This window comes from Eulemur rufifrons, chromosome 17, assembly GCF_041146395.1.
Source record: "Eulemur rufifrons isolate Redbay chromosome 17, OSU_ERuf_1, whole genome shotgun sequence".
NCBI lineage: Eukaryota > Metazoa > Chordata > Mammalia > Primates > Lemuridae > Eulemur > Eulemur rufifrons.
Window position 1 is genome coordinate 893915 of NC_090999.1, and position 133606 is coordinate 1027520.

The 133606-nt window shown below is 63.6% G+C and overlaps 4 protein-coding genes across 6 annotated transcripts; 2 read left to right on the forward strand and 2 right to left on the reverse strand.

Annotated features, from left to right (window-relative positions):
- The first annotated feature begins 13612 nt into the window (after positions 1-13612).
- Positions 13613-31871, forward strand: SLC6A19 (solute carrier family 6 member 19). Its single transcript, XM_069492288.1, has 12 exons — positions 13613-13814; positions 19800-19940; positions 21605-21742; positions 22632-22813; positions 24571-24681; positions 24993-25105; positions 25461-25589; positions 25670-25826; positions 27013-27217; positions 27301-27460; positions 29124-29286; positions 31579-31871. Exons 1-12 carry the CDS (start codon positions 13613-13615, stop codon positions 31780-31782), a joined length of 1905 nt encoding a protein of 634 aa, XP_069348389.1. The 3' UTR covers positions 31783-31871.
- Positions 31872-34457: 2586 nt separating this feature from the next.
- Positions 34458-49740, forward strand: SLC6A18 (solute carrier family 6 member 18). Its single transcript, XM_069492764.1, has 12 exons — positions 34458-34617; positions 39814-39954; positions 40253-40390; positions 41794-41975; positions 43686-43796; positions 44545-44657; positions 45580-45708; positions 47616-47772; positions 48270-48474; positions 48771-48930; positions 49105-49267; positions 49546-49740. The coding sequence occupies exons 1-12, from the start codon at positions 34458-34460 to the stop codon at positions 49738-49740; spliced, it is 1854 nt and encodes a 617-aa protein (XP_069348865.1).
- Positions 49741-56721: 6981 nt separating this feature from the next.
- Positions 56722-82764, reverse strand: TERT (telomerase reverse transcriptase). 2 transcript variants are annotated; one of them, XM_069492279.1, is made up of 16 exons: positions 82546-82764; positions 81086-82415; positions 76948-77140; positions 74888-75068; positions 74155-74334; positions 73559-73717; positions 70699-70794; positions 69813-69898; positions 66808-66921; positions 65576-65647; positions 65075-65263; positions 61195-61321; positions 59874-59935; positions 58157-58281; positions 57225-57362; positions 56722-56825 (listed from the first exon to the last, which is right to left on the reverse strand). In XM_069492279.1, exons 1-16 carry the CDS (start codon positions 82762-82764, stop codon positions 56722-56724), a joined length of 3375 nt encoding a protein of 1124 aa, XP_069348380.1. The 2 variants fall into 2 exon arrangements, with proteins under 2 accessions (XP_069348380.1, XP_069348381.1); XM_069492280.1 differs by lacking the exon at positions 65075-65263.
- A 12427-nt stretch (positions 82765-95191) lies between these two features.
- On the reverse strand, positions 95192-117249 carry CLPTM1L (CLPTM1 like). Of its 2 annotated transcripts, none has more exons than XM_069492841.1 (17): positions 116881-117249; positions 116465-116565; positions 114405-114594; positions 112809-112954; positions 111774-111852; positions 108561-108678; positions 108237-108331; positions 106151-106235; positions 104930-105033; positions 103902-103967; positions 102780-102830; positions 100509-100591; positions 99609-99643; positions 98541-98596; positions 98418-98462; positions 97596-97711; positions 95192-95786 (listed from the first exon to the last, which is right to left on the reverse strand). In XM_069492841.1, the coding sequence occupies exons 1-17, from the start codon at positions 117040-117042 to the stop codon at positions 95702-95704; spliced, it is 1617 nt and encodes a 538-aa protein (XP_069348942.1). In that variant the 5' UTR covers positions 117043-117249; the 3' UTR covers positions 95192-95701. The 2 variants fall into 2 exon arrangements, with proteins under 2 accessions (XP_069348942.1, XP_069348941.1); XM_069492840.1 differs by having other exon boundaries at positions 112809-112957; positions 116881-117076.
- Between the last annotated feature and the right edge of the window lie 16357 nt (positions 117250-133606).

Below are 133606 nucleotides of genomic sequence, written 5' to 3' on the forward strand. Positions count from 1 at the left end.
GTGGATGTGGAAGGATCTAGCATGAAGAGACACACAGGTGACTGTGCCCGGCCTGGTGTGAGGGGTTAATCAGAGCCACGTCCCTCATCCCGGGCGTTAGACGCCCTGGGTGTCTCTTAGCGTCTGACGCGGGCCGCGCAGAGAAGCCCAGTTTTGTCTACCGTGTGCTGCTCGCTGGTGACGAATTATGCAATTGCAACCGCAAAGCAAACTACTGCACTCAGCTCGGCTTTTGTTTTTTGTAGAGACAGGGTCTTGCTCTGCTGCCCAGGCTGGAGGGCAGAGCCCAGCTCACCGCAGCCTCGAACCCCTGGTCTCAAGAGATCCTCCTGCCTTGGACTCCCAGAGAGCTGGGACGACAGGCATGAGCCACCACGTCCGGCCCTGCCCTTCAACACATTTTGACACCAGCAGGGAATCTGGGATCCCATGAAGGCGCTTGGGGCTGGCACACTGGGACCTGGCCGACACCTCCTGTCTCCCGTATCGCAGCCACCGCCAGAAGAGCAAGGCCCTCTGGGAACAGCGTCAGCAGGAACCTTCTGGCCTCCAGAACTGTGAGGCGTAGACGTCGTTCAGACCTCCCCTCCTGGGCTGTGGTATTTTGAGCCGGCAGCTGAGCTGCCCGGGGGGAGTGTGCTTCCCTCGAGCCCAGGGCTGTGGGGTGGGAGGACAGTTGGCAAGACTGTGCACAGTGGTGCCAAGAGGCCACGAGGACAGGCAAGGCCAGCGGAACTCCGGGAGGACGGGTTTTGCCATCTCCAAGGGGGAATGGTCAGTGTCCGCTGACGGCCACCAGGTGGCTGCCGGCCCTGCTGGGAACAGCTCTGCTGGGGACTCAGAGCCTCAGCTCACGTAGGAAGGACAGGGCGGCTGGGAGAGGACTGTCCGCAGTTGCAGAATCAGCCTGCTGCCCTCAGGGACACACAGCTGCCCTCAGGGACACACATGGCTGTCCTCAGGGACCCACAGCTGCCCTCAGGGACCCACAGCTGCCCTCAGGGACACACAGCTGCCCTCAGGGACACACATGGCTGCCCTCAGGGACACACAGCTGCCCTCAGGGACACACAGCTGCCCTCAGGGACACACAGCTGCCCTCAGGGACACACACAGTTTCCCTCAGGGACAAACACAGCTGCCCTCAGGGACCCACAGCTGTCCTCAGGGACCCACACAGCTTCCCTCAGGGACACACACAGCTGCCCTCAGGGACAAACACAGCTGCCCTCAGTGCCCTCAGGGACACACAGCTTCCCTCAGGGACACACAGAGCTGCCCTCAGGGACCCACACAGCTGTCCTCAGGGACCCACACAGTTGTCCTCAGTGCCCTCAGGGACCCACACAGCTTCCTTCAGGGACACACACAGCTTCCCTCAGGGACACACACAGCTGTTCTCAGGGACACACACAGCTGTCCCCAGGGACACACAGCTTCCCTCAGGGACACACAGCTTCTTCAGGGACACACACAACTGCCCTCAGGGACCCACACAGCTTCCCTCAGGGACACACACAGCTGTCCCCAGGGACACACAGCTGTCCCCAGGGACACACAGCTTCCCTCAGGGACACACAGCTTCTTCAGGGACACACACAACTGCCCTCAGGGACACACACAGCTGTCCTCAGGGACACACAGCTGCCCTCAGGGACCCACAGTTGTCCTCAGGGACACACACAGCTTCCCTCAGGGACCCACATGGCCTCCCTGCAGCACCCCCTCCCTCGTGCCCTCCATGGCAGCCCCACCGCCGCCCCGCACGCAAACCTGGCTGTGCCGCGCCCTGCCTGCGGCTCGCTCTGTGCTGGGGACTCGTCCCCGCCCCACCGCGCGGCGGGCCCTGCCCCCTCCGCCCTCACCATGCATGCCCGAGTTTGTCCGGCATGTGCCGGGCTGGTGTCACCCAGGTCATCTCTCCTGCGCCCAGAGCTGGGGAGCAGCCCCTGACACAGGAGCTCACGCGGCAGGACGGGGACCCCACAGCTGCCGCCCAGGAGGAGCCCCCCACTGGGGATGTTTCAGCACGAGTGGCCCACGGCGCACAGCACGGTCCCCTGAGCTCTCTCTTTCCAGGGGTCTCCGCCCCCAGAGCCCCCAGAGCCGACCGGCAGCCCTCCCTGCTCTCCCCCGCACTGTCGCTGCTCACGGTGCACCTGGGAAATCTCATGTCTCCTCGGCACCTCAGAAGTCGCACAGCTCTGCAATCCGTTGGTGACCCAGGAGGGTACCTGGGGAAGCGGACGGCTCCTGGGGACACCCGGCCCCTGCCTGGGTGCCTCTCCTTGCGGGGTTGGCAGCAGCCCCCCGGGAATAGGCTGCGAGGTTTGCTGTTTCCCTGAGCTCGGCACAGACCCTGGGTGACTCAGGGTCAGGCCTCGCCCAGGCCAAGGTGAACCGGCAAGGACACAGCCCGGGGCCAGGAGGAGCAGCCACACCTGTGCCTGGGCTATGCGGGCAGGAGGGCGGACCCCAGGAGGAGGGAATGCAGAGAAGGCAAAGTGGTGCGGCCCCAGGCGAGGCCCTGCAGGCTCAGAGGAAGCTTTGCAGGTGACCTGAGTGGCTCTGTGGACCTGCCTCCCCACCCCCGACATGGGAGGGGTCCGCCCTGCTCCCACCTCCTCGCCCGACCCCCTCGCCCCTGACCTCTGAGCCCTGTCCCTCCCCTGTCCCTGAAGACTCTGGCAAGTGGCCCTGGGGACCTTGTGGTCCCGGGACTTCATCCTCTGGACCTTGGCCCCAATCCCAGGAACACACCCGACCTCATCACTCAGGTGGGGGCAGCCACGCCTGCTGTGGAAGGACATCCGGGCCCCCAGCCCCCAGCCCGCCCATCAGCCCCCCGCTGAGAACGCGGCCGTTCCACAGCTGACAGACCCGGCTGTGGGAGGCGTTTCCTAGTCTGCAAGGAGCATCCGTGCAACGCAGTTCACCTTTGTTCCTGCGCTGTTTGCCAGGGCACGGCACGGGGGTTATCATCCAGCGTTCGCGATAAGGCAGGACTCCAGCAGAGAACCTGCGCTCAGGGCGCGGCTCCCGTGAAGTCGGTCTAAGGAAGGCCGCGCCAGGCCACGTTCCCAAAATGACGCTGGGTGTGGTGGCCCACGCCTGCAATCCCAGCGCTCTGGGAGACCGAGGCGGGAGGATCTCCTGTGGGCAGGAGTTGCAGACCAGCCTGGGCAATATAGCAAGACCCCACCTCTACAAAAATAAAATATGACTGTTATTGGTGAACTCCGGATTTTGCTCATGTGATAAGTGCCCCCCCAACTGTATTTCCTTCCAAACACGTGCACTTCAAAGCCCAGATGCATGGTCACCTTGAGTGGCTTTAATACCGGCCTGTGCTCTGCAGCTGCGAGGCTCCGAGCACAACCAGGCCACGTCCTGCGGGGCACGGCTGGGCATGGTAATCACACGGGCAGCTCCGAGGCCGCATCCCTAGTGCGCAGCTGGGCCCCACACGGCAGGAGCCCAGAGAGCACCGGGGCGGCAGGGAGGCCAGCAAGCTCCTTCCACCCCTCGGTTTCCAACGCTGCTGCCCGTGCTGCTGGGAGGCCCCTCAGGGCGACCGGGACGTGGGGGAGGGGAGTGGGGCAGGAACAGGGCAGCTCGGCCCCACCCTGGCTGGCTCTGCGTCGTCTTTGTCCATCCACGGCCCCCAGACTGGCAGCCCTCAGATGGGGCCCAGCCCACGCAGGGCTCCTCGCCGGGACGGGGAGGCTGGGGGCCACCGAGAGGCTTCATTCTGTGCCGCCTGGGTGGGCTCTGCGTGTCGCAGAGCTGGGCTGACGTGTTGGGCTGGGGTAGGTGGCCCCGAAGAGGTGCTGGGGCTGGTCGCAGGCCGCCCTGGGGGTGGAGGAGGAGGGTCGTCCCAGGAGCCTGGACTGGCAGGAGCTGGGCCGGGGGCCGCGGGCAGAAGCCAGGAGGCCCCGAGGGCAGGCCCCCTGGATGGGGCTCCTGGACGGCCAGAGGCCCTGGCTGCGCACTGCCCAGGGTTATCTACGCGGACGCTCAGCCGGGGGTCAGGCGCCTCTTGGAAAAGTACTGGCCGGGGCGTCCACTGGGAAGATGATTCTCGGTTGATGGTTAATCAGGAGACTCTTCTTGAAAAAAATTTTACAAGTGTCTGAAACTGCCCTGAGCAGGAGGAGCTAAGTGACAACTGGGGGTGCAGCGGGGTCACGCTGTGACCTGTGACACCGCCCTCTGTCCAGTCCACGAACACGGTGCCCAGGAGGGCGGACTCTGGGTGAGACGCAGACGGGAGGCCCCCAGGGCCCCGTCCCGGGGCCAGCCACTGACCAGGCCCCGCTCACGCCAGCAGGCCTGGCGGGCGCTGGCCCCAGGTGGAAGGCGGACAGGTTCCTCGTCCTAGGTGGGCTCCGGGGACAGGTTCCTCGTCCTAGGTGGGCTCCGGGAGGGGCCGCAGGGAGGGAGGAGCCCTGGGTCTGGTGACTCCCAGCCTCCAGCCTGAGTGGTCTCGGCACCACGGACTCAGTTTCCTTCCTCTCGGGGGCGCAGAGTGCCTGGAGGGCCTGCGTGCGCGGCCCCACCCCACCCGCCCCATCCTCTCGGCCTCTGACAAGCCTGGTGTGTCCCCCGGAGACTGAGCCTCCTCTCAAAGCTTCCCTCGCACAGAGGTCTGCAAACTGACCTAAGGTGTCGCTGGAACCCACACACACGACTCTGGCCACACCGGCCCCCAGCTGTAAAAGCCCTGCCATGGGTCCGGCCCGCTGTGGCATCCTGGCCTCCCTGGGTGCTGGCTTCATCCGGCTGATTTAGCGTCTTTCAGAGTCCAGCAGCTCCCCTCGGGGACACACGGGGACACACGGGGATCCATTCCCGCTGCGCCCTCAGTCCCAGCCCTGGCTTCCCTCCCTCGCTCCGGAGCTTCTGACCTCAGGCTCAGCTCAAGGCCGGCAGCAGCCCGAATCCCATCCGTCCCAGCTCCGCTGGCTCTGCCCTGCGACGGTCCTGGCCGTTCAGGACGGGTGTCTCTCAGGTGCAGTCGGTGCCACCAAGGCGGCTGTGCAGGGCTGCGCCCCCGGGCTCCGGCCACAGCGCCCAGTTCCACTCACAGGACCTCAGTTCCGTGTGTCATGGGCAGGCCAGAGCTGCTGGGCGGCGACCTCCTGCCCGTGGGCCCGTCCCCCGGGCCAGCGGCTCCCAGGGGCGCTGACCGTTCCTTAAGCTCAGCCAGGGGGGAGGGGTGTCCCTGCACAGCCTGCACAGCTGCGGGCTTGGCTCTGGCGCTTCCGGAAGGATGTTCAGACCCTTTACCCAGCCCCGACCGGTCCCTCACCCTCTGCCTCAGAGACCGAGTCCCTGGGAGCCTGGCCCTGCGGGCTGGACCGCACGCCGGCACCGTGCCTGCCGCAGGACGTTGGCCGTGTGTCCCAGAAGAAACAGCGTCGGCTGGCTGTGCCCGTGGCGGGGGTGAAATGAGGAAAGTTGTCACTCATCTCCTTGTGTGTGTCTGCGTTTTCCAACAAAGTTACAAAAACGTATTGTTTTCATAATCACCAAAGTCATGAAAATATAAATTTATGGCATTAAAATTTACCTGAAAAAAACTACCGTATGACCCCTTGCCAGGTGAAGGAGCCTGCTCATCTCCTGTCCCCGACTGTGGAGGCTGCGCTGGACGTGGGCGCCTGGGGGAGGGGCCGCCCCAGGGTGGGGTGGGGACAGCTCCCTGGACGGCCATTCAGGCAGCGAGGGCCCCAGAGGCTACACTTGGGGACGGGGGACGCCAGTCACAGTGCTTCCTGCGGCTCAGCTGTTATCTAACCCGGAGCCAGGCAGGCGCTTCCTGTCCCGGCCCATCTCGTGGTTTCCTGGACAGTTAGGAACCCCGGTGTCCTTGACAGCCCAGCAGGGAACAAACACGGCAGGAATGTGACTAGAGGGAGAGGGAGCCACAAAGCCAGCATCCCTGGGAGTCCCCACCCCTGGAGGGCGTTGGGGACAGGACTGCTGGGCACAGACTCTCTCTCCCCTCCCCCCCCCGCCTCCCTCCCGTCTCTCTCTGTCTCTGTCTCTCTGTGTCCATCTCTTTCTGTCTCTCTATCTCTCTGTCTCTGTCTCTGTCTTTCTGTGTCTCTCTGTCTCTGTCTCTCTCTGTGTGTCTGTCTCTGCTTTTCTCTCTGTGTCTCTCTCTGTCTCTCTGACTCTGTCTCTTTGTGTCTCTCTCTGTCTCTCTGTGTCTCTGTGTCTCTATCTTTCCGCTTCTCTCTCTCCCTCCACCCCACCCTGGCCCCGCCCTGGCTGTGTGTCCTCCCGGCACTGCGGGGACAGGAAGCGTACACAGAGCCACTGTCCACAGAGGTGACGCTAATCCTGGGAGTCCCCTCTGGGCCCAAGAGTCAACAGTCCCAGCTTGGGTGGGGGAGGCCCAGGGTCTTGTGACTTCGGGGGCGGCTGCTCAGGGCTTCCTCCGAGGAAACAAACCACCCGTTCAAAGCAAAGGTTAATGATCCTCCGATCATGAGATTCCTGCCCGGCTGCCTAGACTCAGAGGGCGTCCAAGGCGTCCCCTATAACCGAGTCACATCCTCCGTGCCTCACTGTGGCGGGGCTTGGGGGCTCCTGTGTTTTTAGGACGCCTCTGCCCAGTCCCGGGGGATCCCCAGGATCGGGGAACCTGCCTGTCCCCCCACTTTCCTCTCCGGGGCCCAGCACGGTGCACACTGGAGTCCCTTGTGCCTCCTCGGGGGGCCTGTGCTTGACTGTGGTCACTCCAGCCCAGAGCTGCTCAGACCCCAGTGCTTACAGGACACACTGGTTAGCACCTTGCCCAGGTGGCTGCTGTCACCTTTCCAGGACCATCTGCAGGGACCGTCCCTCTGCAGGGAGCAGCCAGCCGTGCGGGAGGCTTCCGGCTTCCAGCCACAGCCGGCTCCCTGCCAAGTGCCAGGGGTTCTGGGGGACGGAGGGAGCCCGGCACTGGTTCTCCCGTCCCCCTGACAGGCCCCCGACGGCCCCCCAAAAATTCATCTGGCCCCCAGCACCCTGGCGGGCCGGCTGCTCTGCACGTGCCTCCTGAGGCCACCCGAGCCAGGCAGGCGCCCTGAGCACACTGGGACGCCCGTGGTACCCTCCAGGACGTTACCACACGACACAGGCTGCGCCCTCTGCGAGGACGGAGGCTGCCCCCCTGGGGAGGGACAGGCCGGCACCCGTGGCCCAGAGTAGCGCTGGCCCGTGTAGGGCTGTGGTGACTGCAGGCTGGCCGAGTCACGCCTGGCTACTGGCCGCCCATCCCGGCCGCTGTGGGCAGCTCCCACGGCCGCCTCGCTCGGGCACCCCCGCCCCGGGCCTCAGTGTGACTCGCCTCTCGCCTCCCTGAAGGAGCAGGTGCGTGGACGTCTGACGTGCTTTGGGTGGTGGAATGTGGCAGAAACGGCTCGTGCCCGCTGCTCCCTCCTCAGCCTCAGCCACCGTGGACACGCAGCTGCCCGGGGGGTCGCAGGACATTGCCCTGGACAGTTGGGGGTGTTGGTTACTGAAGCACAACCAGCTCACGCGAGCAAAACGCCGTCTTTTCCAGATGACTGAAAGGTGGGGGCATCTCACACCGCTGCTATGTGGAACCGCTGCAGCCGAGAGCCCCAGGCAAACAGTCTCACAGACAAAAACACTAACTTGATTAAGCAGCAAGCCCCTTCCCAAGGGATTCAGTGAGCTCGCTGATACACTTTAACTGCGTGTTTTTAAACTTATGAAACTAGCAACGGTTTCAAAGTGATAACAGCATCTACTGTTAGTGAACGCGCAGCGAGGAGGGTGTTGTCAGCTCCTGCTGGGGGGCCGCAGCTCCCGTCTCACGGGGTGGGGCTGGGGTGTGCGCTCCCGTCGTGAGCATGGTGTCGCCTGTCCCTCCCCTCGCAGCAGTCTCTGCCCAGGGGAACCCTCGGAACTGTGGCTTGGGCCGCACGGCCAAGGAACGTAAACGTAAAAACTCTGAATTACTTCGTGGCGAACTCGGTGAGCGGCATAAAAATTGTGCGTCACGGACAGGCTGGGATCCTTGCAGGGACGTGAGGTTGGTTCCACATCCGAAAGTCGAACTGCAACCCCCACACCAAGAGAGCAAGGGAACAATCTTTAGTAAACTCTGTAACGTGGGAAGAGCTTCGTAAGACTTATCCCCGATTCGTGATAAATAAAAAAATGCTGCCTCACGGAGGGAGGTTGGGGGTGGGGGGGTCCCCTTTTCGGGTGATGCGAATGTTCTAGAATTGGTCGTAGTGACGTGGCACAGCCATGTGGAGGTGCTGAAAGCCACGGAACTGTACACTTAGAACGAGTGTGTTGCACGGTGTGCGAATCGATAAAGCTGATACAAGAAATTAAGAGAACCTCTGAGTGAGCCAAGAGCAGAAGGGAGATGGTTGGATCCGACAAGCGTTTGCACAGAGCTGTCCCCCGCGCTCCGCGAGACGCTGACGCCCCACAGACGGGGACGTGAAGACGGGGACGTGAAGACGCCGCCGTGAGCGCAGCCCCACACTGTGTGGGACACAGCGCGGTCAGACAAGGAAAACTACAGGGTAACAGGTGAGGAGGGAGAGGAGTCAATAGAACTGTCATTCCTGTTGGCTTAACCTCGTATTAAAAATACGTAAAAAGATCATTGGGTAAAAGTATTAGGAAAAGGTTTTGGTATAAGGTCAATGTACAAAAAGTAATCGTATTATTACTATCAAACCCAAATAACAGAGACTCCCTAAAAGAAAATGACATTTATCCAGGAACAGGCACGTGTGGGAGCCCGCGTGGACCCCCTCAGGGCGGCAGGGGAAGACGAGGGTTTTCGAGGAAAAATGAGGTGGCTACGTGAGTTGCTCTGAAGCGACTATCCTTGGCCACAGATGGGTGACGAGGCTGGTGCCAGCCCAAGGCCGGACAGGCAGTTTCTGGGCAGAGGTCCTTGGAGAGTGTTTTTGTGGAAGGCTGTGTGTTTTGCAGAGTCTTTTGTGATCGTTCTTGCTTCGGACATTTGTGCGTGAGACCCCCCTTCACGGCCTTCCCGGGCTGCCCCGTGACAAGGCTCGACACGGTGACTCGTGTTGATTCTGACACTTTCACGTGATGTGCACCAGCAACACACCAGTAACAGGTGAGCATCTAAAAAGCAATTCCATTCACCATACACCAAAAAGTAAGTACCTAGGAATAAATGTAATGAAAGATCTTTAAGACTTTTACAGGAAAAGCTATAAAACATTACAGAGAAAAAGAAAGCCCAAATTAATGGAAGAATATACTACGCCTGAAAAACTTAATATCGTAAAGATTTCCATCCAAATTGACTTATAGATCTGTAGATTTAAAGCACTTTGGTCCAAACCCCAAGAGGCTTTCTGGGGAAACTCACAAGCTTGCTGTAAAATGGGTATGTTCTTTTTATTTATTTTTATTTATTTATTTTTTTTTTGAGACAGAGTCTCGCTCTGTCACCCTGGCTAGAGTGCCGTGGCATCAGCCTAGCTCACAGCAACCTCCAACTCCTGGGCTCAAGCGATCCTCCTGCCTCAGCCTCCCGAGTAGCTGGGACTACAGGCATGTGCCACTATGCCTGGCTAATTTTTTCTATATATATTTTTAGTTGGCCAGATAATTTCTTTCTATTTTTAGTAGAGGCGGTGTCTCGCTCTTGCTCAGGCTGGTTTCAAACTCCTGACCTCGAGCGACCCACCTACCTCGGCCTCCCGGAGTGCTGGGATTACAGGTGTGAGCCACCTCTCCGGGCCAAATGTGTATGTTCTTGAAGAACAGTGACGTTGAAGGACTTCGGCATCAGATATCAAGGCTTACAAAGCTCCAGGAACAAGACAACGCCCGGCCACTGCAAAAGGAGACAGAACGGCCAAGGGAAGGGACTAGAAGGCGGCAAACAGACCACACAGACGCCGGCCGCAGGTGCCTGGCGCAGGCTGCGCTGCAGCAGGCGGGGACGGGCGGTGACAGGCTGTGTCGGGCCCTGCGGCAGGCAGGGGTGTCTCTGAAGTGCAGGGGATCAGGCTGCTGACACCTGGCAGCTTCTCTCCACTGGAAGACACCGCAGGGGCGAGGGAGGGCAGCAGAGTGGGGAGAGGTTTGCGAAGCATCTTTTCCAGAGCACAGGAAAATGTCCTGAAAATTAACAGGTGTTCCACGAGGACCGAGAATGATGCTCAGCCTCAGCGGCCGTTAGGGAGGCACGAGTCAAACCACAGCAATTCTGCCACGTGCTTGCCCCGTGGCTAAAATGTGGACAGGCTGGACACCGGCCGCGGGTATGGAGCTCGCGGAAGGTGCACGATTCCAGGGCGGCCGGGGGAAGGGGCCTCAACTGTTCCTGGGAACCGACGGGCGGCTCTGTCAAGCTGCACACGTGCTCGCCCCAGGAGGTGGCAGCCGCACTCGTGGTGTGTACCCCGAAGAACTACGGCACGTGTGTGCAGAAGACAAGAACAGACGATCACGGCGGCTTCCTTACTACGGCACAAACCGCATGCCTGCCCTGCAGCAACGAACGCGGAACCGCTGCGGCCCCTCACGCCAGGAACATGGCACAGCGATGGCAGGGAGTGGGTGCTATGCCTGCTGTAGTGGCACCCCACCCCGTGGCACCCCACAGGGCTGCACCCCACACAGCAGCACCTCACACAGCCACACCCCACAGGGCTGCACCCCACCCCGTGGCACCCTGCAGGGCTGCACCCCACCCCGCGGCACCCCGCAGGGCTGCACCCCACCCCGTGTAACCCACAGGGCTGTACCCCACCCCGTGGAACCCACAGGGCTGCACCCCACCCCGTGGGAACCCGCAGGGCTGCACCCCACCCCGTGGGAACCCGCAGGGCTGCACCCCACCCCGTGGCACCCTGCAGGGCTGCACCCCACGCAGTGCGGAGCCCCAGGCAGGCAAGGCAGGCGCAGCGCATGACGGCCTCTTGGGAAGCTCCAGGTCTGCAAGGCAGAGCTGTGGTCTCAGAGTGGCAGGAACAGGCCTCCTCTGCTGCTCGGCGGTCTGCCCAGGGGACCTCTCCAGTGTCCAGGGGGCGCAGGGGGGCGATGTCACGGGCCTCGGAGTTTCCAAACACAATTCTAGTAAAAGCAAAAGACTCCAGTCGGCGTGGCCATGCCCCTGAGTTGCCTCGGATGTTGGAAAGGAACTTGAGCCTCGTCAGAGCACGGTGGCCCCACGGTCCCCCAGTGCATTGGCTGGTTTGACACCCGCAGGCTTGGGGCTTATCCGGGAGCAGAGGAGACAGAGCCCCCTGCCGGACCACCCTGTGTCCTGGCGGGCAAGAGAGAGAACTAACCGTAACCCCAGAGCGAGCCCGACTGGGCGGCGTGTCAGGAAGGAACAGCTGTGAGGGGCGAAGGGGGGATGACGGGGGACAGTGGGCTGGCAGCGTCACACGTCCACCAGGGCAACGGGGCAGCGTCATGGCCAAGGGGGCAGGGGCGGGCCAGGCACGTGTCAGGACCCCCGGGGACCTCGGGCTGGGGGGCGAGGAGGTCAGCGGCCACGGGCAGGGCTGGGGGGGACCCTGCCGGCCACCCGGAGGCTGAGGGCCTTTGTGCCACAGACGGCAGGCTCTGCGCAGGGGCTTGGCCACACCACCCGGGGGGCAGGAATGCTCCGCTCTGGCCTCCTTGGCCCCCACCCGGCCTCAGAGCCCGGAAGAGAGTTCTCTGGGCAGCCCTGGCCGAGCTGTATCTGTCCCTGCATCTGAGGAATGCTGAGATCACAGGGGCCGCCTCCAGCCCACAGGGAACTTGGCGGACGGCCCATGAGACCATGGCAGCGTCTCAGAGCCGCTCCCGGAGCTCCCTTCATGCCCGGCGAGAGGGCTGGCGTGAACACGGAGGCAGGGTGGGCTCTGTGGCAGGAGACCGTGGCAGGGCCCGCTGGGGCTGAGAGTTGGGGGGCAGTGGCACTGCTGGGACCCTCCTCAGGGCTCCGGCACAGGAGCCAGAGCAAAGGCTGCCCCTGGAGTCCTTGTCGCAAGGCTTGGGCTTGGCGGCGGGCACAGGGCCTCTCTCTGCCAGGGCTGCTCACCGATGCTTCTGCAGGAAACAGCGGTGCAGTGAGAGCTCACGTTTGTGTTTTACGAGGGAGAGTCCCGGCCTTAGGGCAGTAAGATCCGTGGAGCCTCGGTCTGGGATGTGGGTCCAAGTCCGGTCCGTGCCACTCTCTGGCTTCTTGGGCAGAGGCTCCCAGAAGGGTTGGGAGAGGAGAAAGTGCAGGGGCCACAGTCAAGGCCTGACTTGGTGGAACCTGGGGTGCCTGGGGGCTTGCATGGGCAGTGACCCGCCCCCGACACCTGGCCCTGCGGGTGGCCTCATGCTGGGCACCGCCCGGGAGCCCCTGCTCCTCCGCCCCCAGAGCACTCTCCCTGGCCGGCCCAAGGCAGGCGACCCCTCCTCCCCATGCCTTCTCTGTCCTGCCCTCCCTGTCCCGGGCGCCCAGCATGACCCTCCCCTCCTCCTGTCCTCTCTGTCTCTGTCTCTGTGCGTGTCCCTCTCCCCATCTCCTCTCACTTTGTCTCTCTCTCCTCCGTCTCTATCTCTGTCTCTCTCTTCTTCCTGCCCCCTGTGACCCCAATCTGTGCTCCCCCCAGGAGCCAGGTGTTCCTAAACGCAAACCTGATCTCTTCCTTCCGGCCTCTACCCTTTCTGAGTTTCAGCTGTGTCCTGAGGGCAAAGGTCAGGCTCCTGAACCTGCCCATGGAGGGGTGGGAGCAGCTCCCTGCAGGTGGGACCACCCAGATAACAGGCGGAGAGGCGAGAGGCCCCCAGAGCGCTGCCCAGGGCTCTGGGAAGGCGCTGCCCCTCGGGAGAGCCAGACTGTCCTTGTCCCTGTTCCTCCTGGGCCCCTGTGTCAGCCCACGGTTCCCTGTGTCTCCCACCAGCCCCCAGCACAGGGCTGCCCCCACGGCGCTCTGTGGAAGGACAGGAGTCCTGCTGTCACCCAGAAGGCAGTGGGTCTGGGGCGGCTTCAGGTCCAAGGGCTCTGGGGACCCAGGGGTGGCCAGGGTGGTTCTGGGCCTTGTGATGGGCCCGGGGTCTCCATGCCCAGCCTGGAGGGCCCCCCTGTGGGCACCCTGGGTCCTGGCGGGAACCCCTGGCCCTGCGAGCAGCTATTTAGCGCCCAGGGCCGGCGGGCTCCACAGGCCCCCAGCGGGAGAGCTTCCTGCATGTGGGCGGTGCGGCCAGCGGCTGGCGGCAGGGTCTGGGGTCCCGCTGAGCCAGGCGGGTCGACAGATAGAGCCTATTTGCCTGGGATCCTTCCTCAGGGGAGTGTCCACAGGGTCACCGTGGCCCGGGAGGGCGGCTCACCTGTGCAGGTTTGCACAGGGGGAGGGGCGGCCGGCGCCCGCACAGCGGCCTCCGGTGGCTCTGCCGGCCCGAGGGCGGGCGCCCCACAGATAAGGCATTAACAGTCCCGCTGGACGCGCCCTGCCGATCTGCTGACGCCTCCTTTCTGCCCAGGTGCCTGGGGTGAGGTGCCAAAGGTTCTCTATAAAGTGCTGGGGCTCTCGGCCCACGGCCACTCGCCCTCTGCTCCGTCTCCCACACAGTGCGAGGGACCCGCCCCGAGACCACCATGGTGAGGCTCGTGCTGCCCAACCCCGGCCTGGAGGAGCGGATCCCCTCGCTGGACCAGCTGGAGACCCTGGAGCGCGAGGAGGCCAGCTCGCGGCCCCACTGGGACAACAAGATGCAGTACATGCTGACCTGCGTGGGCTTCTGCGTGGGCCTGGGCAACGTGTGGCGCTTCCCCTACCTGTGCCAGAGCCACGGAGGAGGTAGGCCGGGCGGCGGGCGGGCAGGGGCAGGCGTGCCGAGTTCACGGGAGACGGTGCCACGCCGTCCCCGCCCCGGCTCTCTGGCCCTGGCCGAGGCAGCAGGGCCCGCGCGGCTCTAGGGAGAGCCTGTGCCACCCAACAGCGCAACCCCAAGAGGGCGGAGACGAGACCAGCGGCTCCCCAGGCAGAGCCCCTGCCCCGAGGGTGCGAGGCCAGCCCCTGCGCACACACCTGGTGAGGCCCTGTGCATCCTCTTGCTCCCCAGCCTCGGGGGGCCCCCTGTGGCCCCTGGGACAGAGGCGAGAGCTGGGCCGGGGCAGGTGACCCGGATGGACAGGCAGGTGGCCAGAGCCTGTGCTGCGGGACTCCAGGCGCAGAGCAGGGGGGCCGCTGAGGGCCCTGCTCTCCCCAGCCAAGCCCCCTCCACCCCAGCTGCAGGTCGTCCCTCTGTCCAGCCTCCTGGTGGCCCCTGGGGGGCACGGGGGCACCTGAGTGTTTCCCCCGGGTGCCCTCGTGCATCTGACAGATGCTTCCAGGCCTGCAAGACCCCTGGCCCCCGCCCTGAGGTGCTGCCCCTGGGACCGGGTGCCAGAGGCGGCCTTGGGCCCGGCGGGCGCAGCTGCTGCCCCGTGTGCGGGCGGCTTCCACACGGAAGGCCCTGCCGGCCAGTCTGGGCTGTGTGCACAGCGGGTGGCCTCGTGCGGGTTTGTAAGGGTCTCCTTCCAAATGACGTGCTCTCGATAGCGGGGGCCGTATCTTTCCTGACCTTGAAGGACTTGTCGCCTTCTCTCACACGGGCTTGGTGACGTCAAAGTCCCTGAGGAAGAGCAGAGAGGGTCGTCCTGAATCGGTGCTGCCTCCCGCTGGGTCAGGGCGTCGGGTTTGCGTGCTGGGGCGTGTGCCGTCCGTCTCTGGGCCGGCGGGGGTCAGCACGGCTCCCAGGAGCGTGGCGCTCTCGCCGCCCCCAAGGTTGTGCTGGGGGATGGCGTCTGGCGGGGGGGGCCGCAGACCCGCACGCGGAGCCTCGCAAGGACAGACGCAGGCAGGGCGTTTGCGGCCCTGGTTCTCTGGGCGGGGCCTGGCAGGGCCTAGGTGCCCGGGGTGGTCCCACCTCAGCCCGCCCAGGCAAGCGGCACCTGCACCGGCCTCTCGCCTGCTGGGACACCAGGCCCCCTGCTGGACCTCGAGGGCCACTCGTCACCGGGCCCCCAGCTGTGGTGATGGCAGGTGGCACCCAGGGTCTGGCCATCCTGCTGGTGGGACACAGGGTCGCTCTGCCGTGTGCTGGCCAGGACCCCCCAACCCAGACCACCTGCCTGCAAGGACTGAGGCCCCAGAGGGGCAGATGGGGACACTGCCCGAGGGCCGGGCTGTACTGCTCGGGGACTGTCCCCAGTGCACCTGTGTCGTGATGCGGGTGACCCGGGTGTGGCTCTGGCCGGAGCAGGCAGCTTCGTCCTGTTTGGGACGGTCTCTCGGGATTGGAAAAACCCCACAGGGGTTTCCAGTCTCCAAAGCCTGACAGCTTTGCCCTCCTGGGCGAGCACAGGCGGCCCGGGAGCCCCTTTCCCGGGAGGAGCCTCTCCAGAGCCCGCTGCGCCCACCCGCCCCGGGGCTCACCTGGAAACGGGCGTGGCGGGGAGGCCGCCTGGCCTGGTGTCGGGGTGTGGGGGGTGGCAGCAGGAGGTCGCAGGACGCGCCCACTTGCCCCCCCCCCGGGTCAACTCCGCCCTCCGTCCTGGTCCGGTCACCCACGGTGCCCGAGAGCGCGGCACAGGTGGCATCACCTTCACGCCCAGGGCACCTGCCCAGAAACCGCCGTTCTCCACCAGCGTCCCCGACGCCGGCCTCACGCTCAGGCACGAAGAGCCCGCCACAGTGGGGCCCAAAGTGCGGCACAGGGGGAGAGGCGGCGTGCGGGGAGCCCCGGGCCTCCCCGGCAAGGACCCCGCCTGCCCTGCCTCACCTGCTCCCGCCGTCCCCTTGCTCCAGGGAGCCCGGGCTGCCCAGCGCCCACCGGGGGCTGCTGTCCCCTGGTCCTGGTCCCACGTCTCTGTGCTCCGCAGACCACCCCGCGTTCACCCAGCACCCTAGACACCACCTGCTGACAGAGGAGAGGGGACAGCTTGGTCCCCGCTCTCAGAACCTGCAGCTGCCCCTCCTCCCCCCTCTTCCTCCTCCTCCCTCCTCCCCCTCTTCCCTCTTCCTCCTCCCCTTCTTCCCTCCTCATCCCCCTCCTCCTCACCCTCCTGCTCCCCCTCCTCCTCCCTTCCCTCCTCCCCCACTTCTCTTCCCTCTTCCTCCTCTTCCCTCCTCCTCTCCACTTCTTCTCCACCACACCCTCTTCCTCTTCTTCGCCTCCTCCTCATTTCCTAACTTTTCAAGAAAAGAAGGAACTATGTCTCTGTGCCGAGTGTCTTTTTTCTTCTGGGCACTTTCTCTTGTCCCCTTCCCTACCTACCGTTATCTCTGCCATTTGCTTCCACCTGTGAAAGACAAAGGCCAATGAGGCGGTGACAGGAGGTCCTGGTCTCCGGGGACCTTTGGAACCGCATGGGCGCCTGCCCCGCCCACCTGGCAGAGCCTCCAGCTCCCTGGGGACACCAGACACCGGCAGCTGCCTGCACCTGCCCCACAGAGGGAGAAGTAGGGCTTAAGGAGAAAATCTGCCCCCTCGGGACTTAGTCACTCAACATCCTTGAGTGTCTGGAGGGAGACTCACTCCCCGGGGCTGAGTCCCTCGTCCCAAAGGGGAGTGCCGCCCCCAGGGGCCGCAGCCGAGCCAGCAGCTGCCTGACTCCCTGGCCAGGCTCCGTGTGGGCGCGGGGAGGGCCTGGCACACGTTAGGGTGCAGTGGGCGCGTGTCAGCCCGCCCCTTCATTCACTGCTCCGTTCCCGGCCTGACCCACAGGCGTCAGGGATGGGGCCCTCTTGTCCCAAGGAACTTTCAGCAGGGAGGACCGTCGGGAGCAAGGGGCCCCAGCCAAAGCATCCCAGAAGAGGGGGCATCGAGTAGGGTTTTCATGGATGAATAGGAGTTTTCCCAACAAGTGTTTAGGGTTGGGTCCTGGAGGGCAGGGAAGGGATGGAAGGATAATAGGGAACCATGCACTTGTTTATTCCTGGTAGTTTTGCCCAAAAGAGTTGCAAATCCAGCTCCTGGCGCTGCTGCTGGGATCTCAGGTGTCCCTGCGGGTTAGCCTGCAGCTGCTGCCCCACCCCGGGGCCTGGCTCTCTCCTGGACCCTGTCACCGCTCTCTGCGTCTACCTCGCGGATGAGCCCGAGGTCCGGCCAGCATGTTCTGCTCCCCTTGTCCCCCTGGGGTCCCCGAAGGAGCCGGTCACTGGAGCCCAGGTCAGAGAGGGGCTGCGGTCGCTGGCCTGGGGCCTGGGCACTGTGGTGACAGGTGATGGAGGGAGGAGGAGAGAGAGGACAGCGAGGAGACAGAGGTAACCTGGGAGAGGGAGGATGAGAAGGGACGGCAAGGCCTGACGGGAAAGTCCCTGGGCACCAGGGCTCCCCCCTCCCCCCTCTCCCCTCCCCCGTCCCCGTCCCCGCCCCCGCGGAGAGCACCGGCTCAAGGTCAGACGTGGGGGGAGGGGACATGATGGGGGGATGGGGGCTAGGGAGTGAAGAGATTTGGCGGGACACAAGCAAACAAGTCGGCGGGGACAGAGGAAGTGCTGACTCTGCCGAGAGGGTCCAGGCTGCACAAAGTGGCACGTCGGGGTGTCCCTTCTATGACAGCGGGGTGCGGAGGGACCCCCTACTGTGGGAGCACGTTCTCAGCCCTGCCCTCTCTGGGCCGGTCATCCCGGCACCAAAGGGTGGTCCTAGCAGAGACCCCCAGGCGCCCGGGGAGAACCCAGCCGCCGGCCGGGCTGTGCTCTGAAGGCGGCGGCTCAGCCCCAGCTCCCGCTGTCCTGGCCGAGGGCTGGCGACCTCCGACCTCCCTAACCACAGCGCTGCTGTCTCTGGACTGTGCTCTGAGCCTGCACCTGTGGCCACCCAGCCGGGGTCGGGCACACGGGACCAGCGTCTCCTTGTGGCCGGCACCTTCCTGCGCTGAAGCCAGGGGATCCCGGAGGCGGGGGAGGGCTTGCCGCATGCGGCTTTCATCCTGCGTGGGGACGGTGGCACCGTGTCCCTGTCCCCCACTTGTCCACTCCTGCCATGGCCGGTTGGTCGGTGCTCCGCTAGGGCCTGGGTGCTGGCAGGGCCCACGGGCCTGCTCACCGCCAAGGGGCTCGCGGACAAGCCCGGCCCCTGCGGCTGCTCTGTGACTGCAGCTCCGACAGGAAGCCGCCGCTCTTCCCAGCGGTGGTCTTTCCAGAGACAGGAGTTAAAGGGGCGGGCAAGTGTGCACGTGGGGCCCTCGCAGACGTCACCATGCTTTGCGACTGTCACCCGGGTCCGCGGTCCTTGCGCCGGCTTCCCTAAGAACGCAGCCGGAGCAGCACGCCCGACTGTCACCGAAATGGAGCATTTCCCTAGGGTTAGCAGACCTGTATCTTTATTTATTTCAAAACAGTCCCCGAGCAGGTTTCCGGCCCGCGGTTTCCGGCCCGCGGAGACACCCACGTGGACCTCGGCGTGGCCAGGAGAGTGAGCGTCCTGCCTCGTGGCTCCCCCGGGCCGTTCCATCTCCTCTCACCCGTCACCAGATCCCAAAACAACCCAAACGTCGCCACCGTTCAGTGTTTGCTCCTTGACAGCGCCACGTTAGAGCCCACGGCGATGGCCACGCCTCCTGCGGGACAGAGCCCGTGTCGGGATGGAGGCAGATGTCTCTGAACACAGTTCTTCTTTTCAGTTTTCTGTTGTCATACCCAGAACACACATGACATAAAACTTGCCACTGTAATCACCTTCACACGTCTGGCCCAGGGTCCCATACTCAGAGCTTCACACCCGTCCTCCAGCCTCCTCCAGACGCTTTATCTTGTCCACTGCGGCCCCGTGTCCACCTCTGCCCTGCGCACCCCACTTGTCCGGGGCCGCCACGGAGGGGCCCATACATGTTTGTGTTCCGTGGCGGGCGGATCCACTCAGCGTAGGGGCCTCAAGCTCACCGGTGTGGTGGCAAACGACAGGGTGACCCTCCTGGAGGCTGACCGCACACCGTGTGTGGATGGGCCACGCTGCACCATGTGTCTACCTGTCGGTGGATGCTCACGTGGCCTCAGCTATCGTGGAAAGTGCCACTCTGAACACGGGGATGTGCTTTCAGTCCCCGGGGACAGACCCAGAGGGCGCTGCCGTGTCTGTGGTAATCTGGTTTTACTTTCCGAGGAGTCACCATGCAGGTTTCCACGGTGGCTGCACCACCGACCTCCCGCGTGGCACAGTGCCAGCTCCTCCGCGCTCTGCCACACTTGTCACCGTCTCTTTGCGTGACGGCAGCCATCCCAGTGGGTGTGAGGTGGCATCGCATTGTGGTTTGATTTTCATTTTAAGATAAAGGACATTTGGTGTCACAGATGAGCCACTGCAAGCTCAGGGACGATCCTTGTGACACAAAGAGGACGGGTCTCCTTCCAGGCACGTGGTGTCGCCAGGGAGCAGCCCCTTTCCCAGGCGAACTGCCTGGCGGAATGCTCTTGGGCAAGAAGGGGCCGGGGTGCGGCTGGCACGGTGGGTGGGCTCGGGCCTCTGCTGTAGGGCTGCCCGGCTCGCAGGCCAGCGGCTCCCGGGCAGCCAGGGGACTGGAGAGCGTCGATTCGGTGTTACCAGAGGCGCCACGAGGGCGCCTGCTGTGCTGTGCTGTTCAGTGCATGGGGACGCCGGTGAATGGCCACGGCTCCCCAGGGTCCCATAAGTGGTCTCAGCCCGTTGGACGGCTGGGACTGTCGGGCTGAGCCGTCCTTCCGGGACATGAGTCAGCTCTGACCTAGTGCAGTGGACGGGCCCTCACGCCCCAGCTCTGTCCAAGCCTGGGGGGCCGCTGCCGGCCCAGACCGAGCTCCCCACGCCCCTCCCCCCAGGTGCCTTCATAATCCCCTTCCTCATCCTGGTGGTCCTGGAGGGCATCCCCCTGCTGCACCTGGAGTTCGCCATCGGGCAGAGGCTGCGCCAGGGCAGCGTGGGTGTGTGGAGCTCCATCCACCCGGCCCTGAAGAGCATAGGTGAGTCTCGGGGCCCCACCGGGTCTGCAGAGCCTGACTGGGCGCCCTCCCCGTCTGCCCGTCTGCTCCGGGGAGTGGAACATCCGGGGTCTGTCCCCACCCCAGGCCTCGGGAAGCCTCGTTAGACTCTGCGGGAGGGCACGGGGCAGTGTCTGGCCGGGCCACTGCTGGTCTCCAGGAAACAGCCAGGGCAGCAGGCGCCACTCGAGGCCCTGACGGCACAGGCACAGGGCGCTGCAGGACAGCAGAGTGACCACTGCCTGCCCAGAGCAGGCTCCACGAGGGCCCGGCACCAGGAAGGGCGCTGGCCGCCTGGTCTCCCCGCCCCCATCCACGGCCCAGACTCAGGGAAGAGGACCCTGCAATGACCCTGACCCCAGCTGTGGTCACTCACTCAAGCCCTGTGACCTGGGGGGGCCCCAATATGGCTCAATGAGACCTCAGGATACCAATGAAAGAGCTCCAGCTGGAGGAGAAGGGGGCAGGGTCCCCCAAAAGGGATTCTGAGCCCAGGAGGCATCGGCCCTTTTGAAGCCTGGATGTCCACGCCCACCTGCTCCCACGCCCACCTGCTCCCACGCCCACCTGCTCCCCACGCCCACCTGCTCCCACGCCCACCTGCTCCCACGCCCACCTGCTCCCCACACCCACCTGCTCCCACGCCCACCTGTTCCCACACCCACCTGGTCCCCATGCCCACCTGCTCCCACGCCCACCTGGTCCCACGCCCACCTGCTCCCACGCCCACCTGGTCCCCACGCCCACCTGCTCCCCACGCCCACCTGCTCCCACGCCCACCTGCTCCCCACGCCCACCTGGTCCCCATGCCCACCTGCTCCCACGCCCACCTGCTCCCACGCCCACCTGCTCCCACTCCCACCTATTCCCACGCCCACCTGCCCCCACGCCCACCTGTTCCCACACCCACCTGCCCCCACGCCCACCTGCTCCCCACACCCACCTGGTCCCACGCCCACCTGGTCCCCATGCCCACCTGCCCCCACTCCCACCTGCTCCCCACGCCCACCTGGTCCCACGCCCACCTGGTCCCCATGCCCACCTGCTCCCACACCCATCTCCTCCCCATGCTCATTTGGTCCCCATGCCTACCTGCTCCCACACCCATCTCCTCCCCACGCCCACCTGGTCCCACGCCCACCTGGTCCCCATGCCCACCTGCTCCCACACCCATCTCCTCCCCATGCCCACTTGGTCCCCATGCCCACCTGCTCCCACACCTACCTCCTCCCACGCCCACCTGCTCCCCATGCCCACCTGCTCCCCACGCCCTGCTGGCCTGGCCTCCCATTCAGTTTTCAAGGCCTCCTCACTCCGTCTCTCCCTCTTTTGTCCTTCCCCATCTCAGACTCTCATATTCACACACACACACTTGGTTTTCAACTTACAATGTGAAGACAACATGGAGCAGCTGGATGGCTCTTTGCAAAGGCTCTGTGGCCACCTGCCTGCACCTGCTCAGTGGAGGTGGCGGGAGCCCCGGGCTCTGGTGGGTCAGGTGCGCGTGTCTGCTTATCCCGGCCACCTGGCTTTGCTGCTCAGACTCGGGAGCACCTCCCGGACCGCCAGCCCCTGCTCCCAGGGCTGCCGGGGTGGCAGGGGCGGTGTCCTCGGGGCCACCCCACAGCAGCCGTGCCCTCCCGCAGGCGTTGCGTCCATGTTCGTGTCCTTCGTTGTGGGCCTGTACTACAACACCATCATCGCCTGGGTCATGTGGTACTTCTTCAACTCCTTCCAGGACCCGCTGCCCTGGAGCCAGTGTCCGCTCAACGAGAACCAGACAGGTGAGCCCCCCGCCCCCCACCGCACCCACTCGACGGACAGACGTGCCCTCCCGAAGGGTCACCTCCAGCTTTCTGAAGCGCAGACGGTCACTGATCAGATCTGTCACATCCCAGAGCACCGTCACGGCAGTCGGGCGTCCCTAACAGCCACAGTGCGGAGAGAAGCCCTCAAAAATGGCGGCTGCTACGTGGGGTGGTGCAGTGGGTCGTCAGGATGCCACTGTGGGACCCAGCGTGTGGGCTCCGCCATGCCCGGCCCCTCGCCTCCCGCCCAGACGTCCCGAGGGTCTCTGCCCATGTGTGTGTCCCAAGTCGCCCCGCCACCCGTCCTGATCCTCTGGGCCCTGTGCCCTGCCTGTGGCTCTGCCGGGCCTGGGGCACGTGCTCGGCCCCCCGCAATCACTCACCACACCAGGGCCTGAGCTGCCACTTTGGCAACCTCTGGGGCTGGGGTTGTCACCAGGGCCCCGGGTGGGAACAGGCAGGGCCTCCGCCCCCCGCCCCACGCTGCACTCGGGCTGCCAGGGCCCCGTCCCACCCTGGCGGGGGCTCGGCGATTAAACGCCTTCCCCGAGAAGGCTCTCAGGGTGGGCCACACGCCTGGAGAGGCCCACGGTGCTGTGGACGCGTGGGACTGGGCAGGGGCCCAAATATGCCAGAACCTCCTGTGTTGCTGACGGCCGGCTGGGGTCAGGCAAGCGGGAGAGACCCTTTGGGACAGGTGTGTCGGCGCGTGTGGACGTGCACGTGTGTGGGGTGTGCTTGGCGTCCATGCCTCGGGAGCGTGGCTGGCACTTCCTCCAGCTCAGGGCCCGGTGGCGCCTGCTCTCCCCATGGTTCTCCCCCCGGGGAAACGCCTCCCTGAGGTGCGTGCACGCCATCTCCGCAGAATACGTGGACGAGTGTGCCAGGAGCTCCTCCGTGGACTACTTCTGGTACCGCGAGACCCTCAACACCTCCACCTCCATCAGCGACTCGGGCTCTATCCAGTGGTGGATCCTGCTGTGCCTCACGTGCGCCTGGGGCGTGCTCTACGTGTGCATCATCCGCGGCATCGAGACCACCGGGAAGGTACTGTGGGCGGGCCAGGCCACAGCGCCCCGGAGACGGTGGGGCCGGCCCTCCTCAGGCAGGCTGCCCCCAAGGCCAGCCCCGGCCAGGACCTGGTGCTGGCCTGGCGCTTCCAGACACACACTTGGAAAGCTCCGTGCAACGGCAACCCACACACCTAGCTGGGCACAAGGGTCCCCACGGGGATGGGGACGACAGGGAAGTGGGGAGGCAGCGAGGCTCCATCTGCCCAACACCGCAGAGAAGGGAGCCGGGAGTCCCCCTGGGAGCCCCTTCCCCTGGGGCTGCTCTGCCTGAGGGGCCTGGGCTCCCTGTGTCCCCTGTGGACACCTGCCCCCACACACCTGTCCCCACACACCTGCCCCCACACACCTGCCCCTACACACCTGCCCCCACACACCTGCCCCCACACACCTGTCATCACACACCTGCCCCCACACACCTGCCCCCACACACCTGCCCCCACACACCTGCCCCCACACACCTGTCATCACACACCTGCCCCCACACACCTGTCATCACACACCTGCCCCCACACACCTGCCCCCACACACCTGCCCCCACACACCTGCCCCCACACACCTGCCCCCACACACCTGTCATCACACACCTGCCCCCACACACCTACCCCACACACCTGCCCCCACACACCTGTCATCACACACCTGCCCCCACACACCTGTCATCACACACCTGCCCCCACACACCTGCCCCCACACACCTGCCCCCACACACCTGTCATCACACACCTGCCCCCACACACCTGCCCCCACACACCTGTCGTCACACACCTGCCCCCACACACCTGCCCTCACACACCTGCCCCCACACACCTGCCCCCACACACCTGCCCCCACACACCTGTCGTCACACACCTGCCCCCACACACCTGCCCCCACACACCTGTCATCACACACCTGCCCCCACACACCTGCCCCCACACACCTGCCCCCACACACCTGCCATCACACACCTGCCCCCACATACCTGTCATCACACACCTGCCCCCACACACCTGCCCCCACAGACCTGCCCCCACACACCTGCCATCACACACCTGCCCCCACACACCTGTCATCACACACCTGCCCCCACACACCTGCCCCCACACACCTGCCCCCACACACCTGTCATCACACACCTGCCCCCACACACCTGCCGTCACACACCTGCCCCCACACACCTGCCCCCACACACCTGTCATCACACACCTGCCCCCACACACCTGCCCCCACACACCTGCCCCCACACACCTGCCGTCACACACCTGCCGTCACACACCTGTCGTCACACACCTGTCATCACACACCTGCCCCCACACACCTGCCCCCACACACCTGCCCCCACACACCTGTCATCACACACCTGCCCCCACACACCTGCCGTCACACACCTGCTCCCACACACCTGCCCCCACACACCTGTCATCACACACCTGCCCCCACACACCTGCCCCCACACACCTGCCCCCACACACCTGTCGCCACACACCTGTCATCACACACCTGCCCCCACACACCTGCCCCCACACACCTGCCCCCACACCTGTCATCACACACCTGCCCCCACACACCTGTCATCACACACCTGCCCCCACACACCTGCCCCCACACCTGTCATCACACACCTGCCCCCACACACCTGCCCCCACACCTGTCATCACACACCTGCCCCCACACACCTGTCATCACACACCTGCCCCCACACACCTGCCCCCCCACACCTGCCCCCCACACACCCCCACACCTGCCCTGCAGGCTGTGTACGTTACCTCCACGCTGCCCTACGTCGTGCTGACCATCTTCCTCATCCGGGGCCTGACGCTGAAGGGCGCCACCAACGGCATCGTCTTCCTCTTCACGCCCAATGTGAGTCTCTGCCGTGTGCTCTGCTCAGACCCCCGTCCTCGGGGCCTCCCCGCGCGGGCGGCGGGCGGCCTGCTCTCCTGCCCCGTGCCGGGCTGAGGGCTCAACCTGTCCCGGCGGGGGGCACAGCCTGTGGCCTCACTGTGCCCCCCTGGCGGACGGAGCCACTGCGGGGGAAGGACCTGCCCCCTTGGGCAGTGCGTGGCCGTCCCCCGATCTGCCCGCAAGGCTCAGGGCTGCCCCGCGAGCCACGCCCTCCCGCGTCGCGGTGGCCGGCCCTTGCAGCGCACAGCTGAACTCTCCGTCTGGCGCAGGTCACGGAGCTGGCCGACCCCGTCACCTGGCTGGACGCGGGCGCGCAGGTCTTCTACTCCTTCTCCCTGGCCTTCGGGGGCCTCATCTCCTTCTCCAGCTACAATTCCGTGCAGTGAGTGCGGGGCAGCGGGCATGGGGCTTCCAGGAGGGTTATGGTGCCGTGCCTCAGTTTCCCCATCAGACTGGGATTGTGTTGTGAGGATAAAAAGAGGGGAAAGACAGTGGCGCTCGCTATACCCCGACCAGTGACCTGCTGCCAGGTCGGGGTCCAGCCAGGCCGCCTGCAGCTCCAGCTGCGCCCGGTGCCTTGAGCAGCCGGGGCCTGGCCCTGGGCGCTGCCTCCGGGGCCCCTCCTTGGTCTTGGGGACCAGCTTGGGGCCGGGTGTGCCGTTTCTGCCGCACCGTGCCCAGCGCAGGGCTGGCGTGCACACGGACGAGGCACACGCTGACGCTGCCGTCCTCCGCAGCAACAACTGCGAGATGGACGCGTTGGTTGTGGCCGTCATCAACGGCTTCACGTCGGTGTACGCGGCCACCGTGGTCTACTCCATCATTGGTTTCCGCGCCACCGAGCGCTACGACGACTGCTTCAGCACGTGAGTCCTCCCCTTGGGCCCAGGCCAGCCCCGAGGGCCCTGCCCGCGGGGGAGCCAGCTCAGCCCTCGCTCCTCCCCAGGAACATCCTGACTCTCATCAACGGGTTCGACCTGCCGGAAGACAGCGTGACCCAGGAGAACTTCCTGGAGATGCAGAGCTGGTGCAACGCCAGTGACCCCGTGGCCTACGCTCAGCTGCAGTTTGAGACCTGTGACATGGACTCCTTGCTCTCGGAAGTACGTCCCTCTGGGCCCTCAGGGTGCGACTCGGGGCCCGGAGGCAGGGAAGGCGGCGCCTCGCAGGCGCCCAAGGGTGAGGGTGTCGATAGTGGCCCTGCTACGGCAGCTGTGCCGGCCGCAGGACAGCCCGGCGCCAGCTGGGTGGAGCCGGGGCAGCAGGCTCACGGGCTCGCTCAGCTCTGTTTCCCAGGGGTGTCAGAGGGCTCCGCGTGCCGGACGCAAGGGCAGGACGGGCCAGACGGGTGCAGGGTCTCAGCTTCCTTGCTTGTTTTAAAAACAACTTTATCGAGGCGAAACTGTGCACAGTTGTGTGTGTGACTGAGACCCGTCACCCTGAAGGCTTCCGTCTGCGGTGGCCCTGCCCTCAACCCCAGGGTCCCCTCCGCTGCTGGTGTCTAGAAGTTCCACAGACAGGGAGCGCGGTAACTGGCCCGTCTGGACTCGCCGGGGCTGCGGCCCCTGCGCTCTCGGCCGGGGTGCGCACCGCTGCCGGCACCTCCCCTTCAAACTCCAAAGCCGTCCACAGGGCAGCGTCGCTGGGGGCCCCGGGTCAGCACCCTGTCCCTGGAACTCGCACAGATGGCGATAAGTTGCCTCAGGGGCCCTGAGACCCCCAGCAATTCCTGGAGCGACCCCCCGCGGGGAGCCCTCCCGAGACACACAGCCAGGGCCTGCGGCCAGCAGGACTGGGTTGAGCCGGTGCCGGTTCTGCTGACAGCCCGGGGCCCCAGGCGGTGCCGGACGCTGACACACCCGCGAGCCTGTGTGCACTCGGGCGCCCTGAGCCCAGCTGGCGGCCGCCTGAGTGTGGCCCTCCCGGCATGTGCTTAGGTGACTCTTTCAGGTGACGTCTCGGAAGCTTCCCGCGTGGGGAGCGCGCCAGGGTCAGAGGGCCCATCTCCGCCCCGGCGTGGTGTGGCGTGGCAAGGCGTGGCAAGGGTGTCCCAGCGCTCGGGCTCCTCCACTGCTGGGGGGTGGGGTCACTCGCTGCTTGTAACTCACAGCTCAGCTTTGCAAAGTCCACTGGGGCCTAAAACACACGATCTAGTTGCTTTGCAGACGGCTCAGACCCACGCGTCCTTGCCCCGGGCGTGGCGGGCAGAGCCGTCAGGGGGGTCACACGACCAGCACGGGGTGGGGGGTGCGGCAGTGCCAGGCAGCCCTGTGACTGTGCGCCCCGCAGGGTGTGGAGGGCACGGGCCTGGCCTTCATCGTCTTCACCGAGGCCATCACCAAGATGCCGGTGTCCCCGCTGTGGTCGGTGCTGTTCTTCGTCATGCTCTTCTGCCTGGGCCTGTCCTCCATGTTTGGGAACATGGAGGGCGTCATTGTGCCCCTGCAGGACCTCAGGGTCGTCCCCCCGAAGTGGCCCAAGGAGTTGCTCACAGGTGGGTGTGTGGCCAGGCGGGCGGGGCCCCGGCAGCGGTGTGGCCCCGGTGGCGGGTGACCCGGCTCTGCCTGTGGCCCGCAGGCCTCATCTGCCTGGGGACCTACCTCCTGGCCTTCATCTTCACGCTGAACTCGGGCCAGTACTGGCTGTCCCTGCTGGATAGCTACGCCGGCTCCATCCCCCTGTTTGTCATCGCCTTCTGCGAGACGTTCTCTGTGGTCTACCTGTACGGTGTGGACAGGTAAGGAGGCAGCTGCAGTGGGGGTTCCCCAGGGGCTTCCAGGCGGGACCTCCGGGGCCCCAGAGCTGCGGGGGCCCCACCCCAGGGGAGCAGCAGGCCCCGGCACCGAGGTAGCGAGGCGGGGGCGGGGCCAAACCTGGGGGCTCAGGCTGCAGGACGGGGACCCCAGCTCCCAGCCAGCCTGGCCAGACGCCGTCCAGGAGCCGTGCAAGCTGCACCCGTCCCTCCAGGTGCGGCCAGACCTGTGCACGCAGAGATACATGCTAATGGTGCGTTAGCAGACAGGGCAGACCACCTGGGGTGGAGGAGAAAGAAAGCAACCACGAATGAAACTGTGTAGCCAAAGTACACTGAGCCAGCGCACGGCAGGCATGAGCCAGAAACAGGCTGCACCCACACAGAGAGAAGCCAGGGGCCCTGGGGGTGCAGGAGGGGCAAGGACAGACACGCGGGACCATGAGCGGCAGCGGCGGCTGGGGCATGCAGACAGCCGGCTCAGTCCAGGCCCCCGCGGCAGCCCCCAGGGCTCAGGGCAAGTGGGAGAGCGGAGGGGCAGGGAGGGGCAGGGAGGCCCCCCCCCTTGTGCACAGCCGGGCGTCCTGCTGCTGGGACCATGATGCACGGGGCTCCTGGCCTCGGTGTTGCCCCGCCCAGGGAGGGCACCGGTGCCCTGCATCCCCAGGGTCCCTGGGCAGGAGTCTTCCTTGCTCCCTGGTGCTCCAGGCCTCGCAGGGGGACAGAGGGCTCCCGCAGGCAACGGGAGGCAGGGAGTGCGGATGCCATCGCCGGCGGCTCCCCCAAACGTCATCCACGGCTGATGGGCGAGCCGTGAGACAGGCACTCTTGGTAGGCGCTGGGTTGGAGACGCCTTTAGAAACAATCTGTCAGCGTCTATTAAAACCAAGCAGGGCAGGCCCCGCCGGCTCCTCCTTGGGGAGGAGCAGGCGGGTCTGTGGACGTCACGCGCGTCGGCAGTGGTGCGTGAGGACAAAAGTCAAACCTGCCCAGGACAGTGGCGGGGGGTTAGGAACGCAGGGGCCACATGCTCTGAAATCACACGGATATCCACAAAGAGCGTTCAGGTCCGTGTGCAGCGTCAGCCACAGGCAGCGCCGCTCGGCCGTGAGGCTCGTGCACAGTGGGCTGAGTCCCTGGGAGGGAGACCGAGGCACCAGCTCCGTCAGCACACGCGTCCGGGGGCTGGTGTGGGTGAGACTCCCACAGTGTCCGCTCGGGTCCCTGGAGGCCACGGGCCAGCGCAGGTTACGTGGCGCCTGTTCCTCCCTGACTTCCACAGTGAGTCCCTCTGTGCAGGAATTGGCATCGGCCCTAGGCCAGGGGAGGGCGGGGGCTCCCCAGCCTCGGGGGCTGCCGCTGCCAGAGGCCGAGGCCGGGTGTCTGAGGCCCCTTCTCCGTCCCCCCTTCCTCTGTCAGTGACTGCCCCAGGACGCGGGTGAGGACAGGGACACCTCTGTTGGCGGCTTACTGTCAGGGTGCTGGGAGGGCGTTGCCGAGGGGCCTTCTCAGGGGAGGCGCAGCCGGGCCTGGACGGGGGCCAGGGCAGCACGAGTGTCCGGCGGCAGAGGTGGGACCGTCCTTTGCTCGAAAAGACTGAAGTCCCTGTGGTGCCGCCAGTGACGGGTCCCTCTGGCCTTGCCTGCAGGTTCAACAGGGACATCGAGTTCATGATTGGCCACAGGCCCAACATCTTCTGGCAGGTCACGTGGAGGGTGATCAGCCCGCTGATCATGCTGGTCATCTTCGTCTTCTTCCTGGTCGTGAAGATCAACGAGGAGCTGACATACAGTGTCTGGGACCCCAGCTACGTGAGTGCACGGGGGCTCCGTGACCATACGGGGGGGCTACATGAGTGCATGAGGGAGGGGGCATGGGGGGGTCTACGTGAGTGCATGGGGGAGGGGGCATGGGGGGGTTACGTGAGTGCACGGGGGGGGTTACGTGAGTGCATGGGGGAGGGGGCATGGGGGGTTACGTGACTGCATGGGGGAGGGGGCATGGGGGGGTTACGTGAGTGCACGGGGGGAGGGGGCATGGGGGGGTTACGTGACTGCATGGGGGAGGGGGCATGGGGGGTTACGTGAGTGCATGGGGGGGCTACGTGAGTGTAGGGGGGAGGGGGCATGGGGGGGTTACGTGAGTGCACGGGGGAGGGGGCATGGGGGGTTACGTGAGTGCATGGGGGAGGGGGCATGGGGGGGTTACGTGAGTGCATGGGGGAGGGGGCATGGGGGGTTACGTGAGTGCATGGGGGAGGGGGCATGGGGGGGTTACGTGAGTGCATGGGGGAGGGGGCATGGGGGGGTTACGTGAGTGCATGGGGGAGGGGGCATGGGGGGGTTACGTGAGTGCATGGGGGAGGGGGCATGGGGGGTTACGTGAGTGCATGGGGGAGGGGGCATGGGGGGGTTACGTGAGTGCACGGGGGGAGGGGGCATGGGGGGGTTACGTGACTGCATGGGGGAGGGGGCATGGGGGGTTACGTGAGTGCATGGGGGGGCTACGTGAGTGTAGGGGGGAGGGGGCATGGGGGGGTTACGTGAGTGCACGGGGGAGGGGGCATGGGGGGTTACGTGAGTGCATGGGGGAGGGGGCATGGGGGGGTTACGTGAGTGCATGGGGGAGGGGGCATGGGGGGTTACGTGAGTGCATGGGGGAGGGGGCATGGGGGGGTTACGTGAGTGCATGGGGGAGGGGGCATGGGGGGTTACGTGAGTGCATGGGGGAGGGGGCATGGGGGGTTACGTGAGTGCATGGGGGAGGGGGCATGGGGGGTTACGTGAGTGCATGGGGGAGGGGGCATGGGGGGGTTACGTGAGTGCATGGGGGAGGGGGCATGGGGGGTTACGTGAGTGCATGGGGGAGGGGGCATGGGGGGGTTACGTGAGTGCATGGGGGAGGGGGCATGGGGGGGTTACGTGAGTGCATGGGGGAGGGGGCATGGGGGGTTACGTGAGTGCATGGGGGAGGGGGCATGGGGGGTTACGTGAGTGCATGGGGGAGGGGGCATGGGGGGTTACGTGAGTGCATGGGGGAGGGGGCATGGGGGGTTACGTGAGTGCATGGGGGAGGGGGCATGGGGGGTTACGTGAGTGCATGGGGGAGGGGGCATGGGGGGGTTACGTGAGTGCACGGGGGAGGGGGCATGGGGGGTTACGTGAGTGCATGGGGGGGTTACGTGAGTGCATGGGGGGGTTACGTGAGTGCATGGGGGGGTTACGTGAGTGCACGGGGAGGGGGCATGGGGGGGTTACGTGAGTGCATGGGGGGGTTACGTGAGTGCATGGGGGGGTTACGTGAGTGCACGGGGAGGGGGCATGGGGGGGTTACGTGAGTGCACGGGGAGGGGGCATGGGGGGGTTACGTGAGTGCACGGGGGAGGGGGCATGGGGGGTTACGTGAGTGCATGGGGGGGTTACGTGAGTGCATGGGGGAGGGGGCATGGGGGGGCTATGTGAGTGCATGGGGAGGGGGCATGGGGGGCTACGTGAGTGCACGAGGGGGGGTTACGTGAGTGCACGGGGGGGCTACGTGAGTACATGGGGGGACTACGTGAGTGCATGGGGGAGGGGGCACAGGGGGGCTATGTGAGTGCATGGGGGAGGGGGCATGGGGGGGTACGTGAGTGCACGAGGGGGGGTTACATGAGTGCACGGGGGGGCTATGTGAGTACATGGGGGGACTACGTGAGTGCATGGGGGAGGGGGCACAGGGGGGCTATGTGAGTGCACGGGGGGGCTACGTGAGTGCACGGGGGAGGGGGCACAGGGGGGCTATGTGAGTGCATGGGGGAGGGGGCATGGGGGGTACGTGAGTGCACGAGGGGGGGCTATGTGAGTGCATGGGGGGGTACGTGAGTGCATGGGGGAGGGGGCACACGGGGGGCTATGTGAGTGCACGGGTGGGGGCTACGTGAGTGCACGGGGGAGGGGGCACAGGGGGGGCTATGTGAGTACATGGGGGGGCTACGTGAGTGCATGGGGGAGGGGGCATGGGAGGCTGGAAGAGCCTCGGGCTGCCCGCCCCACCCCCGCAAGCCCTTTGCCCTGGACAGACCGCGGCTCCTGACGCGCCTGTTCCCCACGTGGCTCTCTCCCCAGGAGGAATTTCCCAAGTCCGAGACGGTCTTGTACCCGGACTGGGTGTACGCCGTGGTGGTGGTCGTGGCCGGGCTGCCCTGCCTCAGCATCCCAGGCTTTGCCATCTACAAGCTCATCAGGAACCGCTGCCAGGGGCCAGGGGAGCGCCAAGGGCTGGTCAGCACGCTGTCCACGGCCTCCATGAACGGGGAGCTCAAGTGCTGAGGGCCCAGCCACAGTGCGCCGCGGACTGTGGGGGAGGGGAGCCGGCAGGCCCCTTGGGGTGGTGGCTGGGCTCACATGCGTGTGCGAGCAATGAGTGTACACTCATGTATGTATTTTATATGCACACGTATATTGTGTATGCGTGTGTACATGTATTACACATGTATACATGTTTGTGCACATGTGTGTATACATATTTATATCCATGCATGTGTACGTGTGAGCACGTATATATGTATGCATCAGTGTACTGTGCATGTGTGTGCATGTTTCATGTGTTTGTGTGTCTGTGTACATGTGTTTATGCATGCTGGTGTTGTGTGTGCATACACACGTGTGCATGTGTCTGAGTGTGTGAATGTGTATGTGAGAGCACATACACATGTATGTTTATGTGCTGTTTGTGTGTATGTGCACACATTTGCATGTGTATGTGTATACATGCACATGTGTTATGTGTGAGCACGAACACGTGTGTGTGCATGTATGCACATATGCTTACATGTGTGTATACATTCACGCATGTGTATACATGTTCCCAGCGCACACACATCCCAGGGCCCAGCCTCCCTCCATGCTGGTCTTTGCCAGTGACATGGCGTGTACTGAGTCTGCGGGAGCAGACCCGGTTGGACTTGCCACGCCCTGCACATGCCGCATGGAGAGTCAGAGGCTGCAGCGTGGGGAGAGGCACCTGCTGGGCCTCACCTGTGTGCACAACGGGGACTGCAGCGTGACGGCCACCGTGGCTCCTGGGGACAGTGCCTGTGCCCGCCTGCCCTGGCTCCTTCCCCTGGCTGTTCACTGACCTGGGGACTCCCAAGGCGCGGTCAGGCCCGGCAGCGCCCGAGGAGCCCTGCAGAGCAGCGAGTTTGGGAGGACGCGGCCGTGTCCTCCGGGGTCCTGCCCTCAGTCAGCACCCGGCGAGTTCTGCGCCGCGGCCTCCCCTGGCTTAATGAGTGCCGGCCCCTCAGCCATTGCCCTGGCGCCACAAATCGATGAGCAGTTAAATAAAACTCCACTTGGCATAATTTAGGGCAGAAACCAGGGTTTGTGCTTTCTTAAAAGGATATTAACCATGTGAATTTTTAGCCAGGTGTCGGAAAAGGCCGGTTACAGGGTAACTCAGCTTGGCCGCCACCCCTGAGGGCCCCGGCCGTCCTGGGCCCCGGCTGTGAAGCCCGAGGCCCCCGACCCACTGGGCCACTGGGCGGAGCCAGCTGGTGTCTTCCTTCCGCCATCACAGGATGAATCTCTTCAGGGATTTGGCGTCCAGTGTCAGCCCAAAGGCACCGGCACTCGAGGTGTTTCCTCAATGAGCTGGTCACTTCTGCTTTTCGTTGAAAAATCTGGAAGTTTAAAGTTTAAATTAAGCTGGACTTTAAGACTTTTCACAGGCAGGACAAAGATTTGGTGGGTCCTGGTGCCACACTCCTCCCCGGCAGACACTCGCCACTCTTGCCCCTTCCTGGCACCTCCGTCCCGCCCACAGGCTCCAGCCCTGAAGCTCCCCAGAGCCGTGCAAGGTCCCGCGGAGGCGGAGCTGGGCGGCCGACCCCCGACCCCACCCGGCCCGCGATGCTCCTGCGGGCACAGCCGGGCAAGGCCAGGTGCCCACCTCGACCTTTTCCAGAGCTTGACTTGCAGCTGGGAAACGCTGACCAGCGCCCTGTCCGGCCTGTCTGCCCGGGGAGGCCCCGGGGCGAGTGGCACGGCTGCCACCATGACCGGTTAGGGGCCCCATCGCACCCTCCCGGCGAGCTGTTTCCTAGGCGTCGGCGTCTTTGCACGTGTGGGAGACACAGAGCGTTGTGGGCACCCAGCGGGGTTCCTCAGCCCCCGAATGCAGACGTGGCACTCTGGGGGGCTGGCCACGCCCCCCAGGCACTTAGCCCGACACACCAAGTCCAGGTGCACAGCAGAGCCTGCGCCCGGCTCCCCGTGGCCGCTTTTCCCCGACAGCCAAGCCCTGCAAGCACCCGGATGTGGCCCGGCCCACGGCCCACAAGCCCAGGGAACAGCCTGCCAGGTCCCCAGACGGTGCCCCGTGGAAACCAACCCCGGAAGGCTTCGAGCCACGAGTCCACTCACGCTGCCGTCAGGCAATGATGAGGCTGAGGAGAGAGGGCCTCGGCTGATAGAACGTTCTGGATCTTGTGCCAATGCCTGCATCCTGCCGTGAGGCAGTCCCAGAGCTTTGGGAGACGTCGCCGTTACAGGAAACTGGGTAGCAGGTGCGTGGCATCTTCTCTGTGCTGTCTCTTACGGTGCTACAGGAGTCTACAATTATCTCAAGATCAAAAAGTTAAATAAAAATAAGCAATTTTTAAAAACAACTGAACGTGCCCCAGCCTTGGGAGAGCTGGGTGTCCCCGACAGGGAACACGAGGCTGTCACTGAAACGGCTCTCACAGTGGTGGCACCAGGCAGGGTGGGCGCATCGGACACAGAGCGGGGGAGACGGCCGGGATGCGGGCGCCGGGCGGGCTGCTGGGTAGAGCGAGGCCCGGCCCCGAGTTACCAATTAACTGGATCCACCGGTTTTCCTTTAAATACACGAGAGAATGCGACGGAGGGGAGGCTGCCCGTGGCTCCCACACTCCACGGAGGTCCGGGGGGCTGCCTGCTGCCCCCTCTGCACCCCGACCCCCACGCCCTGGGGTGACATGGACGGCATGGCCCAGGCCCTGGGACCGGACTCGCGGGGGGACCACCCCGAGGACGGGAGGCCCAAGTGGGACAACAAGTGCCAGTACTTCCTGAGCTGCCTCGGGTTTGCTGTGGGGCTGGGGAACGTGTGGCGGTTCCCGTACCTGTGCCAGACCCACGGTGGAGGTAAGCCTGCGGCCTGAGCCCCGGTGCGCCCGCGGGGGGCTGTGCCCGTCCCTCGCCCCGGTCCTGGGCGGGAGCTGCCCCTGCAGCAGATTGCGGTGCCGTTCCCCAAGGAGCCCGGTCCCTCCGAGGTCCACCCCGTGGCCTTCTAAACAGGTGTCAGGGTGAGACAGAGCCCGCCACCCGTGACCCTCCCCCACACAGGTGCTCTTTGACCTTGCGTGTGGGGGGGTCCCTGCGGGAGTCCAGCCACAGGTGGCGGCGGTTTGCCCTGTCACTGCCTTGGCACGGCCAGGGTGCGCCAAGTTTCTCCCGGGCTCTGCGTGACGCCGGGCCTCACCCCCTGCTCGGCTTGGCGAGGACCCTCCAGATGGAGCCTCCCCGCGGGAGTCGGAACCACGGTCGTCCCGTGGGTGGCGAAGCCGCACAGGCGCGTGGGGGACAGGAACAGCTCCCACGCGTGCTCGCGCAGCCTTTCTCCCCGGAGGCGCCTGTGTCTCCTCCTGCAGCCACACGTGGTGGCCACGCTCTGCCCTCCGTGCCGGGGACCCGGGAGGGGAGGGACAGGTGCCACCCGGCGCCGTCACTGGTTCTCTCCTTGCTTGCCCGGCTGCCCAGTGTGCCCCTGGGGGGCCCGTCAGGCCGCAGGGCTCCCGAGAGCCCCCACCACGCCTCCCAGCTCTGCGTGGCCTCTGCCGCGCGTCACTGAAGACGTTTCTCTGGCTGGAAACGTGGGGAGGTGACTCTGGCCTCACCGCCCAGGGCACGGGGTAGGAACGGACGGACGCATGGGGCCTGGTGCTCCTGCTCAGCGAGTGGTCCTGCCCCGGGGCAAGCTGGTTGCCCCCCGGCCTCAGGCGGGCAGAGCCAGGTCTGGCGTAGCTGGGAGAGTGCGGGGGCTCCGTGGGGTCTGGTGCTGGCCCAGCCGCTGTGGAACCAGAGGAGATAAAGGCACTTTCTGCTGCCACTTCCCTTGTGCCTTGTTGTAAGGACACTGCTGCTTGAGAGTTTATTTTTTTCTGATTTGAGAAAGGTTCAGGCTGGATGTGGTGGCAGGTGCCTCTGGTCCCAGCTACTCTGGTGGCCGAGGCGGGGTGATGACAATGACCAGGAGTCTGAGGCTGCAGTGAGCTGTGATCGCACCGTGGCACCCAGCCTGGGCCACAGAGCCAGACCCTGTCTTAAAAAAAAAATTAAAATTAAAATTAAATTTTAAAAGGTTCCCTGGCCAGGAGTGGTGGCTTACGCCTGTAATCCTAGCACTCTGGGAGGCTGAGGCCGGAGGATCACTCGAGGTCAGGAGTTTGAGACCAGCCTGACAAAGAGTGAGACCCTGTCTCTACTAAAAATAGAAAGAAATTATATGGACAACTAAAAATATGTAGAAAAAATTAGCCGGGCATGGTGGCACATGCCTGTAGTCCCAGCTACTCGGGAGGCTGAGGCAGGAGGATCGCTTGAGCCCAGGAGTTTGAGGTTGCTGTGAGCTAGGCTGACGCCACGGCACTCACTCTAGCCTGGGCAACAAAGTGAGACTCTGTCTCAAAAGTAAATAAATAAAAGGTTCCCCGCATGTAGAAAATTTTGCAAATGTTCACAAGTGGAAAGAACAGAGTCCCCTGGAACTGCCGCCCCGGGGGCAGGGGGGTCTCTGGGGGTCTGGGGTGCGACAAGGCACATCGGGCCTCGGACCTGCGCACCGAGGTGCCGTCCCCGCGCCGGCTCGTCTGGAGGCACAGCAAGCCCTGAGGCAGAGGCTGGGGGTCCCTGTGTCACTCCTGGGCCCCTGCGGTGGCTCTGTCCGCGCAGTGCTGGGAATGGCAGCCGTGGTGCCCCATCCACACCTTGCTGACCAGCCCCGAGGGGCGGGGTGTTCGGGCCCTGACCGGCCCCAGCCCTCGCAGCCGGCTGAGGAGGGGCTGGCGCGAGCCCGCCTGGGTGCTGCCGAGGGAGGACAGCCGCCGGTCGCCACTGCGTGCGGGGGCTTCGTGGGGGGCTCCTCCGCCCGTGCAGTGCTTTAGCGGCTGTTCCCAGGTGTGAGATCGCTGGGTCAAACGTCATGAAATATTTAACTCGTATTTCACCGCGGTTGTCTGGCTGGCGACCCCGCCCTCCGCGTGAGACGCTCGTCTGACCTCACTTTAGCAGCCGTAAATTATTTTGAAAATAAGACACGCTTGCGAGGCAGACACCGTGTGGCATTTTAAATGTGCATGAACTCGTCACTCGGAGGTGGACGTCGTTTTCTCTCCTGTTCGTAACTATTTGGCTCCATAGGTTTTCTCCTCAAAGGTAAGACTGTGGAGCACCTTTGTCCCAGGTGTCGGGGACACTTGGAGCTTCACGGCGAGCTGCAGTCAGCACCTTTTAAACAGGAACACAGACCCGCAAACTCCCCCTGGACTGAGGCCGCTGCCTGGGACACGCTTCACACGCTCGCGGTGGCTCAAGTGTCGGCCCAGGAAGGTTTTGCGGCCCCGCCCCGCCCCGCCCAGCCACACGCCGCAGCCCAGCACGCACACGCACACGCACACGCACACGCACACGCACACGCGCCTCCCTCTCGCCTCTGCCGGCTGTGCCTGGAGGTCTGTGGACTCCGGCACCAAAACTGCCCTGCACTGGCTGCTGTGGTTTCATGACACGCCATGACACGCCTTGACACGCCTTGACACGCGGGGAACATGCCTTCCTGCCCCTTCTCCTTTGGAATTCACTGGCTGTTACTTCCCAAATGAGCCTCGCGGCCAGGGGCCAATTTCCAGGAGAGATTCAGAGCGTGTCTGTGTGGATTTGGGGACTCCCCGCTGTGACGGGCTGGCCACGCGCCCACGGGCGGTGGCGGCAGCTGTGGGTCCCACTGCCGGGGGCGCCGTCTTCCTTCTGCGCAGGTGCGGTTCTCTCCGCGAGGCTGCGGTGACGTGCGGGTTCTCCCAGACCCTCCGCGTGGACAGCTGCAAACCCAGTCAGCCGTTCACGGCCACCTTCGCCACGGTCGGCGGACACCCACATGCGTCCCCTGGCTGTCGGCGCCTGAGGGACACACTGAACTTGCCCCGGTCAGTTATAAACGGGAGACGCGTGGACCTTCCCTTCCCGCCTCGCAAATTGACCCCTCCTGTCTTCCACTTCAGCTCCGCAGCACGCAAGCAGCGCGGGGGCCTGTGCCCACCCGCCCCAACCCCAGGACCCGCAGGGCTGCCACGTGGTGTCTAAACAAGGCTTAACACGCACCCGGTGTGCCACGCAATCAGCGCTTCTGTTGCATCTTAGAGTTAGACCCTAACACACGCCTTCAATCTTGTCATCGAAAGAAACCTCGTTTCTCTTCCCCTAAACGGAGCAGGCCCAGCTGCACCACGTCAGCTACGGAGAGCAGCTCCCCCTCCCCTGGGGCTTCCGGGCAGGGCCGACCTCGGCCTGGGCACCGGAGGCCGCCCCTGGGCCGGCCTCCCTCTCCGGGCGGGGGAGGACACACCTGGGCCCAGAGCCGCTCCCCTGGCCTGGCGGCCACACAGCCCGGGGCCTCCACATGGCAGGCGTGTGCACCCCGGCCTGAGAGTGTCCGAGCGCGGCTGTGCGGCTGGGAGGCCCGCACCCCTGCCACGGGACCTCACCAGGCCGGGGGGACAGGGTGGGGGAAGAGGGGCTGCTGTGGGCGGCCCCCACTCGTACCAGCCCCTCCCCCTGCCCCCGGCAGCTGCAGCGCCTCTCCCCGCGGGAGCACCCGGGGGCCCTGGGCTCTGCTCCCCACGGTCGCTCCACGCCCCGGGCCACGCTGCCCTCACCCTCCCAGGAGGCGTCTTGGGGTGTCCGGTGCCTCCATGCGAGGCTGAACCCCCAGACTTCAACTCTGCTCTTCCACACTTTGTTTCACTTTTGCTTCTACGTGAACGACACCAACAAGAGCCGTGTTGCCCTCAAGCGCTGGGCCTGGAGTCCTGCGCAGAAGCCACCAAGGGCCGGGGCTCAGTGGCGACCTGCCCTCTCTGGGACCCGCTGTTCCCAAGTCAGTGACGAAACATCTGATGGTGACACCAAAAGCCAGAGTGAGGCTGCGCTGATGAATTCTGCAGGCACAAGCCTGTGGCGCAGAGCTCTGGGGAGCAGAGCTGACAGGGACGGCCGACGGCACCCGCTGCCCCTGTGCTCAGAGCCCTGGGCCACAAGGCCCAAAGCCAGGGCCACCCTGCAGCCTGGCCTGGCACCTGTGTGTGGGTGGGGAGCCGAGGGCCTGGGGCACAGAGACACAGAGACCCAAACTCGCCCGCGGGCTGCAGTTAACCGGAGGGAAGACGGCAGCTGCCAGCCCCTCGCAGCCCCCAGGAGGGCCGAGACCGGGCCCCATTGTGGGACGCGTTCTCCGCCTCAGCAGCTGAGGACGGCCACAGGGCCCAGGGGTCGGGGAAGCCCCTTCCCAGCGGGTCCCGCGGGCGGAGGCTGAACATCGAGCTCAGCCTGCGGGTACCGTCCGGACCACGAGGGCCTGTGGCTGTGCCCGCCGCCCGCTCACCCCGCAGAAAGGCCACCAGGCTCTGCTCGCGGCTTCCACTGGCTCGGGGAGTTGAGCTGGGTGTGTCCTCCCTGCGGGGACCTGCGGGGCCCTCGTCTGGCCGTTTCTGTGGCATTGGCCTCGAAGCACCAGATGGCACACGGAGGCCATTCCGCACGGGACAGGGACACGGGCCCAGCCCGACTCGGTTCTCGGGGCCTCTGAGACGACTTCTGCGACACCTCTGTGCACAAAGCGGCTCTCCAGGTCCCAGCCTAGCCGTGGCAGGGGTCCCGGGGTCCCGGCACGGACAAAGCCATGTGTGGAAGGAAACCACAACAAAAGCGCCGCAGGTGGGAGGTCACTGGGTGACGCAGAGCGGAAGCAAACCGGACCCTTCCCAGGAAGCAAGGGCAGCAAAACCAGCGCGTGTGCCACCAGACGACACCAACAACGTCCTCAGTTAACGCGTCTTCTCTCTGCAAATTCACGATTTCAGGAAAATCACGTCATGGGAGGCTCCCCCGGGGGCGAGGTCCCACCAGGCCCCTGCACCGCCCATCCCGCAGGGCCACAGGCCTGGCAGGGCCCGGAGCCCACGCGACAGGGTCCCCGGGGATCTCCGGACACAGGGGCCCAGATCACGGAGACTCAGGTCCCCCAGCCCAGCCCCTACCCCGCGAGTGCTGACCCCCGTGTCCTCGCAGGGGCCTTCCTCGTCCCCTACGCCGTGGCCCTGGTCTTCGAGGGCATCCCCCTCTTCCTCCTCGAGCTCGCCATCGGCCAGCGGCTGCAGCGGGGCTCCATGGGGGTGTGGACGGCCATCTCCCCCTACCTCAGCGGAGTAGGTACGCGACCTCCGACCCCTGCGCGGCTGCGGGACAGCCTGGGGGTGCGGAGCTGGGGGCACACGCCCGAGGGGGGAACACAGCAGGTGCAGGCTGGGGGGCAGCGGAGCCCTTGGGTGTGTGACTCGGGAGTCAGAAATGGAGAGCGTGGGCGGAAGGACATTCCGGAAGGTCATGGAAACTGGCACTGCAGCTCCCGTGTGAAGGCCAGGCCCTTCAACACATGTTTTAGTGTTTCGTTCTGGCTGGTTCTAGGCAGAGGGGGCCGGGGGCGGGGCTGACGCTGCCGTGTCCGCAGGGCTGGGCTGTTTCGCGGTGTCCTTCCTGGTCAGCCTGTACTACAACACCATCCTCACCTGGGTGCTGTGGTACCTGCTCAACTCCTTCCAGCAGCCGCTGCCCTGGAGCTCCTGCCCGCCGGACCTCAACAGGACAGGTGAGGTGCGCCCCGGCCGCGGGGGCAGGTGCTCGCCGGCCGGAGGTGGCCAGGGGACTCGGACACTCGGTGTCCACACGGGCACGCGCCTCCCAGACCCTCCCAGAAGCACACGTGCCGTCCGGGCCTCTCTGCCAGCCTGTGCTCGCCCCCTGCGCCCAGGGCACCGAGCCCCGGCTGGTTCTCGGCACGACGGAGTCACTGTCTACGTCCAGACTCAGCCAGGCGCTCCATCTGGGGATGCCTTGGAGACGAGGGTGACATCCGTCTTTTCCACGGCTGCTCGTTGACACTGTTTTCCTTCCTCCTCTGACCAACACAAAAATCACGTCGGCACACGCTAAACAAGGGTGGCCCCGCGGGGCTGGGCACTGACTCCGCACCGGGACGCCCCCACGGGCCCGGGCCGGCAGACACCTCAGGGGGCAGAGGGCGCTGGCCACGGTGGTCAGCCTGCCGGGCCCTGGCTGAGGGGGCTGGTCCTGCCGCTCGCCCCCAGCCACACTCCGGTGGCTGCCCCAGCACGGTTACCTGCAGCCCTCGCTCCTGGGTGGCGGCTCGTGTGTCTCGAGTCCCTTCTGCCCTGCCCACGGGTTCACTTGCGGCAGGCCCGGCGGCCCGGAAGAGTTAAGTCCCCTCTCGGGTGCACAGTGGGGCCGTCACTGCATCCCGGACACCTGCCTCGCTCCACTGAAGGAAGGTTTCCGGGAAGCTGCCCGCAGAGGCCAGCTCTACCCGCACGGCGCCTACGCGCTTCCTTCCCGTCCCCAGGCCGCGCCCGGTGTGGCAGCATCCGCACAGGGCCAGGCTGTGAGTGCTGGGTCACAGCTGGGGCCTCAGAAGGGCCCCTGGGCCAGAGGACGGCGTGGAAGGAGGTGCCCGTGACGGGAGCAGTGGTCCTGTCGGGGTATTTGTGGTCCCAAAACTTCACCAGAAGGGACCCCCGCATTTCCACATTGGGTGTCCGGGGAGTCCGCTGCTATGAGTCCCGAGAGGTGTCCCAGGACCTTGCTGGCATCACATGCTGTCTCCAGCTCCGTGTCAGCCCAGGACCCCGCGGGAAAGGGAGTGGAACGTGCCGGACAACCACACATCGGACACATGCAGCTGCTGCTCTTGGGGGGTTCTGTGCCATCCTTGGGGGTCTTGGGAGGAAGTGAGGGGGTCCACGGTCAGCATAAGCGCTGGCTTGACACAGTGACAGTGACACCCAGAGGCTGCCAGCCACCTGGGCCCAGCAGGGCTCATAAACCTTGAGAAAGTGGAACTTCCCAGTGAGGTTTTCACACTCTGCTTCTCCCCCTCAGCGGGGCCCACAGTGAGGCGGGAAAGGGCTCGAGAGCAGCTGCAGGGAAGGCGCCCCGAGCCCCGTGCCAGCCCGTGATGGGCCCTCCCGGTTCCAGGGTTCGAGGAGGAGTGCCAGGGTAGCAGTGCCGTGAGTTACTTCTGGTACCGGCAGACGCTGAACATCACGGCTGACATTGAAGACAGCGGCTCCGTCCAGTGGCGGCTGCTGGTCTGCTTGGCCACCTGCTGGGCCATTGTGTACATGTGCGTCATCAGAGGCATTGAGACCACAGGGAAGGTGAGTCGGCGCCCCCACCCCCAGCTTCCTGCAGCCTCAAGGACCCCTCCCCGCCTGCACACGTTTGCTCTTGTGCCTGCAAGCTCTGCGGTGAGGGGCACACGCATTCGGGACGACCACGTCTTCTTAGAGGATCGATCCCTTCATCACTACGAAACCACCTTTTTAATCCTGGTGGTATTCCTTCCTCTGAAACTGACTTTATATTAAAATGGCCATTCCAGCTTTCTTCTATGTTAACAGTGTATGTTCGAAGTGTGTTTCTTACAGACAGCATATAATTGAGTCTTGGTTTTTTTTCAATCCAATCTGACAATCTCTGCCTTTTATTTGGAGTGTAAATCATTTACGTGTCATGTGATTATTGATATAGTTGAGTTTAGCTCTGGCATTGGGTTTATCGTCCATTGGTTCCATCTGTCCCTTGTTCCCGTTTCTCTCTTTCTCTAGTATTTTTGCGATTCCACTCTATCTCCTTGGTTGGCTTATTACCACTAACTCTTTTTGTTATTTTAGTGGCTGCTTTAGGGGCTACAACATGTGTTTCTAACTCGTCACGGTCTGTCATCACGTGACTTTGTGCCACTTTATGTGTAGTTTAAGAACCTCATCACATTTATTTCCGTTCCTTTCTTCGCAGGCTTCGTGTTTTGGTTGTCAAATATTTTACTTATGATACGTTGTAAAGAGCAAATACACAGTGATCAGTTTTGTTGTAAACAGGTAATCATCTTTTAAACAGCGTCAACAATGCAGAGCTCCCGTGTGGCTCCACGTGGGCAACAGAAAGGACCACTGGCCTGGGGGCCTTCAGGAGCCAGAGGCCCCTCCCCGGCCTCTCTCTGGGGCATCACTGGGCCAATGTCGTGCACACATGGACCCTTCTTAGGTGACGGCACTCAGTCCCCACACCCCGGCCCGTAGGCCACAGAGCTTTTGTGCAGGATCCGATGCCCTGTGCCCTGTGCATTTTCTTAGTGAACTGAAATCAAAATTCCTCCCATGGGAGGGTCTTCATGCTTGAGAGGATTGGAGTTACTGAATTAGACCAAGCAGCCACGTAGACCCAACAAGCCAGCCAGAAATTCCAAATCATGCTATTATGCAAGTCCCTTAAGAACGCATTCCAGGTGATTCTGCAAAGTTGGTCTGAACTAGAGGACGCAGGGCAGGAAGGGAGGGCAGCGTGCCCACTTGCAGAGTTTTCACGTGGACACCTCGTGTGCAGACCCTTGCACACCCCGACTGAGCACTGGGGACTGGCTCTGCGGGGGAGGAGGGTGCGGGCAGGTGTGGCCAGTTGGCGGGGGCCTGGGGCAGCGCAGCAAGGGCTGGGAGAGCTTGAGGGTGGACAGGAGGGAGGGGGTGGAGGCCAGAGCTGCTGGGGGCCTGGAGGAGATACGGCCCAGGGCCCCCCAGGGTCCCGCCCCCCTCAAGGGAGGCCTGCCTGCCCCTGTGGGCAATGCCCACCTCAGCCGACTCCATGGGCGCAGACGTGTTAAGCTGGTGACAGTGTGACTGTTCCTGGTGAGCCCCACGCCCTCCAAGCTGGTGCCCCACGGACCCCAAAGCGCCCAGCCCGTCCGTGCAGACCCCAGACAGGGCCGGCAGCTCTGAGCACGAGGCACTCACCAGCCCTGCTTGCTTCTCTAAGGCCCGTCTGCGGAGCAGGTGCCGTTCCGAGCCTGATCCTGTGGTCTTTGCTCCCAGGCGATCTACTTCACGGCCCTGTTCCCCTACCTGGTGCTGACGGCCTTTCTCGTCAGGGGGCTCACCCTGCCCGGCGCGGTGCACGGACTCACCTACCTGTTCACGCCCAACGTAAGTGGGTCCTGCAGCTGAGCCCAGGGCCTCGGGGGTCCGTCCCATACCCTCAAGGGGCAAGCAGCTCAGGGCAGTGTGAGGGAGGGGAGGAGGGCCTCGGGGTCGCAGGAAGGTCACGCTTGGGGCGAACCTGGGACCTGTGGACTCTGGCACCTGCAGGACACCCAGGGGGAGACTGGTGTCAGGGTCAAGGAGAGGCCAGCCGGGGACCTGCTGCCCCTGCCCTGGACCCCACACCACCGAGAGCCTAGTGTGGCTGCACACACCCACCTGGGAGCCACAGGACCCAAGGGGCTGCACCCTGCTAGAACATTCCACAGCACCCAGCATGCGGCACTCCCTGCTCAGCACCTGAGGGAGGTGCCAGGGCTGGCGTGAGGGTGGGCAGCTGGGTGCCGGCTCGTCTGCCCAGAGACCCCACTGAGCTTCCCCAGGCACCCCCAGAGGTAGAAACACTCAGCACGGTGTGCGGTGACCCCTACCCCGGGGGCCCCTGGTCTGAGAGCAGAGTGGACGTGCCCAGCGTGAGCAGGCTCCAACCCAGGCGGGAAAGCCAGTGTGTGCCGCATCAGAGCTGCCAGCACACGCCTGCACGCTCCCGAGTGATACTAAACTGTTCCCAGTATCTGAGCAGGTCACACCCAGAATGTCCCAAAGGAGGCCTTGGGAACATTCTGGAACAGTCAGAGCTGCCAGCTGGTGTGGTTTGCCTGCGGTGAGAGACGGTCTCCCTGACTCGTTCCAGATGCAAACTCTCCAAAACCCCCGAGTGTGGCTGGACGCGGCCACCCAGATATTCTTCTCCCTGTCCCTGGCCTTTGGAGGACACATCACCTTTGCAAGTTACAACCCGCCCAGGTGGGCATCGGACTCGGTGTGACCCCTTTGTGGCCACGGCACGCAGCCAGGGAAGCTTGGGGGACGCACCAAGTGCCTCTCGACCTCGGCATCGAGGGGCCAAGGGTGGCCTGGTGTGGACCTGAGAGAGACCCTCACGCCACCCTGTGGGCTCCCAAAGACCTCTGGGTTCTGCAGTCACTGAGACGCACATCCCCAGAGGGCAGGGGCAGGGCCGTGTCAGCTTCCTGGGGCCGCTGCAGGAGGATGGCTCGGGAGCTGGGCTGTGACTGGGCACGGTCCACCCGAGACGTGTGTGACGCACAAGGCCGTAAAAGCACAAAACACAGAGTGTCGACCTCGACGGCCACCCAAGTAGGCTCAAGGCCACACAGGTGCAGACGTGAGCAGACGTCGCGTCCGCGAGGCGCCCGTGCAGCTCCACCCATCACAAAGTAGAGCCGGGCGCCCGCGACAGGCTCGAGCAAACCTGATTTCCTGCAGTTGCCGGTGTTTCTGCTCCTCGGAGAGGGGACGCACGGGCCGGGAGGGCCGGGGTGGTCTCTGGGCGGCTCTGCCACCAGCAGCCTGTCGGGCAGGACGTGTGAGCCGGGACCCCAGCGTGCTTCGGGGCCTGACACATGTCTGCCTTGAACGCACGCGCAAGTGCGCCATGCGCATTTCTCCTTTAGAGATCACCTCAGGAAATCTGCACGCCAGGCCCTCCACGAGTGCCCTGCCCTCAGCTCCCGGTTGCCCCAAAAGCCTCTGGGGGGTTCTGGGTCTGCGTGGAGGGCCCGGGGCAGGGGTCTCGCCTGTCCTGAGACCACAGGGCCGGCGCCAGGTTCGGTGGGGGCCAGGAGGGAAGCCCCTCCTCCCTTTCTCCCCAGATGCAACCCAGTTACGACCCGCAAGGCCCATGCTTGGGTGTGTCTGTGCGCAGGAACAACTGCAAGACGGACGCCGTGGCCGTCGCCCTGGTCAACAGCATGACCTCCCTGTACGCGTCCGTCACCGTCTTCTCCGTCCTGGGGTTCAAGGCGACCAACGACCACGGGCACTGCCTGGACAGGTAAGCGCAGGTGGCGCGAGGGGCTTTGGGGGCTCGGCCAGCGACGGCTGCACCGGAAATCCCGCGTTGCTGGCGCAGGCGGCGTGGGGTATGTTCCATTCCTGCAAGGCAGTGGGGGACGGTGTCCCCCAAACGTTCACGTCCACCTGGAACCTCAGAACATGATCTGGTTGGAAAAGGGTCCGTGCGGATGAGACTTCAGAGTTGAGACGAGTCATCCTGGAGGGGGGTGGGCCCTGCGTCCTTGTCAGATGTGAGACGCAGGAGAGAGACACAGGGCAGAAGGCCGCCCGGAGACAGGGGGAGACGGGGGCCACGTGGCCACAAGCCAAGGGACGCCTGGAGCCTCCGGAAGGCGTGTGGCCCTGAGGCGCTTTGACTTCAGACATCGCCGTTCTCCAGCACCGGGCGGAACACAAGGCACCATCTGTGTCACCTGTCGGGAGCCCCAGGAGCCGCCGCAGCCAGGCCCCCACCTGGGGCTGCACCGTCGGGGGCCGACACAGTCAAGCTCCTTATTGCATGTCGGGTTGGTCGGGGCAGACCAGCAGGTCCCGCTGACATGGGGCCACTCTGCCCTGGCAGGGACACTCGGCCGGGAGGAGAGGGGTGCTCCTGGCCCCCAGCACGCTGCACCCCCTGTGGCGCCAGGACGGCCCAGCCCCAGAGAGCCACCTGGCCCAGAGTGTCCCCAGTGCCGCGGCAGAGACAGGCGCACCAGCACAGAGGCGGAGAGGCCAGGGCAGCTGCTGCACGTGCGGCCTGAACGCCTGTGCTCCAGGAGCCGTGTGTGCTCCTCGAGGAAAGTTCCAGAGAGGCCGCAGTGCCCGCGCCCCAGCAAACAGCAGGACCCGCGAGCAAGAGCAGCGGGGACGGCTCTTCCGGCTTCCTCGGGGGAGAAATCAAGACCCAGTGCGGTCAGAGCACCTTTGTCTTCCCTCAGGACATCAGCCAAGTGGCTGCGTCCTGCCGGGGCCTGTCGCACCGTGTGAGCCAAAGCCGGTGACCGTCGTCCCGGACTACGGTGCAGTCGGGTCTCGTCACTCCCGGCTCTTCTGTCCTGCGAAGGCTCCCCAAACCCCAAGTCAGCGCGTGCTGCACCCCTGCCCCTGGGGAAACGCAGGGTTAGGCTCTGGCCACGTGTCCGTCAACGGGTCCACACACGACCTGGCGTGTGTGTTTCCGCGTCACCCGCATTGTCCACTCACTGACATCGAACTCGCGACGGCGCAAGCTCAGCCGACACGGTTGCTCCGCGAGGCGCGTTAGGGCCTCTCGTGTAGACTCGCTGAGCAGCACCTCGGCACTGCCCGGCCAGGGCTCTGCAGACAGCGAGACCACCAGCAAAAGGCACGAAACCGCACAAAGTGTGACATGCACCCCCGGCCAACTCTGGAGCCCCCACGCCGGCCACGCAGGGGGCTGGGGGTGGGTGGACGGGTGGAGGGAGGGCCGCTGTCCTCAGGACCGCTCCGCGCAGAGCCGCCGCCCTGAGAGGGTGTCTGCCGGGCCTGGGTCTGCTCCCCGGGGTGTCTGCGTCGGAACCTCGAGCCCAGCACAGGATGACCTACACCGGTGGGGGTGGGGGGCCAGCTGGGGCCTCGTCCGCAAAGCCCCGGCCCCCAGCCTGGACGCAGGGCCTCCGCGCCTGTGGGGCGAGGACGCTGCCACCGCCCACTGTACCCAGGGGAGCACCCCCGTCCCAGGCCCAGGAGGTTGAGAACAGCACCCTCCCCTGCGAACATGGTGTAAACACGGTCCCCACCACGTGCTGGCCCCCACAGGAGCCCGTGCCCCCCAGCAGGGGCCAGAAGGGACGAAGCCATCCGGGACACACGACCAAGGGGCGACTCCAGACATCTGGGGCCGGGCCGAGAGTCGGCGCTTAGCAGCCCTTCTGCCCACAGAAACATCCTCGGCCTCCTCAACGAGTTTGATCTCCCAGAGCAGAGCATCTCCAGGGACGGCTACCTCGCCGCCCTCGCACACCTGAACACCACCCAGCCGGAGAGGGTGGCCCGGCTCTCGCTGAAGGCCTGCCACCTGGACGACTTTCTGGACAAGGTACCCAGCACCCCGGCACAGGGCACACGGATGCCTCGCTGCAAACGGCTGCAGGCATTTCCCACAGACCCGCCCCAAGCCGGGCCCAAAGGCCATAAACCCAACCCCAGCCCGTCTCTGTGCCTCAGTTAGCCCGGCCTCGCAGGCAGCTGTCTGGCAGCGCCCCTGCCCAGCAGGCCTGGGGGCCGGGTTGACCCGAGAGAGCGGGCACTGCTGGTGCCCAGAGCCAGGGGACGAGGCAGCCGGCAGGGGTCACCTGGCCCGGCCATGGCCTGAGTCTGGCTGCGCTCAGGGCCAGCCGATGCCTGGACCCAGGGCCACAGGCTGGGGACGTGCAGCCGCGGCCGGGAGGCTGGTGCCAGGGCAGCGGTGCCGGGCGCCAGACCCAGGCCCAGGTGCCAGGCCTCCTCGCTTGCTGTGGGTGCCCCTTCCGCCCGTCGTCCCAACCGCCCCTGCGTGCGCACCCACGTCCCACGCTGGGGCTCCGTGTGCTGCAGAGCGCGGCGGGCCCAGGCCTGGCCTTCATCATCTTCACGGAGGCCATCGTCCACATGCCCGGGGCGCCCGCCTGGGCCGTCCTCTTCTTCGGGATGCTGTTCACCTTGGGCCTGTCATCCATGTTCGGGAACATGGAGGCCGTCATCTCGCCACTGCAGGACATGGGAGTCGTGCCCAGATGGGTCCCCAAGGAGGCCCTGAGTGGTGAGTGGGCGGCTCGGCCACCCTGCAGGGCCCATCGCCCTGTCCTGCTGCCATGTCCCCTCCTCAGCGGGGAGCGCGAGGGCCGCGTCTGGGTCCCAGGGGACGGCGGCCAGGCTCTTCCTCACCGGAGACCGTCACGCGGAGCCAGTTGAGGGAGGGGAGGGCTTTCCCTCCCCCCAGCCCCTCCTGAACGGGTCCTTCCTGCTCTGGGCACACATGGGAGAGACGCTGGGGCAGGGACCGGGCCTCCTCTCAGACGCGGGGAGCCTGACCCTGGCCCGCCCGCCCGGCCCCAGGGCTGGCCTGCCTGGTCTGCTTCCTCCTGGCCACCTGCTTCACGCTGCAGTCTGGAAACTACTGGCTGGAGATTTTCGACAGTTTCGCGGCTTCCCTGAACCTGATCATCCTGGCCTTCCTCGAGGTCATCGGGGTGGTTTACGTCTACGGGATGAAGCGGTGAGCTGTCTCCTCTGGGGCCCTGCCAGGGTGGGACCCGGCCGGGGGCTGGTGGGTGAAGGCACAGTCCATAGCTGCCCAGGGTGCTGGGAGGCGGGGGGCCCAGGCCTGTGCTGCCCAGCCCTGAGCGGGTCACACTGGCTGCTGTGGAGCCTGAGCCCCCCGTCTGTGCAGGTTCTGTGACGACATCCAGTGGATGACTGGGAGGCGGCCCGGCCTCTACTGGAGGGTGTCCTGGGCGCTGGCCAGCCCCCTGCTCCTGCTGACCATCTTTGTGGCCTACATCGCGTTCCTGGCCCAGAAGCCACCGAGCTACAGGGCCTGGAACCCCCAGCACGTAGGTCCTGGTGGGAACCCCCCAGCCCCAGAGCAGACCCCAGGCCTCTCTCAGGTGCCCACACCCAGGAGAGGCTCCACACCAGCCCCCAGATCCAGGCCCAGGGCAGCCTGGCCCCGGCGCCGGTGGGTCTTCCTCTCCCAAGGGCTGGGCACTGGCGCTGTCCCCACTCCATCTGGGAAGGAAGAGGCGAGGCCTCCCGCTGCAGGGGCGTGGTCCGGTGGTCCGGCCGTGGGCTGGCCGTGCCCCCTGGCGCCCGCTGACCACGCCCCCCGCAGGAGCGGTTCCCCGCGCGGCAGGAGAAGCGCTACCCGGGCTGGGTGCTGGCCGCCTGCACGCTGCTGTCGCTCCTGCCCACGCTGTGCGTCCTGGTGGCCGCGCTGGCCCAGCTGCTCGCCCGGCGCACACGGAGGTGGAGGCCCAGGGACGCGCGGCCAGACGCGGACACCAACAGGGACACGGACACGCGCTGACGCCACGGACCGGGCCCGCAGGGGCTGTGGGGAGCCGGCCTTGCCCCACCCGCCGAGCCGCTTCAATACACACGCATGCGCACCACCCACTGAGCCCGCCTGGTTTCTTCCCCGAAGCCTGCGTGGGGACCGAGAGCACGGGTCCCCGGGCCTGGGCCCTGGCTGCGTTGGTGCCGCCCCCAGGTCCCGCTTGGCACCCAACGACTGGGCTGTCAGAGCGTCTTGGTACAGCGGCTGGGGGTCCCGGCTGCCTGGGAGGACAGCCCAGGGGGTCTGCGCAGGTGTTTGGTCCGCGCAGGCACCTGGTGTGTGCAGGTGCCGGGTCTGCACAGGTGCGGGACCTTGGCATCTTGGAAGTCGCCGGGAGAGCCTCATGTCTGTGTTTGCTCGGAGGGCAGCCTGGCCCCAGGGCCCTGCCCGCACCCAGGCTTGGGTCCCGGGGGGTAGGTGTCACCCCCACACAAGGCTTGCAAGCGGCAGGGACCCAGGTCTTGGCTGAGACCCCAGGACAGACACTCCTAGGAAGCACCAGCCACTGAGCAGCATCCCGGGTGCGGGGTCTGGGGTACAGGGTTGGCGTCCGGGATGCAGGGTCGGGGTCCAGGATGAGGCCTGTAGGGTCTGGAGTGTGGGGTGCAGGGTGCGGGATCTGGGATGTGGGATCCAGGGTGTGGGGTCAGCGTCCGGGGGTCTGGAATGCAGGGTCGGGGTCTGGGATGAGGAGTGTAGGGTCTGGAGTGCGGGGTGCAGGGTGCGGGATCTGGGATGTGGGGTCTAGGGTGTGGCGCGGCGTCCGGGGGTCTGGGATGCAGGGTCGGGGTCTGGGATGAGGAGTGTAGGGTCTGGAGTGCAGGGTGCAGGGTGCGGGATCTGGGATGTGGGGTTGGCATCCAGGGGTCTGGGATGCAGGGTCTGGAGTGCGGGGTGCAGGGTGTGGGGTCTAGGGTGCGGGGTTGGCATCCGGGGGTCTGGGGTGCAGAGTCGGGGGGTGTAGGGTCTGGAGTGCAGGGTGTGGGATCTGGGGTGCGGGGTCAGTGTCCGGGGGTCTGGGATGTATGGTCGGGGGTATAGGGTCTGGAGTGCAGGGTGCAGGGTGCGGGATCTGGGATGTGGGGTCGGCATCCGGGGGTCTGGGATGCAGGGTCTAGAGTGCGGGGTGCAGGGTGTGGGGTCTAAGGTGCGGGGTTGGCATCCGGGGATCTGGGGTGCAGAGTCAGGGGGTGTAGGGTCTGGAGTGCGGGGTGCAGGGTACGAGATCTGGGATGTGGGGTCTAGGGTGTGGGCTCGGGGGTGCAGAGTCTGGGGTCCGGCTGGAGCCGCGGCGGAGGCAGTCAGCAGGGCCAGCTGACTCTCCCTGATACTATTTCCGAGAAACATTGCAATTAGGCATTTTAATTTTCCCAAAGTGTCAAATTTGTGTTTGTTAAGAAGGTACAAAAAAGCTGATATTGAACGTTCCTGCTCTCCCAGGGGTCAGGCACTCAACCATTCGTTCGCTTTCGCTCCGAGTCACGCTGGCCACCGCACTGCGTAGCACTGGGGGGTAAACCCGGCCCCAGCCCCTCGCCCACCGTGCTCGCATGTGCCCCTCCTCGGGCAGCACCAGGGTCAGGTCCAGAGCGCGGGCTCTGGACGCAGGTTTGCTTGTGACTTGCCTCAGGGCCACGGGGGACCTTGGCTTCGCTGCCAGGATCAGCCTCCACGAAGACCCAGACCTTCCATCTTGGCCTTTTAAATACGCATGGGGCTGGGCATCGCTGTCCGTGGTGCTGAAAGCCACAGCCACACGCATCCTACGGAATTATCAGTAGCGGTGACAGGTTTGTGTCTGCATGACTTTGCCCACGGCCAGCTCGGAACCCACAGCCACCGCGGCCTGCCCACAGAGGCCTGGGTGCTACACGCAGAATTAGCTCCAGCGTGTCCCCACCTGAAGTGCATCCCCAGCCCACCGCAGGGCTGAGCCCTGCACCTTGCCCTTCCACCCTGCGATCACAATGCGTCCCATACCTGTCGTGAGGCAGGAGCACGCCACACAGTCCCTGGGTGTTGGCGCTACTGCAGAGGCCAGCAGGGCACCCTGGGCTCAGCCTCCCGGTCCTGCCTCCTGGGAGCGTCACCGTAGCCCAGTGCCTTCCCCTGCCAGCCAGTCCTCTCCCCACTGTAACCGGCACAAAGTGGACTCAAGCAAAGGACATTTGCTGGCTCTCAGAAGTCACCGAGTCCCAGGGTGGGCTTCAGGCCCTGCTGGATCCAGGAGCTCACAGGACCCACAGGACTCTCTGTCCACTGTTCAGCTCTGCCCTTTGGTACCTTTCTTAAGTAGGGCCGCTGCCCGGATGCTGCACATCCTTTTGGTTCATGATTCAGGCGAGATGCTTCCCTCTCAAAGTGCAGGACTGGCTGGGCCTGGAGGGTGGGAGGCAGGCGGGGTGGCTCTCCACAGGACAGCTTCCAAGCAATAGGTGTCCTCCGTGGTGGCATCCTCCATGGCAGTGTCTCCAGCTCCCAGGAGCAGAGGCGGGGGGGCTGGGGGGGCCTGCTCTCGGGACGCCCTCCCAAGCTCACCACAGGGACCCGGAATCCGGCCGCCGGCAAGCAGGGAGGCCCACGAGCAACTCAGACGCAACTGAGGTCACATTTGACATCAAGACCACATTGGAAATAACTAGGGTGCTTTGTGGGCGGCTCTTGCTGCCACCCCAGAGCACAGACTTTGGGGTGTGGGGAATTGCACGAGGGCTGCGGGGAGTGCCTTGTGTGTGGAGGGGGCCAGACCCCTGCCATGGAGCTTTGGGGTCCTTGTGCAGGTACCAAGAGAGGAAGGGGTGACGGTGGGATGGAGAGGGCCAGTGGATGCTCACCTCTCCAGAAAACTCCACTGCCCACATGCTTGATGCATCTGTGGGCACAGATGGGTGGAGAGGAGGATGGACGGGGTGGCCCAACCTGCCCCGTCAGACACCCCGAGAGTGTTCGGGGCTGGGGGAGGCTGGGGGTGGCCAAGGGCCAGGCTGCAAGAGCACAGCCGGCTGGGCCCACCCTGTGTGACCACACCCCACACACAAGCACCTTCAGTTTGTCCCCTGCCCTTGCCCTGACCTCCTAGGGCTGGTCCCTCAGACTGGCTGGGGTGGGGACGGGAACAGAGTGCTCTGCTGGCTGACCAGAAGTGGCTAGCGTAGAGCACTGGCAGCCCCCCAGGAACTCCCCCCTTCTTGGGGACAGCAGGTTGACTTGGAAATAAAGCCAGCCGCAAACAAGGCCAGCTGACCCCAGAGATGGACACAGCCCCCACGATGCCCCACCCATGCGCGCCCTCCCGACCCCAGGCACTTCCCTCCCGGCTGCTCCTTCTGGGTCTGGGGCCAGGGCTGTCTGCAGAGCTGACCCTCGGGTGGAGACGCCCAGGGAGACCAGCGCAGAGCCTGGCGGGCGTCTCTGCCCGGGCACATGGAGAAGCAGCGAGCGCAGGTGGAGGGTGAGCCCAGGGCTGAGTCAGCCAGTCACTGACCCCCAGGGCAGTCCATGGAAACCCACCGGGCTCAGCCACAGGGGACCTGGGTGTCCACACCCAGGGGAGGAGGCGGGAAGAGCGTGGAAGCCGCAAGGGAAGCCGCAAGGGAAGCAGCCACCCCCAGCACGCGTGGGCCTGGCTCTGAGCCCGCGTGTGAGCCCCCAGTCCCAGCCGGGGTGGGGACCAGCTCCAGATGGCCAGCCAAGGGCTCTGTGCCGTGTCCCCGAGGAAAGAGCAGGCCCCTCCCCCCCTGGGCCCTGCCCTGTGCTGCCTGCCGTGAGGCTGAGGGGGCAGGACCTGGCCCCACCCTGACGCCCTCCTGAGCTGCAGCAGGGCAGACCTCAGACGCGCAGGCGGACGGCATCATGGCGACGCGTGTGCCCCTCCTCCAGGCCACGGAACGGCCGACGCAGGCTTCACACATGGTGGGCCTGTGCTCACCGGCTGGGCTGAGGAGGTTCCAGTCCCACCTCCGCACAAGGGCCACGCCGGCCTCAGGCCACCCAGGAGCTCGACGGGGCTGCAGAAGCCGCTGCCCCAGGCCTCTGGCTCGGCACCCGCACCCCAGCGGGACCCCCCCAGGTGACCGGCAGGAGGGAGGGACCCTGCTGCTCCGGGCACAGCTGCGGCTGGGCTGCCGGTGCGGGAGCTGAGGTCTCGCCCTGGCACGAGCCTGTGCTCACCCTCTGCGCACTGGCACACGTCGCCAGGACTCAGTGGCTGCACACAAATGATGCAGCTCACGGTTCTGGAGGCCGGACGTCTGCCTCGGTCTCCCCAGGCTGTGCGCCCTCAGGACACTCTGGGGGTGACCGGCTGCTTCTCCAGCTTGGAGCGGCTGCCCCGGTGCTTGGCTTGGGGCCCCTCCTCCACCTCAGACCAGCAGTGGCCCGAGGACTCTCTTCCGCCGCCCCCGACCCCGCCACCCCCAGGGACCATGTGCTTCCATCGGCCCCCCAGACCCCAAGATGACCTCCCTGTGTTAGCCGACAGGCAGGCTCGGTTCCATCTGCGCCCTCAACGTCCCTTGGCCACATCAGGTGACACGTTCCCAGGTTGCGGGGACTAGGATGTGCCCGGGGAGGGTCGTTACTCTGCCTGTCCCGGGTGCCGGGCCCTGCAGCCCAAGCCAGGCGCCGCCTGCCCCCCGCACCGTTCCAGGAGCGTCCAGGCGGCTGGGCGCTGTGCCGGCACCAAGGGTCCGGGGCTGCAGGGCCCTGGCCGGCTTCACCCACATCCTCCACCCCGGTTGCTTCTTTGACTCCCTCTCGACGGGGACCCCCCGCTCCACAAACATGGGTGTGTGGAACACCCTCGAATGAGCTTCACACGAAGCTTAGGTCTACGGAAGCCCAGAGAACTAGGATTTTTCTCCCTTTTTGAAATTTTGTTATTTTCATCTTGCCCTGAGATGTGACCGTCTACACAGTGGTTTCAGAGAGAGGAGTCGGAGGCGCCCAGTTGAGCCACAGCAGAGCACACACCTTTCGAGGCTTTGACACCTCAGGGCACACAGCAGAGTCGCGATGGGACGGCAACCAGCCACTTAGGGACGGAGTCTGGAGCCGCGCACAAGACGGGAAACCGGACATGCCCCACTGGTCTGTGACCTGTGCGAGCCGCGCCAGGGCGGGTAAGCTGGGCGCACACCCCACGGTGCCCCCGCTCCGGGGTTCCCTGCCCTGCTCCGTCCTGCCTTTGGCCAAGTGACCTCCGCCCCGAGTGGCCGCGGCAGCTCCTCTCCTGTTTATGGCGGCAAAGGGCCGGCAGGGCCGGGGCCCCTCATCACTCGCTACCCTGTGGGGGCGCCAGGCACGTCCGACGCGCCCCGTGGACCTGAGCCTGCCACAAACCCGTCAGGCTCGGCCACTCGGACGCTCCACGAGGCCACAGCAACAGACAAGGCAACGGCCCAGCCACACCGGAACCCGTCCCAGCACACCCAGCGGGACGCGGGCCACAACCAAGGCTGCCAGGGACACGCTGGACGTCCCCAAAGGGCTCACTGTGCGCCCCTGCAGGGGCTCAGCCCGGCTTCTCGCCGCCCAAGCCGGCGCGTAGGGGCTGCTCCTTCGCACACGACCACACCTGTGAGCTGCCCCTCCTGTCCCGTGGTCCTTCTGGCTCTTTCCGTCAGTTGAAGGGCATTTGTCCAGCCCCACCACGTGCCCAGGGCCCACCCAGAGGCAGAGCAGGACAAACGGGCGGTGGGCTCGCCACCCTCGCAGGCGTGCCATGTCCACGGCCCCCCGCTGCCCCACCCAACGGGACCTTCCGGAAGGATCGAGATCGCCTGGTCCACTCACAAGGCGGCGGCCAGAGAACTGCAACTTTCAACCTGAGCCAGGTGTGGGAGGCGGCGTCCCGGGTTTATGAAGGACGGTGCCGCCCACGCCCCGAGAGCCCCGCAAGGGTCCACAGCTGCTGGCAGGCGGGGGCTGGGCCAGGCCCTCCTGCTCCCCTGGGACCCCCTATCCCCTCCAGCCTCACACTGGAAAGCCCTGGACGCCAGCCAGGCCGTGGCTCGCGCACCCCACCCCACACGTCGGTTTCGACGGTGCCTCCGCGGCCTGCCTTGGGGCTCACACCCCAGACGCTGCTCAAAACCGAGAAAGCCAGAGGTTTGACGTTTTCTTCCTGCAGCCGCGCACTGCAGGGACCCACAGAGCCCCCACCAGGCGCAGGGGGCACCCTTGGTCACCTCTACGGCCCCAGAGCCCCAGGGTCCTGATCTACGTCTCCGCTGGGGTCATCGGGGCAGGCTGGATGGGGCCGGGGCTGGCAGGTGACAGGGGACACCGGCCAGTCTGGTGGGGCTTGGGCGGGGGGTGGGCGCTTCAGCAGCAGGTCCCTGGGGGGACAGGGGTGACCCAGCCGGGAGCAGCGGGTAGCGAGTGACCTGAGGGCAGGGTGTGCCCAGGGCCAGGTGGAGCCGGTGGGGTCACGGCTGTGCTTTCAAGGAAAGCTCAGTTAAGAGCGGACTTTGGAGGCAGCTTGGGGGGAGGGGCGCTGCCCTGGGGCGAACGTGGGCGGGGACAGACCTGCACCCGCGGGGGCCGGTGGCTCCAGCCCTGGCAGCGTAGCCGGTGCACAGCCGCAGGGCCTCCCAGACAGCCCCGGCTCTGAGGTGGTGACGGGGGTCCCAACACTCCAGGCCGGGTGGATCCTCCTGCCCCGCACGACAGGCCCAACACCCGCCTGTCTCCTCCTGGCGGCCACGGCACCAGTGGTCTCGGTGGGCAGGCTCTGCTCCTCTGGGGACACCAGGAGGGGCCAGACTCCCCACAGGAAGGAGCACACCAGGACGAGTCCCCTACCCCGCAAGTGGCACAGACTGGGGTCAGGGGAGGGCGGCCAGAGCCTCCCAGCAGCGCCGTGGGGCGTGGGCAGCCCCTCCAGACACAGAGCTGGGCGCGGCGGCTGCTGGTGCCGTCCCCTCACCCCGGTGGCAGGCGGGGCCGCCGTCAGTCCAAGATGGTCTTGAAGTCCGTGGTCAGGGCCGGGTTGGCCGCGGCCTCCAGGGTGGCCAGCATGGCCCTGGGGAGTTTCCGCTGCACTCGCGCCTGGGCTACGGGGGAAAGACCGCGGTCAGACTCCACTCTGGCAGGCGGCCCGGCAGGCGGTCTGTGCCCCACGCGGCCCAGGCAGGGAGCCCAGTGAGGGGGCAGAGACACCAGGTTGGGTAGCAGTGGGGGACAGGCATGCGAGGACTTGGCACAGACTTGAGGAGCCGCAGACCCGTGCGGGAGTCTGCAGGTCAAGGGTCAGAGAGCTCCCGAGGCTGGGGAGGTGTCGCCCGAGACCGGCCGTGGAGTTGGAGGTCGGGGCCCAGCCCGGCAAGGTGGGAGCCGCCCCGCGGGACACCCACGCCCGGTCGCCTGGGGCTGCCGTGGGGTCTGCATCCAGCCGCTGACGCTGCTTGCAGGCCGGGGCGCCACGGGCCGGCACGCACCTCTGCCCACCTTACCTGCCCTGAGTGTCCCCAGGAGACGCCTGTAGGTGACACGGTGCCGAGCCAGCTTGCACAGGAAGGCGCACTGGCAGAGCCACTGCACGGCCTCGCGCGGGAGGGGGCCAGAGGCTCCCTTGTCCCCCAGCAGCGTCCCTGGGGGCAAACGCAGGCTGAGGGCTCCGCCCCCCCAGGAGACGCCTCTGTGCCGTCCACGTCCCCACAGCCTGGCCCTGGATGGGCGACGCCCGCTCGGGGCTGCCCCACCACAGGCCCCTGGGACTCTGGCGACTGAGGGATTTCTACGGCTTCCCCAGGTGGAATTTCCACAACATGGAAACAACTGAACAAAGCGTAAAATGCTACACTCAGGACCATGGAGACGTGGCCGGCCTGACTCTCAGACTGACGGGCAACACCACGACACGGACGAGACGCCGGAGCCAGGGGACAGAGACCCAGGGCAGAGAAGGGTCAGTGGCTCCACGGTGGCCCTGGTGGCTTCCGCTCCTGAGACGGTGGCGCGGCTCCCCGACCCCTGGGTCTGTGCGGAGGCCCCAGAGCACCGCGGAGCAGAGACGCGATCCCCGCGGGGACAGACAGGACGAGGCCCCCGGGGCGTCCCTGCTGTGGTTCGGAGCGAGAGGGGAGGACAGCTGCCCGGTGCTGGGTGGCCTCCCGTGGGACGGTCCGCCCACACCGCGAGGGCCAGCGGTTACCAGTTAAGCGGCTGCCGGACATGGCGAAGGGTGAGACTTCTAAGCCCGACTCCCCAGGCTCCTGCCGCCGCGCCAGGAGCGGATCTGCTCCGCCCAGGGCTACAGGGCGCCAGCGGGTGGCGCCAGAAGCCCCTGCTGCAGCAGATGGCAGCGCCCCGTGCGAGGGCCGCGTGTCCCTGGGCACCCTGGGCTCTGGCAGCCCTCACTGAGCCTCACACCCGCTGCCCGTACCTGCGTTCTTGGCCCTCAGGATGGAGTGGCAGCGGGAGGCCATGTCGGAGATCACGCGCAGGAAGAACGTGGGATTCTTCCCAACGTGCTGGTTAAACGGAAGCTGCAGCACGCAGGCGTGGAACCTGCGGGCAGGAGAGGCCTTGTGATTAGAACGGGCTCACGTGTGTGGGGTGTGCATCTGAGTGTGCACCGTGTGTGCATGTGTGCGTGCTTATGTATAAATGTGCATGAGCGTGTCTGCATGCATGTGCACACGTGTGTTGCGTGTGCATGTGGCCACATGACAAGCTCCTCCCCAGGCGCCTGGGGCACTGGCCTCACTCTGCACTGGAGAAACGGCAGAGCGTGTCTCGAGGCTGCGATCTGACTTCTGCTCATGACGTTTCTGTGTAGGCGGAAGTATTTTCCCACTTACCAATGAGAAAATTTAGGCCCACAGATAGTTTTTAAAGACATACAACATGGCCAAGGTCCCAGGGTCAGGGGTCAGGGGCGGGGCCACACCACTGACCCAGGAGGGAAACACCTTGTGTGGAAGGACCCGCTCCCAGCGGGAAACACAGCTGCTTGCTAACGGTCTGGGGGCCCCAGTGGGACCGTGCCTGGCGCCACGCAGACGAGCACAGCCCTGCCTGCCGCACCCGGGCTGCCTGTCAGGGTCAGCGTCACCTGACGCTGTGGTCCGCAAGACAGCGGGACGCTCAGGCCTCCCCGGGGCCTGACGCTCCCACACTTGGAAACAGCCGACATCCGGCCGGGATGGGGCCCGGCAACCCCACCCCCGCACTTCTCCTCGTCTGCCGGCGAAGGCTTCTCCGGCTGCCACCCGGCTCCCTTCCGCTCGTGCGGGAGGCCACGGCACGGGAGGCTGGGCCTGCGGAGGCCGGCAGCCCCTCATCCAGCCCGGAGGCTCCCGCCCCCGGCTGCCCCGAGGGGGCCACCACAGACCAGCCACTCGTTGCGTGCGTGACAAAGCCGTCAGCGAGTCAGCGCCCGTGCCCGAGCCACACGGGGCATGTCTCCGCCGGAATCGCCCAGAGCAAAGTCCCACTCTGCGTCCCTGCGGCCGGGCCAAGTGGCCAGTTAATGAACAACAGTGTCCGGCTTCCCAGGGACACGCACAGCCTGAGGTGGCAACATTCCCCTCGAAGGCTGGGAAAGCGCAAACACCGCACAGACCCCACACGGCAGCCACCCATACCTCGTCCCTGATCCTTGGCACGGTGCCCTCAGGACCATCCAAGGGCAGGGAATGTTCCGGAAGCACTGTCAGGCCTGAGCAAAGAGGATGGCTGGGCTGTCCTAAGAGCCCCACAGCCCTGCCGCACCTTGCTGGGTGGGGGCCAGCACCACTCACCTGTGCCCGCCTCACCCTCTGCCGGCCGGTGGGGATCCCAAACCCGGCCACAGCGCTGCCCGCCCCGCCCGCTCAGGAAGCCTCCCTGAGACTCACCCACGGTGCCTCCTGACTGCCCACCCCCCACCCCAGGACGGGCCCAGGTCCCAGGGTCGGCACACGGGGACGCGGGGACCACCCCTGCCTGGGGACCGAGGCGGGGACTCCCACACATGGACAGGAACGCGGAGCTGTGCAAAGGAAACACAAGCAGGCGCCGCTCTCTCCTAAACCTGAGCTCCGACGCTGCCCAGACACAGGAGACCAAAGGCTGCAGGCTGGGCATTCCCGGCCCTGTACCTCCCTCTGGCGGCTCACCTGTAGGCCTGCAGCAGGAGTATCTTGTAGACGTTTATGCAAACCGTCTGGAGGCTGTTCACCTGAGGTCGCCGAGGGAGAAGGAGGAAGGTCAGAAACATCTCCGGGATTTTAAACTTTCGCTTTTTGCTTTATCACCCAGTCGAATGGAACGAGCAAGGACAGTGATGAGAAGCTGCTCCTCGGCCCCAGGGAGACACAGCCAGGCCCCCAGGCAGGACAGAGCGCGGCAAGTGCCCCGAGAGCCCGGCCTGCCCTGCAGGGACACCGTCTGCAGGGGCCGCAGCTTGAGCCTGAGCTGCCAGGCCTGGGGCCCCCACCCTGCAAGGAAAGTGCCAGGCCGAGGGCGGGTGGGGACTGAGTGGGGGGAACGAGAGGGGCCCTCAATACATGTCAGCATGTGTGCACGCCCACATGCACGTACACACCTATCAAGAATGCAGGCACATGCACACACCTGCTCACTCATGCACAGGTGAGCACACATGCAGGTACACACCTATCATGAATGCACGCACACACACCTGCTCACTCATGCACAGATGAGCACACATGCAGGTACACGCCTATCATGAATGCACGCACACGCACACACCTGCTCACACATGCACAGATGAGCACACATGCAGGTACACGCCTATCATGAATGCACGCACACGCACCTGCTCACTCATGCACAGGTGAGCACACATGCAGGTACACACCTATCATGAATGCACACACACGCACCTGCTCACACATGCACAGGTGAGCACACATGCAGGTACACACCTATCAAGAATGCAGGCACATGCACACACCTGCTCACTCATGCACAGGTGAGCACACGTGCATGTATACACCTATCATGAATGCACGCACACTTACCTGCTCACTCATGCACAGGTGAGCACACATGCACGTACACACCTATCATGAATGCACGCACATGCACACCTGCTCACTCATGCACAGATGAGCACACATGCAGGTACACACCTATCATGAATGCACGCACACGCACCTGCTCACACATGCACACATGAGCACACATGCATGCCTGGGGTCAGGGTGCATTCATACATACACATACCCCCACATGCATGCACTTGTGCACATGTACACACGCGTGCACTTGCACACACGCAGGTACGACACACGTGTCTGGGCATGTGCGCTCAGACATGTACATGCTTGCATGTGCATGTCCACCCATGTGGACACCCACACATGCACACGCACACACATGATAACGGACTTGGACCCCACAGGCCCCAGGCTCGGATGCTCAGGCCAGCGCCTCCCGACTCTGAACCCGCGCCGGCCGCCAGGGGCTGCTCACCTGCAAGTCCAGGAAGAGGCCGTGGCACTTCAGCCGCAGGACCCCGAGGAGTTTCCGGCGCATGTTCCTGCCGGCCTTGAAGCCAGGGCTGAAGGTGAGACTGGCCCTGATGGACGTCCGGGCGAAGCTGAGACACAAGGCGGGCGTCACACTCGTGTGCCCTTCCCCCCACCCCCAACGCCAGCTGCAGAGCCTCCCTCTCCTGCCCCCCCCACCGCCTGAGGCGTGTGCAGCCGGGCACGGGGGTGCAGGTAGCTCACTCAGCAAACACAACACGCCTCCGGGGCTCTGTGTGCACTCACAGCATGGCTGGACCCCTGTGCAGCCACACGGTACGAGGACGTGGTCACTATCCGTGTTCATTCACCATCTGCCCTAATAAAGTCTGCACACGAGCCAGCCTGAAGCCGTGATCACCGACAAACTGCAAAATCATCAGCCCTGAGCCTCCTTGCAGCAGAGGCTGTCTGGCCCGGTGCCTTACCCGGAGCCCCTTGCGGGCAGAGCACAGGGAACCGGAGGGTGCATCCAGGGCGGGCGGAGCACAGGGAACCGGAGCGTGCATCCGGGCGCATGGAGCACAGGGAACCGGAGCGGGCATCCGGGGCGCGCGGAGCACAGGGAACCGGAGCGTGCATCCGGGCACGCGGAGCACAGGGAACTGGAGCGTGCATCCGGGGCGGGCGGAGCACAGGGAACCGGAGCGTGCATCCGGGGCGCGCGGAGCACAGGGAACCGGAGGGTGCATCCTGGGCGCGCGGAGCACAGGGAACTGGAGGGTGCATCCAGGGTGGGCGGAGCACAGGGAACCGGAGCGTGCATCCTGGGCGCGCGGAGCACGGGGAACCGGAGCGTGCATCCGGGGCGTGTGGAGCACAGGGAACCGGAGCGTGCATCCGGGCGAGTGGAGCACAGGGAACCGGAGCGTGCATCCGGGCGAGTGGAGCACAGGGAACCGGAGCGTGCATCCGGGGCGCGTGGAGCACAGGGAACCGGAGCGTGCATCCGGGCGAGTGGAGCACAGGGAACCGGAGCGTGCATCCGGGCGCGTGGAGCACAGGGAACCGGAGCGTGCATCCGGGCGCGTGGAGCACAGGGAACCGGAGCGTGCATCCGGGCGCGTGGAGCACAGGGAACCGGAGCGTGCATCCGGGCGAGTGGAGCACAGGGAACCGGAGCGTGCATCCGGGCGCGTGGAGCACAGGGAACCAGAGCGTGTATCCGGGCGCGTGGAGCACAGGGAACCGGAGCGTGTATCCGGGCGAGTGGAGCACAGGGAACCGGAGCGTGCATCCGGGCGAGCGGAGGGCCAGGCAGCTCTGGCTAACACGGTGCCTGCACCGCGCACGGCATCCTCGCAGAGGCTGGCGCGCAGTCCCGCGGTGCGACACGTGGGGGCCCAGGAAGCTGAGGGGAGCCCCCAGCCTGGCTGCCCCATCCCGCCCTGCAGCGTCAGTGTCCCCGACGCACGCAGGTGCCCGTGTGGCCCACACCCGGGACGCGCACGCTCTCACAGCCGGCCTCCGGGCGCTCTCAGGGTGAAACGAGTTTCGCAGGTCGTCAGATGTTCTCAGAGAACACGACTGTCATGGCAGAACGGGTTTCTTCTTCCATACCGAACATGTGCTTAGCCCTGAGCACCAGAACACGGTCAAACAGTCTCCGATGGTGTCTCGCGTCGTTTCTTCGGGAGAGACGTCCAGGAGTGGGATTACCTGCCCTGAGCACCGGAACACGGTCAAACAGTCTCCGATGGCGTCTCGCGTCGTTTCTTCGGGAGAGACGTCCAGGAGTGGGATTACCCGGAAAGCGCTGGCACGCGGTGAGGCTTCAACAAGCTGCTCTCCAGAGAAGCCCTCCCAGCGGCTGCCCGGACCCCAGCGCCCGCGGCAGAGAGGGGCGGGGCCGCGTGCTGCTTCGAGGCACGTTTCCCTGGCGGCTGGTGGCCAACACCTTTCCACGCGTGCTCCTCGGTCTGCAGCCGTCCACTCTCAGCCGCTCCCACGCGGGCTCGGGCCCCAGCCTGCCCCGGCCCCCGAGTCCCCCCTGCGCAGAGACCCCTGGGCACAGCAAGGGTCCCAGCGCCAGGAGCCCGGGCTCCAATCCCGCTGCGCCCTGAGCCACTTCCGTGTCACCTGGAGCCGTTCTGTCACCTGCCTCTCACAGGCGGTGAGAGCTGAGATGGCGCGGGCACTCGGCACAGCGCCGCGATCTGCGCGGACACACTCAGAGGCAGGGACGACAGCCACTCCGGCACAGGCAAGTTTCGAGTTTTATGCGGTCGAGGCCAGTCACCGGCCCGATCCGCCGCCGTCCATCCTCACGCCAAATCGCGAGCATTCACCTCCGATTTCTCCGAGGCTGTTCTGTTGTTTCTGACACCCTTGCTGCTGGTGCATCTGACCCCTTTCTCCCTGGCAGTGGTTCCGGTGTACGCTGGAAGGTGAAGCTGCTACTTTTTTTCCTTCTAGTCAGTTTTCTCAGAAAAAAATCAATCTCTCTTCCGTCGGCCGCACCACACGCCAAGTTAACAGACACCTTCGAGAGATGGCGCCGTTTGGTTCGGTGGTTGTTGATCGATTCTCGCCACGTTCTACACCTGAGCAGCGGTCTGGGGCAGACTAAAGTCTGGACAGGGACGTCCCACCTTGTCCCTCTTCCTTTTTAGACATTTCTTGATCATTTTGCCTGTTGTCTTCTCCTACATGCCCTTAGAGTCGTCTGCTGTGTGCTTCAGACTTGGAGGAAGGTTCTGGGAGTCCCCCGAGAGTTTGTCCCATTGCCCGCAGCTGAGCTGCCGGAGCCGCCGCCGCCTGCAGCCGCCTCTGACCGAGTGGCCCCTGGCGTGCACCAGCGCCAGGCCCACAGGTGGTCCCCGACCCCCTGTGCTGTGCCAGCCCCCGCCCGGCGGCTCTCGTGCAGAGTCTGTGGCTCGATGACATTCACCACTGCTGCGCTGGAGGCTGACACGGGTGCCCACGCTCGGCAAGGCCACGGCTGCGTGGGGAGCGCCACAGTGGGAGGACGGACCACGGCCACTGCTGTGGTCAGTGCTGGGGACGTGCCGGCAGGGGGGAGGAGTTGAGAGGTAACGGGGAGCCGGAGCCCAGGAAACCTGGAAATCACCCAACGCTGGAGACCGGGGCGGGGGTGGGCACGGAAGGAGCCGGGCTGGTGTGGAGGTCGGCAGCAGCAGAGGCGGCTGAGGGCCGGGGACGAGGGCCGGGGACGCGCCGGGCACCTGCACAGAGAGCATCTGCACCCGCCCCTCCCCTCACGCAGCGAATTCCCGAGAACAAGGCCCAGATCTGCACCGTCCGAGTCGTAGCAACTGAAACTACCGACGTGAGGAACGAGAAAACGCCACCTTCCCCCACATTTTAGAATTTTCATACCTTTTATTCGTAAAGGAAACAGAAAGGACTCTGGCGCCTGCCTTCCCGAGTCCGTCTGTGTTTGTGCCGGGCCCGCGGTGGGGCTGTGAGCGTCCGGGCTCTGGGGAAACGGGGCCCCGTGCAGAGAGCTCACACGCTGCAGCCCGGGCTCTGCGAGGCGCCAGCCGAGGCCAGGGACCCTCGACGCCAGCAAGGCCACGGGTATCTCAGCGTGTCTCCCCCAGGAAGGAGACACGAGCCAAAGGGGCCGTGTCTCTGGCTCCAGATCCCGGCTGCCCCAAGCACACACCGTGCTCACGTCTGCCCCCCGGGTTCCTGTCCCCAAAACCGCACAGAAACTCTCACCCGGTCGGTCCCTCACTCCTGTTTCTGCCCCCGGGGGAGGAGGACGCAGCCTGTGGCCCGACTCTCTGGGGACAGTGATCGCCTGCCCCCCCCAAAGCAGGAACGGGCCGAGAAGGCTCCTCACCTGCCAGGTGCCCTACCTGGAGTAGTCGCAGAACACCTCCAGGGTGCGCGTGTCCAGCAGCAAGCCACACCAGGGGAACAGGCAGTGGGCCGGCAGCTGCACGAAAGCCGAGCCCCCCAGGGTGTCGTCGTCCACGGGGAAGTTCACCACCGTCTTCTCCAGGTTCACCACACAGCCGTACTCGGGGACACCTCTGACCAGGGTCCTGCGGCAGAGAGGCCGTGTCAGCCGGTGACGAGGGGCTCTGCCCAGGAGGGGCTCCGATGCCCTCGTAAGTGCTCCTGAAACCCCGGCAGGTGAGCAGAGAGGACGTGGCCTGGCCGGGACCTGCGGACGCCTGTCCCGGCCCACGGGAGACATAGGAGGGGGTGGGGGTCCGGCTTGGAGCCCGGACAGCCTGGCCGCTCTGCTGGAGGCAGCACATGGCTCTTGGTACAGAGCGCAACTGCTCGTCACAGACACGCCATCACACGCAGGCCACCAAGGCACCCGCAGCGACACACGGCGCGGACCTCACCTGAGGAAGGCTTTGGCGTGGGCCAGGTGAGGCGTGACCAGCAGGAAGTCGTCGACCAAGCGCAGGAGCAGCCTGCGGGCAGTGGACAGGGACAGGCTCACTTTCGCCCTTCACTGAATATCCATGAGGACGGAACGTCCCAGATAGTTAAATACTGGCATTTACACCAGCAAGGATAAAGTAATTTTCCAAATGAGTTAAACAAAAACATAAATTTCTGTCTAGGAGAAACACCCTCCCTGCATCTAACGGTAAAGCAGCCTGCTACCCGGAAGCAGGTGCGAAGACCCGCGGGGACCTGGGCCGGGATGAAGCCGGGCGGCTGGGCGGGCTCCTGGGGGAAAGGACCGGAAAGGTGAGCATCGGGCCAGGGGCCTTGCGCCCCTCTGAGCCGTGGGGTCCCTTTCCCGGGAAGCCAAGCCCTCAGCCCTGCCGGGTGCAGCGCACTGCGGACAGCCCCAGCGAGACCCCTGAGCCCGAGCCGGGGGCCTGGCCCCCGTCCCCCAGGGCCCACCCAAGTGCCAGCCCCAGAGTGCAGGGTGGGAGCAAAGCTTAGTGTGTGTCTCTTTTACATAAAGTTATTCTGACCTAGAACTTGAACCTCGACTGAGAACAGCCTTGATCGGCTGCACGTGCTGGAATTGAAACCAGACTTCCAGAAGATGCCCAAGAAGAAAACCCAGAGGCACCAAGTAAGCGGCTGTGCGGCGTGGGGGGAGGTCTGTGCGTGACACCTCTGTCCACGTCTGCCCGTCTGCCTGTCCCTGTCTCAGACAATGTCACCGGCACAGCAAAAAGTCACTGAGCGCCGTGTGGCATTAGGCCAACCCCATGCTCAGGAGCTGCGGGCACCACCAAGGCCAGGGCCGGCTCAGGGCAGCAGGGGCCGGATGGGCTCAGCCCGGGCTGCCGGCAACGGGCCCCGGGTGACGCGGGGCCTCCACCGGCACAGCCATTTCCCTAAGGACCCCAGGGGGGTCCCCGGTGGACGAGAAGGAACCGGGGCACCTTTACTTGACCTCTGTGCCGCGGCACAGCCTCCCCCCTCGTCCCCGCCCGGCCGGAGCCGGGCACATGGTTCCGCCGGGGCTGCGGCATGAAGCAGGATTCGACCCCACCTGGCGCTTTCAGACGAAGCGACCGGAACATCTGGAGTCCCGGAAACACCAGAGCAGCCGATAGCAAAGCGACACCCACGCGAAGAAAACCCGCGGAGAAGCGAGGGGCCTCACCCGTCCCGCTGGATCCCGGGGAACAGCCGCTGGTCCATGTCCCCGTAGCACAGGCTGCACAGCAGCGTGGACAGCACGGAGCCCTGCGGGATGCCCTGGCACTGCACGTAGCACCTGCGGGCGGGATGCGGTTAGGGCGCCCCGTGCCGGCGTCACACACACACGTGCCCGCTCGGACACGCACGCACACGGGAACGCCCCAGGGCACCGTCAGCTCGCAAAGCCCTGGCTGTGCCCAAGTGAACGGCCATCCTCCCCCCGCTCTCCAGCTGCCACCGTGGCTGGGGACAGTGTAAAGCAGACCAAGCTCTGAGTGTCACCACAGCCTGTTCTCTGCTTAATTCTTTTTATCAACCAAGAAGTTCATCTAAACAACCAGACACTCCAACTGACAGGAAGGTTTATTTTAATAAAGTAACTTGTCCACACTTGAAGACAGGTCGCCCCACAGGTACCGGCCACGGGCACAAGTCGGCACCTTTTCCTCAGTTGAGCCACGATCGCCGACAGGTGGGAACGCTCCACCCAACCCAGGGCCAGCTCTTCGTGCAGAGCGAGAGCGAAACGTCCCCGTCCCACGAAGGCAGGGACAGACGGCGCGGCCCCCTCGGCCCCGCCAGGCCCCGGGCGCTCAGGACTCAGCTCCCGTGGGTGACACGGAGCTCGCCTGCCCCAGACGCCAGCGACGTCATTTCTTCACCTGCCCCAGAGACGCCAGCGACATCACTTCTTCACCTGCCCCAGACGCCAGCGACGTCATTTCTTCACCTGCCCCAGAGACGCCAGCGACATCACTTCTTCACCTGCCCCAGAGACGCCAGCGATGTCACTTCTTCACCTGCCCCAGAGACGCCAGCGACGTCACTTCTTCACCTGCCCCAGACGCCAGCGACATCACTTCTTCACCTGCCCCAGAGACGCCAGCGACATCACTTCTTCACCTGCCCCAGAGACGCCAGCGACGTCACTTCTTCACCTGCCCCAGAGACGCCAGCGACGTCACTTCTTCACCTGCCCCAGAGACGCCAGCGACGTCACTTCTTCACCTGCCCCAGAGACGCCAGCGACGTCACTTCTTCACCTGCCCCAGAGACGCCAGTGACGTCATTTCTTCACCTGCCCCAGAGACGCCAGCGACGTCATTTCTTCACCTGCCCCAGAGACGCCAGTGACGTCATTTCTTCACCTGCCCCAGAGACGCCAGCGACGTCATTTCTTCACCTGCCCCAGACGCCAGCGACGTCATTTCTTCACCTGCCCCAGACGCCAGCGACGTCATTTCTTCACCTGCCCCAGAGACGCCAGCGACGTCATTTCTTCACCTGCCCCAGAGACGCCAGCGACGTCGTTTCACCTGCCCCAGAGACGCCAGCGACGTCGTTTCTTCACCTGCCCCAGAGACGCCAGCGACGTCGTTTCTTCACCTGCCCCAGAGACGCCAGCGACGTCGTTTCTTCACCTGTCCCAGAGACGCCAGTGACGTCATTTCTTCACCTGCCCCAGAGACACCAGTGACGTCGTTTCTTCACCTGTTCCAGAGACACCAGTGACGTCGTTTCTTCACCTGCCCCAGAGATGCCAGCGACATCGTTTCTTCACCTGCCCCAGAGACGCCAGCGACATCATTTCTTCACCTGTCCCAGAGACGCCAGTGACATCATTTCTTCACCTGTTCCAGAGACACCAGTGACATCATTTCTTCACCTGTTCCAGAGACACCAGTGACATTGTTTCTTCACCTGCCCCAGAGACGCCAGTGACATTGTTTCTTCACCTGCTGCAGAGATGTCAGTGACGTCATTTCTTCACCTGCCCCAGAGACGCCAGTGATGTCATTTCTTCACCTGCCCCAGAGGCCAGTGGCGTCAATGCCGGGAGGTGGGCACACCACTCTCTGGCGTAAGTGTCGTGTCTGTGTGGGACGACCTGGTTTTACTCGCACAGAGACAAACGCACCAACTCCGGGAGTCGGGCCCGGGAGCCACGCGAAGCCGACACGGTCCCGTGGGTTTGCTTAGGTTGAGACTGGGAAACGCGACTCTCAGCTTCTGCAGCCACACAAGCTTTGAAGACACCTTGTTTACTCAGAGGCCAGACGGGGCCGTGGTGGGACTGGAGCCTGGGCCTGTCCACGTCCCAGGCCAGGCGACGCGGTCACCACCCCAGGGAAGGCGGAAGCCCGGCTGTGCGGCCACCAACACACAGCACAGTCCCCTTAATGACATCCACGACCAGGCAAAGAAGTGTGGCGGCTTCCCTGGGAGAGGGGACTTTGTCGGTGGCTTCTGCAAAGTCCTCCCTGGACGTGGGTGCGGCTCACACGCGTGCACAGGCGTATCCCTGTCAAAGTCGACCCTGCTGCACACGTGCAGTCTGTGCTTTTCCAGAATGTACCTATTTCTCCACAGTCTAATTATACTTTAATAAACATCATCACTGTAACAAAGTGTTAATGATTACTTATAACGTAATAATTGCTAGTTATTTTCTTTAATGAAAATTTCCAAAGCTTAGCACACCGCCGTCTGCATCTGCCGAGAATCCCAGAGAGAGGCTCCCACACCCACAGCCGACCTGACCACGTGGCTCCTCCCGGCACCGTCTCCCCAGACTCGTGCCGGGGTCCGTGTGCAGACAGGCGCCCAGAGGCGACTGGTTTTGCTGCAGGGATTTGAGGGAGTCCTCTGCAGGCAGGTACGTGCCGCAGGACATGACGTGGCCCGGGGGCGGCTCCCAGCACGGGAACGAGAGCAGCGCGAGGTCGGCAATTCACGTCCACACGGGGAATCTGCACCGGCGCCACTGGGTCAGCGCCTGCCAGAGATCGCGAACAGGCGGGAACAGACACGGGAGGAAACACTCTTGTCTGCAAGACCCCGGTGCTTGGCGACAGCAGCACACACGGCGCTCACAGACCCGCGACCGCACACACGCCTGTCCCCGCTCCCGTTTCCGTGCCGGGTAGACCCCGGGCCTGGCGGGGCCCCAGCTGAGCCCCGACTCACCTGCCCCCGACCCTGAGGACGCTGTTGCACACAAAGAGGAGGAAGAAATCGAACAGGCTGCGGCCGGCCTCGTTCAGGGAGGAGCCCTGGGGACGCAAACAGGAGATGCTGGACGGGGACCGCGCCAGTGGGCACGAGGACGGCCCCGCTCATGGCGTGGGCGGTGGCCCCGCGTCCCTTCTGGGCTTCACTTCCTGGGGGACAGTGAGGGCCGGGCGTCTGCCCACAGACCCATGGTGGAGGGACGGTTTCTCAACGCGGAACGTCCTCCGGGCCACCTGTGCATCCGGCTGGGCCAGACCTCCTCGGCCCGGATGGCACGACACACAACGCCAGGCCACCGGCCTCCCGGGTCCCTGCAGCCCACGCCAGCACCCACGGAAGCCCGTCTGGAGGCCTCAGCACGTCACTTGTGGACGTGACTGTCCCCTAGACTGGAACACGCACGAGGATCCCGTAAGAGCCAGAGAGACGCCCGAGCAGAGGGCCACCGACGCCAGCTGAGACACAGTCTCTGCTTGGCAGGTAAGTGACTTTTACCCTCAACCGGCAGGTCAAGGGGGTCTGTGGGTCAAATCCTACTCGTCCTCCTAAAGGTGACCCACCGAAGGGGAGACTCGCTGACAGAGCCAGCGCAGAGCAGGAGGGAGCCGGGCGAGGCAGTGACAAGAGGGAGACGCGGCCACACCCAGCAGCGGCCTGGGCCTGGCGTGGCTGAGCGCTGGGACGTGGCGGGGATTCCTCCGAGGAATGACGGTCACACCCCCACCCGTTCCTCCCCTCCCCCAACAGCACAGCCCGCCAGCGATGAGCCACGTGACCCTCCTGCCAGGCGTGGACCCGTCACTAGGAACCGTGGCCCGACCCCCACGGGCAACCCAGGGACCTGCTCGATGACCACGGCGTCCCTCAGCGAGCCCGCCTCCTGCAGGTGCTCCACGAACTGTCGCATGTACGGCTGGAGGTCCTCGATGGTGGAGACCTGGCGGCAGAGGAGAAGGTGTGAGCAGGCGAACACCGTCATCCCCGGCACGAGCCGGGCACGTGGTTCCTGTAACGTGGACGCCGATGCACGGACGGGTGGCACCTGCCACCAAGCGATGACAGGAGCAGAGCCGGGGACAGGGGGCTGCAAGGACCCCAGGCCTGCACCGCGGCCACCTCAGACCAGCTCCCCACGACCAACCCACCCGCGGCACAAGCACCCCGACCTCTGCGAGGCCTCCCCGATCCACGAGCAGCCCGACCACGCAGACAGAAGGGTCTGGAGGCCGCGGGAGGCAGACGGCAGCTTCCTCTCCTGACCCCCGGGCTCTCCCAGCCGCCTGCGTCACCTCAGGAACTGCGTCAAGCCCGAGCGGGGACAGCAGCAGCAGCACCCGCCACAGCCGACCCCGACGACCTCCCGCTCGTGAGCGTCGAGACACGGGTACAGCGACGTGACATTTTCACGTCCCCAGGGCCCCATGGGTTAGCTGCGGTGCCTCGGGTTAAAGCCACATGCAGCACGACCTCACCGTCAGAACCGACCCGGAGAGCAGCCACCGGACGACAGAAAATCCCCGCGTTTCTTGTAATTAAGCAATAAGCAACATGCAAGTCGCCCTCGGGCAAACAAAAGTCATGTTAAAAACCAGGAAATACTGCGAACTGAATGATAAAGAAAAGAAGACATCAAAATCCGTGAGGCACGGCTGAAGCAGTTCTTAGACAGAAATCTACAATTTCAAATGATTATTTAAGAAAAGTTCAAACATCCATAATCAAAGCTTGCACCTCAAGGAGCTGGAAAAACAATAAATCAAACCTAAAGAAAACAGAAGAAACTAAATAAAGAGCAGAAATCAATTAAATGGAAAACAAATGGCAGAGAAAAACCAACAAACTCAAAAGCTAGCTCTTTGAAAAGAGTAACCAGATTGAAACCCCCGGCCAGGCTGACGTGGGAGGAGCGGACGGAGAGCGTCAGGATCAGGGCGTGAAAAGGGGCCGTCGCCACAGAGCAGACCCACCAGTCCCTCCCGGGACATTCCCAGGACGAGGAGCACGGTGGGGGCTGGGAAGCCCTGCCCGGCAGCCGCTCGGGTGACCGACACCTGGCTGGCACAGCAAGGGAGCCCGACGGCCACGCACGCCTGAGCTACCCCGGCAGCACCCACCACTCAGGGGACATGTGGCCTTTCCAACGGGGTGTGGGGCAGCCGCACACCCACTCGGGGGAAAGTTCACCGTGACCCAAATGGACCCTGCCCTAACCGTCAAAGTGGAAACACTCCATGTTGTTCTAAAAGAAAACAGAAGAAGGTCGCCACGACCTTGGGGCCAGGCACATTTCTCACTGAGAGCACAGTTCATGAACCGGTAACGCGGACTCCATTGAAACTAAAAGCTTCCGTTCATCAAAAGACTCCACTCGAGAGCAGAAAAGCAAGACGGAGGCACAGACGGAGAAGACGCTCACGGCACACGCGTCGGTGGGAGACTTGCCCCCGGGACACGCAGCAACGCCGCCAATCGCACGAAAGGCCGCCCGGCTGCCAAACGGGGAGGGAAGCGGCTGGAACAGGCCGTTCACAGGGAGACGCCCAAACGCCGACCGTCAGGAAAACGCTCAATAAAACCTCCAGGCTGGCCCTGGACACCGGCACGGCAGCCACCGCCTGGAGAGCCGGCACTGCCACGACCGGCCCCCGCGGCCCTCGCGTGGGGCAGCTGGGAACATGCTCCGGCGGTGTCGCTAAAACCGAGGGAGCCCGCGGCCCGGCAGGCCCACCCGAAACGAGGGCCTCTGTCTGCCAAGAATACGTCCATGACGTGCACAGTGACGTCCCTCAGAACAGTCCACGCCCAGGAGCCACCGCAAGGTCCACCACGGCAGAAAGGACAAGTCCGTACGGCACAGTCACGCAACGAACAGCCACCACAGGACACGCGGTGCAGCCCCGTCTTGGACACCGAAAGCCACTGCCCGGCTGACTCCACACCGTGGACGAGGCGTCTGCCGCAACGGAGGTCAGGGCCAGGCCGCCGTGGGGGTGGCGGCTCTGCAGGGCACCGGGGAGTCGCCAGCGCCAGGAGCTACACCTGGATGCAGGTGTGGCCACCAGGTGTCCACAAGTGTCGAATTCTGAGAGCCGTTCACGAGATCTGCAAACGACACTGGCACAGGCCAGGCCCCATAAAACAGCTCAGAGCCACATCCCTGTGGGGTCTTCAGACCTGTGCCGCCCTCCGACCCGAGGCTCTGGGGAGACCCTTCCGCCTGCACCCCCACCTCCCCACCCAGCAGCACACTAACGACCACTGGTCGGGAACCCCGACTCGAGGGCCCTGTCCAGCCCCCCGAGGTTCCCGGGGGGCCAGGCCCCCCCACCGCCCTTTCTCAGAGCCGGCGCAGCACGCTCAGCCCCTCGGCACGCATGGGCCAGGCCCGGACTCCTAGCGGAGGCCCTGGGGTATGTGAGGCTCAGCTGCCACCGCGTCCCTCCTGCCACCCATGAGTCCCCAAGGCCCAGCCCTGTGATGGGACAGGGCACCGGCCCCTGAAGAGAGGACCCCAAATGCACAACTCACCAAACCAAACACGAGTGTGTGACGGGCGGTGGGGGGCTCCCAGCAGAGGAAGCTCCACTTAGTCCCCACGGAGGGAGGCCACAGCCGCACACGCTCACACCACAGACACGCCTGGACACGGGTGCACACGCGGCCTGGACACGCCCGAATCACTTGCCCACCGAGAGCCTCACGTGTCTCTTGAAGGACTTGCGGACATGCCCGTGGGCTGCCTTCTGGACCACGGCGTAGCGGCGCACACAGTAGGTGTTCTCCTGGGGCCTGAGGATGTTGGCGACCACCTCTGCGAGCCTGTCCTGGGGGATGGCATCGTAGGCCCCCGTCACGTCCACCTGTGACACCACAAGGACGCTGGCACCGGGCTCCGGCCTCAGCAGGTCATGGCACCCGCACCCCCAGGCCTGGCCCTGCCCCCGCCAGCTCCCCCCCCAGTCTCGTCCCACCTGGGCTCCAGCTGCCCGAGGACCCCAGGGCGGGGCAGGCCTGCGTCTCCCTCCCTGACACACAGGCCGCACGGCCGGGTTGCACGGTCCCTTCTGGAAGGGGAACCGGCATCCAGGGGGACCCTCCCTGGGAGCAGGAGCCCCCCAGGAGCCGGGGTGCAGAGTCGGGCAGGCCACGTGCTGCGGGGGAGGGCCAAAGCCTCTGCCCTGCGGTGCCACCACGGGACACAGCCCTCCGCCCAGCGGGGCCAAGCAGGCGACCACGGGCTGGCCTGGCAGGGCCCGCAGGGCCCGGCTGCTGCACGGACGAGCGTGGCGGGGCCCACCTTGACGAAGTACAGCCCGGGCGCCGCACCCTGGGCCCGCATGCGCAGCACGAAGGCCAGCCAGGCCCTGTAGATGTCATCCATGCCCAGCACGGAGGCCCCCAGCAGGCCGGGGCGCCGCGTGCGCTCGTAGTTGAGCACGCTGAACAGGGTCTTGATGCTCGCGTTGAAAGGCTGAGCCTGTGCAGGGGACGTGAGGGAGGGTCAGGAGGGGCCTGGCCAGGCCGCCCCAGCCGCCACGGCACCCCGGTGCAGTGTCCACCGCCCACCAGACCCAGGCTCTCGGGGGACCCATCACGGCACCCAGTGGCTACACGCATGATCCTCACGTGACCCTTGCCCACCCCCACAGAGGCACTGAGGGGTCAGAGCTGTTGGAGACTCAGCGGCCGCAGGGTGTGGGGGTGGGGCAGGCACCACAGGGCGGAGCCAGGGTCCCCTCTGCCCCGGTGTGTGGAAGCACCTGGTGCCCATGGCGCCACTGCAGGACTCCCCGGCCACATCCCCGTCTGGACCAGCTGCTCCCTGGGGTCCTGGGCCCGGCCCTGCCCCTGCTGGGACCTCCCCACAGCTGCTCTTCCAGACCCGGGAACCACCAGCTCCTGGTCTGGCTCGCTGCCCACCCATGGCTCAGGACGTGCCGTGGCCCTCCTCCGGCCCCTGTCCTAACGACACCAAAGGTGGCACTCAAACGCACGGCCTTCCGAAAAGGAAATGGAACAGAAGCAGTCACCCTTGTCGCTCTGCGGAAGGTTCTGGCACCCACGATGTAGTCCATGTTCACGATGGGCCGCAGCCCGCTGGGCTTCGGGATGAAGCGGAGTTTGGACGTGGGCAGGGCCGGCCCGGTGTCCCGACGCTGCCTGAGCTCCTCTCCGGACAGCTCCCGCAGCTGCACCCGCTCCAAGTGCTGCCTGCGGCAGAGAGCCCCTCAGGACGCGCCAGGCACCCATGGACACGAGTCTGCGGACTGGGCGGCGCCTGCGCCTGCTGCGGGGCCGAGCCCTCCACTCGGGATGCCGGCCCCTCGGGCAGGGCCATGGGGCAGACAGGCTGGGCCGGACAGGGCGGTCGGCCCAGGCTCAGAATCTGCTCCTGCGAGACCCGCCAGCTCCAGGCTCCCGTGTCCTTCGGCCGTTTCCCCGAAACCACTCCCAGAGGCTCTGGGCATGGACAGCTCCACAGACAGCCGGCCCTCGTGGCCACCGGCCCTGCCCCACGCCACAGGCCAGGTCAGTGTGGCCGCCCACCCGGGGAGGGGCTGAGCGTGCGGAGCCCACGCGGGCAGAGTGACCGCTCTCCACAGGCGTGACAAGAGCATCACCTGCTCCCTCCTGTCAGCTCAACTAAAGCCTTTCCAAAATCACAGCCAAAAAGGCTGCTTTGGGTCACACTCTGTCCAGTGTGTTCAGTGACTAAGCACTGACTCAGACCACAGGGAGAGCCCTGACCCTCCCAGACACGGGAGGGGACGTCCCAGCACCGCCTGCGTCACCACCCAGCTGTGGGTCTCAAGAGGTCTGCTGCCAGCTCCTCTGCAGAGGGACTCAGGGACAGGGTGAGGAAAGCCCCCAGGGCAGCTGCCTCTGCAGAGGGACTCGGGGACAGGGTGAGGAAAGCCCCCAGGGCAGCTCCCTCTGCAGAGGGACTCAGGGACAGGGTGAGGAAAGCCCCCAGGACAGCTCTCTCTGCAGAGGGACTCGGGGACAGGGTGAGGAAAGCCCCCAGGGCAGCTCCCTCTGCAGAGGGACTCGGGGACAGGGTGAGGAAAGCCCCCCAGGACAGCTCTCTCTGCAGAGGGACTCGGGGACAGGGTGAGGAAAGCCCCCCAGGGCAGCTCCCTCTGCAGAGGGACTCAGGGACAGGGCGAGGAAACCCCCCAGGACAGCTCTCTCTGCAGAGGGACTCGGGGACAGGGTGAGGAAAGCCCCCCAGGGCAGCTCTCTCTGCAGAGGGACTCAGGGACAGGGTGAGGAAAGCCCCCAGGACAGCTCTCTCTGCAGAGGGACTCGGGGACAGGGTGAGGAAACCCCCCAGGACAGCTCCCTCTGCAGAGGGACTCGGGGACAGGGTGAGGAAACCCCCCAGGGCAGCTCCCTCTGCAGAGGGACTCGGGGACAGGGCGAGGAAACCCCCCAGGGGACTCCAATGAGCAGAGCTCAGACAGCCTGATTAGGTCACCGCTGGGCCCTCCCGGGCCCCCCAGGAAGGCCGTCCTGATGCCCGGTCAGCGAGAGCCATCTGCGTGCGGCAGGGCCCCGTCTGCCAGCCACGGCCTCTGTGTCCTCGTGGGTGCACACCCAGCTGGCCGCCGCGTCCTCCCCCGACACCGAGCACAGCCAACTCGCAGCCACGCCAGTCAGCCTTCTAAAGTTGGCTCCGCGGGTGTTTTCTCCTGTGGCGGACGCCCCATCCCAGATATTTCCAGCTCGAGCTGCCAAGGGGCAGGACGCTGTCCCCGCCTGACCGAGCCCCGCTAGAGCGGACGTTCCCACGGGCAGCGTGAGTGGCGTGGTCTGAGCTGCGCCCTGGTGGGCAGTGCTGGCCGGTGCTGCCCCTTTCGCTGCAGGGACCCCAGAGGCCACTGGCCAGACCCCTGCTGTTCCAGGGAAGGAACTGGGCTCCAGGTGGTCAGGGCCCAGCGTGGGACCCCCATGGGCCAGGACGATGACGGGGTTCTGGCTCCCGGCGCATGGCCACACGGCCCGGGCAGCGCGCACTAGCAAAGCCTGGCTTGGGCTTCCATCCCGAGAACACGGAGAAACACGCCTGCTCGACGTCTGAGCACCATACCTGATGCCAATGCCCTGCAGCTGAGTCCAGACGCTCTTCCGGTAGAAGAAGAGCCTGTTCTTCTGGAACGTGGTCTCCGTGACGTAGAAGAACGACCGGAGCAGCTCCACCACGTACACGCCCAGCAGCCAGATCAGGAACCTGGCCAGGATCTCCTCCCTGCGCCGGTGCTCCTCGGCCGGGACGCAGCCCCCTGCGCGAGAAAGACGCCACGCGCACAGCTCACCCCAGGGCCGCGCTGCCCAGGACGACAGCCACAGGCCGCTCGACCCAGAGGGCTGAGCGCGGTCCCACACGCCAGGTCCCGGGGATGTGGCACAGAAGGGACCCACACGCCAGGTCCAGGGACAGGGCACGGAAGGGACCCACACGCCAGGTCCAGGGACAGGGCACGGAAGGGACCCACACGCCAGGTCCAGGGACAGGGCACGGAAGGGACCCACACGCCAGGTCCAGGGACAGGGCACAGCAGAAAGTGTAAAGTGTCTGGTTGATGCTGCTGCTATCGTGACGTCTCGAAACAATGATGTTTTGGACACGGTGGTCTTTGACAAAACACACCAGCAGGCTAGTTTCACCTTTTCTTTTCCACTTCTTTAACACGGCTACTGTAAATTCAAAGACGACGCACGCAGCTCCCGTCACATTCCCAGCAGCCGTGGAGGCGTGGGCCTCACCGTGTGTACCCAGGACGGACAGCGGAGGCAGAAACGCTCCCGACGGCCACACGCAGTTGATGATGAGGACACATGACAGATTTGCACAATTGCAAACTCGTCACCACGGAGCAGCCTGTGCCTCATGCTAAAGGATGCGGGACACGCGGGCTCTGGCCATGCCCCACGGGCCAAGGTGACTGTGCTCCCTGTGGTCCTCTGCACGGCCACCTGTGCATCATGAGAAGAGGCCCACAGGTGTCACTGGACGGCACAGCACCCCGGCACAGACGGAGCCGGGTTTACCGCCAACGCCTGACGCGAAAGAGACTTGTTTAGGAGAAAGGGGACCCCGGAGGCAGGGCTGAGGCGGCAGGCGGAACGGCGGCCAGGAAGAGAGGGGCGGGCGGGCAGGGCGACTGAACCACGCTGAGCGCAGGAACGACCGACGCTGCTCAGGCGGGCGCAGGGGCCCGGGCGCAGCTGGGCAGGGAGAGCAGCAGCGGCGAAGAGGAGACGCCGCAGCCCTGCCCGGCTCGGCCGTGGGACAGCCACCGCCCACGCCGGGGCAGCGCTGCGTGGTTTGCTGACACTCTTCAGCACAACGTGCCACACGAGGAACAAGGCTCGTGATGCCTACGAGGGGCCAAAAGCACGACACACGCAGCAAACGGCACAAGAATCAGCAGGAGAAGACGGGAGTGAGTCACGCAGCCGCAGGCCGACGAGAAACGCGGTCAGACGGCGGATCACGGAACCCAAACGTTGTTGGCTACCCCGGTAAGCAACGCTGTCAGACTGGATTGGAAATAAATGAAAGGTTCTCCTGTCTGCTGTCCGTCAGGCACACCTAAACTACAAGAATATGAAAAAGCTGGCCGGGCGCGGTGGCTCACGCCTGTAATCCTAGCACTCTGGGAGGCCGAGGCGGGTGGATCGCTCAAGGTCAGGAGTTCGAGACCAGCCTGAGCAAGAGCGAGACCCTGTCTCTACTAAAAATAGAAAGAAATTATCTGGCCAACTAAAATATATATAGAAAAAATTAGCCGGGCATGGTGGCACATGCCTGTAGTCCCAGCTACTCGGGAGGCTGAGGCAGGAGGATCGCTTAAGCCGAGGAGTCTGAGGTTGCTGTGAGCTAAGCTGACGCCACGGCACTCACTTTAGCCTGGGCAACAAAGTGAGACTCTGTCTCAACAACAACAAAAAAAAAAAGAATATGAAAAAGCTAAAAATAAAATTAAAAGCGGAAAACAGAGCAGGAACACGCTAAGCAAAAGCAAGCCGGGCGTGGCTACACTGAGGGAAGAACCCCAGGGCCAGAGCCCCTGCGACAACGGATTCATGCACCAGGAGGGGGAGTTTTGCGAAGCCCTAGATGAGCCAGACAGCGGCGGGGCAGCCCACCACCAGGATTCACACACACGGGGAGCACACGTGAGCACCGCCCACAAACCAGGTCACGAAACCGGTCTCCACAATTCCAAATCATTGGTAGTACGTGGACCACTACACAACTCGGAAACCAACAACAAAAAGACAATTCAGGGCTGGGGGCAGTGGCCACCCTGCAACCCTAGCACTCTGGGAGGCTGAGGCAGGAGGATCGCTTGAGCCCCGGAGTTGGAGGCTGCAGTGAGCTGTGATGACACTACCTCACTCCAACCTGGGCAAGAGCGAGACCTTGTCTCAAAAAAAAAAAAAAAAAAAAAAAAGAAGATAATTTAAAATACCCCATACATTTGGAAAATAAAAAATGTTGAAATAACTGACTGACCAAAGAAGAAATCATAGAATAAGTTAGAGAACACCTAAAAGTGATTGATACCAAAACTACTTCCCGCGGAAACACGGTGCGCCGCGGCAGTGCTTGGCCACGCACAGCTGAGCCCCGAGTTCAGAGGGCAGAAGGACAGACAGGACAAACCGAGGCAAAGCACGCGGAGCACAGACACAGACACAGACACCGGGAGAAACCTGCGAGATTCCTGGGGACGACGCAACAGAGGGCCCGGCAAGGCCCCACGGAGACACCGACTCCACCGCCAAGTCTGGCGGGGTTCCCGGGGCAGGTCAGGGACAGCTCCCCCAGCGGTCTAGGAAGAGCGACTGTGCGGCCGATGTAGGGTCCAATCTCCGGGAGGGACGCCCAGGGGCAGAGCCGGCCTAGCAAGGAGCCGCAGGTGCCTGGAGTTGGGCAACAAGGTTGGTGGCTGCCGCCCAAGGAGGGCAAGAGGAGAACGCAGGACCAGCGGGGAGACTGCGGAACCCCACTGCCATCGGGCACAGGGAACCCTCTCTGGGGTGTCCCAGCAACCTGGCGGCAGACACGGGCAGCCCTGCAGTCCAGCCTCCGTGCTGGGGACGACGGAGCCACCAAGCAGGGCAGGACCAGCGTGGAGCGCGGCGGACAGAGGCAATGTGGGCCTGACGCCGGCACAGGCTCTGGGCAGGGGGGAGACAGGGACACGGAGCACAGGAGAAGGACATGCGGCCGAGGAGAGCCCACGCCCAGAAGAGCTGCGCTCCAGACCCAAGCCGCGACCTGCGCCACTTACCCGGGCCATGGGCAAGCGGTGCGGCCGCGGCTACGAGGAGCAAACGGCAGGGGCACAGCCCAAGCGAGCAAGGCAGGGCCAGGGGCTCCTGCGTCACATGGGACCTGTGACCCCTCCGCAATCAGAGAGAGGGGTCACTGAGATCTCGTGATCACAGAATTCAAACTCTTTTACGAAGGAAGGTGGAGGCCAGAACCAAAGGTGAGTCGCACGACTGGCTGATCTGACTTCTCGTGCCATCTTTAAGGTCCCTGTGCCGTGGCATGTGGCAGGCGGCTGCTGTCAACAGACACGGACTTGGAGTCACGCAAGATGGAAAAGTCCTAGGGTCTGTTGCCAACGCCGGTGCAACTGACAGGTCGGAACTGCACACGCAGGGCAGATGTCACGTGACTTTTTACCACAATAAAAGAACACGAGTCTTGGGACGGTCACCCGGGTCTTTCGCAGGCGAGTGCTGCCTGACCAGACGCTCCCACGAGACTCAGGTGGCTCCCGGCCCCAGGAAGGGGGCTCCCAGGTCCGCCTCCCACTTCCATCAGCGGGGCACCCTCTTCTGACGAACCCTGGAGCCGGAAGGGGATCACGAATAACCTGCCAGCACCTTCACGGAAGCTTCTGGACACACCCCCGCCAGCAGCCCCTCCCCACTGCGCATCCCGCCTGCTCGCTGCGGCGGGCCCAGTGCCTGGACCCTGCCTGTGTCCCAGAGCATGACTGAGCCCTGCAGGCTGTGCCAACCGGACAGAGGGACAGGGCACAGGCAGAGAGCAGACGGCACCAGCCCCGGGCACAGCGAGATGCCAGTGTGCCTGGCGAGGCCGAGGCGCACACAGGACCAGGGCTCCCGCCTGCCCCCGGGCCCCCTGTCTGAGCCCCACTGCACTTAGCACAGCCAGCCCGGCAAGGCCACCACCTCCTCACCTGGGCTGCTACTAAGCCAAGCACAGTCCTGCACTTTCATCTTCCAGGTCAGCTCCTGCCGGGAGAGCTTGGCGCGCTTCCCCAGAGAGAGGAACTTCTTCGTGTTCCTCAAGAACCGGCGCTCGTTGTGCCTGGAGCCCCAGAGGCGGGCGGGCACCAGGCGGCGCAGACAGGCCTGCAGGAACCGGTACACCTGCCAGGGGCTGCTGTGCTGGCGAAGCAGCTGCACCAGGCGCCGTGGGCCCGCGCTGTCCTTAGAGGCGCAGGCACCTGCAGCCGGGGTGGCCAGGGTGGCCGCGGTGCGCACTGGGCAGTGCGTCCTGAGGAGCGCCGCGTAGGGGCACCGGGCGTGGTTCCCAAGCAGCTCGCGGAATAGGGGCCGCATCTGCCAATAGCGCGGGGACAGGCGGGGAGGCCTGCGGGACGCCCCCGCCCGCTGGGAGCTCGAGCCTAGAAAGATGGTCTCCACAAGTGCGCGGGCGCCGGTCAGGCTGGGCCGCAGGGAGCTAAGCAGGAAAGAGGGGCGCAGCCGCTCCCTGTCGCCCGGGCAGTAGAGGAAGTCCTTGGTCTCCGCATACATTAGAGGCCGCGGTGTGCGTGGGGGGCGGGCCTGGCGTGCGCGGCCCACCGATGAGTAGGAGCCACGTCTCCCAGACTGCTCGCCCTCCGAGGACGTGGCTTCCATGGCAGCCCTGGTGGGTGCTACGGCCCGGGGATCGTGGTCACTCGGCCCAAGCACACTGCCTGAGTGGGCCCTGGACGCCGGCCCGTCGGGCCCCGGTTGCAGCTTACGGCCGGGTTCACACCTGCGCCTCTTGGCGGAGGGAGGACTTCTGCCAGCGCTGCCAGGACGCCGCCTGGCACCCTGGTCCGGCAGGCGCAGGGATACCCAGGCCTCGCCATCACTGCTGTTCCGGGTCTGGCGCATTGATCCCGGGCCTGTTTGTGTCTGGCCCGAGTGTCGCGTGGGCCGATGTCTGGGGGACCCGCGAGGCCGGGCCTCCGTGGCAGCACTGAGCTCGTACAGAGGCGGCCCGCAAACCTGGTAGGCACAGCTAGGAGCCACCAGTAAGTAGAGCGCGCAGCGTGCCAGCAGGTGAACGAGCACGTCGTCGCCCACGCGGCGCAGCAGCAGCCCCCACACGCTGCTGCCACGCAGAGTCTCGGTCACGGTGTTGGACAGGTAGCTGCGCACGCTGGTGGTGAAGGCCAGCGGTGGCTCGCCACAGGCCCCGTCCAAAAGCGCGAAGCCGAAGGCCAGCACGTTCCTGGCGCCGCGCTCGCAGAGCCGCTGCACGACCCTGGCCACCAGCTCCTTCAGGCAGGACACCTGCGGGGGCAAAGGAGTTCTGAGTCCAGGGAGAGGTGCAGGGAGCCCGGGGCGCGCTGCGCCGCATCCCGCCTCGGTCCCCGCGGCCGGCCCCACGCCCCCACCCAACGCGGATCCCTGGGTGGCCCACCTGGCGGAAGGAGAGGGCGGAGGGGGGCGGCCGCGCGCCCCAGGGCACGCACACCAGGCACTGGGCCACCAGCGCGCGAAAGGCAGCCGGGTCCCCGGGCTGCACCAGCCGCCGGCCCTCGGGCCCCAGGCGCCGCACGAATGTCGCCAGAGGCAGCACCTCGCGGTAGCGGCTGCGCAGCAGGGCGCGCACGGCTTTGCACCGGGGCGCGCGTGGCATGGCCTGGCCGGGGCCCCCCCACGTGCCGGGGCACAGCGGCCCAGAGCGAGTAGGCGCACACCTTGGCTCCCGCCCCGCGCCGCGGAGAAAGGACGGCGGGGGGCGGGGCCCGCGGGAGGAAGGGGCGGGGCTGGAAGGGGGTCGAGAGGCTGGGACCCGGAAAGGGCCGGGGGCTGGGGTTGGGCCGGGGGCCGAGGACGGGGGCGTCGCCACGCGGCGCGGGGCGGAGTCGGCCCAGAGGAGGCGGGGCTGCAGGGGGAAGGGGCGGGGTCACTCCGGGGCTGGGGTCGCCGGAGGGTGGCGCCCAGCCGGCCCCTCCGCCCCGGGGGTCGCCGCGGTGCCGCGTGTCTGAGCCTGGCGTCTCACCAGGGGCCCCGGGGCCCTGACCGCGCAGCTGCTCGGTCGGGACCCACGCGCCGGGACCCCCCCAGGGTGCAGGGGCCGCAGCGAGGGTCTCACAGCCGGGAGGGACTGAATCAGCAAGGGCTCGGGGGTAGCCCGAGGGAGGGACCTTAACGTGGGGTCCCAGGTGCGTTCCGCGCCCCTGTTCTGTCACTTTATCAGACGCGCCGTGACGCCGGGGCCGAGGGCCGCCCTGGGGTCGGGACCCGGAGGGCGTTCGGAAAGGGTGTCCAGGGCGCAGGCACGTCCAGGGCGCGCACGCCCGGGGGCCCGGAGCTGCTCCCTGCACGCGGCCCCGCAGGCTCTGTGTGTGTCTCCACTCCGGCTTCACTCCACTCTTAGGCTTCTGTTGTGGGCCCCACCGTGAGCAAACCAGCCCAAACAGTTCCCTGTTAATCACCGCCAGGTCGGTCCCATCCAAGGAAGGGAGGAAAATCAGCCGCTGTTCGCGCCGTGATCGCGGGGCGCCGCGCACCTGCCGGGGCTCCCTTCTTGCGAGTCCCGCCGGCGCTGCCGGGTCCCACCGCGCAGGGGGAAGGCCTGGCGCACCGGGGACCTGCCACAGCCTCGGGCGGCCCCAACTTCCAGCCCAGCGGCAGAGACCCCACAGCCTTTCAGCCCCCAGCCTTAGGACGACGGTTGAGAGGAAGACTTGAACACGCACGAGATATCGGAGGAGCTGCCGCAGTCAGACTTCGCCTGAGCCCGGCTGGGGGATGTTGGAGTTGGAATCGCTGGGAAATGCTAACACGTACCCAACCTTTGGTGCGTTAAGAACTCGGGCGGAAATTGCTTTTATTCGTGGAGGTGGCATTTGAACAGGCCTCTGCACCCTCCCGGGCGGGCGGATTTTCATTCTTACCAGGCTGCGGCTGGAGGTCGGCCTTGTCTTGCGACACTCAGGCTGTCCGGAAGGTCTCAGTGCGCCGAAGCCCTGACGGGCCTGTGGGAGACCTGCCCGTGTCCGCTGCCGGCCCGTGGGACTGGCCTGGGAAATGGGTCCCACGGTGAAGTCCGGCTGTGGCTCACCCCGGCGTCCCCCAGAGAAACCAGCACGGGAATCGTAATTTTAAAAAAGCACAGAAGGAACTGGGGCAGAAAACTGCTCTGGTGTGGCCGAGACCACCTCACGGAGAGGAAGCCCCCGCTTCCAGCGCACGGGGTCTCGGACGCTCAGCGTTGCGCCTGCGCTGCTCTGTCTCCACCTCACATCGCAAAACGTGAAAAACGTCCCAAGAAATAAACTTAGATTGCTGGCTTAAAGTAAAACACAAACAATGCCATTCTTGGTCCGCGGCACAGGAAGCGGGGCTCCTACTGCGTCCCAGGAGTCGGGTCCCTGCTGTGGGGACCTGCAGACTTGTCAAGGGACGGCTCCTCCCCAGCCTGGGAGGAACCAGAACGTGCTGAAGGAGAGTAAATTCTGAGTAAAGAGGGCGAAGTTGAATTCCATCCACTCCGGACCGGTGAGTGGGACGTGCGTCCAGGGGGATTTTTAAACAGATGGAGTCGGTTCCAGAGCAGCGGGACAGGCACGCCGCTGCCTGCACTCCCTGTACTTGCGCCCAGGACCTCGCACTCAGGGCCGCGGCCAGCCGGGTCACCTCAGGCTGCCCTTGTGCGCAGAGCCAGAGCCTCCCTGGACAGCGGTGCGGCCGGGCTGTGCGTGGCGCCAGCCACACCCGCTGCATGGGCCTCATGCCAGCCGCCCACAGGCGTCCTGGACAGACCACGGTGTTCGCAGGAGAGAGGACATCGGGAAGCCGAGTCAGGACTCAGCAGGTTGGCAGCCAGAATAAACACAGCAGCTTGAGAGGATGCGCCCAGATTTCTGTCTTGGCGAAAGCTAAGCACGAAAGCAGGGTAAGACAAGACTGGGCTCCACACGCGTGGTTGCCGAAGAAACGCCCGCACAGTCCCAGTGGCAGCTGGGCAGGTGCCACGCCCTGGGAGACACCACGCCTGGCAGAGGGAGCCTCGTTCCTGCCCCCGGCCGGCCTCAGTCCTGCCCTGGCTGGTGTGTTTCCTTAACCTTTCTTGTGAAATCATTTTAGATCTACAGTGTGCGGGTTCCTGCTGCTGCCGTGGCAAATCCAGTCAGTGCCTTCCAGCAACACGCGTGTTCTCTCTCAGCTCCCGTCCTCGAGGGCCCAGGCTCGGGGACCCGCTCCTCCCTTTTCCATCCCGCACTCCTGGGCCGTCCTCAAGTCAGCAGGGGGCGTCCTCAGTCCCTGCAACTCTGCTGGCATCGCTCAGGGACCCTCCTGCCTCCCTGCAGGACCCCGAGGATGACGGCAGGGCCCCGGGTGACCCAGGGTGGTCCCCACAGCAAGATCCTTAGCGAAATCACACTGCAGGGCCCTGGTGCCGGGTCAGGTTCCGCCCACAGGTGTGAGGACGCGGACCTGGACGGTGCTCTGCTGGGACGCGCGGCCCTCCGGGGGGTCGTCTGCCTCCGGGTGTCCTTCGTGCACGTCCCCTGAGCTCATGACTGAGCGGTTGTCAGTCGGAACCAGGGCTGGGGTCCCCACCCCTCCCGCATCCTAACCCTCGGGACCGCCAACCTGCCCTGGGGTTGAAATCTTGTCACCTGAGAACGTCACATACACGAATCACGTCATGTAACCGTCGAGAGTGCGTTTTTCGTGTGGCGTCGGGTGGCTGTGCACGGGCTGCTCCTGACTGAGGGGTCCGTTCCAGGGATGGACGTGCCAGCTTGTTCGAGGACAGCTGGGTGTTTCCCCACTGTGGAGCTGTCACCTATAAAGCTGGACATTCACGGACATGATTTTGTATGTAATGTGCACAATTACATCAATTCCCACTGTTCTGGGGAAAATGCCCAGGAGCGCAACTGTGGGCTGTAGGGTACAGTGTGTCTAGTTTTTAGAAACTGCCACACTGTTTCCGCAGGGGCTGTGCGCTTGCATCCACACCAGCCACCAGCGAAGGTCCTGCTTCCGCACCCGTGCCAGCATTTGGTGGGTCTCCGTGCTGCTGTGCCACCCTGGTCGGTGTGAGAGGCCTGGAGAGCTGCAGGGCTTCCCAGGAAGGAGGGATCGCCTGGGAACCGTGGCTCAGGGCACGTGGCCCGGCACCAGGTGCAGGCTCAGAGGAGCCGTGTGGTTAGGAGCAGGCAGAACCTCTCCCTTCTGTGCTGCGTGGGGCGCAGGGGAAAGGCAGACGCTGTGCGGAGCAGCTGGGCGGCGTCAACACCAGACGGTGAGAAGCAACGGGCTGGACAGCGTCTGGAGAGGCCAGGGCTGGAGCACAGAGTGTGAGGGTGGGCGCCCCAGGGGGAGCCCAGGCAGGGGACACGGAAGCTGTCCCACGGCGGCAGGAGCCACCCACGTGGGAAGCAGCAGGTCTGTCCCTCTGAGGCCCTGAGTCAGGACTGCGGGGACGGCCCCGGGCCCTGCGACCCCCAGGGTCTGCGAATCTGTAGGGGCAGAGTTCCAGCTGTGGCCGTGACCCAGCCTGGTGGCTGCAGCAGTGTGTTCTCTCTCCCGGATCCCGACCCTCAGATCCGGGCAGGGCTCCCGGCGCAATACAATAGTGTTTTGTTGTTTGTCACGCCCGAAGAGGTTACTAGAACAGTTGTTTAATCCTTAGTGGTGAAAAAGATAACATGGACAATGCCTTCCTGTGTAGAGGTGTGTGCTTTACACGGCAGTTTCATGCAGTCACCTCGTTGTCACCGGACAGCCACGAAGCTGGAGGTGGGTGTCACTGCACAGGCTCCGAGGTTGGGGACTTCTGAAGAGCACGTCCTACGCCAGAGCTGCACTGGGGCGGGCTGGGCCTCGGGAGCCCGGCCTGAAGGTCCCTCGGCCACAGCCCGCCGTCCCCTCGCCGCGCCCAGGCTGGCAGGTTCCAGGCAAAACAATCACGTGACCCTGTGTTCTCAGCCGACGGGCTCCAGCCTGTCCTTTGTGGCCTGGCCGCCGTCACGCGCCCGACCCACCGTTTGTTTACTTTCTCTCGCTCCTTAAACCGCTTTATGAAACCAATAAAAAGCGCTTAGGGCAAAAGGTCCCTCCGAATGTGCTTCCTTAATCCCCATACCTTGGCAAACAAGGCGCGGTTCCTGTTTCACGTCTTGGATTTCTGCACTCCTGAATGTTATTTGATGAAATTTAAGAGAACGATGAGATAACATTACCCATTTGGATGTTGAAAGGTTGAATTTACTCATAGAATTAAGTCTTTCCACCGCCCCGGTGTGAACACCACACTGCCTGCCCGGCACGGACCCCTCCCCGTGGGGACCGGGGCTCTGGGGGGCCTGCGGGAGAGGGGTCCTCACCGGGGTCTTGAGAAGCTGGGGCTGGGCCAGTCAGCGACCGTGGGGTCCTCTCTCCCTGTCAGGTGGGACGGGAAGAGAAGGGGGATGATTTCACCTGAGGTGCCTCCGGAGCCGCGTCAGGCTCTTACCTTGAACTTGCTGAGAGTCAGTGCGGCCACTGCACAAGGCAAAGGCTTGAGCTGCAATCCCAGGAGATGCCCTCGATCCTCACATGCCACATCGGCCACCGTCACCTCTCGCTTGGGTTTGTGCAACAAGCTCCTGGCTCCCTCCGCTCGTGCTGGCCGCGTTTTCCAGGCGGAACCAGAATGAGAGAGCACCTGCGGCAGCCTCACTGCCCCGAGAGTGAAACCCAAAGGTCCCACGCTGGCCGTCCCCCGCAGGCCTCTGCCAGCGCACGGTGTCAGGCCAGGACCCCCAGAGGGGCTGAAGTCACTGGGACCACAGAGCCACCGGTTCCTGCCGGATGCTCAGATTCTCCCTGGAAGAAATCAAGGAACGTTTCAGGGCTCCAGGATTTTGGGTCTCAGGATTCATGCAAATTAAGTTTAGCCACCTATGAACACAGACCCAGAAACCTGCACACACACGAGAAAACAAGCACCGGGAATGGGTAGGAAGAAACACAGACAACACGGCACAGTCAGACACGCACACCCTGAGCCTGTGGAAAAGATTTGCTTCAGAACATAATACAAACCTATTTTATACGCTTAGAAGACAAAAGAGGGAAGGTAAAGTATAACTGAAGAGCAAGAGTGTTAGAATAGACCAGGACAGGCCGGGCGTGGTGGCTCACGCCTGTAATCCTAGCACTCTGGGAGGCCGAGGCAGGCGGATCGTTTGAGCTCAGGAGTTCAAGACCAGCCTGAGCAAGAGCGAGACCCCATCTCTACCAAAAATAGAAAGAAATTATATGGAAAACTTAAAAATATATACGAAAAAATTAGCCAGGCATGGTGGCGCATGCCTGTAGTCCCGGCTACTCGGGAGGCTGAGGCAGAAGGATTGCTCGAGCCCAGGCCAGGAGTTTGAGGTTGCTGTGAGCTAAGCTGATGCCACGGCACTCTAGCCGGGCAACAGAGTGAGACTCTGTCTTAAAATAAAATAAAATAAAATAGACCAGGATGGCTTAAAGAGAATCAAAATGAACTTCTAGAAATAAAAAAGGCATCTCTCTCTGAAGCAGGCTAGAGACATTTTGAAAAAATAGAAATAAAAATGATGATTAAAATTAAGTATTAGATCAAATTAGCTTAAAAGAAAATTAGCAATATGGAAAATACGTTTATCTAAAGAAATTACACAAACCAGCGTCTAGAGGAGGAGACTGAACACGAAGAGGCCAAGCGGCGAGAACGGCACAGACTCCCGGGGAAGGGGGACGGAGGCCGTTGGAGAGAAAACGGGCCAAGTTTTTCTACTGTTGGAGAAGGACGTGAGTAGCTGGTGAGACAGCTGGACGCACCAGAGAATGAGGACGAGAACTGCAGGAGGACAGAAAGGAGGCCTGGCACGCGGGCGGGTCACCCGCTGGGCTCAACCCCACGGGAGCCGCGGGCAGAACACACCGAGGGGGCGGAAGGAAAATCGCCACCCGCCCACCTGCCTGTGTGTGCCCAGGAAAAGCCACTATCTGTCAAGAATGAGGGTAAAATAAAGACGTTTTAATTTAACTTTATTCAGAAATAGAATTACTTTACTGAAGTACTTTTTGCAGTGGTGAAAGAGCCGTTCGCTTGCTCGGGGCGCCTTGTGGGTGACGCTGGCCTTGCGGAGTGAGTGGGACGTGTTCCACCCTCTCCGCTTTCTGGAAGGGTTTGGGAACGTCTCTGTCACTCTCCTTACGTGCCAGGAGCGTGCCCGGTGAGGCCACCGTCCCGCAGTTTTCTTTGTGGGAAGGTTTCCAAATACAAGGTTATTTTTTTTAAATAGAAGACTGTTCCCTCACCGGCGTCGCGTGCAGTGGGCCTTGGCAGCGTGTGTCTCTCAAGGACTTTGTGCACTTTGCCTGAATTGTTGACTGTGTTGGCATAAGGCTATTCGTAACACTCCCGCGGTATTTTCGGAAGCTGTAGAGTCCGCAGTGACGTCGGTTCTCTCGCTTCTGATGGCGGCCGTCACTGCGGACCACTCACCTCCACACCAGCGCTCGTTCTGGGGTCCACGGCTGCTGCTTTTGCTCACCCCGCCTGCCTTCGGTCCACGCCTGGCACGCACGTGGCGCGGGAGCCCGGCCGGGCGCTCGGTGCCCCCGCCCTGTGCCGCGGCCGCCCGGCTCACCCCTGCTCCGGCTGGAATCCCCACAACACGCTGGTTTTATTTCAGCGCCTCAGAAGGTGGCCTTCTTAGAAGCAGGACTTTGCAGATGTCATTAGTGAAGACGAGGTCTTCAGGGGGCCTCACCCGAAATGACTCGTGTCCTCGTGAGAAGGAGGAGTGTGGACACAGGGACAGACACACCCGGGGGAAGGTGACGCAGAGACCCCGGGGGGGGGGGCAGACCCCCCAGCCAGCCCGGCGGCTCCCGGTCCAGAACTTCTGGGCCCCAGACGGAGGCGGGAAGAGGCCGTGCAGCTGCTGCAGACGGCACAGCGACACGAGGATGTCGCGAACAGCTTTATCCACGGCATCTGAAATGGTAGATCAAATGGACAGATTCTTTAAATAAACAAAATAACAAAGCTGCCAGGGGAAGTAGCAAGCCCGTGTGGCAGTGTAACCGCAGAAGTCACAGCACTGGAATCAGAGTAAACAAACGCCCACACAGGAAACCTCAGGCCCAGGCGGCCTCGCCAGGCGCACTGCGGGTCCTGGGCAGGTGGCTCGGCGGGGACAGAGGGAGTGCTCTCACCCTCACTGCTCGCGGCTCCGGCAGCCTTGCCCGGGTGAGATTCTGGAAGAAAGAGAAACGTGAAAACGCGGGCGCTTCACAGAAACAGGATGCCCCAGCGGGCCCCACGGCTACGGAAAGGTGTTCAGCACCATCAGTCATCAGGAAAATGCAAATTAAAGCCTCAAAAAGGTGCCACCTCACACACCAGAACGGCCACGTCACGCGGACGGCAGCGCCACGGGCTGGTGCGGTTCTGGTGCGAACGGAGCTCTCACCCTCGACTGGGGGACGTGCAGGCTGGCACCGTCCTTGCAGGAACTGGTGACATCAGTTTTCTGAAGCTCACACACGTGCTCCACGGCAGCTGTGTCCCTCCTGAGTCCAGGCCCCACAGACAGGCACAAACGTGCACGGTGGCCAGCTCCATCGTGGCCCCGGTGGAGCAGCCTGCAGGGGGTGCGCTGTGGTCTGTTCGCGCCACGGGACGCCGCACACAGGAAACGCTGCAGATCAGGGCACCGAGCAGCCGCCCAGACGCACGTCAGACGAACTCTGGGCCAAGATGCCGGGCCCTGGGTCCGGCATGAGGCTCTGTCCACGTGTGCGGCCCGGCCACGGTGGGCGGGGATAGCGTCACCGAGTGCTCCCCCTGGGAGGGCCTGGAGGGAGCCTGGGCAGACGTGGCTGGTGGCCGAGTGTGGACACACGGGAGCCGCTGGCTGTGCAGGGCACAGGTGCCAAGGACAGGCTTGAAGAAGGGCTCGCTCCCGCGTGTGGGTTGCGTCAACAGGACACAGCCAGTCTGGACGTCATGGCACAGAAGGTCTAGTGAGGGCACCGGCAGGATGTGGCAGGTGGGCGTGTGGCCCCAGGACGTCCAGGCCCCAGCCCCGGCCCCTGCACGTGTGGGCTGGCGTGGCAGGACGGGCTCTCGGGGCAAGAGTGGACCTCGGGTGGGTGACCCCCAGAGGGGAGAGAGCAGAGGGCACGACCAGGGCAGCGGGGCTGGAGCACCCAGGCACAGCTCTCGGTGACGGGCACGGGCGCTGCCACACCCAGCCTGGCCTGTGGCCTCCACACTGTGAAAGTCCGTGTGCTTGAGCCACAATGTTGTGGAGAGTGGTGGCGTCGCGGGATGCTGGCTCGCCTGTGGACCTGGCAGCCCGGCCTCGTGTCCCCGTGGGCTGTGCAGGGTCTTCAGGACAGGGGTGTGTTCTGGCCTGGGCCACCAAGACCCGCTCGCACAGGGATCACTCTCGGCACACACCCGCTTTGCCAGGCTCCCAGCAGCACCCGTCCGGGCACCCTCCTTCCTGAGACCCCGGCCTGCAGGGCACACCTGGGCTGAGCCCAGCGGACAGAGCCCGGTGCCCTTCCAGAGACCTGACAGCCACCGAATCGGCTTCCACGGGCCACGCGTGGGCAGAGCTCACGAGGGAGGCTGGCATTTGTCCTCGTGTTTGCGCTTTCACGTGAACTCTGAGGAAAGTCTCTCCTACCACGTGAGCGCCGGCGCTGGGGTGTGGGGACGCCCTGCTTGCTCTGGGCAGCGGCCGCCTGGAGCAGGGGCCCATCCCGCCCGGGTCGGGACGTGGACATCCACGGCGTGGCTCTGGGTCCTTGCCGACTTGCAGGCTTCCGCCTGCACATGATAACCTGCCTCACAGACATGGACCGCAGCTTCTAGGGGTTTCCACACACTGAGACTGACGCTTGGAGGGGTTTTCTCCAGGTCGCACCTGTACTCACCACGAGACGTGGCCTCGACGTGAGGAAACGGTAAGGGATTCGGAAGGAAGCGTGTGGAGCACCCAGCTCCGCACCAGAAGGGCGTCGGTCGGGCAGGGCAGGCCAGGACGCCCGTGTCTCCGGAGGTGCCCGACGGGGCCACGTGCGTGGAACGCACCGTCCGTCCCCAGAGCAGCAGCCCCCGAGGGAGGAGGCCAAGGCCGTCGGAACAGACGCCGAGTCCTGGCGCGGAAGGACTTTACAGGTCTCTCTCTACAACTCACTTGGCTTAAACCGTTGCTCATCTTAGGAAGGGAGAGGCCGGCGCCCGAGCGCCTCCCGTGGGGAACTTAACACACAGGACTAGCTGCACCTCACAGAGGAACAGCCTGTAACTTGGTGCTGAGTGATCACTTCTCTGAGAAAGCGTGACCTTAACAGCTGCAAACAGCAGCTGCTCCGGGCGTGACGCCACTCGTGCCGCTGGCAGCCAGTGCGGGGGACGTCAGGACGGAGGCCCCCTAGCGCGGATGGCGCAAGGCCTCCCGGCCGGGCCGCCCTCCCACTCTGCCGTCAGGTGTACAGGCTCCTGCGCTCCCCTTTCTAGAACACGTCAGCTAAAGCGGCAGGTGCTATGGCAAAACTCACAGTCCTTGTGACAACTATTTTTGATGTTGAAACTGAAAAACCAGAGTAGCGAAGTCCTGCAGAGAACCGAGGCTGACGTTTGCCAGGCTTCTAACCGAGGAGGTGGGTCCTACAGCAGCAGGTCATTCTCAGGGGAGCCGGGCCCTGCGCTGCCCTGGGCAGAGAAACGACAGCCGACGCCGGGGACCACTGGGGACCGCCGGAGACTGCCGGGGCCCCGCGGGCAAAGCCGGGTGCCGTCTGCTCAGCAGCGCAGCTTGGTAAGTCCTCGTCCGTGTGCGTAGTCACTGGCGTGTCCTCGTCCCTGTGTGCGTGGTCACTGGCGTGTCCTCGTCCTGGTGTGCGTGGTCACTGGTGTGTCCTCGTCCGTGTGCGTGGTCACTGGCGTGTCCTCGTCCTGGTGTGCGTGGTCACTGGCGTGTCCTCATCCCTGTGTGCGTGGTCACTGGCGTGTCCTCGTCCTGGTGTGCGTGGTCACTGGCGTGTCCTTGTCCGTGTGCGTGGTCACTGGCGTGTCCTCGTCCTGGTGTGCGTGGTCACTGGCGTGTCCTCGTCCGTGTGCGTGGTCACTGGCGTGTCCTCGTCCTGGTGTGCGTGGTCACTGGCGTGTCCTCGTCCGTGTGCGTGGTCACTGGCGTGTCCTCGTCCTGGTGTGCGTGGTCACTGGCGTGTCCTCGTCCCTGTGTGCGTGGTCACTGGCATGTCCTTGTCCTGGTGTGCGTGGTCACTGGCGTGTCCTTGTCCATGTGCGTGGTCACTGGCGTGTCCTCGTCCGTGTGCGTGGTCACTGGCGTGTCCTCGTCCGTGTGCGTGGTCACTGGCGTGTCCTCGTCCTGGTGTGCGTGGTCACTGGCGTGTCCTCGTCCCTGTGTGCGTGGTCACTGGCGTGTCCTCGTCCTGGTGTGCATGGTCACTGGCGTGTCCTTGTCCGTGTGCGTGGTCACTGGCGTGTCCTCGTCCTGGTGTGCGTGGTCACTGGCGTGTCCTCGTCCGTGTGCGTGGTCACTGGCGTGTCCTTGTCCTGGTGTGCGTGGTCACTGGCGTGTCCTCGTCCGTGTGCGTGGTCACTGGCGTGTCCTCGTCCTGGTGTGCGTGGTCACTGGCGTGTCCTCGTCCTGGTGTGCGTGGTCACTGGCGTGTCCTCGTCCGTGTGCGTGGTCACTGGCGTGTCCTCATCCTGGTGTGCGTGGTCACTGGCGTGTCCTCGTCCTGGTGTGCGTGGTCACTGGCGTGTCCTCGTCCTGGTGTGCGTGGTCACTGGTGTGTCCTCGTCCGTGTGCGTGGTCACTGGTGTGTCCTCGTCCTCGTGTGCATGGTCACTGGCGTGTCCTCGTCCTTGTGTGCGTGGTCACTGGCGTGTCAGGATGTGCCGGGGGAACCCTGACAGGGCACAGCCAGCCGCGTGTTACGAAGCTGCCTCCATTCCTCCAAAGACAATCCCAGGTGTGGAAAGAACCCACCGGAAGCCGGTGCTTGGGAGCCCCCGGGCAAAGGCTCTGGCTACGTGTGCACGAAGCCCAGTGTGAGTTTTAAAAACGTTCCATTTTCCTGATGTGCCACCGTGCCCACACACAGGCTGCGAGCGCCCACCCAGGGGACCAGGTGCACCATGTGAGGCTGGTTCCCAACCTGCCCATGGCCCCGTCTCTCCACCGTGTCCCTCGGTCCCAGGACCTGCGAGTCACAAGCCCTTCACACGCTCTCTGCATGGGCCTTAAAGGCCACCGACAACACACGATTCTAAGTGCCTGATTATAAGACCATGTGTTTCTATTAGCATTTTAATTGATAAAACTAAAAAATAGCAACTTGAAACCAATGTGTTTTTCTTTCAAATCACCGACATTTACAGCACACCTGTCATCTAGTGATTCCCTGACAGGCACCTGGATTTGGTTTTCAGTTTGAACAGCTGGAATCGTGCATCTCGTCCACGAGAGCTCGGCCCAGTATGTGTGTCACCGCGGCCCACGGGGGACAGGCCTCCTGCGGCCCCCAGGCCCAGTGCCGGCTCACACAGGGCCCGGCCCGGGGAGGAGAGGGGCTCCAAAGGCCGAGTTTGGGGGGCAGAGCCACAAGCCTGTGCGGAGACGCAGCCGTGTTCCACAGACACGCGTTCGAGCTGATGAAGGCACACGCTGAAAACTGCGCTCTCAAGAATGTAATCTCACTGAACACGATTAGACTTCGCTGCCCACCAAATCTTGGCATTCTCCACTCGTCTTTCAAAACACACCTTCCTGTTCCACCTTTCTCTGCGTCTGCCCAGGGCATTTCTCTTCACAGAGACACAACTAATCCGATCGGCTACGATTCTGTGTAATTCAGGCTTGAGTGAGTGAGGCCTAAGTGTCAAGGGCATTCATGATTCAAGGCTTGGAGCAGCCTCTGTAACTTTTCTCTTTTTAATGCATAAATAAATCTACATTATGTGTTAATTCCTAGAAAAAGGTCAAACTTAAATAAATATCTGATGTACTTTCCATATCCTACCAGGTCAAGAAAACTGTCACAGCCAGAAAAATTTATTTTAAAATAGAAACATACATAAAGCTTTAAAACAATCAAACTCTAAACAGAAGGGGAAAAGCCATCTGATCCCAGAGTCCATATGGAATGAATCTCCATATGCATTTGAAATTCACGTAAGGAGCACTTAAAAAACAACTTGCAATGGAAACCCCACACCTCCCCGTCTCCCGGGGCTCCCGGCAGGTGCTGGCTGCGGGGACAGGGCACAGCCCACCCCCACACTCCGGTGCCGGGAGCTGCCCCCCAGCCCAGGTGACCAGCAGTGCCCGGCTCCGTGGCCGAGACATGTTCACACGTGGCATCGCGATGCTACCAGCACCTTCCAAATCCAGCAGGAGGGGAACCCGGGAGACGTACGAGAAACGTTCAAAGGGATTTTGGCAACGCAGAAGACGTGACGTCCAGGAGATTCCACCAAAAGCTTCCAGAATACTCAGTCGACAGCACAAGCTCTGCTCGGCCGGCAGCCCGGCGTCCAGCGGCGTTCAGTCCGCGTGCGGCTTCTGCGCGGGCTCCTCCCCGTAGGATTCCCCGAACTCGTTCACTCTGCTCTTATCCACGGGATAAAGCCTGCAAGGACAGACAGGGCGGGTCACAGCCCACCCAACCGGAGCTGTGACCACCTGCGGGAGAAGATGTGAGTCCTGACTCACTTTCCAACAGCGGCACGCTAACCAGTCAGTAGGAAAAAGGCGAGGCGGCAGGGTCTGCTGCCTCCATGGGGCTGAGCAGCCCGGTCCCGGGTCTGCCGGACGGGCAGGCGGATGCCGGCTCTCGGCAGAGCAACCTGGCAACACGGGAGGGCGCTCAGGGAACCGTAAAACTACGGGGGCTCGCACGACAGCGCAGCGACAGCTCGTGCTCACGGGGCTTCCCAGGCCACGGTCCGGCCGTGAGCATAAGTGACTGCTCCCTTCAACCCCGAGATGCCCCAGAGGGCCTTGCCGATGCCATCCTGGTCACCGGCTTGGAAACTGAGGCACGACGGATCGGCACCTGCAGCAGGGAGCTCTACGCAGCCAGACGAGAAAGTGAGGTTTCAGCTTTACAAGCGGACCCGTCTCCCACCGTGAGCCCCGGGTCCCTGCCCAGCAGCGTCCGCAGGTCTGGAGCGGGATGCATGTCACGGACACCTCAGAGAGAACCGAGGTTTCCGGGGCTCCCGGGCGTGGGAGGACCCAGGCCTGAGAGGGGACCCTGCAGAACGACTGCGCCAGGCCAGCCGCGTCAGCTCACCTGGGCGCAGTCTGGGGCAGGGGGAGCCAGGGACCTCGGGGGTTCCCTAGCCGGTGCTCGCGGAGAGCAGGGCTGAGCGGGGCGCTGTGCTCACGTGAGAGCAGCCCTTCCCTTTCAGAGACAAACGCTGCCCCTGAAACCGCACAGACTGTGGTGGGGGAACCCAGAGTGGGCCACGCGGACGTACAGAACATCTGGAATAAAGAGTCAGAGAGACCCACAGAATGGTGCCAGCATGACGGGGACAGAGGTTCTGGACGGGCTGCAGGGCCTGAGGCTGCACATGGGAGGGCACAGCTGCTCCGAGGCAGCCCACCCGGGACCTGGGCAGGGCCCCCCAGGAGGGGCTGTGTGGAAAAGACCCCTCAAGGCAGGCACCGGGGCTCACCACGGCACGGAGAAGCCCCTCCCTCTACCCCAGGACCCGGGACCTGGGCGGGGCCGAGTGAGCAGCAGCTTGTGTCCTTGCGGGGCTTTGAGGCTGGTGGCCTGGGCCACGGTGCCTCCCGGGGAAGGCCTGCCCCAGGAACCCCCGCCGGACCCCCATGCACAGCGCAAAGGGGAGGCCAGACACCCCCCTGGAGGGGATGCGGCTAGAACACTCTCTCGAAGGCTTTTCCTTGGCTGACGGTCCTCACTCCAAGGACCGAGCTGGGAGGGAGACGGGATTTGGTCTCGAGGCCCTGGAGACTGGCTCGTGAGGGCAGCTGGGGCTCAGGTGGGCGCGCTCTTCACAGGCTGCTCCCTGCAGGGCCGGGGGCCCGGGGGCCCAGGGGGCCCAGAGGCTGCTCCCATTGCTGGAGACCCGAGCCCAGTGTCCGCCGGCGGGACACGCAGGGCAAGGCTGAGCCCTTCGGGCTCCCCTGTCTCTGCTGCAGCGACGACTGCGAACGTGTGGACAGTTCAGGGGCAGAAACGTGCTTGTCTGAGAACAGCGCAGACGGAAACAAGCAGGTCTAAAGGTCTGAAGCACAACAGCGAGACGGGGACGATTTCTCGCCACGTCACAGCCCTGGCAACCGCAACCCAAGCTCCAGGCAACACAGAAAAGCACCCGCCAGGTGTCTTTCTGCCCGATGGATAACCCGGCGCAGGCGTCTGTGAAACACAGCAGCGCGCTCAGACGCGGACGCCCGCACTCACCAGCGCTGGTAAAGGTAGACCAGGAACACCACGTCGTCCCGGAAGCAGGCCAGCCGGTGCGACGTGGGCATGGTGATGATGAAGGCGAAGACGTCGTCGATGAAGGTGTTGAACGCCTGCAGGGCCGGGGGATGGAGATGAGCCTGGGCCTACCTGTTTTGTGCGCGGAGAGAGCCGAGTGCGCGACAGCGACACGCAGCCCTCGTCCCCGGCTCCCCACAGCGGCAGGAAGTGCCAGGTACTGTGCTGTCCCCGCCCGGCCCCACGGGGCTGGCCTGGGCTCTCCGCGTCCCGAAACCCCAGCCCAGAGCAGAACCACCCGAGTGCCGCACTTTCCTCTTGGAGCCCACAATTTTATTCCAGAAAACTGGCGCCGCCTCGCAGTTTACCTCAGCCCCCCCCAACCCCGCAGCATTGAGGCACCTCCGGCCCCACGCGGAGTCAGGGCGCCACCCCGAGCTCTGCAGGCCGGGGCTCCCTGTACCACGGGGGGCCGGAGCCAGCCGGACTCCGGGTTACTGGGCCAAGGGGGCTCTGTTTTTTGACACAGGTTGCCAAGAAAGAACATGGCTTTTAACTCAAAATACCTTGTCACTAGCACAGGCAGAGAACCATAGTCTTTCGCTGCTTTTTCACAGTTACTCTCTGGCTTTCATATTTTTTAAAGGAGATCCCTGAACATTTTTCAACTGTTCAACAAAATCATGGGCTACCGGAAGCGTTCTGGGTGGAGCCGACCCCGGCAGTGGTGTTCCCTGGACGGCGTCTCCCAGCCCGCCTTGCTCACGAGGAAACCCGACCCTCGCCGGGCGGAGCACTCACCTTGTAGGTGAAGGCCTTCCAGGGCAGATGCGCCACCGACTTCATCTGGGACAGGGAGAGAGCAGAGGTCAGGCGCGGCAGAGGGCACACGCGCCACCGTCTGCCGGAGCTGCAGGGCCTTACCTTGTAGTTCACAAAGAGCTGGGGCAGCATGAAGAGGAAGCCGAAGGCGTAGACTCCTGCGGGGAGAGAGGGCACACGTGGAGGGTGGCCCCACGCCCACGGCCCGCGTCTGCGCATGTCGGGCAGCAGCCCACATCCAGACTCCGGAGAGTCTGCCTTGGTGTCACGGAGCTTTCCGGCTGGTAAATTTGCCAAGAGTCAATGACAACTCGGAGAGTGAAACTCTTAGGACTCAGCGTAACCCTTGCCCACAGGGTTCAAGTGTGTGCCAGGCACCGGAACCTTCTGGGCTGTGTCCTGGGGGTACAGGGGGCAGCATGGGACTCACACCCAGGGGCACGGCAGTTGGGGAGCCGCAGTGCCGCATGAGATGGACGCTGGCCCTAGGGCTCGCGGGCCGCTTCCCAAGGACATCTTGAAGCTGTGGCCAGGGCGGTGGCCCAGCGGGGTACAGGCTGCACACGGCCCCTCGCAGCCCAGCGCACCCCAGGACACCAGCGCCAGGCGCAGGGGCCCCGACCTCCTGCACGAGCGCTGGCGGGTCTCCGCGGGGCACCTGTGAGAGCAGGACGCCAGGTGCTGCACCTGGCCTGCTCTGAGGCGCCAGACGTGGGCGGGGCTGCCTAAGGCTCCCGCGGACCCGTCTTCGTGCAGAAAACAGACGACACTTGCTCAGCGCTGGACCAGCCACACTGCGGCGGCTCTGCACACAGCCCAGGTGCACGGGGGCCGCCCCACCTGGGTGAGTTCACCCGGTGACATTCACACCACGACAAAATGGCCTTGTAGTGCACTCTCAGACCATAACTGCGTCGTTAGGTGACACCTGCCTGCGCCTGCGCTCGGCTCCAAGCCCAGGGCAGCCGCTGTGTCTGACTCAGGCAGCCCTGGCACCTGCAGCCCAGGCGGGCCCCTGTGGTGCGCGTAGGGCCCCAGGGAGGTGGTGGACGGGGCCCATGGGGATCAGCCTCGAGTCACAGGGTGCCACCGCGAGGGGTCACGAGGCAGGAACGATACAGGCAGCATCGCTGCCAACGCTGTCACTGAGACGGGGACAGGGGGACTCACCATTGACAAAGCTGTTGATCAGCCAGGAATACCAGCTGGAACGGAAGAACAGCTGTGAGCACTACAAAAGCCCAACCTCCCAAACCATCTACTACCTGTGTTAAACTGACGAAACTTGCGTTAAACATCCTCTTATAAACACCCACGACCTCGTGGGGTGGGGGCAGTGCCTGTGTTTCTCGGGCTGGAAGACCCCCCAGCCCCCCTGCCTGGGACACTGAGCCTCCGCCCGCCCTCCGCTGCCCAGGCTGTGCCTCCAGCCTCACGCCTGCTCCTGAGGGCGCACGGCCCCGGGCCAGACCCGTCCCCGTCCCACCGCAGAGAGGAGACTGGGCCAGAGCCGTCCCTGTCCCACCGCAGGGAGGAGACGGGGCCAGAGCCGTCCCCGTCCCACGGCAGAGAGGAGACTGGGCCAGAGCCGTCCCCGTCCCACCGCAGGGAGGAGACTGGGCCAGAGCCGTCCCTGTCCCACCGCAGGGAGGAGATGGGGCCAGAGCCGTCCCCGTCCCACCGCAGGGAGGAGACGGGGCACAGAGCCGTCCCCGTCCCACGGCAGGGAGGAGACGGGGCCAGAGCCGTCCCCGTCCCACCGCAGGGAGGAGACGGGGCACAGAGCCGTCCCCGTCCCACCGCAGGGAGGAGACGGGGCACAGAGCCGTCCCCGTCCCACCGCAGGGAGGAGACAGGGCCAGAGCCGTCCCCGTCCCACCGCAGGGAGGAGACGGGGCACAGAGCCCGCCGTGCATAGCAGCAGGGCGGAGCTGGGGGAAGCCGGGGTGTTGTCCCCACCTGTACCCAGCACTTGCCCCAGCGCCGCGGCCCGGTCTGCTCTGAGCTCAGTTACCAAGCGGATTTTCCGGGTGAACAGTGGAGAGGCGTGAGGTCTGCGGGGCGCCCTACCTTTTATACTTGATGTTCAGGAGCGAGTAGACGGCGCCCCCGACGCAGAGAGGGTACAGCAGGTAGGACAGGTACTTCATGGCCTGCCAAGGGACAGATGCCCAGTGAGACACGCCCACCTCAGACCCTGCAGGGTTTTCACAGAACGTGGTGACATCGAGCGAGAGGAAGGCAAGAAGCCCCTGGAGCAGCGGAGCCGCTCGGGGCAACACGGCACTGGTGGCTCGGCCTCACCACGCAAGGGCCAGACCACAGAGCGCACAGCGCCAAGAGCAGGCCCCGAGGCAAACCGTGGACATCGGTTAACAACGTATAGATTCTGCCTCATCAAAAACCAACAAAACAAACCAACCATCCTACAGCAGATCAACAAACGTCATGGGAAGAAATCTGAAGACACTTCCGAACCGTGTACCGAGATCACCTCTAAGAATGATGTAGCTACGCTGCTAACTATGTTTACTCTGATTTGAGCTTTATCACAACCTCAATAAACACTGGAATGTAAACTGATGACCATTAAACCAAAGAACTAAAACCATTCCTGTGCAGAAGAAATGTTTTACTACATCACACCGAAACTTCCACCACCCAAGGGCAGCGTGGAAAAGCCGCTGCCCGCGATGCTGGGCCCGTCCTCCAGGCCCCGGCCGCCGAGCTCTTGGGGACAGCAGGTCGGCTGGCAGCAACCACAGCAGACAACACAGGAATGACCTGGGCGCCTGGCGGATATCGTCTTACAGATGACAGTAACATTCCCAACGGGACTGGGGACAGAGGCGCAGCTTCACCTACCAGGCCTGTCCCTGCGAGTCCCTTTCCTCCCAGTGAGAAACTTAAGTTTGCAGGACTCACTCCTGGGATCCCTGCTCAAGGTGGGCTGAACATAATTCCAAGGAAACAGCTTCCCCACTGAGTGTCCCAGCGAGGACGGCACCTGCTAGGTGTCCCCCCAAACAGCTTCCCCACTGAGTGTCCCAGCGAGGACGGCACCTGCTAGGTGTCCCCCCAAACAGCTTCCCCACTGAGTGTCCCAGCGAGGACGGCACCTGCTAGGTGTCCCCCCAAACAGCTTCCCCACTGAGTGTCCCAGCGAGGACGGCACCTGCTAGGTGTCCCCCCAAACAGCTTCCCCACTGAGTGTCCCAGCGAGGACGGCACCTGCTAGGTGTCCCCCCAAACAGCTTCCCCACTGAGTGTCCCAGCGAGGACGGCACCTGCTAGGTGTCTCCCCAAACAGCTTCCCCACTGAGTGTCCCAGCGAGGACGGCACCTGCTAGGTGTCCCCCCAAACAGCTTCCCCACTGAGTGTCCCAGCGAGGACGGCACCTGCTAGGTGTCCCCCCAAACAGCTTCCCCACTGAGTGTCCCAGCGAGGACGGCACCTGCTAGGTGTCCCCCGAAACAGCTTCCCCACTGAGTGTCCCAGCGAGGACGGCACCTGCTAGGTGTCCCCCCAAACAGCTTCCCCACTGAGTGTCCCAGCGAGGACGGCACCTGCTAGGTGTCCCCCGAAACAGCTTCCCCACTGAGTGTCCCAGCGAGGACGGCACCTGCTAGGTGTCCCCCCAAACAGCTTCCCCACTGAGTGTCCCAGCGAGGACGGCACCTGCTAGGTGTCCCCCCAAACAGCTTCCCCACTGAGTGTCCCAGCGAGGACGGCACCTGCTAGGTGTCCCCCCAAACAGCTTCCCCACTGAGTGTCCCAGCGAGGACGGCACCTGCTAGGTGTCCCCCCAAACAGCTTCCCCACTGAGTGTCCCAGCGAGGACGGCACCTGCTAGGTGTCCCCCGAAACAGCTTCCCCACTGAGTGTCCCAGCGAGGACGGCACCTGCTAGGTGTCCCCCCAAACAGCTTCCCCACTGAGTGTCCCAGCGAGGACGGCACCTGCTAGATGTCTCCCCAAACAGCTTCCCCACTGAGTGTCCCAGCGAGGACGGCACCTGCTAGGTGTCCCCCGAAACAGCTTCCCCACTGAGTGTCCCAGCGAGGACGGCACCTGCTAGGTGTCCCCCCAAACAGCTTCCCCACTGAGTGTCCCAGCGAGGACGGCACCTGCTAGGTGTCCCCCGAAACAGCTTCCCCACTGAGTGTCCCAGCGAGGACGGCACCTGCTAGGTGTCCCATCAGCTTCCCCACTGAGTGTCCCAGCGAGGACGGCACCAGCTAGGTGTCCCATCAGCTTCCCCATTGAGTGCCAGCCCTGCGGACCCTGCTACTCAGGGTCTCACTCGCCGTGCGTGCACACCCCAAACCACCTGTCACTCACCTGAGTGTCGTACTCCTCGGTTTTCCTCTCAGATTCACTGTAAGTGCCAAACTGTTGTGAAATTCAACACAGTAACGTTAATCGACTCAGGAAGGGGATCCCAGCACAGCTCAGCTGACTGGGGAGGGTCACACGCGGCTGTGAAGCTGACAGTGTCACGCCCAGCTGCACTGGCCCGGCTCCCCGTGCGGGAGCGAGACTCAGGCAGGAGCCTGCGGCCAACCCACCGTAGGCCTCCCTCCTGCCCTGCAGGGCCTCAGGGCACGCAGGTCCGTTCCTGGGGCCCAAGAGGGTCTTACAGACTCCCTGCTGCCTCCCCCAGCCCCAGGCCCCCACCACACCAGGGCTGCCTGCAGGCGGAAGTGTCCCATTGCGGCTGTTCCGCTCCTGGGGGCTGCAGGTGTACACGGTGAAAACACTTCCGTGTAGGGAAACGTTTCTGACACTGCTCCAATGCCAGCAAGGGGGAGGAGTCTCGGGGTTGGTGCTAAACTACAAGACGCCAGGTTGCGCCCACCGACCTGTCCCCAATCTCACAGCCTAGAGAAGTGGGCACCGCAACCTCTCAGGGTCCCACCTCAGCCCAGGTCCTCCCACGGGACAGCAGCCCTGCGAGTGTAAACTGCCGGCCCCGGTGTCCAACCCCAGCCCCGATCTGCCCAGGAGACTTATCGATAGGTGGGGACTGGGGACAACTGCCCCTCAGCAGCAGCAGCCACTGCGGGTGGAACCGGCGGGACTGCTGCCCCGACAGTCCCCACGACCCTGGGGCCAGGCGGAGCCAGGCAGCCCCACACCCCTCAGCGGGCTGTTGTAGGATGGGGCTGGGGCTCTGCTTTGAACAGCCTCACAGCCGGGCCCACGACTGGCGCAGCCTCAGGAGGATGAAGAATCGCCCTGTCGAGCACGTCCACGAGGACCTGCGGCGCCCGCAGTGTGCCACCCCCGCGGGGGTAAACAGCAGGATTACGGGGCCACCTTCCCTCGGAGGTCAGCACCCAACCAGGGTGCGACACCTGTGGGGCGTGAACAGGCTGGCCGGGAAACAGAACACGGACCACGGCATGGGTGGGAAGATGACAGCGTCCCAGAGAGGTGGCTGGGGCCACGGCAGGAACCTACCTGCAGCTCGGGTCTCAGGCCCCTCCAGACCACAGTCATCTTCAGGGCCTTCTTCACCTTCCACAGCTGGGGAGAAACAGGGGTCGTGTGTTTCAGATCCCAAGGCTGAGGGGAGCCAGGGAGAGCTGCTTGGACAGCAAGGGCCGGTCTCAAGCCCAGGCGCAGACCACTCGGGCCACCTTGTACACCCCGCTTGGCCGCCCCTGCCCTCTGCCCCGACCCTCAGCAGGCCGTCTGCTCTGAGCCACCCTACCTGCCCCCACACGGCCCCACCTCCTTCCTGGGGTACCCGGCAGGTCCCAAGCCTGTTTCTGAACTCTCTGGGACCCACCCCACTTCCCCCTCCCCACACTCTCGGCCGGCATCACCTGCTGCGCTCAGGACTGGCCCTGCCTGAACTTGGGACCGTGGAGGGTCACACCCACCGAGCTCCCCCAGACAGGCGCTGAGAGCCACGGGGCCAGCACCCACAGTGGGACACGCAGAGCCTCCGGGTCTGACTCGGGCTCCCGTTCACGGGTGGTGGGTGCGCAGACGCCCCGAGAGAGACCGGGATCCCACCCTGCTCTGCGCTCCTGCCCCCACCCCCGGATGGCCCCCAAAGGCCTGGCTCCCACGCCCACCCTGCCCCACGAGGCTCCCTTCGGGAGTCCCCAAACCACCAGGGCCAGACCAAGGGCACCAAGTGACCTTAGCTGCTGTGCCTCAGTCTCCAGCAAAGCACCAGCTTCTTGACGGCCATGGCAGGCGCTACGTGGCTCTGCTCTGCCGCAGCAGTTTACCAAGTGCATGAGGACATCTGGCTTGACGGTGACCTCGTCCGCAGACGCCATCACAAAGGCCACCTCTGCCTCCCTCTGCAGAAGCTCTAGACAGCAGCCACCTCCTGTCCCTCGGCGCTTCCAGAACACGGAGGCCGCCGGGAGAGCACCGCCACTCCCGCGCACAGCTCTGGGACTCCGAGCACTCGTCGAGCGCCAAGGTCCCCAGGTCACCTGCCTGGCGCCAGGGCAGTGCCCGGGACTCACCTCGATGGCGGCTCCGACGCCCGCGGGGACCAGCACCAGCAGGCTCGTCTGCTCGTCCAGCAGGAACAGGAAGATGACCACCGTGCTGAAGCAGCGCCAGAGAACTGCGGCGGGAGGCCGGGCTGGGGGGAGGTGCGGGCAGCCCTGCCCCCGCCGCCCGGGAAGCTTGGTGCCCCCCCAGTCCTCATCACCCCATTTGAGAAGGAACAGTGTAGACCCTCGTGCAGCTACAGAAAACGTTCTCACGAGATTATCAGAGGCCACAGAACCGACCAGACGGTCTCAGGCAGCCCCGTGAGGGGCGTCTGACCACGCTACAAGCACGCACAAGCAGGCAGAGGACACGCAGGGGACGGCTGGCGGGCACTGCCAGGTTTTCTCGTCCTCACCGCACCCCGTCCTGCTTTCCCTGGGGTAGACGCTTCTTCTAAAGCTGCGCTTCAAAGACCACTCCCGCTTTTTAAGGCCTTCCTCCCTCAAGGGCTACGTGCAGGCCGGGGCAGCAGAGCCCGGAGCCAGGGGACAAGCTGGTCATGGCCATACCACTGTCTGCCGCCCACCCCACCTGGGACGCCCGAAAGGCCGGGGGCAGGGGATTCGGGAGGGAGGCCCTTTCCCCTCCCAGGACAGTAGCACAGGACAGAGCCCCTGAGCCCTGGTGACACCGTGGGGTCACCCGAGTAGCCAGGACCACCTGGGACCACCCACTTGGGCATGTCTTTTCCATGTGACAGAAAGAAGTTTTCTTGTTGGAGACACTTGCTCAGGGCTGGGCTGACAGCTGCCTTCGCCCCCACGTGCCGCCCACCCTGCCCGCCCAGCGTCCGTGTGCTCAGCACGTGCGACCACCCGCGGGACACACCTGGGGCCCGAGTGCGCGGAGCACAGCCAGCCTGGAGGCGCCAGGGACGCCGGCAGGCGCATGGGCCCAGCCCTACCTCAGGCCCACGAGCCCCCAGGCAGGTCGGAGAGGCGCAGGCACCTGGCTTCCCACTGCGCAGGCCAGAGCCCACGCTCACCGAGCCTGACCAAGCCCTGGGCCGTGTGGCCGCCGGCAGTCACGCCAGGATCACTGCGCGGGCTCGGGACGCCTGACCTAAGAGGCCTCCCCAGAGCCGACCCAGGGTGGCGTCTGCAGCGCTCGTCACCACAGTCGCAAACCGCGGCTTCATCTAACTCCCGAGACCGGCCCGCCAGCAGCAAGTGCGGTCTGGCCCCTACCTGCCTTCGTGGACATGCCGATCATGCTCTTCTTTTTCTTCCAGAAACTGATGTCGTTTTTAAAGGCCAGGAAATCGAAAAGCAGCTGGAAGAGCAGACGGGAAAGCAGCGGGCATCTCAGCGTGTTCTTGGCCCCGCGCCCCGACCACAGGGGCGCACCCAGGCAGACGCCCACACCGGAGTCCACACCTCCAAGCGCCCCATGCGCCCACCCGCCAGCTCAGAACCGTGGGACTCCGGGGTGGCCTTCTTCCGGGGCCCTTCTAAAATGCCCACCTTTGACTCGGATGGTGGGGAGGAGCGCCCACAGGGACGCTGGGATGTTCACTTTCCACCCTGATTCCTCGGAGCACGTGCTGGCCAGGCACGCCCTGCCCTGCCCTCAAGCCACTGCTACTCAGGGTGGCAGCCTCCTGCTCACAGCGTTAAAAATGCACAAGCTCATCCTTAGAGACACTTTCTTTTTCCTTTTTAAGAGACAAGGTCTGGCTCTGTGGCCCAGGCTGGAGTGCAGTGGTGTCATCATAGCTCACTGCAGCCTCCAACTCCTGGGATCCAGAGATCCTCCTGCCTCAGCCTCTCGAGTAGCTGGGACTACAGGAGCCACCACCACGCCCAGCAGAGACACTGCCCTTGTAATACAAATCAAGACTTGATTCCCCAACATGGTTTTGTAAGTTTTAGCTTGACTGGCAGCCAGACTCCCAGGAGCTCAGAACCAGCGCTGACGGCATGGCCTGGCGCCTTCTCACCTTCCCACCCTGGTCAGGAACCCCGCCTGCCAGCCATGACAGCTTCCTCCCAGCTGCTCCAGACTCCCTGCACAGAAGTGAGGGCACGCCAGCCCCCACCTGCGCACGTATGAAGTGAGGGCACAGCAGCCCCCACCTACACACGTATGAAGTGAGGACACACCAACCCCCACCTGCGCACGTATGAAGTGAGGACACACCATCCCCCACCTGCACACGTATGAAGTGAGGGCACAGCAGCCCCCACCTGCGCACGTATTAAGTGAGGGCACGCCAGCCCCCACCTGCACACGTATGAAGTGAGGGCACGCCAGCCCCCACCTGCACACGTATGAAGTGAGGGCACGCCAGCCCCCACCTACACACGTATGAAGTGGGCATGCCAGCCCCCAGCTGCACACGTATGAAGTGAGGGCACGCCAGCCCCCACCTGCACACGTATGAAGTGAGGGCACGCCAGCCGCCACCTGCACACGTATGAAGTGGGCATGCCAGCCCCCACCTGCACACGTATGAAGTGAGGGCACGCCAACCCCCACCTGCACACGTATGAAGTGAGGACACGCCATCCCCCACCTGCACATGTATGAAGTGAGGGCACACCAACCCCCACCTGCACACGTATGAAGTGAGGGCACGCCAGCCGCCACCTGCACACGTATGAAGTGGGCATGCCAGCCCCCACCTGCAGTTCTGTTGTCTGTGGCTTCAGATGCCCACGGCACAGTACAATAAGATATTCTGAGAGTGCGACAACAATCGTGTAAGTGTCATTACAACGTATGGCCCAAATTGTTCTACTGCCAGTATCGCTGCTCATCTCTTACTGTGCATGGTTTATAAGTTAAGCTTTCTCCCAGGTACGCACATGTAGAGAACACATAGCGTACACAGGGTTTCATATTGCGCAGGTTTCAGGTACTCGCTAGGGCTCTTAGAACATGTCCCCAGAGGATAAGGGGACCATGGGATATACACAGAACTGATTTTTCAAATCTTGAAGTTATGCAGAATTTATACAATGAAATAATTTAGTAATAAATACATTCATCATTCTCACTGAGAGAGACGCTGCTCAAAGCATTTTTGATCTTCTTTCCGAAACCGCCCCAAAGCCAGCCAAGGCCAAAGTCCTGGAGGCTGTGGACACGCTCTGTGGCCCCGGGAGCCAGGAGAAAGGGCCGGGCTGCTGTGCCCACACTGCTGGGCGGTGGGAGGGTGCAGGGCAGCCTGCGCGAACCCCAGGCCCAGTGACCCAGCCGGTGCAGGCGCCAGGGAGCCTCCCCACCACCTGCGCCTCCCACGCCCTGGCCTGGGCACACGGGACAACTCACGTGGAAGGCGGCGACAAAGAAGGTCAAGGCCAAGAAGTACAAGTTGGTGTCCACGAAAATGCCTTTGACTTCATCGGCGTCCTTCTCCGAAAACCCTGCAGGACGAGACGCACCGTGAGGGGCAACTCCCACCGCCCCACGTCCCAGACGGTTCCCAACGCAGAACATGCAAATCTCAGCAACAGCTAAGCTTCCCTTGACCGAAACTGTGGCATTTCACACATCACATTCTTAATAAACCAAATTTCCACATAATCAACCAGGTCATTTCCAGACAGACAAACGGGAGACGAGGCGCGGGCGAGCCTGGGAGCCGGCACGCACCGAACTGCTGCAGCGAGTACACGGCGTCCTGCATGTGGATCCAGAAGCGCAGCCGCCCCAGCGAGACCTTGTCGTAGGACACGGTGAGGGGCAGCTCCGTGGTGGAGCGGTTTATCACCTGTGTGAGGAAAGCCACACATGAGAACACGCCACCACACAGATGGGGTCACGGCTGCCAGCGTCTCACTGAGCGAGTCTAGTCGCCCGCGGCGTCCCCGCACAGCCCGGACACTGCGCCTCTTCCTGCTGCCCAGGCCACCCACAGGGCCAGGCCGGGCCAGTGACCCCCACCGCCCCCTCTCCTGTCACACGGAGTCCTGTGGGGAGAGGACGGGGCAGGTTCCTCTCTCCACCCACCTGAGCCCCACGTCCCTTCTGACCGCACCCCCCCAGGTCAGGGGCACGAGCAGCACCCCACCCATCCGTGTGCGCCCCTCCACTCTCCCAGCCACACGAACCCACTGGCACCTCGCTGAGCAGAGGGCAGGGGCAGAGCACGGCCTGGAGAGCTGCAACACCTGTCCTGGGACCAGAGACCACCTGGGGGACACCCACAGCCGCAGGGCACACAGGCCAAGTGCCCTCGGAGCCTGCAGGATGGAGCACGGGCAGGGGTGGATGTGGGGACACCAGAGAGCTCCAGGAAGAGGCAGCACTTGGGCCCAGCTCCTGAGGACGCACAGAACTGAACGTGGGGTCAGGGGGGTTCAGGAGCAAGCGCTCGGTCTGGCAGCGCATGGGGCCAGGCCCAGGGCAGCAAGGTGGGAGGGCATGGGACGGGGTGCACAAAGGCAAGCCCACACCCTACAGCACACGGCGGTGACCACCCCCAGGGGTCCAACACACGCACAAGCGCCACGTTCCACGTGCTGGAACCTCCAGCGAAGCTGCACTGTCCAATCCGCCTGCCCTGACTCACGCCCTCGACCCTGGTGGAGTCGGCAGCCAGCATCATGCCAGGTTGACCAGACGCCAGGCCTGGGCATCCCGGGCACCGCAGCCTACGCTGGGGTGCCCCACGCAGCACACTGGCATCGGTGCAGGGGGCAGCAGGCCTCTGGCAGCCCTCAGGCCACCAGGCCTGTCGGAGGCCCCCAGCAGGCCATGCCCGCTTCCTGCTGGCACTTGGCGGCTTGGCTGTTCTGCAAAGACAGCATCCCCTGAAACTGGCTCCAGATGAGACAAAGCACCAGTGCGGCAGAAGAACGTGGCCAGGGAAAAGCCGGCCACCTGCACACTAGTCCCTGCGTCTGTGCATGGGACTCTCCCCAAACCACGCAGCGTGGGCTACGACTGGGAGGTGCTCTGCAGACACTGCCTGGAGCCCCAGCCAGACAGATCTGTAGACAGACGCCCAGGACGTCAACCCACAGCCATCCTCTCATGACCCAGCGTTGCCCGACTGCCCGCAGGGAGCCAGCACCACGAGGCCTTACAAAGGGTGACCTGGGTGGGCGCACTGCAGTTCACAAAGCACCATCTCGTGCGTTTCAGCAGAACCTGGAATGACCTGAGGTTTGCAAACAGCACGAGGCACACTCCAGGAAACAGAGAAGGGAACCAGGGCTGCAACGGGGCCGCTCAGGGAGGCGGAGCGCCAGCCAGACCTGCTCGCCGGCCGCCGGCTGCCCCAGCCCCAGCCTGCAGGCTGCGTAGGGGCAGGCGGAGCTCCAAACAGCAGAGGACCCCGTGTGAGGGAGCTCTCTCAACAGCGGGGCCAGGCTGTGGTCCCTGCACACCACCGTCAGCTGGAGGTGGCGGAGTCCGGGCAGGCACGTAAGCAGCCAGATGCCCGGCGCTGCTGACCAGCTGCACACCCTGGCAAGGTCCCCGCTCGCCCTGAGGCTGTGAAATGGGGATGCATCTGCTTCAGCTACCAACAGCCGTGAGAGAACGGACACACGGCCTGGCTTCCAGAGAGGGCGCCCAACGGACGGCAACGGCTCGGGGAAGTGAGAATCCAGCTCTTTGCTCCCACTTGACCCTGGCCTGGAGGTCACATCCTAACCCCAAACAACCTCACCTGTGAAATGACAGCACCACCGCTCCTCACACGACTGCTACAATGGTCACAATGCGCTTAGCACAGTGCCCGGTGCACAGTGACATGAAGATTAACACTTTCATTACTCTCACGATCAGCCAAAGGTCGGCCACACTCCAGCTGCTCTCAAAGCAACCCTGGGGGAAAGGGGCGCCGTCGCTGCCTGAAGCCACGAGGAGACCAGAGTCCGCAGGGTGGCCACTGCCCACAGGCCTCTCAGCCTCTGGGGCACCAGGAGCCACAGCTCCAAGGCAGGGCCTGGGTGCGGGACCAGCCCTGCGGGCGCAGTCTGCCCAAGATGCTTTCCGAACTGACCCGCGCCTCACACCAGAACACACACGCAGACGCCGTCTCGCACGGCACTCGGGCACCCGCACTTCACAGGCTGTGTTTCGAGAGCCTTTCACTCGGGGGCTCAGAGGGAGGGTGTGGGGAAGACCCCTCACCGGCCAGTGGCAAACCCAGAACAGGCCCAGGTCCCAAGATCCTCAATGAGGACTCATAGGTCTGAGGGCAGCATGCCCACCGCAGCCAGAGCTCAGTGCCAAGCTTCGGAGACTGCCCCAGCAATGCTGAAGGCCGGGGCAGGGGGCAACCACCGACTTGCCGCGGGCAGGGCCGGGGCAGGGGGGCAGGGGACAGCCACTGACTTGCCGTGGGCAGGGGGGCAGGGGACAGCCACCGACTTGCCGTGGGCAGGGGGGCAGGGGGGCAGCCACCGACTTGCCATGGGCAGGGCCGGGGCAGGGGACAGCCACCGACTTGCCGTGGGCAGGGGGGCAGGGGGGCAGCCACCGACTTGCCGTGGGCAGGGCCGGGGCAGGGGGGCAGCCACCGACTTGCCGTGGGCAGGGCCGGGGCAGGGGGCAGCCACCGACTTGCCGCGGGCAGGGCCAGGGCAGGGGGCAGCCACCGACTTGCCGTGGGCAGGGCCGGGGCAGGGGGCAGCCACTGACTTGCCGTGGGCAGGGCCAGGGCAGGGGGCAGGGGGCAGCCACCGACTTGCCGCGGGCAGGGCCGGGGCAGGGGGGCAGGGGGCAGCCACTGACTTGCCGTGGGCAGGGCCGGGGCAGGGGGCAGCCACCGACTTGCCGTGGGCAGGGGGGCAGGGGGCAGCCACCGACTTGCCGTGGGCAGGGCCGGGGCCTGGGCAGGCAGGAGCTGCTCACCATCAGGTCCTTCACCCGGTTGCTCAGCTGGTCGATGAACAGGATGGGCAGGTAATGCACGGTCTTCCCCAGCTGGACCCTGCGGCAAAGCACGGTTCCCCGGTCAGCAGGACGCCTCTCACCCGGGGGTGAACTCGACACGTCCAGAAGCCGGGTCCCCCTGAGAGAAAGCCCACCCAGCACCACCTTCAGCGGCTTCTTGGTCCCAGTGGTCCCATGACACAGCCTCCCAAACAGAAGAGTCCAGCAACACGCCCCTGCGCGAGCCCCCCGCCAGCACGGCTGTGGCCACAGGCAGGACAGGCCCCCGTGGGCACTGGGCGGTGGGGGGACGACAGAGCCCGGGGCCTCCGCGCATGGACTCAGGGGTCCCGTAACGCAGAGGCAGACCACCAGCGACCACCCGCCACCCGCGCCTGGCGTGCCAGGGCTGCAGAAGGGCAGGGCAGCTTTTCACTGAGTGACCCTTTTGCACCTTTGACGTTTAGCCACGTGTATCACATATTCAAAAATTAAAATTTTTAAAAAGAACACAAAAACCCGGTGACAACACCACGGGCATTACTGATGGTGCAGAAAGGCGGTTCTGAGCGTGGCGTTTGCAGAGGTTGTGCGGCGGCGGGTGGACAGAGCTCCCCAGAGCGCAGACACAAGGTAATTGAGGTGGCCAAACACGTTGATTTTAATGCTACATTTAACTAATGACAACTGATACTAAAGCAATGATGTAATGGTGAATTTTAAGTAAATTTACACAAGTTGAGGTACAGAAAGGAGGTGACGAGGTGCACGGTGCCCTCCTCTTGCCAACAGAAGCCCTCCCGGGAGCAGAGGGCAAGATGGATGCATTCGAATGCCCTTCGTCTCCCTCCGATCCCTGGTGGGAACCTCGGTCGGCATGTCCTCCGAGAGGCGGGGGAGGAGCCGGGCCCAGGCGCCGGGTGGGGTGCAGGCTTGCCTGGGCCCGTGGCTCCCACCCCTGCCGCCGCGCCACCCGCGCCACCCGCTCTGCGTGGGCCTGGCAGCGGCACTCACATCTTCATGTACCGGTGCACGTCGGCCGGCAGGGAGGACCCGTCGAAGACGAAGTTGTCCACCATCACGTTCAGCGTCAGCCTCGGTCTCCAGTGAGAAACCGGCTCGTCCAGGGCGCTCGACGGCTTCTTCTCTGCCTCGATCTGCTGCTGAAGGAGGAAGACAGAGGCGGTGCTGGAGAGGAAGGTTGTGCCCGAGGGGACCCGGGCAGCAGGGCCATCGGCACCCTCACTGTGCACAGACTGGCCGCCCCGATGGCCGCAGGGGGGGAAGGAGCCCACTGGGAGGGCACAGGGACCCTGCGGCTGCCAGCTCCGCCCCACCCTCACTGCACACCCGCCTTCCTCCTCTCCTCAGGAGCCGGGGGAGCCGTCTTGCAACATGTGGTCATGGATGGCACCAATCCCTTTTCCAGGGCGCCAACCTCAGCAGGCCCCCCTCTGGGACCCCGAGGAGAGCAAGAGCCCCGTGATCCTGGCAGCAGAGCGAGTGAGTCTGGAGCTAACTCAGCCCTGCGGTGCTAAGGAGACCAAACAGGAGACGGCGTGCAAACCAAACGTGTGAGGTTGTCTGGGAAGGGTGGCGTGGAGGGTTAGGCATCGATCTCGGTAACACTGAATTCAGAAAAGAAACTCTGACGGGGGTCCTTATTCCAGATCTGATAAACTCTATGAAACAGTATTTCCTAAAGACACACTATGATAATTTAATTGGCTGCGATAATTTACACCGAAGGCGGGTCTCCAAACAGAGCAGCAGCTCACGTTTATTCACACCGCTACGTTCCAGAAAGGGCTCCACGCACTACACGTCCACCCCTCACGGCCTCAGCACGCCTGGGAGGAGGGCCACGTCCCCACGCGAAGGGACAGGGAAGCAGGCGCCAGGTGCTCTTCCCACGGACACACGGCAGGAGTGCAGCCCCCGGACAGGCCAGAGCTGGCGCTGGCAGGGTCTTCAAAACCTGCCCTCAACCCCAAGGTGTTTGGAACAATCTCACGGCCGAGTCCTGAAAAGCCGCCGTCTTCCTTCTTTTGTAAATTATCTCAACTTCCAGTCAACACACTCGTAGGTATTTCCTTGTTTCACCCATGGCCCCATTAATGATCAATCACGATTTCCAGTTTTTTTTGCACATAAAGCTCTCTACAGAAGTATGAAATATAACTTGTACATATACCTTTTCAATAATTCTGAGAATAAACATCCGACAATAGTCCAGTGCCACACACAGTGCAGTCTGAGCCCCCCCCAAGTGACAGCTCCAGGTGAGAAGGGTGTCGTGAGCTCTGCAGGACCCAGCGGGAGGGGACAGGTGCTCCCCAGGGACTGGGAAGGCCCAAGGCCTGAGACGGAATCTAGACAAAGAATACTAGTCATCACTTAAATTGTCCCCAATTTGATGTAAAATTGACCTGCAAACCTCTGGGAAATTATTCAGCTGAAAGGAAGAAATGCATGCCAGTGACATCCACATGGCTTCACTTTCCAACAAAGCCACTACAGCCCTTGACCTCAGCCGCCCGTGTGGAGAAACACGTAGCGACTCTCAGCAGGAGCACAGGCTCCGCTGCCAGCAACAGGGAAGACCCTCACCTGCGCGGCAGGCTCCCCCGTGAGCAGGTTGATCTCCTCTGGCTTGGGGACCATGTAGGTGGTCAGAGGACTGACGAGGTGCACCTGCTTCCCGTCGTGCCACGGCAGGATCCCGGCATGGTGGAGGAAGATGTAGGCGTACAGCGTGCCATTGTTTCTTGTTTTCTTTGGTACAGAAACATTAACTGTCCTGAAACAGAACAAATTATCATCTCATCCACACACACGTCATATTCTATGTCTATACACACAGAAACCGCTCAAACAGCTTCACAAATAATGTTGTTTCAAGTCAACTAACTTTAGTTCAGAAGTACTAAAAGTGAAACCCACCTGCCTGTGACTTTACTGCTAATCCTGAGCGCAGATGTGTCCCAGGGGTGGGCGGCTCTAACTGAAAGAAGGAGCCGGCACTTCCTGCCTCCACTTCACCAGGCTCAGAGAGGTCCTAACTCGCCCGAGGTCACAGGCTAAAGTGGCCAGGTGGAAACTGGCACCCGGGCCTGGCCAGGACACCGGCTGGTTTCCACTAAACAACACAACGTCAAAGCCACAGGGGGAAAGCTCGACCCCAGTCTCACAAACCAAGTTCAGCCACATATGCCACATGCGCTTCTTCCACACCACTGGAAACGATCAGAAACGTAATGTGGGTAGTTTCTGGGGATACAATTTTTAACAAAGATGGCAGACTCTTAGCCACAAAAGACCAACTTTCAGGCCTCTGGCTGGCCCTGACTCTGCCAATATCCTAGAGTCACACCGGGTAGAGGCGCCACGAGCTGCTGTGTCTCCACCACCCGGCTGCTCACTCGCACTGCCCGGCTCCGTCTTCCCGCTGCACTAAGCACACGCCTCCGCTGCTTAGGATTCGTCCTTCCTCTTCCTCCCTTTACAATCTCATGGCTGAAGTTCTAAGTAATTCCCGCTGCAGCGGGACACAAAGGAATACGGACACCCCAGCACCAAATATAAAGAGCGTGGCTCGGGTACCACGATGTCTGACGGCTCCGCTCAGCAGCGGTCGAGGCTTTGCCCACTTCCCTGGGGGCGCTCCTGGCGAGATGCACCCTGAGCCGGCCAGGGCAGCTACAAGAGGGCCAGCCCAAGAGCACTCACTCCTCTCCTCCTCCCACCTATCTGTCCTCGCTGACCAGCACAGGGCCTGACACAGAGGAGGCAGCATTCACACCTGTGAAACGCAACCCAACACAGACACGCCCTCAACATTTTTTAAAAATGTGGCTGCTGTAAGTGGAAGCTGAACGAGCTGCACTTCCTGCCTCCAGGTCACAGGGCTCAGCAGCCATAACTTGCCCGAGGGCTCAGGGCCGGGGTGGCCAGGCGGAAACTGGCACCCAATGGCCGTCCTGCTTCCCCTCCCCCAGCACCGCCTCCAGCTGTCCCACCGGGGCTGCCCCACAAGGGGCACTTACTCCAGTACAAAGTCTCGCAGTTTCATCACTCTCACCTGACACTCCCTGGGCATGAAGAGGAAAAAAGCAGACTTGCAAGAAGCAAATGTTTAAAATTATACTTGAGTTTAAAAAATTGGAACCATATGTTAGATGTAATTTTTAAAAAATTTTAAAAAGTTACTCTACATATTTGCACATTTTCTGATCTACTCTAACATCACATGTCACTAATGATTTTCTGCAAAATTGTTTCCTCCATCCCATCCCTTTTCCTTTACAAGTAACTTACATAAACTACTTCCACCAGGAAAAGACCAGTTGTTCACAGCTGTGACAACTCAGTTCTCTAGCACAGCATCCGAGTGTGACACCTGCTTCCACTGGAACCACCGCCCGCCCCTGCTGCTGTGCGTCCCACTGCCGTCAGACACTGGCGCACGCTACTTCCGACATTACACCTGCACCATCTACTTTCAAGTCTGAATGTTTACATGCCAAGTACAGATCTCCAGTTAAAACATTCCACCACTTTCAAGACATTAGTGAGACTGCTTCTCCAAGGTAGACGTAACACTAACTCTTAAGCAATCCACACATTAATAACATCTACCGTGTCGCTGGTTCTTTGTCCTGCACACATACCTTTCAAATTTGGACTCCACGTCAAAGTCTTCCACGTTCAAGACTAGGTCGATGTTGTTCTCAGCACCAAGGTTGGACCGCGTGGTGGTGTACACACTCAGCTGGAAAGGGGCGTCAAGAAAGTTAGCTCGGCAAGGCTCCAGGCAGAACACACCCCCCCAGAACAGCCACGCCCGGGAGCCGGCGGCCGCACGGCTGCGGGACGGGGTCAGGTTCCACCCCCGTTCCACGCAGCTCGGGCCTGGACAGGACGGCGGGTCTGTTGTGCCTACCGCAAAGGAAGAGCTGCTAAAGCGTGAAGCCGGCAGGGGACCGACAGGGCAGCAGCCAGACCGAGCCGGGGCGCCTCCCACCCGGGGTGACCAGAGCCCGGCCGCAGCGCCTGCAGCCGGGCGCGAGGACAGCCCGGCGCTCACCTGCAGCTTGGGCCGCCGCGCCAGGTACGGCTGGATGCAGTTGGCGTCGCCGGCGCACGGTCGGGTGTAGACGATGCCGTACATGACCCAGCAGGTGTGCACCACGTACACCACGAACACGCCCACCACCAGGCTGGTGAAGGAGCTGCGGCCGCTCCACATGGCGCCGCCGGCCCGGTCCGCCCCGCGCCCAGCCGGCCGCCGATCACGGGAGAGCCGCCGCGCGCCGCCGCCACCGCCGCGGGGAAATCAACGCGCTGCGCGCCGTGGGCCGCCGGCCGCCCCGCATGCTCCGGCCGCCACCCGACCTGGCGCCTCGGGATTCGCCGACCGGAGCGCCGCTTCCGGGCCCCGCCGCCCGCCGGAAGTGGACGCGCCGCGCGGCCCCCTGGGAAGCGGCGGTCCGGCTGCGCACGCGCACGTCCAGTGTGTGGCGCGGTCATTGACGTCACCGCCTGCGCCGCCCTCCCAGGGTGCCCTGCGGGAGGTGAAGCACCACCCCTGCCCAAGAACCCCGGGACTCCCAAGTGTGGTGAAATGTTAACATTTGGGTGTTAAGGAGAAAAAAACCCACGCTGTAAAGTAATTCAAAGATGTTAATCCTTTTTCTTTTTTTGTCGTCAATAAGAAATTTACTTGTTTTAAAAACATCCAAATGCTGGCATTGTCCAGAAAAATTTAACAGGTTTATTTATAATTGTTATAAAGTTGAACTGCTGAAACTTGTTCACTGAAACATTTGACTTGCATTAATGCTTCACATCCCTGCATTTATATTAAAAATTCACACACAAATGAAAATGGAAAAACTGCCAGTACCTGATTTCTGTCCCCTGTTTTTCCACTCGCAATCATATACTTAGGTCCCTTTTGACCCCATGAGGGGGAAAAAAATCTAACATTCAGAACTATCAATAACAGGAAGAAGAGAATTTAACAGGAAGAAGAGAATTTTTTTTTTTTTTGAGAATGAAATGTTTTCCCATCATAGTGGATTCTTTTTTTTTTTTTTTTGAGACAGAGTCTCACTCTGTTGCCCAGGCTAGAGTGAGTGCCGTGGCGTCAGCCTAGCTCACAGCAACCTCAAACTCCTGGGCTCAAGCGATCCTACTGCCTCAGCCTCCCGAGTAGCTGGGACTACAGGCATGCGCCACTATGCCCGGCTAATTTTTCTATATATATATTTTTAGTTGTCCATATAATTTTTTTCTATTTTTAGTAGAGACGGGGTCTCGCTCTTGCTCAGGCTGGTCTCGAACTCCTGACCTTGAGCGATCCACCCGCCTCGGCCTCCCAGAGTGCTAGGATTACAGGCGTGAGCCACCGCGCCCGGCCTATGTGGATTCTTAACCACGTTCTCCACGTATGCGGCGTGCTAGCTGGATGTCTTTTGGCATAACTGTTCCATGTTTGGCATGGATAGCACACAGATTGGTGTCTTCAAAGAGGCCAATCAGATAGGCCTCACTTGCCTCCTGCAAAGCACCAATAGCTGCGCTCTGGAAGTGCAGATCTGTTTTGAAGTCCTGAGCAATTTCTCGCACCAGACGCTGGAAAGGAAGTTTGCGAATCAGAAGTTCAGTTCAGTGGACTTCTGATAACGTCTAATTTCACGGAGTGCCACTGTACCAGGCCTGTAGTGATGAGGTTTCCAAGAGGTTAATTCTGAGCCGAGTGCTCAGCAGGAGTGCGTGGCCTCAAGAGGTCCTGTGGCCATGCCCGGAGGCGCGGCTGCAGCGAAATCGTGGGCACTGGTTCCGCCCGGAAAGGCGGAACCTCCTCGAGGGCTTACAGGTTATAGGCGGGTGCAGAGAGCCTTTGATATGTGACTGGTTGAAGAAATGAAGCTTTGCCTTGTGAACGAAGATGAAATCTTGAGCCCCCAACTGCCTGAATAGACCTCCCTCTTGGTCAAGGGGATTGAAATACATTAAGGCTGAGTTGCTGGCCAATGGAGGAAGGTCACACCTGCCTCATTGTGCTACCTTCCGTTCTAGGAGACGTCCTTTGTGACTCATTAGCAGGCCTAAGGCCACGCAAGACAAAGCTTGAACCACACCTACAGGTCCTCGATTTACTTAACAGATCACTTGAGTCTGGATATATGTCCCAGGACTTCACTCTCATCAACAGCCTTACTTAAAATATTTCAAACCTTTAGACAAAGCTTCATTTTGTTAAGAGGAAAAAAGCCAAACTCTGTAAAATAATTTTAAAGAGGTTTGCTGAGCCAAATTTGAGGACCAGGACCCAGAGCCATGCCAAAGAAGCCTTGAGCAAGTGGGCTCCCTGTGGCTGGGTTACAGTTTGGTTTTATACATTTCAGGGAGACAGGGGTTACAGGTGAAGTCATAAATCAAGACATGGAATACATTGGTTTGGCCCGAAAAGGTGGGCCATCTCGAAGTGGAGGCTTAGAGGTTGTAGGTGGGTTTAAAGATTCTTTGACTTGTAATTGTTAAAGACATGAAGCTTTGTCTAAAGGCTTGGAATGTTTTAACAAGAGGAGCTGTTAATCAGAGACAAGCCACCAGACATAGATTTGTTGTGTAAATTGAGGTGTGTCTTGCATACCCTTAGGCCTGTTATTGGGTTACAAAGGATGTCCCCAAGAAGGGAGGGGGGCCTGATGAGGCAAGTCTGACCTCCCTCCTCCGGGCAGGCAATTTAGTTTTAGGATATTCCTTTGGCCACGAGAGGGTCCATTCAGTCAGCCAGTGGAGGGGTTGAGCCTTAAAATTTTATTTTAGTTCATAATTCCCCGCTTTTGGCCAAGATTTGTCAGAGACAGCATCTATGGCCAAACTCTTATTTTGTCCCATCCATTGCCAGGGTGGTGTGGGTACCTGCCCTGGGTCCATCCAGTCCCTCGGTGGGACCCTTGTGGCCAAGAGGACTGAAGAGCCAAAAAGGGGCTTACAGCCAGTTAAATATTTTAGGCCAAACAGGACTGGAGGTAGACAAGCACTCATCAACACTTTAAAACCTTCTAGGTAATAAAATAAAATAAAACCTTATAGGTGACATAAGAGTAAAATCTAAAATGTGAAAGGCAAGGCTATAAAACTAATTTATCTGTAAGTGTTGAGCTCTACTTGATAACTTGGTAGACTTGTAGCAAATGTAAGCATCACTAACAGTTAAGGTAAGGGAATTTAGAGACATTGTGTCACAATATCTTAGTCTCTTTAGTAATTTATACTAAGGTGGCTGATAAATTACTCATTATATCTCCTCTTGTATAAATCCATAACTGAGAAAAATTATACTCAGGAGGAAGTTCTAAGTCTATAGGAAGTAGGGAAAAAATTATGATTGGGATGGGTATCTGTAGCATGTGGCTGGAAAAGACAAAGTATTTCAGTTAGTATTCCTTTGGGCTTCTGTGTGCCCCTCCTTGATCTGGAGGGCCTAAACTAATTCCATCCCTTGGAATCAGCGCTTACAATCTCACACGTCCTTTCTTGTAGGATAGTCCCTGGGCCTAGAGTGAGGATATCTGAACAGGGCTTTGGCGGATTCCATGGTACTAGGTCCCAGAGATTGGTAAACCTGCTATTTACTTAATATTTGTCAGGACTCTGGAAAACAAAACGAAAGAATTAATAATGTTTTTAAATAAAGAGTCTTTTTGTGAAAATTTAGTTCTGTCTCATGAGGTTGAGTTAGCTATACTCATGGTCCTATCAGTTTTCTAATTAAAGTCCTGGAAGTTTGTTTTGTTTTAGTCCAATGGCATATAATCTCCAAAGTTATCAGAAACCAGATAATATATTTTGTAAAAATTTTTTATGCAGACGGGGTCTTGCTGTGTTGCCCAGGCTGGCCTCAAATTCCTGGGCTCAATTGATCCTCCTGCCTCAGCCTACCAAAGTGCTGGGATCACAGGCGTGAGCACCGCGGCCGTCTGGTCTCTGTAGTTTCCAGCTTCAGGGGAATGAGGGTTCGAGGGGGTGCGTGGAGGGCAGGAAGGCAGGGAGCAGTGTTCTCCTGCTTGGGACTCGAGGTGCCCCTACATCTCCGGTCCCACCTGGGCGGTGCTGAGGTTCGGGGTGCAAGCCAACCTCGCCCAACCGGGAGGGTGTCAGTAAGAGAGGGAGCGCCCTGAGAGCCCAGGTGGGGTCTCCAGCACCCAGATTTGGACCCTTTGCTCCCCTGCCTGAATGCTGAGTGCAGCAAGAGTGTCACTGGCTGACCAGGGCACTCACCCTCATGGACGGCCCAGTTTCCCAGGGGGAAATCGATGAGATTGCGGGTTTCAGCCTTAATAACACAAGCCCTGTTATTATCTTACACAAAGCCAGGCTGGCCTCCCACAGAGCTTTCAACATGACTTAGCGTCAATATTGGGGCTTTCGTAGTCACCTCAGGAAATCTATCTTTGAAGGAACAATAGATTGCATTCTCTAGAACACGTGGGGAGATAAACAGCTTTTGACAGCCAACATGCTCATGGAAATGGCTGTTTTAGTGGCAGGAAGAGACAGTTCAACGTGGCCAAGCCTGGTACTTTCTCGAGCTTACGTGAGTTCTGTATTGCTGCCTCCCCGGCCTGCAGCCCTCGGCTCTGACTGTCCCTATAATTGCCCGTTGGACCAAGTACAATGATGACAGCTCTGGGGTCTGTCACTTCGAAACCCAAGTGCAAGGGCAGAGAGCCATCCTTGGAGCAAGGGAACACCACTGCAACTGAGAGGACCCGGGCTCCTGCCAGCACGTGGGTGCCTCAGACACTTGTGCAGGTGCAGACAGGAGCCCCCACCCGCCCAGGTGCCTGCAGGGAGCAGACAGGAGCCCCCACCCCACCCGCCCAGGTGCCTGCAGGGAGCAGACAGGAGCCCCCACCCGCCCAGGTGCCTGCAGGGAGCAGACAGGAGCCCCCACCCCACCCGCCCAGGTGCCTGCAGGGAGCAGACAGGAGCCCCCACCCGCCCAGGTGCCTGCAGGGAGCAGGTGCAGACAGGAGCCCCCACCTGCCCAGGTGCATGCAGGGAGCAGACAGGAGCCCCCACCCGCCCAGGTGCATGCAGGGAGCAGGTGCAGACAGGAGCCCCCACCTGCCCAGGTGCATGCAGGGAGCAGACAGGAGCCCCCACCTGCCCAGGTGCATGCAGGGAGCAGACAGGAGCCCCCACCCCACCCGCCCAGGTGCATGCAGGGAGCAGGTGCAGACAGGAGCCCCCACCTGCCCAGGTGCATGCAGGGAGCAGACAGGAGCCCCCACCCGCCCAGGTGCATGCAGAGTGGGAGGCCCCAAGTCACAGAGATGTGGCTCCAACACCAGGGACAGCCCAGAAGGCACCTGACAGGACTAGCTGTCAGATGACTTAAAAGAATAACCCCACAAGAAGGCGCCACCCTGAGACCTGCTCGCGTCTTCATTCAGTTCAATACCCGCAGCCTCCCCCAGGCAGCAGTGAAAGAATGAAAAGTCGTCTCTGTGCCCAGACGCGGCATCTCCCCGGGGGTTAGGTGAGGGGAGGCAGGAGGGGCAGGGAAGGGCTAACCCGCTCCCCGAGGTCTGGTTTTGGGGAACGAGGTTGGGCGGAAGCAGAACCAATGTCTCATAACTGGTCATTGGGACGGCGAGGCAGGAGGACAGGCCCGGCCACTGGACGCTTCAGAGGGATCCACTTCCTGTGCGATTTTTCCACACGGGCAAAGTGATGTCATTACCCCAGAGGAAGAAAAAGGCCATTGCCGAGGTGGAGAAAGTGAGCTTATCCGTGGCGTGGGGGTCTGTGGTGCCGCAGCAGTGGGAGTGTGTCCTCGCTGGTGCTGGGGGACAAGTCGGAGATCGGGCTGTGGGCAGGGTCGACTGCCCCGGGGGTTCTGGGGAGGTCTGTCCCCTGCCTTGGTGGCCTTGGCTCGGGGCTGCTTCATCTTCCTCTGAGCTTGTCTGTGTCTCCTCGTACGAGGACACCAGCCACGGGACACCAGCCGTGGGACGTCGGGCCCCCTGACCCTGCGTGACCTCATCTCAACTAAGTCCATCTGCCATTTCCAAACAAGGCCACCTTCTGACGTTCTGGGTGAGCAGTATTCGGGGGTACACTCTTCCCCCAGAACAACCGGATGTCACGGTCGTGGTGACGCGTCCACAGAGGAAGGAGTGATTTCGAACGACTTTCAGACACAGAGCTCACACCATGTGTCCTTGTAGTATATGCTCTGAGGACCACAGAATCTTTCGTCTTCCTTTTTTATTGTTTAATCATTTTGAAGTGATTTCAGCCTCATGAAAGAAGTTATAAAAACAGTACAAAGAATTTCCACGCATCTTGCATCCGGTTGCCCCGAAGTTAACGTCTTACGTAACCGCGGCACCACGTTCAAAGCTAGGACATCGCCGCGGTCCGGCACTGTCAACACGTCTGTTTAGTGCCTTTCCGGTCCCGGGTCCACGTCGGGACCACGCGTTGCTTTTTGTGGTCATTTCTTCCCGGCCGCTCCGGGCAGGGACGGTGCCTCTCGTGCTGGACGCGTTTGAGAGCGCCGTCCGTCCCGGAGACCCGGCTCGGCGGGGCCTGTCTGCCGTGTCCTCGACGGACCTGCGGGCGTGCCCCTGGCCGGAGCACGGCATCTCCTCGGGAGGCTGGGAGGTCTGCGGGTCCCTTGTGTGGGGGGCCCGCCCGGCTTCTCCTCCGGAAAAGTCCATCTGGCCCTTTAACTACCTTGTGGGGCGAGACTTACCCGTTTCTCTAGTTTTGCTCCTGACGGTAACACCCCGTGGGATTCCTGTGCTGCTTCCGTGGTTCCTCCTGCCTGTGTTAACTGGATCTCTGAGGGCGAGAGTTCCCCTTCGCTTTCCGCTGATTTATTTCTGTCTCTATCTATTTATGGACTTGTGGGCATTTAGTTTTGTTGGGTGGCGCATCATCCGTAAGAGCAGTTATTAGTATGTTTGCCCTGACTGTGCTGGCGTGTCTGCCCTTTGGAGACCTGCCTGCCTGCGGGACCACGGGGGGCTCCGGTGCAGCCGGCACTTGCCCTGCCTTGGTGCCGCCCAGGAGCCCCCGGTGGGCAGAGCTGAAGCCCCTGCCGAGGGCAGGTACACTGTGGCTCCACGCCCACCGCCCAGCTGTCGCGCCCAGGTGGCATCTGCGCCACAACCACAGCCGTCCCACACCGCCCTGCAGCCTCCTCACCCTCCTGCGGGCAGCTCCCTTCTCCAGTGCTGAGACGCTCGTGTCCACGGGGTGGCCCCGCGCTGTGGTCCGAGCGGCACGCGGGGCCTCACGCTCAGGAGGTTCGATGCTCTGATGTCGCCATCCTGAAATGCTTAATGAGGGTCCTGCACCCTCATTTTGCACTGGGCCCCCGAGTTGTGCGGCTGGCTCTGGTGACCCACGACATGTCTGTTGCCTGCTCAGGTCGGGACACACACAGGTGCAAAGCAGACGCGCTCCCCGGGCACACGGTCCGCACACGGTCCGCACACGGTCTGCACGCAGTTCGCTTTCTCTTACAGCCTGTGGCCAAGGCACCGTCTCCCAAGCAGGGGCTGGGCTCTTTCCTTCCCCACCCCTTCAATGACGTTCACTGGTTACTGCTTGTATTCTATTTTGGGGATACCCCCACCCTGGTTGATTTTAATCATGTATTTATTTGGGGACATGGGGTACATTTCTTCAGCTCTCCAGGAGGAGCACACAGGCTGCGGCCCCCACAGCAGCGAACCCCCCCAGCCCTGCTCCCCCAGGACCGGGAGGGAGGGTCCCATCTCCCCATTCCCTCCACTGACACCCCACCTCTCTCAGCCCCCAGCTCTGCCCCCGCAAGGTGGGGGACTCACGGGAAAGGGGGAGGAGGAGGGTGCAGAGGCCCGAGGGGTTCCTGCAGGCCCACTGCCGGGTGCCCCTCAGCGGGCCGGCACCCACCGGTGCGAGCGCCCCGGGCACTGACGGGGGGCCGTCAGCACGGAGGACCCGCCAAGGCAGGGGGGCTGGCTGGGGAGCGGGCGCAGGGCAGGAGAGGGAGGGGTGCAGGGGCGGCGGGCCGGTGTGGCGGCCCAGGCGCTGAGGAGGTGGGAGAGCCGGCCCACCTGCGGGCACAGCGGCAAGGTGCCTTCTTGGCCCCAGAGACCCCAGATCTGACAGCGCCTGGAGCCTGGGCCTCCAGATGGCAGACCGAGCGGTGAGTTTCTGTTTATAAATTGCCCCGTCTCGCGTGTTCTGTGACGGAAGCCCCGGAGGACTGAGGCAGCCGGGCAGCCCACGCCTGCAGTTTGTGCATGAACACGACCACCTTCCTCCCCCGGGTGTGTGGTGCGGGGTCTGTGAGCCCCCACAGGCCGGCTCTGCCCGGCTAGCGGGAAGGGGCTGCCGGGCGCTGGGCCGGAGCTGCCTCCCAGGGGGTGAGCCCCCGTCTGGCTGGGTCTTGGTCCCCCAGCTGGGTGCACCGACAGCTGCATGACCTGGGCACGCTGGTGCCACACCGACAGCTCTATGACCTGGGCACGCTGGTGCCACACCGACAGCTCTATGACCTGGGCACGCTGGTGCCACACCGACAGCTCTATGACCTGGGCACGCTGGTGCCACACCGACAGCTCTATGACCTGGGCACGCTGGTGCCACACCGACGGCTGCATGACCTGGGCACGCTGGTGCCACACCGACAGCTCTATGACCTGGGCACGCTGGTGCCACACTGACGGCTGCATGACCTGGGCACGGTGGCATCTGTTGACCCAGGGGTAAAGTGGGGCACAGGCAGCGGGGCACCTGGCCTGGGCGTGGCAGAGCCTGAGTGTCCAACCCCGCCCGTCCGGTGAGCCCTGCCCTCACCCGCCTCGGTCGTTTCCTCCCGAAACAGCCACAGTGCCTGACCCCGGGTGGGATAAAGTGAGGGTGGCCGCCGGCCGCTGGCAGTGTCCCCAGGAGAGCAGGCCCGGGGGACCCGGAGTCCGCACAGGCGCCGGAGTGAACTCGGGCACCAGCACCTGGTCCGCCGTCTCCAGCTTTTCTTTCTAAGCTTTTAAAATGACCATTTTGTGGCGTGATAGGACTTTTTAGAATTTCAGATATAGTTTCTCTGTGTGAAGAGGACTTAGAGGTATCAGAATGTTTAACAGCCGGTGGGTCAGGATACTATCTTTGAACACGCCCGCCGAAGCTACCCCAGACATCGACCTTTGATTCCGAACCTGGAGTGGGCTCGCCCGGGCTGGCGGGCGGGGCCGGCGGGAGCGTGTGGCCGGGTGTGGCCGAGGCGCAGCTTGGCAGGGACACTTGCGTCCCACTGGTGCCGTGTCGATAGGCGCCCTCCACGTGTGAATTAAATAATGTTCTGTCTATACGCAAATAATTTTAAGGGAAGCGGAGCTTAGCTCTCAGAGTAAGAAAATTATTTAAATTCTACATGAATAGATTCAGTGCTTGATACGTTGACTCGTTCATACTGGTTTGAGTTGGGAAGTTGAGTTATATAAACGGAAGCTTTGCACGTAGAAGAGGGATGTTTCTCAGCAAACAGAGTTTGCCGCACTTTCTTTCCCAGCCGTCCACCCGCTCGGCATCTGGCCCTGCGTCCTCGGAGGACGTCCGTGGCTGCTGTCCCTCCAGGGCGTGTGGCACCCACCGAGGGCGGGGGGCTGTGGCCTGCGGGGGCTTCTCGTGTCATGAGGAGCCCCCTGACGCATTCAACCCTTTGAGAGAGGCAGGGGTGGGCCTGGACGGGCAGTGGACTGTCCGTGGCCTGAGTGGCACCCAGGTGTGCTCTGAGCATCTGAGAGCCAGGAGTGGCTATGATGATCCACCCGCGGATTCTGAAACCTGTGACCGACCACGCTGTCTTCCCAGCGTGGCCTGCACCACGGAAGGCGTGAGAAAGCGAGCCCAGACCCCCGGGCCCGGAGACGGGCCGCCCAGCACGTGCCACCGGGTGCTCCGAGGCTCTCAGCCCGGGCAGTGGGCTCGCCGGGACTGGCCCCCGGAGCACGCTGGCCCGCACCAGCACGGAGCCCGCACGGGCGGGGTGCAGCGGGCACTCGCGTTCCCGAGGGCTGCTGGGCGCGGCCCTTGCCTGCCAGGCTCCGTGTCCACGGCCTGCACCCCACCCACCTCCTGCACCCCACCACCTCAGTGTGGACAGGGCTCCAGCGTGGCGTGTGCAAGGGACGGGCTGCGGTGTCCCCTGCTGTGGTTGGCGTGGAGGGCCGGCGGGGCGCAGGGCTGCCCTCCCAGGCTGGCTCCCGCTGGCTCCCGCTGGCCCCTGCCTGTTCCCTGGGGCCCTTCACGAGCGTCCCCGCGTCCCCTGTCGGTGTGGCCTCTGCTGGGCCAGGCAGCTGTGGGCACCAGGTCACAAAACCAGAGCTGCTGCTGTTGCCACCGAGAATCCGAGACGACACAGCAGCCAACACCTGAACGTGTCACACCCAAACTCGAAGGTCTAAATTTCTGTCTTCTCAAAAAACGAAAACACAAGAAAAAATCGGATGTGGAAAGTGAGATGTGGGCGCCCGGGCTTGCGTTTCCACGTGATTTGATTCTCCGGAACCGTCCGCACTCCGCTGCCTGGCCACATGTCCTCATGCCTTCTCTCCTGTCTGTGCCTTCGCTCCTGCCCCCGAGACTTGGTGCGTCGGGACGTCCTGAACGGGCAGCAGTGACAGCACCACACTCCCCACCCCAGCTCGCCCCACGCCGCCCTCCCGTTTGCACCGGGTGCTGCCATGTGGGGAGGAGCCCGTCCTGCTCTCCTCAGACGCCCCTGCCAGCGCCCGGCCTGGGGCCTCTCCCCTGCCCAGCTCGGGGAAGGGGCGGCCAGGACCAAGAACCAGGGTGACCAAGGTCCCCGGAAGTCCTGAATCCTAGGACCCCCCAGTCCTGCACAGACCAGGGAGGCTGGTCACCTGCCGGGGGTGTCACCCTGCTGGGGGTGTCACCCTGCCTGGGGGGAGTCACCTGCCTGGGGTGTCACCTGCCTGGGGTGTCACCTGCCTGGGGAGGGGTCACCTGCCTGGGGGGTCACCTGCCTGGGGTGTCACCCTGCCTGGGGAGGGGTAACCTGCCTGGGGTGTCACCCTGCCTGGGGGGGTCACCTGCCTGGGGTGTCACCCTGCCTGGGGGGGTCACCTGCCTGGGTTGTCACCCTGCCTGGGGGGGTCACCTGCCTGGGGTGTCACCCTGCCTGGGGGTGTCACCTGCTGGGGGGGGGGCCACCTGGGTCTTTGGCCCCGGCCTCACTTTCCGGCGCTGTGAAGTTCTGTGTCTGTCGCACCCTGAGGCGCCCTCCAGGCGGCAGATGTGCCCCTGGCTGTCGGGTGCGCGGCACGCTGGCGTTTTCCATCCGTAGTGGTGGCTGGTGCGGGTCTCGCCCTTGGCTGCGGGGACCTGCTGGGAGCTGCAGGCCAGGCCCCGGCCCAGCCCTGGCCATGAAGCAAGTGGGGGCGGGGGAGGCTGGTTCGCGTTTGCTTCCCCCACCCCCGTGGGTCGGGCGCCCGTGCACTGGTGGCTTGGTCTGTGGGACCCTGATTGTGGGGGCACGAGGCTCCTTAGCTCCGTCCCTCTGGGAATTGAGGGTCCGGCGTCAGTGTGGGGCCGGCTGTGTCTGTGACCCGGTGCCCCCTGCAAGGAGGGCAGCGGCCGGCCACTGAGGTGGGGGTGCCCGCATTTCCGGGGGGCTGGGAGCACTGTCTTGCGGAGGAACCGCGTCTCGGGTACGGCGGCCGCGCCTCTGCGGTCGGCAGCCAGGAAGCAGGTGAGGCTGTGACCTTTGGGCTGGTCGGAGGGATCTGCGGAGATTAAACGAGGATTGTGCAGCAAAAGCGACAAAGCCAAATATAGAGGAATCCGTTTACCCTTTAAACCACATTCTTCACTGTTGCTGAACCTTTATTAAAATGCTTCCCTCAAAGGGAAACTCGTGCAGCTTCTCCGGGCTTTGGCACCCAGACGTCGCGTCTAAAGGTCACCCGGCAAAGGGCACAGATCCGATGGCGAGGTGCAGCGTGGCAGGGCTGCGGCCCCCCCTGCGCACGTGGTCTCGGCACCGCGGGAGGGTGGCAGAGGACCCTCGTTCAGACGTTTGAAAATTAGAGTGTTTCATTTGTGCGAACGAGCCCAGCCTCCCCTTGGAGAACAAATGCCAAATATGGCGTGCCCGCGTCTAGCCCCACAGGGGAATCTGGGATTGGACCAGAGTGGCAGACTAGCACACGTGACACGGGACCTTCCTTACCTCCCCACCCATCCACCCTCCAACTGCCCACCCACACACCCACCATCAGCTCACCTCCCCACCCATCTGGCCACCCACCCACCCACGATCAGCTCACCTCCCCACCCATCTGCCCACCCGCCCACGCACCATCAGCTCACCTCCCCACCCATCTGCCCACCCGCCCACCCACCATCAGCTCACCTCCCCACCCATCTGCCCACCCGCCCACCCACCATCCAACCATCATCAATTCATCCATCTGCTCACCCCTCCTTCCCTCTCCCTCCCTTTTCTCTCCCTCCTTGTGTCCACCCCGCCCCCCGTCCATCCATCCGTCTGGAAACGTGTATTAAGTGCCACTGTCCACCACGTCCCAGGCCTGTTCCTGACACTGGCAGAGGTGAACGAGACCAGCTCAGTCCCTCGTCCCAGCCTCACTGGGAAGAGAGACAACGAACACTCTCCCTTCAGCGTGACACCTGCCAGGGCCTGGGGGACCGGGGGCTCAGGGCCCACTGACAGAGGCCAGGCCCCAGAGGCTGGGGTGGGAGCAGACGTCCCCAAGGGATGCCCACAGGAAGCCAGAGTGGCCGTAGGAGCCGGCGGGCGAAGGCTGGACGGGGGTGGTGGGGGTAGGGAGACTGCTCCAGGCAGAGGGAGCAAGTGGAGGTCCCAGGGTGGGAAGGAGAGTGCAGGGTCTGGGCAGGGTCCTTAGGGCCTGGGGTGTGGCCTCAGGGCCCCGAGTCCCCACCTGGATGGGTCTGCTCTCTCACACCCAGGCAAGCCCACCGCCTGCCCGCTGTGGCTGGCGGTGCTTGGTGTGCCTCAGTTTCCAGACGCGTCACCCGACCTCTGCCGCGGTGCTCACGTGGCCCTCCCCTCCCTGTCTCTCTCGGTGTGTCTCTTCCTTCTGTGGGCCCTGTCATATTGGATTTGGGGTCCCCCTACTCCAGTGTGACCTCATCTTAGCTATTGGCACCTGCAATGACCCTGTTTTCATAAGGTCACGTTCACAGGTGCCGGGGTTAGGACTTAACGTGCCCTGCGGGGGGCAGAGTTCAACCCATCACACCAATGGCCAAGGCCACCAGCTGCCAGCCTCTCCCTCGTGTGAGCGGAAATGCATTTTGGCTGTTTCAGTCGAGCTTTTGTGAACACTCTTGCACTTGCGTCTTGAGATGCTCATGTGCACGTTTGTTTGGGGCGCGTGGCTGGGGATGGAACTGTGGGCTTTGGGGGTGTCCATGTCTTTGGGGAATTCAGACATAAGTACATTCCCAGACCCCTGGGAACTCCTGAGTGGGGACCCCGTGTCCTGACTCGCTGGGGGGGCTCCCAGGAGGGAACTAGAAGACAGGGGAGGGGACAGGGAAGGAAGGGAGGGGCCGACAGCAGACGTGGCCCCTCCCGGTGGCACCAGGGACTCTGGAGCACAGGACACTCCTCAGATCGGGTGGGAGGCTCCGACCCAGTCAGTCTGTGTCTGGCCATGGGCCACCCCCGGGCCGGCTTCAGTCCCCGGGCCTCTGCCTGGGGGCCCCAGTCACCCCATGCAGGCCCCGGGACACTCCCAGGTGTGAGCTGTTAGGGCGGCACCTGCAGCAGGTGTGAGGCCACACCTGAGGGCAAAGGGCTCCCACGTGATGGGGCCGGGGCCCCGCAGGGGCTGCCAGACAGCCGAGCACGTTCCCGTGGCCGTGCTGCCCCCTGCCCGGAACGCCCGGGCGGTTTGCTGCCCCCACGCTCGCCCACGGGCCGCGGAGCTTTCTAAGTGCAGCGGTGCGGCAGGTGTGAGGTGGGCTGCAGCTGGTCCCTGCTGCCTTTCCTCGGTAGCCCACGGGGTGGACGTGTTTCCCAGGCTGACCGCCCGCTTGGACGTCCCCCAAGATGCCGTCTGTCTTCTGCTGGGTCGCCTGTCCCGTCTGTGTTGACCTGAGGGTCCCTTGTGTGCTCAGGTGCCAGCCTCCCTTCCCACCTCCCTCAGACATCTCCGGAACAAATCACCCAGAACGGGGACCCCATGTGACCTGGGCGGTGCCGTTCTGGTGGCCTGTGGAGCCCGTGGGCTGCGGGCAGCCACACAGCTGGGCTGGTGCGGCTGGGGTGTGCGGTGGCTGCTCCCTCCTCGGGCGCCGTCCGCGGCGCGTGCTCCCGAGAGGTTCACGACTGTGCTCAGGACCCCCCACCCCGGCCGCTGCACCTCTGGCTTTGCTCGGGGCTGGCGGGGGCCCCTCAGCTGACCAGCACCCTGTGGCCTCGGCTGGTTCTTTCCCAGCCCCTCGTCCCCACGCGGCTGACCTGCCAATCATGGCCGTGGCACAGGTGCCCCGGAAGCTCAGTGTCCTCAGGGCTCAGTCCACAGTGACCCCGACCCACAGGGCGAAGCAGTGATGTCCTTCTGGGGACCTGGGACGAGAGTCGTGCAGGGGTGCAGTGTGGAGCCCTCAATATGGGGGTGCCGGAGAGACACCCTGGTAGGGAGCAGGGCTGGGGGGGCTGTCCTGCCATGAGTCCTGTTATGGGCATTGGTTAGGGCTTCCTGACCACGGGGGCTTCCTGACCACGGGGACTTCCTGACTACTGGGGCTTCCTGACCACTGGGGCTTCCTGACCACGGGGACTTCCTGACCACTGGGGCTTCCTGACCACTGGGGCTTCCTGACCACGGGGGCTTCCTGACCACGGGGGCTTCCTGACCACGGGGCTTCCTGACCACGGGGGCTTCCTGACCACGGGGACTTCCTGACCACTGGGGCTTCCTGACCACGGGGGCTTCCTGACCACGGGGACTTCCTGACCAATGGGGCTTCCTGACCACTGGGGCTTCCTGACCACGTGGGCTTCCTGACCACGGGGCTTCCTGACCACGGGGGCTTCCTGACCACTGGGGCTTCCTGACCACGGGGCTTCCTGACCACGGGGGCTTCCTGACCACGGGGGCTTCCTGACCACGGGGCTTCCTGACCACGGGGGCTTCCTGACCACGGGGGCTTCCTGACCACGGGGACTTCCTGACCACTGGGGCTTCCTGACCACTGGGGCTTCCTGACCACGGGGGCTTCCTGACCACTGGGGCTTCCTGACCACGGGGGCTTCCTGACCACGGGGGCTTCCTGACCACTGGGGCTTCCTGACCACGGGGGCTTCCTGACCACGGGGGCTTCCTGACCACGGGGCTTCCTGACCACGGGGGCTTCCTGACTACTGGGGCTTCCTGACCACGGGGGCTTCCTGACCACGGGGCTTCCTGACCATGGGGGTGTCCTCTGGCTGGACCTGTCCTATCAGCATCTCAAAGGACCCTTTGGCCCCAGAGTGGATGAGAGACCCTTGGAGCCACGTGGGACACTGTGGGCTGGGCAGTGACGGTGGTCGGGTGGTGTGGCTGGAGTCTGGGTGCGTGGGCCGCCCACAGGGAGGCAGCCGGGAGGCACTGGGTTCTGCCCAAGCAAGCGGGTGGCAAACGAAGCAGGTCCAGACGCTTCCACGGGAACCTGCAGGACGTGGCCCCAGGTGGTGTCAGGGCCACACCCAGCACATCTGCCCCCTGGGTGCACCTGCCCTGGGTGCACCTGCTCTGGGCTTTGGGGGAGGCCCGATGGGGAGCCAGGAGGTCAGTGCCAGGTGCAGGAGGGACCAGGGCAGCTGACACCTTCCTCCGCGTGGCCACTGGGCTGGGCCCAGCACAAACGGGGCAAGGAGGCCGAGGTCACTTTTCCAACACAGATTTCTTTTATTGTCCACGAGGACCCACAGGAGATACTGACTACGGAGACGTAGACGTGGACCCCACCTGGTTTCTACACGAGTCATTCTCGGCGACAGCGATGGCTGTCCTGCCACGGGTCACGTGGACGTAGTGAGCCCTCCTCGCTCAGCGGCAGCCGCAGACGACCTTGCAGCAACAGGCCGACGTTCTCCCGCCAGCGTGGAATTCCCGTCCCTTGTACCTGCGGCCACGTGCAAGGGCAGCGGAGACTGGCCCCCCGGGCTGCGGGCCAGGGATCCCAACGGCCGCTCCCAGTCTTCCCTCCGGGCAGGGAAGGTGCACAGACAGCGGCTCTCACCGCCGGTCGCCGCGTGGCGGGGCTGAAAGTCCTTGCAGGCAAGAGGGCAGCGTCAGCACGCGGGCGGCAGAAGCCCACTTTGCCATCTTGGATTTGGTGTGGCTCACAGGTGGCAAGATTTAAAAAGCCACCCCCTAATGTAGAAAGCATTCTTGAAGCGACGTGCATCTGAGAGAAATAAAATCCCGGGGGGTCTTTCCCAAATTCCTGGCTCCAGGCCGAGCAGGGCGGTCTCCAGGCTGCCTGCCCAGGCGGCCGTGTGTGTCGCGGGGAAGAGACACACTCCGTTTGGAGCGCGCTTTCTCCTGCGGCCTGGGCGTCCACGGCGACCGGGAGAGCCCACGCAGGCAGGACGGAGGCAGCCCACGCTGGTCCACGGAGCCGAGCGACGGGAAGGGACTTTGCACGTATTAGTGGTTTCTTCCATTTCACCTTCTGCACAACTGCACAAAATAGGATACTTGGCTTTCTTAACATGAGCAAAATAAATGACG

Excerpts from the sequence above, each read along its gene's own strand:
- SLC6A19 (XM_069492288.1), top strand. The coding sequence starts at position 13,613 with ATGGTGAGGCTCGTGCTGCCCAACCCCGGCCTGGAGGAGCGGATCCCC. Across the intron at positions 19,941-21,604 it reads CCCGGCCCTGAAGAGCATAG|GCGTTGCGTCCATGTTCGTG; the intron begins GTGAGTCTCGGG and ends GCCCTCCCGCAG. Across the intron at positions 27,461-29,123 it reads TACCTGTACGGTGTGGACAG|GTTCAACAGGGACATCGAGT; the intron begins GTAAGGAGGCAG and ends CCTTGCCTGCAG.
- SLC6A18 (XM_069492764.1), top strand. The coding sequence starts at position 34,458 with ATGGCCCAGGCCCTGGGACCGGACTCGCGGGGGGACCACCCCGAGGAC. Across the intron at positions 39,955-40,252 it reads CCCCTACCTCAGCGGAGTAG|GGCTGGGCTGTTTCGCGGTG; the intron begins GTACGCGACCTC and ends CCGTGTCCGCAG. Across the intron at positions 45,709-47,615 it reads CACGGGCACTGCCTGGACAG|AAACATCCTCGGCCTCCTCA; the intron begins GTAAGCGCAGGT and ends TTCTGCCCACAG.
- TERT (XM_069492279.1), bottom strand. The coding sequence starts at position 82,764 with ATGCCACGCGCGCCCCGGTGCAAAGCCGTGCGCGCCCTGCTGCGCAGC. Across the intron at positions 65,648-66,807 it reads CCCGGGATCCAGCGGGACGG|GCTGCTCCTGCGCTTGGTCG; the intron begins GTGAGGCCCCTC and ends CACTGCCCGCAG. Across the intron at positions 56,826-57,224 it reads CCTGGGGACACTCAGGGCAG|CCCAGGCGCGAGTGCAGCGG; the intron begins GTAAGGTGGGCA and ends TTTCCCCCGTAG.
- CLPTM1L (XM_069492840.1), bottom strand. The coding sequence starts at position 117,042 with ATGTGGAGCGGCCGCAGCTCCTTCACCAGCCTGGTGGTGGGCGTGTTC. Across the intron at positions 114,595-116,464 it reads GTGGAGTCCAAATTTGAAAG|GACAGTTAATGTTTCTGTAC; the intron begins GTATGTGTGCAG and ends GTTCTGTTTCAG. Across the intron at positions 111,853-112,808 it reads GTGCACCGGTACATGAAGAT|GGTCCAGCTGGGGAAGACCG; the intron begins GTGAGTGCCGCT and ends GCTTTGCCGCAG.